The following is a 144,179-nucleotide window of genomic DNA, read 5'->3' as shown; positions in this document are numbered from 1 at the left end:
CGACCAAAAAAACGTAATTCTGGCGTTTCGAATTTTTTTCCCGCTACGCTGTTTAGCGATCAGGTTAATACTTTTTTTTAATTGATAGATCGGGCGATTCTGAGCGCGGCGATACCAAATATGCGTAGATTTGATATTTTTTTTATTGATTTATTTTGATTGGGGCGAAAGGGGGGTGATTTAAACTTTTATGTTTTTTTTATTTTTTTCACATTTTTTTAAACTTTTTTTTTTACTTTTGCCATGCTTCAATAGCCTCCATGAGAGGCTAGAAGCAGGCATAGCACGATCGGCTCTGCTACATAGCAGCGATCTGCTGATCGCTGCTATGTAGCAGAATTGCACGTGTGCTGTGAGCGCCGACCACAGGGTGGCGCTCACAGCGACGGGCAATCAGTAACCATAGAGGTCTCAAGGACCTCTATGGTTACCATTCACAAGCATCGCCGACCCCCGATCATGTGACGGGGGTCGGCGATGACGTCATTTCCGGCCGCCCGGCCGGAAGCGGTAGTTAAATGCCGCTGTCTGTGTTTGACAGCGGCATTTAACTAGTTAATAGGTGCGGGCAGATCGCGATTCTGCCCGCGCCTATTACGGGCACATGTCAGCTGTTCAAAACAGCTGACATGTCCCGGCTTTGGTGCGGGCTCACCGCGGAGCCCTGCATCAAAGCAGGGGAGCCGGCATTGGACGATATAGTACGTCCAATGCCGGTAAGGGGTTAAAGGGGCCGAATAATATTGCACGCCCCACTTTTCAGTTTTTGATTTTCCACAAAAATTTAAAATAACCAATAAATCTTGTTCAACTTCCCAATTGTGTTCCACTTGTTGTTGATTCTTCACCAAAAATTTACATTTGGTATCTTTATGTTTGAAGCATGATAAGTGGGAAAAGGTTGAAAAGTTCCAGGGGGGCCGAATACTTTTGCAAGGCACTGAATGTACGACATTCCAAAATGTTCACAGATGTCATTAATTATCCAAACGTTTTCAAACAATAAGTAGGAGACTGGTAAAAATTGCAGGAGGGGAGAGGAGGGGGATGCAGCTGCAGCTTCTCTCTGTGTGTCTGTGAGGCTGCATGCTGCGATAGGGGAGGAGGAGCTGCAAAGCAACCAACGCCATTCTGACTCCAGAGATTGTATATTTACTGAAGATAACAAAAAAAAATGAGATTGTATCTGCAGCGCCCTTAAGGTACCGTCACACATAACGATTTCGTTAACGATATAGTTGCTTTTTGTGACGTAGCAACGATATCGTTAACGAAATCGTTATGCGTGACAGCGACCAACGATCAGGCCCCTGCTGGGAGATCGTTGGTCGCTGCGAATGATCAGGACCTTTTTTTGGTCGCTGATCACCCGCTGTCATCGCTGAATCGGTGTGTGTGACGCCGATCCAGTGATGTGTTCACTGGTAACCAGGGTAAATATCGGGTTACTAAGCGCAGGGCCGCGCTTTGTAACCCGATGTTTACCCTGGTTACCATTGTAAATGTAAAAAAAAAAAACACATACTCATATTCCTATGTCTGTCACGTCCCCCAGCGTCAGCTTGCCGCACTGACTTTGTCAGCGCCGGCCGGCCGTAAAGCAGAGCACAGCGGTGACGTCACCTGATGCAGCCTCTGACGTAGGTTTCTCCTTATTTCATGGCACATTCCAGGCGCTCATACGACACCTGTCTTATCCATTGGTGTAAAAGGGGATTTCAAGATCTCTAAGCCTCATCTAAAAACCTATTGTTGAGCGGAAATCCAATATTACCGTCCTCTGTTGTAGGAGCCGCCTCTGTCATCACAGCTGGACCAGATGCTGTGCCGAGGAATCACTTAATAAAATGGTTCCCTTAGGAGGCGTAATGGCGCGGCCAGAATCTAGATGTGCCTGAGGCTGTCTGTCGGAATTAGCTTTAGCCTTGGTTGGTCCTGGAATTCCATATTTTGCTGTCGTTGCGTCCTGGCCTAAAGCTGCCTCCGAGTACAGATCAGGGAATAACGTCTACTTAACGCTGGAGAAGAAGCAGAATGTTATTAATGTGAATTACACATCACAGTCATAGGAGATCTTTTCATATCTCGGGCTCCCATTTTCTGTATGCATTGCAGAGGCATTATGATAAGAAAGCATGACATTTTCAACCAGCTGGGAGATGTCATTGTAACTGAGCGTAGTAACCAGCAATGACCACTAGAGGGCAATAATAACACCAGCTCTATTCCTCAGTACATAAGACTGGTGAACCTGCACTTCTGCATGAGGGGGGCACAAGTATCATGCACTGAGCAGTCCTGTGCACAGGGATTTAGCTATAAGGGGTGCAGAAATAGCAGTTGCATCTGAACATTGTGCAAAATTTGCATTTGGATCCAGGTGCCTCAGCTTAAATCTTTTGTTTTTGAAACCAAAAAAGGGTAGACACTATGGAGGCATAATTGAATCACAGGCTAGCAAGCAGCAATCCTGACCATTGCATCACCTATGGTTAACGAGACGTCTCCTAATAAGATCCCCACCGCACGAGGAGGTCCCTCCCAATATTCCATTTATTTGGCCTTGTGTTCTCGTCTAGAAAAAAAAGCCCCCATAATACCCCCACATAGAATGATTACCCCAAAGTACAGTTAGGGCCAGAAATATTTGGACAGTGACACAAGTTTTGTTATTTTAGCTGTTTACAAAAACATGTTCAGAAATACAATTATATATATAATATGTGCTGAAAGTGCACACTCCCAGCTGCAATATGATAGTTTCCACATCCAAATCGGAGAAAGGGTTTAGGAATCATAGCTCTGTAATGCATAGCGTCCTCTTTTTCAAGGGACCAAAAGTAATTGGACAATGGACTCTAAGGGCTGCAATTAACTCTGAAGGCGTCTCCCTCGTTAACCTGTAATCAATGAAGTAGTTAAAAGGTCAGGGGTGGATTCCAGGTGTGTGGTTTTGCATTTGGAAGCTGTTGCTGTGAGCAGACAACATGCGGTCAAAGGAACTCTCAATTGAGGTGAAGCAGAACATCCTGAGGCTGAAAAAAAAAGAAAAAATCCATCAGAGAGATAGCAGACATGCTTGGAGTAGCAAAATCAACAGTTGGGTACATTCTGAGAAAAAAGGAATTGACTGGTGAGCTTGGGAACTCAAAAAGGCCTGGGCGTCCACGGATGACAACAGTGGTGGATGATCGCCGCATACTTAATTTGGTGAAGAAGAACCCGTTCACAACATCAACTGAAGTCCAGAACACTCTCAGTGAAGTAGGTGTATCTGTCTCTAAGTCAACAGTAAAGAGAAGACTCCATGACAGTAAATACAAAGGGTTCACATCTAGATGCAAACCATTCATCAATACCAAAAATAGACAGGCCAGAGTTAAATCTGCAGAAAAACACCTCAAGAAGCCAGCTCAGTTCTGGAAAAGTATTCTATGGACAGATGAGACAAAGATCAACCTGTATCAGAATGATGGGAAGAAAAAAGTTTGGAGAAGAAAGGGAACGGCACATGATCCAAGGCACACCACATCCTCTGTAAAACATGGTGGAGGCAACGTGATGGCATGGGCATGCATGGCTTTCAATGGCACTGGGTCACTTGTGTTTATTGATGACATAAGAGCAGACAAGAGTAGCCGGATGAATTCTGAAGTGTACCGGGATATACTTTCAGCCCAGATTCAGCCAAATGCTGCAAAGTTGATTGGACGGCGCTTCATAGTACAGATGGACAATGACCCCAAGCATACAGCCAAAGCTACCCAGGAGTTCATGAGTGCCAAAAAGTGGAACATTCTGCAATGGCCAAGTCAATCTCCAGATCTAAACCCAATTGAGCATGCATTTCACTTGCTCAAATCCAGACTTAAGACGGAAAGACCCACAAACAAGCAAGACCTGAAGGCTGCGGCTGTAAAGGCCTGGCAAAGCATTAAGAAGGAGGAAACCCAGCGTTTGGTGATGTCCATGGGTTCCAGACTTAAGGCAGTGATTGCCTCCAAAGGATTTGCAACAAAATATTGAAAATAAAAATATTTTGTTTGGGTTATGTTTATTTGTCCAATTACTTTTGACCTCCTAAAATGTGGAGTGTTTGTAAAGAAATGTGTACAATTCCTACATTTTCTATCAGATATTTTTGTTCAACCCTTCAAATTAAACGTTACAATCTGCACTTGAATTCTGTTGTAGAGGTTTAATTTCAAATCCAATGTGGTGGCATGCAGAGCCCAACTCGCGAAAATTGTGTCACTGTCCAAATATTTCTGGCCCTAACTGTACATTCCCCTATACGGAGTATGATGCCCTCACAGTCTGTATCATGGTGTGCAGAATTATTATGCCATTTTTTTGACACAGCCCATCTAACAAAGTCTATTTAAAGACGTTGACCTTCCTATGTATCAACCGGCCCTACCCCCACCCCACCTGCTGTCCTAACCCTGGCTGACCCCTGTACCGTACGTTATTGCTGAAATTAATGGCCTAGCTCATTCATGTCCTCCTTCGGTAACCGCAGGCATCCTCCTCCTTTAAGATCTTTGGTGCTTGACCAACGGCGGGTGCCTACTAGGCCTGAGGAAGAGAGGCCTGGGTCCTGGCTTTCGATGGGCAACATCTGGGTTCTGGATCTTGACCAGTGTAGGGTGAATGTTCTGATCTTGACCTATGCAGTGGCGCAGGTCGGTTCTTTGGGCCTTCACCGGCGTAGTCATGTCTTTCGATTTCAATGGGCAGCCTCCGGACCCGGTGTGACGGCAGCCTGCACCCTGCCGGCACACACTCTCAGCTGAGGCCTGTCGCACTGCTTTCAGCGTCGTCTCTGGCCCACGTCAATATCGCTCCTCTTCTTGGCACCAAATCCTCTGGAAATTTAGCGTACAGGACCTTTATGGATCGGCCCCAGACACAGGGCCACGTGTTTCGGTACCGGGCCTCTCTGATTCGGTTCTGAGGCTGTCACGGTGGCTAGACCCGGTCCGCGACCCTGCTAAGAGGCATCCAATAAAGATGGTGCAGTCTGTCAGGGGTTCGTGACGCCACCTGTGTTGTTCGGTCATGGTGACCGACGCTGCTGTGGGGTCCGCTGGGGTGATGGAATGGCAGCTTTATGGTATACCTTCCCACAGGTGAAGTATGTCCCCAGGGCTTCCCAAATAGGGGGATGGTGATGGTGTGAGGTGCGGGCAATAATGAGGACACAAGGTTGCAGTCTCTTTACCTCTTTACTGAAGACTTCAGGATCCTCAATCCAGAGCACGTTTAACAGGGCTGTCAGAGACCGGCCGGTCCGATGGGCACTTCCAGAGTTTCCCTCGCAGATGGAAATCGTTGCCCACCACTAGCGCCTGTGTGTTGCAGTTCTACCCTGCTGAGCATTCGGAATAGTCCTCACAACTGCTGTTCTCGTTTCGTTCGTTCTTTACAGCTCTCTCTCTCTCTCTCTTTAGTTCCAGATGTTGCTAGTTTCTCATCCCCCAGTATGTTTTGGCTAGGACGCACCCATATGACGGGAAGGCTTGGAGGTCTTCCGGGACCCTAGAGACGCCCCTCTCCCAATGTTGCCCCCTATGTCTTCTTAGGAAATTTAAGGTAGACAGCCAACCTATAATTAACTGTCCTGCGGAGTTTGAAGTAAGGCCTAGAGTCAGTTACTCCCGCGGTGTTCCGGCCAGCGGCTACGCGCCTCAGTAGGATGTTGCCTCGGTCTCACGGCACGACTCCTACTGGTACTCCTTTTTGCTAGATCTCGTTTACACTGTTCCACAATATCCTTCCTTTCTTGTCTCTTTCTTAGGATACCGCCGCAGGAGGTGCAGGCGCGGTTCCGTTACGCTCTGTTCTGTTCGCTAGGCACCTGCCAGGTTCCCACGCCTGACAGGGACCCCCCTGTGTCTTCTCCCTGCAACACCCCCTGCCACGGGATGTTGCCTGAATCCAACCCAGTCAGCTTCTGACTAACTTCCTATCCAACCCCTAGTTTTACCAGTGTGAGGAGGGGCCCAATAAATAAAGCCTTTTGCTCCCCCTAGTGGCCGGAGTGTGAAGTGTAATGTGTGCTGGTGATACCTGGTCAGGAGAATTCCTTCAGTGCCATCAGACGTACCATCACTCCCCTTGGTGGCAGAGTGTCATACTGCAACGACCAGATCTCTGGGGCGCTGCACTTCCCCCCGGTTAAATCCAGTACTCCTGGACTGGGAAGAAGAACAATACATAGCAGCAAAAGACATACAAAATTTTTGAAATGCTAAAACAAGTAAATAGAACAATGCTTCCCTTTATGGGAGGTGAGGACACTTGAACGTTACAAAGAAAATTAAATATTTTTAAATAACATGTTGACTATAAATAACTCTCAGTACCCAGCCGGGTATTCTACCAAGTGCAAACTTTGAACAATAAGTTAACTTTTCCTTTAAGGGCGAATAAGCCGAACCCACTAAAGGCCTACTATAAAATACTATATAAATAACTCAACTTTTCTTTCCGTTCTAACTTTCCCAATGCAGGACCGCCTAGCTCCTTGGCTGGGCCTACTGTCATTGTGCCGACCATCTTTCTACAGTTCTCAGGAGGACTCTCTCTCTAACCCCTACGGGTTCACTTTCAAGCTTTCCTGTCCTCAATCTCTATCAACATTACTAAACTTTTCTAAATTTTAACATTATTAACGTTTCAACTTTTATTAAGGCAATCATGTAAACATTCCCTTTAAGAGGGACCCAAGTCTCTAGAAGTAGTGCAGACTCTCTCTGTCTGCAAGTCCACTGAAAGCAAGACCTTCTGTGTCATGTCCAGAAGCATTATCTTCACAAAGTCTTCTTTCACTTGTAAAACCAGTAGGGAGCACCTTTAAGAAGGTGCGAACTATATACAAAGCAGTGGATTCATTCACTGTTCATGATCTGGCAGTCTTTAGAAACAATGATGAACTTTGTGCAAAAGTAGAAAAAGAAATATAAACAATAGGGATCCCGGGTAAACAAAGGGACCCCTTTAAGAAATAACCCTGGATGGGTTTAAAGTAGCAACAACAGCAGGAAACAGTTAACTATTTACAGTTGTCGGGGTTTCGAGGTTTGTTACTGTAACTCCGGTATCAATGTCACTAATCGGTTTCTCCGGTATAGTCAAGTCGTTAGGGATCGGTGTTCGAATGTCAGTTTTGGTAGTAGGTGCAGTAGTAGAAATGATGCACACAGTGGTAGTAGTGCTGGGACTCGTCAGTTCAGAGGTAGTCTTAAGTCAGGGCAGCAGGTGGCGCCACAACGGGGCCCACCAGTAGATATTCTGTCACTGGGGCAGGATCGTTCTTCATACCTGATTCAGATGCGGTCCCTCCGGTGCCGGCCTGCTCCGTCTCCGCTAGAATCTGGAACGCTGACTGCGGGGCCTTGCGCTGTGGCGTAGTCATCTCCGTTTGCAGTATCTCGCTTTCCGGCAGGGCCTTGCTTTCTGGCTTCGGAGCGCTGGAACTTCTTTCTTGCTCCGGACCAGACGAGGCTGCCGACAGACTTCTGGTGAGACCCCTGATGATGGTCTCCTTGCACCCGGCCTCAGTGCTCAGCTGCGTCCGCCGGAGTTGATCGCTGAGCTCGTCCACTCTGGCCTGCAGGAAGTCGGGGCCAACAGGTGACGCCTGGCCGCAGTATCTCTCTGGGTAGCTGGCGGAGTCCTCGGCTCCGACCCCACGCTCCGGTCCCGGGCGGCTGGCCATGTCGTCTCCCACGTGGCTCACTTCCTGGTCTCTTTCCCGCTCTCTCCTTCGTGGGCGGTTTCGTTTCTTGTTTCTCCGCCCTCCATTGAGGATCAGGAGGCGGATCTCAGCTGCTGACGGACACGTCCTCAAGGTACAGAAATATTTAGACTGGGCAGCCATTATCTTTCGCGCTCTTCAATTCTTTCACGCCCACTTCCACGCCCTTCTTCTTCTCCTGCGCTCCTCGTGGCACAGCAATGGCGGCAGTTTTGGCGGGAATCATGCGACAGATAGCAATACACAGTCTTTGCAATAACCACAGTCCAAACACGTTTCAATCACAATTCCAAGGCACACATGACCTGCTTCTCAGGCTTAAGTATGATCATGTTCGTGACGCCAAGTTGGATCGCCCCCAGACACAGGGCCACGCGTTTTGGTACCGGGCCTCTCTGGTACCATACGTTATTGCTGAAATTAACGGCCTAGCTCATTCATGTCCTCCTTCGGTAACCGCAGGCATCCTCCTCCTTTAAGATCTTTGGTGCTTGACCAACGGCGGGTGCCTACTAGGCCTGAGGAAGAGAGGCCTGGGTCCTGGCTTTCGATGGGCAACATCTGGGTTCTGGATCTTGACCAGTGTAGGGTGAATGTTCTGATCTTGACCGATGCAGTGGCGCAGGTCTGTTCTTAGGGCCTTCACCGGCGTAGTCATGTCTTTCGATTTCAATGGGCAGCGTCCGGACCCGGTGTGACGGCAGCCTGCACCCTGCCGGCACACACTCTCAGCTGAGGCCTGTCGCACTGCTTTCAGCGTCGTCTCTGGCCCACGTCAATATCGCTCCTCTTCTTGGCACCAAATCCTCTGGAAATTTAGCGTACAGGACCTTTATGGATCGCTCCCAGACACAGGGCCACACGTTTCGGTACCGGGCCTCTCTGGTTTGGTTCTGAGGCTGTCACGGTGGCTAGACCCGGTCCGCGACCCTGCTAAGGGGCGTCCAATAAAGATGGTGCAGTCTGTCAGGGGATCGTGACGCCACCTGTGGTGTTCGGTCAGGGTGACCGACGCTGCTGTGCGGTCCGCTGGGGTGATGGAATGGCAGCTGGATGGTATACCTTCCCACAGGTGAAGTATGTCCCCAGGGCTTCCCAGTTAGGTAGATGGTGATGGTGTGAGGTGCAGGCAATAACGAGGACACAAGGTTGCAGTCTCTTTACCTCTTTACTGAAGATTTCAGGATCCTCAATCCAGAGCACGTTTAACAGGGCTATCAGAGACTGGCCGGTCTGATGGGCACTTCCAGAGTTTCCCTCGCAGATGGAAATCATTGCCCACCACTAGCGCCTGTGTGTTGCAGTTCTACCCTGCTGAGCATTCGGAATAGTCCTCACAACTGCTGTTCTCGTTTCGTTCGTTCTTTACAGCTCTCTCTCTTTAGTTCCAGATGTTGCTAGTTTCTCGTCCCCTAGTATGTTTTGGCTAGGACGCACCCGTATGACGGGAAGGCTTGGAGGTCTTCCGGGACCCTAGAGATGCCCCTCTCCCAATGTTGCCCCCTATGTCTTCTTAGGAAATTTAAGGTAGACGGCCAACCTATAATTAACCGTCCTGCGGAGTTTGAAGTAAGGCCTAGAGTCAGTTACTCCCGCGGTGTTCTGGCCACCGGCTACGCGCCTCAGTAGGATGTTGCCTCGGTCTCACAGCACGACTCCTACTGGTACTCCTTTTTGCTAGATCTCGTTTACACTGTTCCACAATTTCCTTCCTTTCTTGTCTCTTTCTTAGGATACCGCCGCAGCTGGTGCAGGCTCGGCTCCGTTACATTCTTCTCTGTTCGCTAGGCACCTGCCAGGTTCCCACGCCTGACAGGGACCCCCCTGTATCTTCTCCCTGCAACACCCCCTGCCACGGGATGTTGCCTGAATCCAACCCAGTCAGCTTCTGACTAACTTCCTATCCAACCCCTAGTTTTACCAGTGTGAGGAGGGGCCCAATAAACAAAGCCTTTTGCTCCCCCTAGTGGCCGGAGTGTGAAGTGTAATGTGTGCTGGTGATACCTGGTCAGGAGAATTCCTTCAGTGCCATCAGATGTACCATCACTCCCCTTAGTGGCAGAGTGTCATACTGCAATGACCAGATCTCTGGGGCGCTGCATTTACATCTGGGAAATCCATCATACAAAGCACCTGATCGGGTCCCGCATATGAACTTGCTCCCCCTGCAACTCTTCTGGTGCTAGTTGCTTCCGCATGGTTTAATCCAGCCAGCAGTTGGCAGTCTTTCCTCAATCATTCCACATTACGCAGGGGCTCTTCAGGGGTACCATCACTTCCTCTTACACTTGAAGGGGAATATTATACTATATGGGGTCAGCAGATTGTTTTATTGTATAGGATGCACAGAAGGGGAGGTTATACTGTACAGCAGCTACAACGGGGACCATTATATTATATGAAGGCAAGAGAGGGGGACATTATACTGTATGGAGGTCAATCTCTGTCCATCTCCTCTCCTTTCTGTCCTCAAACCATCTGTTCAGCGATCTTTTGCTCTAGCCATCTCCTGAGCATTCCTCTTTGTTTCTAGTCCAAATCTTCAGTGTTCGTCTTGGCACACATGCCATCTGCTCAGCATTTTTTTCTGCCCTCAGACTGTATCCTCACTGTACCTCTCGGCTCTGGGGATGCCTCCTCGGTGTTCCACTCTGTCCTCAAACTGTTCCTTCAGCTTATCTCTCTGTTCCTCAGTGTTCATCTCTGCTATCAGGTCATATCCTCAGCATTACTCTCTGAAATCAGGCTGTCTTCTCAGGATTCCTTTCTACCCTCAGGCCATCTCCTCAGCGTTCTGCTTGGTACTCAGGCCATCTCCTGAGCATTCCTTTCTGCCCACAGGTCATTTTTGCAGCATTCTTTTCTGCCCTCAGGCCACATCCTCAGTGTTTCTCTTTGCTCTTAGGCGGTCTCCTCAGCGTTCCACTCTGTGCTCAAACCTTCTCCTCAGCATCCCCCTCCATGCTCAGGTAATCTCCTCAGCATTCCTCTCCGAGCTCAGGCCATCTCCTCAGCTTCCCTCTCCAAGCTCAGGCCATCTACTCAGCGTTCCTCTCCGAGCTCAGGCCATCTCCTCAGCCTCCCTCTCCGAGCTCAGGCCATCTCCTCAGCTTCCCTCTCCAAGCTCAGGCCATCTCCTCAGCTTCCCTCTCCGAGCTCAGGCCATCTCCTCAGCCTCCCTCTCCGAGCTCAGGCCATCTCCTCAGCATCCCTCTCCACGCTGAGGCCTTCTCCTCAGCGTTCCTCTCTGCCCTCAGGCCATCTCGTCAGAGTTTCTTTCTGTCTACTCAGCGTGAAAGGTACAAACAAAATCACATAATATATTCACATAAAAAAATATGTAGCAAATAGAACAATAAGGCCACGTAACCAAGAATTGTATAAGGGGTCTAGAAGGGAGGATTAAATATGGGGCTAAACCCAAAATAAATGGAAGAGCAAGCAAGGAAAAAATGGCCCTAAGCCCAAAGGTGTAGAGCAGGGGTGTCAAACTGCATTCCTCAAGGGCTGCAAACAGGTCATGTTTTCAGGATTTCCTTGTACTGCACAGGTGATAATTTAATCACCAACTCATTATTTGTGTAGGTGATTAAATTATCACCTGTGCAGTACAAGGAAATCCTGAAAACATGACCTGTTTGCAGCCCCTGAGGAATGCAGTTTGACACCCCTGGTGTAGAGTATGTATCAAAAATTTTATTGAAGGAAACAATAAAAAACAGGGAAATGGACACAGCAGTTGAGAAGGGCGACACACATTGTATGAGAAGACATCACATATTTTCATACAATATTTTAGAAATAGCATGATAGCAGTGCAGTGGGATTACAATGTATAAATATAAATAAATAGTAATTATGTAAAGCACAAACCCATCAGAGATCCTCTACTTCTGGAATGGCATCAACTTTCGACAATCGTTTTGGCGATAAGCCTTCGTTGTGGGTGGCATCATCCACTCTTGGCATTCAGGCTATCTCCTCAGTGTTCATCTTGGCACTCAGGCCATCTCCTCAGCATTCTTTTCTGCTCTGAGGCCGTCTACTTAGCATTTCTCTTGGCACTCAGGTTGTCTCCTCAGCGTTCCTCTTGGCACCCAGGCCATCTCCTCAGTGTTCCTCTTGGCACCCAGGCCATCTCCTCTGTGTTCTTTTCTGCTCTTAAAAGGGCCGCATTTAGAGTTTCTGCTGCCCTAGGCACTTTTAGTGCTGCCTCCCCCTTTTGGTGAGTATGACAATATCGGCAGTGACTTTGGCAAGAATCGCTGATGTGAAAGTCGCCTTTTGCAGCAGATCCGGCAGTTTTTCTGCATCTGCCATGTAACGGATCACTTATGGCAACACTGCGTTCGGCCTCATTCATCCCCTATGGGATTTGCGGAACTTGCCGTGATCTGGCAAATGCGGTACCATACCTCCCAACTTTTGAAGAAGGGAAATAGGTATAAAGTTTGCGGCGTGCGTAGCGGCAAATTTTAGGCCACACCTCTGACCACACCCATTTCATAACTAGTCACACCCATATCCACGTCCCAACCACAACCATTTAGCACTGCTGATCACACTGTTTTATATACAATAATTATAAACAAAAAAATATGTCCACACAGTGCTCCATACTGTATAAAGGCCACACATGATGCTCAATACTGTATAATGGCCCCACATGATGCTCCATACTGTATAATGGCCACACATGATGCTTCATACTGTATAATGGCCACACATGATGCTTCATACTGTATGTCCACAGCCAGCAGGGCGCGGGAGCGCCGCTCACATGCGACAACCAGACACAACAGACCCATCCAGGACGTGACAGTCTCCCACTGGGAATCCACCTGTCCCCGCTTCAATCCTTGCAAAAGTGACAATTCATACGCCAAGTGATCTTTGCTCCTGCTCTACGTCTGCCACTGTTATATGTGTCGAATCGTTAAACAAGCAACCCCATGAATAAGACCCGGGAGGATCGAAACGTTGGGTTTCTATCAACACGTTTTCTTTGTGGCAACATTGACTGTGAACACAATAAACTTGTGTAATATTTTGCATCATACCGGTTCTGAGTGTGCGGTGATTTCCATTACATGAAATCAATACTGTATAATGGCCACACATGATGCTCCATACTGTATAATGGCCACACATGATGCTCCATACTGTATAATGGCCACACATGATGCTCCATACTGTATAATGGCCACACATGATGCTCAATACTGTATAATGGCCACACATGATGCTCCATACTGTAAAATCGCCACACATGATGCTCCATACTGTAAAATCGCCACACATGATGCTCCATACTGTATAATGGCCACACACAGTTCTCCATACTGTATAATGATCCCACATGATGATCAATACTGTATAATGGCCACACATGATGCTCCATAGTGTATAATTGCTACACATGATGCTCAATACTGTATAATGGCCACACATGATGCTCAATACTGTATAATGGCCACAAGTGATGCTCAATACTGTATAATGGCCACACATGATGTTCAATACTGTATAATGGCCACACATGATGCTCCATACTGTATAATGGCCACACATGATGCTCAATACTGTATAATGGCCACACATGATGCTCCATACTGTAAAATGGCCACACATGATGCTACATACTGTATAATGGCCACACACAGTTCTCCATACTGTATAATGATCCCACATGATGCTCAATACTGTATAATGGCCACACATGATGCTCCATAGTGTATCATGGCCACACATGATGCTCAATACTGTATAATGGCCACACATGATGCACAATACTGTATAATGGCCACACATGATGCTCAATACTGTATAATGGCCGCACATGATGCTCCACACTGTAAAATGGCCACACATGATGCTCCATACTGTATAATGGCCACACACAGTTCTCCATACCGTATAATGATCCCACATGATGCTCAATACTGTATAATAGCCACACATGATGCTCAATACTGCATAATGGCCACACATGATGCTCCATACTGTATAATGGCCACACATGATGCTCCATACTGTATAATGGCCACACATGATGCTCCATACTGTAAAATGGCCACACATGATGCTACATACTGTATAATGGCCACACACAGTTCTCCATACTGTATAATGATCCCACATGATGCTCAATACTGTATAATGGCCACACATGATGCTCCATAGTGTATCATGGCCACACATGATGCTCAATACTGTATAATGGCCACACATGATGCTCCATACTGTATACTGGCCACACATGATGCTCAATACTGTATAATGGCCACACATGATGCTCAATACTGTATAATGGCCACACATGATGCTCCATACTGTATAATGGCTACACATGATGCTCCATACTGTATAATGACCCCACATGATGTTCAATACTGTATAATGGCCCCACATGATGCTCAATACTGTATAATGGCCACACATGATGCTCCATACTGTATAATGGCCACACATGATGCTCAATACTGTATAATTTCCATTGGCCACACATGATGCTCCTTACTGTATAATGGCTACACATGATGCTCCATACTGTATAATGACCCCACATGATGTTCAATACTGTATAATGGCCCCACATGATGCTCAATACTGTATAATGGCCACACATGATGCTCCATACTGTATAATGGCCATACATGATGCTCCATACTGTATAATGACTCCACATGATGCTCAATACTGTATAATGGCCACACATGATGCTCCATACTGTATAATGGCCACACATGATGCTCCATAGTCAGGTGTTATGATCCGGTGACCTTGGAGCTGCATGAGAACTTTCACTGGAGAAAGTGGCCACTATACTGACCGGAAACCTGAACTTAACACCGCCACTATAAGTAGCCGTGGAGTGTACCTAACACACCTAGACACCTCGTCACAGCCGGAGGACTAAATACCCCTAAAGATGGAAATCGGAATACTATCTTGCCTCAGAGAAAATCCCCAAAGGATAGACAGCCCCCCACAAATATTGGCGGTGAGTCGGAGAGGAAAAAACATGCACAGGCAGAAAAAACAGGATTTAGCACAGGAGGCCACTCTAGCTAGATAGGACAGGATAGGACAGAGTTCTGTGCGGTCAGTATTAAAACCCTTCAAAAAATCCACAGCAGAATATACAAAAAACTTCCTACATCTAACTAAAGATGTAGGAGCGTATATCTGCAACTCCAGTGAATCCTACAAACAGAGCAGGAATAAACTGAAACAAGCACACAGCAGTGTGCCACAGATACAAAAACAAAACACTTATCTTTGCTGAATTTGGCAGCAAGCAGGAGAAGCCAGAAAGAGATCCAACAATTCACAAGGAACATTGACAACTGGCAAGGGCTAAAGGATCCTGCACACCTAAATATCCCAGTCAGAATTGTAATTATCCGATACACCTGGCCAGGACTGCGAGTCAGAGACAACTGCATTCCCACCAACAACCACTGGAGGGAACCCAAGAGCAGAATTCACAACCGTACCCCCCCTTGAGGAGGGGTCACCGAACCCTCACCAGGGCCCCCAGGACGATCAGGACGAGCCAGATGAAAGGCACGGACCAAATCAGCAGCATGGACATCAGAGGCAAAAACCCAAGAATTATCCTCCTGGCCATAACCCTTCCATTTGACCAGGTACTGAAGCTTCCGCCTCAAAAAACGGGAATTCAAAATCTTCTCAACAACATATTCCAACTCCCCATCAACCAACACAGGGGCCGGAGGATCAGCAGAGGGAACAACGGGCTCCACATATTTCCGCAACAAAGATCTATGGAAGACATTATGGAAAGCAAAAGAGGCCGGAAGCGCCAGTCGAAAAGATACCGGATTAATAATCTCAGAAATCCTATAAGGACCAATAAACCAAGGTTTAAACTTAGGAGAAGAAACCTTCATAGGAACATGACGGGAAGACAACCAGACCAGATCCCCAACCCAAAGCCGGGGAACCAACACACCGACGACGATTAGCAAAACGTTGAGCCTCCTCTTGAGACAACACCAACTTGTCCACCACATGAGCCCAAATCTGCTGCAACCTGTCGACCACAGAATCCACACCAGGACAGTCAGAAGGCTCAACCTGCCCAGAAGAAAAACGAGGATGAAAACCAAAATTACAAAAGAAAGCCGAAACCAAGGTAGCAGAACTAGCCCGATTATTAAGGGCAAACTCGGCCAATGGCAAGAAGGCCACCCAATCATCCTGATCAGCAGACACAAAGCATCTCAAATAAGTCTCCAAAGTCTGATTAGTACGCTCGGTCTGGCCATTTGTCTGAGGATGAAATGCAGAAGAAAAAGACAAATCAATGCCCAGCCTAGCACAAAAGGCCCGCCAAAACCTAGAAACAAACTGGGAACCTCTGTCGGAAACAATATTCTCCGGAATACCATGCAAACGAACCACATGCTGAAAGAACAACAGAACCAAATCAGAAGAGGAAGGCAATTTAGGTAAGGGCACCAAATGAACCATCTTAGAGAACCGGTCACAAACAACCCAGATAACAGACATCTTCTGGGAGATTGGAAGATCAGAAATAAAATCCATCGAAATATGCGTCCAGGGCCTCTCAGGGACTGGCAATGGCAAAAGCAACCCACTAGCACGGGAACAACAAGGCTTGGCCCGCGCACAAGTCCCACAGGACTGCACAAAAGAATGCACATCATGTGACAATGAAGGCCACCAAAAGGACCTACCAACCAAATCTCTGGTACCAAAAATGCCAGGATGACCGGCCAACACGGAACAGTGAACCTCAGAAATCACTCTACTAGTCCATCTGTCAGGAACAAACAATTTCCCCACAGGACAGCGGTCAGGTTTGCCAACCTGAAATTCCAGAAGAACCCGTCGTAAATCAGGGGAAATGGCAGAAAGGACCACCCCCTCTTTCAGAATACCGACCGGCTCTAAGACCTCAGGAGAATCAGGCAAAAAACTCCCAGAGAGGGCATCAGCCTTAATATTCTTAGAACCCGGAAGGTACGAGACCACGAAATCAAAACGGGAAAAAAACAAGGACCATCGAGCCTGTCTAGGATTCAGCCGTTTAGCAGACTCGAGGTAAATCAAATTCTTATGATCGGTCAAGACCACAATACGGTGCTTAGCTCCCTCAAGCCAATGTCGCCACTCCTCAAACGCCCACTTCATAGCCAACTCCCGATTGCCGACATCATAATTGCGTTCAGCAGGCGAAAACTTACGGGAAAAGAAGGCACACGGTTTCATTAAGGAACCAACAGGATCCCTCTGAGACAAAACGGCCCCTGCCCCAATCTCAGAAGTGTCAACCTCAACCTGAAACGGAAGAGAAACATCCGGTTGGCGCAACACTGGAGCAGAAGTAAATCGACGTTTAAGCTCCTGAAAGGCAGAGACAGCCGCAGAGGACCAATTCGCCACATCAGCGCCCTTCTTCGTCAAATTGGTCAAGGGTTTAACCACGCTGGAAAAATTAGCAATGAAACGGCGATAAAAATTTGCAAAACCCAAAAATTTCTGAAGGCTCTTCACAGATGTGGGCTGAATCCAATCATGAATGGCCTGAACCTTAATCGGATCCATCTCTATAGACGAAGGAGAAAAAATGAAGCCTAAAAAAGAGACTTTCTGCACCCCAAAGAGACACTTAGACCCTTTCACAAACAGGGCATTGTCACAAAGGATCTGAAATACCATCCTGACCTGTTGCACATGAGACTCCCAATCATCGAAAAAAATCAAAATATCGTCCAAATATACAATCAAGAATTTATCAAGATAAGTCCGGAAGATATCATGCATGAAGGACTGAAAAACAGATGGAGCATTAGAGAGTCCGAATGGCATCACAAGGTATTCAAAATGGCCTTCGGGCGTGTTAAACGCAGTTTTCCATTCATCACCCTGCTTAATACGAACAAGATTATATGCCCCTCGAAGGTCAATCTTGGTAAACCAACTAGCTCCCTTAATCCTAGCAAACAAATCGGAAAGCAAAGGTAAAGGGTATTGAAACTTGACCGTGATTTTATTCAAGAGGCGATAATCTATACAGGGTCTCAAGGAACCATCTTTTTTAGCAACAAAAAAGAACCCCGCTCCCAACAGTGAAGAAGATGGCCGAATATGCCCTTTCTCCAAAGACTCCTTAATATAGCTCCGCATGGTGGTATGTTCAGGCACAGATAGATTAAAAAGTCGACCCTTAGGAAACTTACAGCCTGGAATCAAGTCAATAGCACAATCACAGTCGCTGTGCGGTGGAAGAAAACTGGACTTGGGCTCATCGAATACATCCTGAAAATCAGACAAAAACTCTGGAATCTCAGAAGGTGAAGAAGAGGAGATTGACATCAAAGGAACATCATTATGAACCCCCTGACAACCCCAACTAGTCACTGACATGGACTTCCAGTCCAACACAGGATTATGTACCTGCAACCATGGAAAACCCCGCATGATAGAATCATGCAAGTTATGCAACACCAGAAATCGGCAATCTTCCTGATGGGCTGGCGCCATGCGCATGGTCACCTGTGTCCAAAACTGGGGCTTATTTTTAGCCAAGGGTGTAGCATCAATGCCCCTTAAAGGAATAGGGTTCTGCAAAGGCTGCAAGGGAAAACCACAACGCTTGGCAAACTCAAAATCCATTAAATTCAAGGCGGCGCCTGAATCCACAAACGCCATGACAGAAAATGATGACAATGAGCAGATCAAGGACACAGATAACAGAAATTTAAGTTGTACAGTACTGATGGTAATTGAACTGGCGATCCTCTTTGTTCGCTTAGGGCAGACAGAAATGACATGAGAAGCGTCGCCACAATAATAACACAACCTATTTTGACTTCTGAAACTTTGTCGTTCCGTTCTAGACAGAATTCTATCACATTACATAGGCTCAGAAATTTGCTCTGAGGATAACGCCACAGCGCGCACAGTTCTGCGCTCCCGCAGGCGTCGGTCAATCTGAATGGCCAGAGACATAGAATCACTCAGACCGGAAGGCGTGGGAAACCCCACCATAACATCTTTAACGGATTCCGAACGCCCCCGTCTGAAAATTGCCGCCAAAGCATCATTATTCCATTTAGTCAACACAGACCATTTTCTGAATTTCTGACAATACAATTCTGCCGCCTCTTGACCCTGAGACAGGGCCAACAAGGTCTTCTCAGCTTGATCCACAGAATTAGGTTCATCATATAATAGTCCTAAAGCCTGAAAAAAGGAGTCAAAATTAAGCAAAGCCGGATTCCCAGATTCCAGGGAAAACGCCCAATCCTGCGGGTCGCCACGCAGCAGGGAGATTACGATTTTTACCTGCTGAATGAAATCACCAGAGGATCGAGGTCTCAGGTCAAAAAAAAGTTTACAGTTGTTTTTAAAACTCAAAAATTTAGACCTGTCACCAGAAAACAAATCAGGAGTAGGAATCTTCGGTTCTAAAGCAGGAGTCTGAACAATATAATCAGAAATACCTTGCACCCTAGCAGCAAGCTGGTCTACACGAGAAGCTAATTCCTGAACATTCATGCTTGCACCAGGCTCCTCAGCCACCCAGATATTAAGAGGGAAGAGAACACAAAACAGACTGGAGAAAAAAAAAATGGCTCAAGAGCTTCCTTCCCTTCTTCTGGGATGCATTTAACTCATTGTGGGCCAGTTGTACTGTTATGATCTGGTGACCTTGGAGCTGCATGAGAACTTTCACTGGAGAAAGTGGCCACTATACTGACCGCAAACCTGAACTTAACACCGCAACTAGAAGTAGCCGTGGAGTGTACCTAACACACCTAGACACCTCGTCACAGCCGGAGGACTAAATACCCCTAAAGATGGAAATCGGAATACTATCTTGCCTCAGAGAAAATCCCCAAAGGATAGACAGCCCCCCACAAATATTGGCGGTGAGTCGGAGAGGAAAAAACATATACAGGCAGAAAAAAACAGGATTTAGCACAGGAGGCCACTCTAGCTAGATAGGACAGGATAGGACAGAGTTCTGTGCGGTCAGTATTAAAACCCTTAAAAAAAATCCAGCGTATATCTGCAACTCCAGTGAGTCCTACAAACAGAGCAGGAATAAACTGAAACAAGCACACAGCAGTGTGCCACAGATACAAAAACAAAACACTTATCTTTGCTGAATTTGGCAGCAAGCAGGAGAAGCCAGAAAGAGATCCAACACTTCACAAGGAACATTGACAACTGGCAAGGGCTAAAGGATCCTGCACACCTAAATATCCCAGTCAGAATTGTAATTATCCGATACACCTGGCCAGGACTGCGACTCAGAGACAACTGCATTCCCACCAACAACCACTGGAGGGAACCCAAGAGCAGAATTCACAACAGTCACGGCTGTTATGACCTGGTGGTTAGGAGCACCCGGAATAACCTGATAATTAAACCTCATACAGGACGAGCTTTGGGATGTGGGAGCTCTGCTGACCGCAAGCCCTAATCCTATCACACACACTAAAAATAGCCGTGGAGAGCTCCTGACCAGACCTAGGCGCCTCGTCACAGCCTAAGAACTATCTAGCCCTAGAGATAGAAAATAAAGCCTACCTTGCCTCAGAGAAATTCCCCAAAGGTAAATAAAGCCCCCCACACATATTGACTGTGAGTAAGATGAAAGTCACAAACGCAGAGATGAAACAGGTTTCAGCAAAGGGAGGCCAGACTTACTAAATAGACAGAGGATAGGAAAGGTAACTTTGCGATCAGCACAAAAACCTACAAAAGACCACACAGAGTGTGCAAAAAAGACCTCGGAAAACCGACTCACGGTGCGGAGGGGCCACTCTGTATCCCACAGCTTCCAGCTAGCAAGACAAAATCATGAAAACCAGCTGGACAAGAAAACAGAGAACAAAATAAGACTATAAGGAACTTAGCTTCTGCAGGAGAAGGCAGGTCACCAGAGAGATCCAGGGGCGAACTGAACGAATGCAAAAACATTGACAGCTGGCATGGAGTAACGATCTGAGAGGAGTTAAATAGAGCAGCCAACCAAAGGATAACCCACGTCACCTGTGTAAGGAACCTCAGAAGCAGCAGCTTCACTCAAAGCCACCAGAGGGAGCCCATAGACAGAACTCGCCGAAGTACCATTCACGACCACAGGAGGGAGTTCGACAACAGAATTCACAACAGTACCCCCCCCTTGAGGAAGGGTCACCGAACCCTCACCAGAGCCCCCAGGCCGATTAGGATGAGCCAAATGAAAGGCACAAACCAGATCGGCAGCATGAACATGAGGCAAAAACCCAGGAATTATCTTCCTGACCATAACCCTTCCACTTGACCAGGTACTGGAGTTTCCGTCTCGAAACACGAGAATCCAAAATCTTCTCCACCACATACTCCAACTCCCCCTCGACCAACACCGGGGCAGGAGGATCAACGGAGGGAACCATAGGCGCCACGTATCTCCGCAATAACGACCTATGGAACACATTATGGATGGCAAAAGAAGCTGGAAGGTCCAAACGAAATGACACAGGATTAAGAACTTCAGAAATCTTGTATGGCCCAATGAAACGAGGCTTAAACTTAGGAGAGGAAACCTTCATAGGAACGTGACGAGATGACAACCAAACCAAATCCCCAACACGAAGTCGGGGACCAACACAACGCCGGCGGTTAGCGAAACGTTGAGCCTTCTCCTGGGACAATGTCAAATTGTCCACCACATGAGTCCAAATCTGCTGCAACCTGTCCACCACCGCATCTACACCAGGACAGTCCGAAGGCTCAATCTGCCCTGAAGAGAAACGAGGATGGAAACCAGAATTACAGAAAAAAGGAGAAACTAAAGTAGCCGAGCTGGCCCGATTATTAAGGGCGAACTCAGCTAAAGGCAAGAAGGACACCCAATCATCCTGATCAGCAGAAACAAAGCATCTCAGATATGTCTCCAAAGTCTGATTAGTTCGTTCGGTTTGGCCATTAGTCTGAGGATGGAAAGCCGAAGAAAAAGACAAATCAATGCCCATCTTAGCGCAAAAGGACCGCCAAAACCTCGAAACAAACTGGGAACCTCTGTCCGAGACGATGTTCTCTGGAATGCCATGCAAACCAACCACATGCTGGAAAAACAATGGCACCAAATCAGAGGAGGAAGGCAATTTAGACAAGGGTACCAAATGGACCATCTTAGAGAAGCGATCACAAACCACCCAAATGACCGACATCTTTTGAGAAACAGGGAGATCAGAAATAAAATCCATGGAAATATGCATCCAGGGCCTCTTCGGGATCGGCAAGGGCAAAAGCAACCCACTGGCACGAGAACAGCAGGGTTTAGCCTGAGCACAAGTCCCACAGGACTGCACAAAAGAACGCACATCCCGTGACAAAGAAGGCCACCAAAAGGATCTAGCCACCAAATCTCTGGTACCAAAGATTCCAGGATGACCAGCCAACACTGAACAATGAATCTCAGCGATAACTCTACTAGTCCATCTATCAGGGACAAACAGTTTCTCCGTAGGACAACGGTCAGGTCTATCAGCCTGAAACTTTTGCAGCACACGCCGCAAATCAGGGGAAATGGCAGACAAAATTACCCCTTCTTTAAGAATACCCGCCGGCTCCGGAACACCCGGAGAGTCAGGCACAAAACTCCTTAACAGGGCGTCAGCCTTCACATTCTTAGATCCCGGAAGGTATGAAACAACAAAATCAAAACGGGAGAAAAAGAGCGAACATCGAGCCTGTCTAGGATTCAACCGTTTGGCAGACTCGAGATAAGTCAAATTCTTGTGATCCGTCAAGACCACCACACGATGTTTAGCTCCTTCAAGCCAATGTCGCCACTCCTCGAATGCCCACTTCATGGCCAACAACTCCCGATTGCCCACATCATAATTGCGCTCAACAGGCGAGAATTTTTTAGAAAAGAAGGCACAGGGTTTCATCACCGAGCCATCAGAACTTCTTTGCGACAAAACAGCCCCTGCTCCAATTTCAGAAGCATCAACCTCAACCTGAAAAGGGAGCGAAACATCTGGCTGGCACAACACAGGGGCAGAAGCAAAACGACGCTTCAACTCCTGAAAAGCCTCTACAGCCGCAGAGGACCAATTGACCACATCAGCACCTTTCTTGGTCAAATCAGTCAACGGTTTAGCAATACTGGAAAAATTAGCGATGAAGCGACGATAAAAATTAGCAAAGCCCTGGAACTTCTGTAAGCTCTTCACAGATGTCGGCTGAGTCCAATCGTAAATGGCCTGAACTTTAACAGGGTCCATCTCGATAGTAGAAGGGGAAAAAATGAAACCCAAAAATGAAACCTTCTGAACTCCAAAGAGACACTTTGACCCCTTCACAAACAAGGAATTCGCACGAAGGACCTGGAACACCATTCTGACCTGCTTCACATGAGACTCCCAATCATCCGAAAAGACCAAAATGTCATCCAAATATACAATCATGAATCTATCCAGGTACTCTCGGAAGATGTCATGCATAAAGGACTGAAACACAGAGGGAGCATTAGAAAGCCCGAATGGCATAACCAGGTACTCAAAATGGCCCTCGGGCGTATTAAATGCGTTTTCCATTCATTACCCTGTTTAATTCGCACAAGATTATACGCACCACAAAGATCTATCTTGGTGAACCAACTAGCCCCCTTAATCTGAGCAAATAAATCAGACAGCAGCGGCAAAGGATACTGAAATTTGACCGTGATCTTATAAAGAAGGCGGTAATCAATACAAGGTCTCAAAGAAACATCCTTCTTGGCCACAAAAAAGAACCCTGCTCCCAATGGTGACGACGACGGACGAATATGACCCTTCTCCAAGGATTCCTTTATATAACTCCGCATAGCGGCGTCCTCTGGCACAGATAAATTAAACAGACGGCCCTTAGGAAACTTACTACCAGGAGTCAAATTAATAGCACAGTCGCAATCCCTATGAGGAGGTAGGGCACCAGATTTGGGCTCTTCAAATACATCCCGGTAATCTGATAAAAACTCAGGGACTTCAGAAGGAGTGGATGGCGAAATTGACAGCAATGGAACATCACCATGTACCCCCTGACAACCCCAGCTGGACACAGACATAGATTTCCAATCCAACACTGGATTATGCACCTGTAGCCATGGCAACCCCAAAACGACCACATCATGCAGATTATGCAACACCAAAAAGCGAATATCCTCCTGATGTGCAGGAGCCATGCACATGGTCAATTGAGTCCAGTACTGAGGCTTATTCTTGGCCAAAGGTGTAGCATCAATTCCTCTCAATGGAATAGGATACTGCAAGGGCTCCAAGAAAAAACCACAGTGCCTGGCAAACTCCAAGTCCATCAAATTCAGGGCAGCGCCTGAATCCACAAATGCCATAACAGAATAGGACGACAGAGAGCAAATCAGAGTAACGGACAAAAGAAATTTAGACTGTACCGTACCAATGGTGGCAGACCTAGCAAACCGCTTAGTGCGCTTAGGACAATCGGAGATAGCATGAGTGGATTCACCACAGTAAAAACACAGCCCATTCTGACGTCTGCTTTCTTGCCGTTCAGCTCTGGTGAAAGTCCTATCACACTGCATAGGCTCAGGCCTATGCTCAGAGAATACCGCCATATGGTGCACAGCTTTGCGCTCACGCATGCGCCGATCGATCTGAATGGCCAAAGACATAGACTCATTCAGACCAGCAGGCGTGGGAAATCCCACCATGACATCCTTAAGGGCTTCAGAAAGACCCTTTCTGAAAATTGCCGCCAGGGCACATTCATTCCACTGAGTAAGCACAGACCACTTTCTAAACTTCTGACAGTACACCTCCGCTTCATCCTGTCCCTGACACAAAGCCAACAAGATTTTCTCTGCCTGATCCACTGAATTTGGTTCATCATAAAGCAATCCAAGCGCCAGAAAAAACGCATCAACATCACGCAATGCAGGATCTCCTGGCGCAAGGGAAAATGCACAGTCTTGAGGGTCACCACGTAACAAAGAAATAATGATTTTTACCTGTTGAACGGGGTCACCAGATGAGCGGGGTTTCAAAGCTAGAAACAGTTTACAATTATTTTTGAAATTCAAGAACCTAGATCTATCCCCAGAAAATAAGTCAGGAATAGGAATTCTAGGCTCTAACATAGGATTCTGAACCACAAAATCTTGAATGTTTTGTACCCTTGCAGTGAGATGATCCACACAAGAGGACAGACCTTGAATGTCCATATCTACACCTGGGTCCTGAACCACCCAAAGGTCTAGGGGAAAAGAAAGACAAAACACAGTGCAAAGAAAAAAAAATGGTCTCAGAAGTTCTCTTATCCCTCTATTGAGATGCATTAATATTTTTGGCCAGCTGTACTGTTATGACCTGGTGGTTAGGAGCACCCGGAATAACCTGATAATTAAACCTCATACAGGACGAGCTCTGGGCTGTGGGAGCTCTGCTGACCGCAAGCCCTAATCCTATCACACACACTAGAAATAGCAGTGGAGCGCTCCTGACCAAACCTAGGCGCCTCGTCACAGCCTAAGAACTATCTAGCCCTAGAGATAGAAAATAAAGCCTACCTTGCCTCAGAGAAATTCCCCAAAGGTAAATGAAACCCCCCACATATATTGACTGAGAGTAAGATGAAAGTCACAAACGCAGAGATGAAACAGGTTTCAGCAAAGGGAGGCCAGACTTACTAAATAGACAGAGGATAGGAAAGGTAACTTTGCGATCAGCACAAAAACCTACAAAAGACCACGCAGAGTGTGCAAAAAATACCTCCGCACCGACTCACGGTGCGGAGGGGCCACTCTGTATCCCACAGCTTCCAGCTAGCAAGACAAAATCATGAAAACCAGCTGGACAAGAAAACAGAGAACAAAATAAGACTATAAGGAACTTAGCTTCTGCAGGAGAATGCAGGTCACCAGAGAGATCCAGGAGCGAACTGAACGAATGCAAAAACATTGACAGCTGGTATGGAGTAATGATCTGAGAGGAGTTAAATAGAGCAGCCAACCAAAGGATAACCCACGTCACCTGTGTAAGGAACCTCAGAAGCAGCAGCTTCACTCAAAGCCACCAGAGGGAGCCCATAGACAGAACTCGCCGAAGTACCATTCACGACCACAGGAGGGAGTTCGACAACAGAATTCACAACACACGGCCGTATTTGCCACTAGGCACTTGAGGGCACGTGCCTAGGGCGGGACAATGCGGGGGGCGGCACCTGAGCAAGGTTTTTTTTTATTTATTTAAGTCCTGGGTTACCTCCCAACCAACCGCCCCCCAAGCCCCCCCCCCGACAGCCCGCCTGCTCCCCTGCCTGCCTCCCACCCTCCTTGAAGATGTCATACTCACCCTGCTCCAGCGATGCCTGGTCTCAGCGTCCGCAGCTCGTCCTGAGTGAGCGGTCACGTGGTACACATGATGCTCAATACTGTATAATGCCCCCCTTCCATCTTGTATGCATGGCTCATCTCCCCTACATCCTGTATGCATGGCTCAAATCCCCCCTCCTGCATGCATGGCTCATCTCCCTCCCATCCCATATGCATGGCTCATATCCCCCCCTCCTGTATGCATGGCTCATATTCCCCCCCCCATCCTGTATGCATGGCTCATCTACCTCCCATCCCATATGCATGGCTGATATCCCCCCTCCTGTATGCATGGCTCATATCCCCCCTCCTGTATGCATGGCTCATCTCCCTCCCATCCCATATGCATGGCTAATATTCCCCCCGTCCTGTGAGCATGGGTCATATTCCCCCCTCCTATATGCATGGTTCATATCCCCCCAGTATGCATGGCTCATATTCCCCCCCTCCTGTATGCATGGCTCATATCCCCCCTCCTCCTGTATGCATGGCTCATATTCCCCCCTATGCATGGCTCATCTCCCTCCCATCCCATATGCATGGCTCATATTCCCCCAACTCCTGTATGCATGGCTCATATCCCCCCTCCTGTATGCATGGCTCATATTCCCCCCTGTATGCATGGCTCATATCCCTCCCTCCTCCTGTATGCATGGCTCATATTTCCCCCCCCTCCTCCTGTATGCATGGCTCATATTCCCCCCCCCCTCCTCCTGTATGCAAGGCCCGCGGGGGGCGGGCGGTTTGGGAGGTGACCCAGGACTTAAATAAAGAAAAACAAAAACTTTGCTCAGGTGCCGCCCCCCGCATTGTCCCGCCCTAGGCACGTGCCCTCAAGTGCCTAGTGGCAAATACAGTGGTGATCTGTTGTGAATTCTGTTGTCGGGCTCCCTCCTGTGGTCATGAATGGTACTTCGGCTGGTTCTGTCCATGGACTTCCTCTGGTGGGTGTTTCTTAGTTTCCTTCCACAGGTGACGAGGTTAATTCGTTAGCTGGCTGCTCTATTTAACTCCACTTAGATCTTTGCTCCATGCCACCTGTCAATGTTCCAGTATTGGTCTTGTTCACTCCCGGATCGTTCTTGTGACCTGTCTTCCCAGCAGAAGCTAAGTTCCTGCTTGTATTTTCTTTGGTTTGCTATTTTTCTGTCCAGCTTGCTATTTTTATTGTTGTCTTGCTTGCTGGAAGCTCTGGGACGCAGAGGGAGCGCCTCCACACCGTGAGTCGGTGCGGAGGGTCTTTTTGTGCCCTCTGCGTGGTCTTTTTGTAGGTTTTTGTGCTGACCGCAAAGCTACCTTTCCTATCCTCAGTCTGTTCAGTAAGTCGGGCCTCACTTTGCTAAATCTATTTAATCTCTGTGTTTGTATTTTCATCTTTACTCACAGTCATTATATGTGGGGGGCTGCCTTTTCCTTTGGGGAATTTCTCTGAGGCAAGGTAGGCTTTATTTTTCTATCTTCAGGGCTAGCTAGTTCCTTAGGCTGTGCCAAGTTGCATAGGGAGCGTTAGGCGCAATCCACGGCTATTTCTAGTGTGTTTGATAGGATTAGGGATTGCGGTCAGCAGAGTTCCCACGTCCCAGAGCTCATCCTTAATTATCAGTAACTATCAGGTCATTCCGTGTGCTCTTAACCACCAGGTCCATTATTGTCCTGACCACCAGGTCATAACAGTACAGGTGGCCCAAAGTACTAATGCATCTCAATAGAGGGATAAGAGAAGTTCTGAGACCATTTTTTTTTCTTTGCAGTGTGTTTTGTCTCTCTTTTCCCCTTTACCTCTGGGTGGTTCAGGACACAGGTGTAAACATGGACATTCAAGGTCTGTCCTCTTGGATGGATAATCTCACTACAAGGGTGCAAAACATTAAAGATTTTGTGGTTTAGAATCCGATGTCAGAGCCTAGGATTCCAATTCCTGATTTGTTTTTTTGTGATAGATCTAAGTTCTTGAATTTCAAAAATAATTGTAAATTGTTTCTTTCCTTGAAACCTCGCTCCTCAGGTTGACCCTGTTCAACAAGTAAAGATCATTATTTCTTTGTTGCGTGGTGACCCTCAAGACTGGGCATTTTCCCTTGCGCAAGGAGATCCGGCATTGCGTGATGTTGATGCGTTTTTCGTGGCGCTTGGATTGCTTTATGACGAACCTAATTCAGTGGATCAGGCAGAGAAAATCTTGCTGGCTCTGTGTCAGGGTCAGGATGAAGCGGAGATATATTGTCAGAAGTTTAGAAAGTGGTCTGTGCTCACTCAGTGGAATGAATGTGCCCTGGCAGCAATCTTCAGAAAGGGTCTTTCTGAAGCCCTTAAGGATGTCATGGTGGGATTTCCCATGCCTGCTGGTCTGAATGAGTCTATGTCTTTGGCCATTCAGATCGATCGACGCTTGCGTGAGCGTAAAGCTGTGCACCATTTGGCGGTACTATCTGAGCATGGGCCTGAGCCTATGCAATGTGATAGGACTTTGACCAGAGCTGAACGGCAAGAACACAGACATCGGAATGGGCTATGTTTTTACTGTGGTGATTCCACTCATGTTATCTCCGATTGTCCTAAGCGCACTAAGCGGTTCGCTAGGTCTGCCACCATTGGTACGGTACAGTCTAAATTTCTATTGTCCGTTACTCTGATTTGCTCTTTGTCATCCTATTCTGTTATGGCATTTGTGGATTCAGGCGCTGCCCTGAATTTGATGGACTTGGAGTATGCTAGGCGCTGTGGTTTTTTCTTGGAGCCCTTGCAGTGTCCTATTCCATTGAGAGGAATTGATGCTACGCCTTTGGCCAAGAATAAGCCTCAGTACTGGACCCAATTGACCATGTGCATGGCTCCTGCACATCAGGAGGATATCCGCTTTCTGGTGTTGCATAATCTGCATGATTTGGTCGTTTTGGGGTTGCCATGGCTACAGGTTCATAATCCAGTATTGGACTGGAAATCTATGTCTGTGTCCAGCTGGGGTTGCCAGGGGGTACATGGTGATGTTCCATTTTTGTCTATTTCTTCTTCCACTCCTTCTGAAGTTCCAGAATTTTTGTCGGATTATCGGGATGTATTTGATGAGCCCAAAACCAGTGCCCTACCTCCTCATAGGGATTGCGATTGTGCAATTAATTTGATTCCTGGTAGTAAGTTTCCTAAGGGCCGATTGTTCATTTTATCTGTGCCAGAACACGCCGCTATGTGGAGTGTTGTGATTAGGCAATTCAGTACCACAGTGAACATAGAGGTCAGAGCACATACAGTGATCTGACAATAATCCAAAAACATAGAACGAGCTCTGAGACGTGGGAACTCTGTTGACCGCAATCCCTAATCCTATCCAACAACACTAGAGGCAGCCGTGGATTGCGCCTAACGCTACCTATGCAACTCGGCAAAGCCTGAGAAACTAGCTAGCCTGAAGATAGAAAATAAGCCTACCTTGCCTCAGAGAAATACCCCAAAGGAAAAGGCAGCCCCCCACATATAATGACTGTGAGTAAGATGAAAAGACAAACGTAGAGATGAAATAGATATAGCAAAGTGAGGCCCGACTTTCTGAACAGAGCGAGGATAGGAAAGGTAACTTTGCGGTCAACACAAAACCCTAAAAACCACGCAAAGGGGGCAAAAAGACCCTCCGTACTGAACTAACGGCACGGAGGTACACCCTCTGCGTCCCAGAGCTTCCAGCAAACAAATAGATAAGCTGGACAGAAGAAAAGCAAACAAAATAGCAAAGGAAAACTTAGCTATGCAGAGCAGCAGGCCACAGGAACGATCCAGGAGGAAAACAAGTCCAATACTGGAACATTGACAGGAAGCCAGGATCAAAGCACTAGGTGGAGTTAAGTAGAGCAGCACCTAACGACCTCACCACATCACCTGAGGGAGGAAACTCAGAAGCCGCAGTACCACTTCCCTCCACCAACGGAAGCTTACAGAGAGAATCAGCCGAAGTACCACTTGTGACCACAGGAGGGAGCTCTGCCACAGAATTCACAACAGCGGAGTTATATAAAGGAATCCTTGGAGAAAGGCCATATTCGCCCATCGTCATCACCGTTAGGAGCAGGGTTCTTTTTTGTGTCCAAGAAGGATGGTTCTTTGAGACCTTGTATTGATTACCGCCTTCTTAATAAAATTACAGTCAAATTTCAGTATCCTTTGCCGTTGCGGTCTGATTTGTTTGCTCGTATTAAGGGGGCTAGTTGGTTCACCAAGATAGATCTTCGAGGGGCGTATAATCTTGTGCGTATTAAACGGGGCGATGAATGGAAAACAGCATTTAATACGCCCGAGAGCCATTTTGAGTACCTGGTTATGCCATTCGGGCTTTCCAAGGCTCCATCAGTATTTCAGTCCTTTATGCATGACATCTTCCGAGAATACCTGGATAAATTCCTGATTGTGTATTTGGATGATATTTTGGTCTTTTCGGATGATTGGGTGTCCTTTTTGCCGTTGGCTGAGTTCGCCCTTAATAATCGGGCCAGCTCGGCTACTTTGGTTTCGCCGTTTTTCTGCAATTCTAGTTTCCATCCTCGTTTCTCTTCAGGGCAGGTTGAGTCTTCGGACTGTCCTGGTGTAGATACTGTGGTGGATATGTTGCAGCAGATTTGGACTCATGTGGTGGACAATTTGACATTGTCCCAGGAGAAGGCTCAACGTTTTGCTAACCGCCGGCGCTGTGTGGGTTCTCGACTTCGTGTTGGGGATTTGGTTTGGTTGTCGTCTCGTTATGTTCCTATGAAGGTTTCCTCTCCTAAGTTTAAGCCTCGTTTCATTGGTCCGTATAAGATTTCTGAGGTTATCAATCCTGTGTCATTTCGTTTGGCCCTTCCTGCTTCTTTTGCCATCCATAATGTGTTCCATAGGTCGTTATTGCGGAGATACGTGGCGCCTGTGGTTCCATCCGTTGATCCTCCTGCCCCGGTGTTGGTTGAGGGGGAGTTGGAGTATGTGGTGAAGATTTTGGATTTTCGTATTTCGAGACGGAAACTCCAGTATCTGGTCAAGTGGAAGGGTTATGGTCAGGAAGATAATTCCTGGGTTTTTGCCTCTGATGTTCATGCTGCCGATCTGGTTCGTGCCTTTCATTTGGCTCATCCTGGTCGGCCTGGGGGCTCTGGTGAGGGTTCGGTGACCCCTCCTCAAGGGGTGGGTACTGTTGTGAATTCTGTTGTCGGGCTCCCTCCTGTGGTCATGAATGGTACTTCGGCTGGTTCTGTCCATGGACTTCCTCTGGTGGGTGTTTCTGAGTTTCCTTCCACAGGTGATGAGGTTAATTCATTAGCTGGCTGCTCTATTTAACTCCACTTAGATCTTTGCTCCATGCCACCTGTCAATGTTCCAGTATTGGTCTTGTTCATTCCTGGATCGTTCTTGTGACCTGTCTTCCCAGCAGAAGCTAAGTTCCTGCTTGTATTTTCTTTGGTTTGCTATTTTTCTTCTGTCCAGCTTGCTATTTTTATTGTTGTCTTGCTTGCTGGAAGCTCTGGGACGCAGAGGGAGCGCCTCCGCACCGTGAGTCGGTGCGGAGGGTCTTTTTGCGCCCTCTGCGTGGTCTTTTTGTAGGTTTTTGTGCTGACCGCAAAGCTACCTTTCCTATCCTCAGTCTGTTCAGTAAGTCGGGCCTCACTTTGCTAAATCTATTTAATCTCTGTGTTTGTATTTTCATCTTTACTCACAGTCATTATATGTGGGGGGCTGCCTTTTCCTTTGGGGAATTTCTCTGAGGCAAGGTAGGCTTTATTTTTCTATCTTCAGGGCTAGCTAGTTCCTTAGGCTGTGCCGAGTTGCATAGGGAGCGTTAGGCGCAATCCACGGCTATTTCTAGTGTGTTTGATAGGATTAGGGATTGCGGTCAGCAGAGTTCCCACGTCCCAGAGCTCGTCCTTAATTATCAGTAACTATCAGGTCATTCCGTGTGCTCTTAACCACCAGGTCCATTATTGTCCTGACCACCAGGTCATAACAGTGATCACTGTATTACCTGTACACTGACACTATATACAGACCTCCTGTGTATAATGTCACTGGTGATCACTGTATTACCTGTACACTGACACTATATACAGAGCTCCTGTTTATAATGTCACCCGTGATCACTGTATTACCTGTACATTGACACTATATACAGACCTCCTGTGTATAATGTCACTGGTGATCATTGTATTACCTGTACACTGACACTATATACAGAGCTCCTGTGTATAATATAACTGGTGATCCTTGTATTACGTGTACACTATATACAAAGTTCCTGTGTATAGTGTCACTAGTGATCACTGTATTACCTGTACACTGACACTATATACAGAGCTCTTGTGCCTAATGTCACTGGTGGTAATAACAGTGTTGTTAGTATTGTGGTTTGTATTCATGATCAGTATTGTAGTATTTAGTCACTATGTGATGGTAATATGTGGTCTGGTCACGGTGTGGTGGTATTATTTGGTCACTATGTGGTAGAATATGTAGTCTAGTTGTGGTGGCATTTCTTATTGTATGTGGTATTATTTGGTCCCTATATCCTGGTAATATGTGGTGTTATTGAATCACTATGTGATCTGGTCATGTTGTGGTGGTATTTGTTTCCTGTATGGGGTAGTATTGGTCTTGGTATAGTGGATTGTGTTGTTTATGGTGGTCATCTGTTCTCTCTGATATTTATTTAGGAGAAGATTCTTTATTTCCTTTAGAGATTAGATATTTGGATAACAGCATCAGAGATGCACTTACAGGGGTTCTCCTGTGAAAAAAGTAATCACCTCTCCATAGGATTAGTGATAACGTATTGATTGGTGAGGGTCTGATTGCTGGGACCCAGTCGCTAGAAAGTGGAACGTTTATCCCCATAAGACTGGAGCGGTATGTCTGACTTGACCATTGATCCATTCATTCCCTCAGTGGCTGCTCTTGTTTTTTTCTGCAAGCCCCGAAAGAGAACGAATAGAGCCGCGGTCAGACATCTGAACAGCAGCTGCATTCTTCCGATCGGTGCAGTTTCTAATGGTCGTACCTAAGTGATCACCTATCCTGTGGAGCCCATGGATCGGTGATAATAACTTGTTTTAACCATAGATAGAACCTTTAATGTAAACTACCATAATTGTACATCCCAGTTATGGGGGAACACCGTAGGCGTGCAAGAGCCGCCTGTGTTTTACAGTCAATGCTCCACTATAAAGGGGATGACGACTGACAGATATCGGCATATAGCTGTAGGGTGGGACCCTAGAGTCCATTCCCCTGGTGGGCCCCAGACACCCCAGTCCGACCCTGTATATATACCCCGCTACGGTTGCTACCAACTCCTCAATAACAAAAGGAACTACTAGCTGCCACCACCAATCATTTACACAGGTCAACTGGACACCTGTTGCAGGTACCGTATGGCTTCAGGGGTGCTTACAGAGCAAGAAAAAAAAGAGCTATTAAATTTTATATATTTAATCCGGAAAGTTAAACAGTGTTTATAAAAATATACAAAGATGTTACAAAATGGGAACAAAACAATACAGTATATACAATTTCATTAAATTTAAAAGAATAAGGAAAGAGAAGTACTGAATCTGATGTTGCAGGAATGGCTCTTACCTTTATGGAGGGAAGTGCTTTGATCAGGAAAATGCAACACTCCCACAGCTGTGTCTTCCAGAAAATGAAGAATGTCAAGGCACCCAAACTTTGATTTTTTTTTTTAAATCTCCCCTTGGTAAGCTCATATGGGGGCTGGTCATGGGATGTGCTGCGTCTTTTAGGATTTTTTGAGATTCACAACTTTCAGGATATCTTTTCCCCAAGAGGTACCTGTTGGGAGATATCGTGGTCATGTTTCTCATCACAATTTTACCTTTCTATAGAGATGAAACATGGAACGTATAGCATCATCCATCTGAGCAATGTTAAGACGGATGTGTTCTGCTGGCCTTACGGTGATGTGAGTGTATGCGTTATGTTCGTCCATTCGCTATGATGCCGGAAATATATCTCCCATAAAAATGGAATTGATGCAAACCCCAATATTCATCACTGACCAGTGTCTCCAGGAATTCTGAGATGGGTGTTTTGAACAGAGGAAGCTCTTGCCGCTGAAGTGTATTTTTGTGCCTCTGAATATACAAATCCTATTGTTCTATGTTGTGATTACCTGGTCACTGCATGAGGTCCTACTTCATTGGAGGTTGAAATGTCACATCCCCAATTATAATTAATCCCATATGTTCAATGTGAAGGTGATATGTCCCCACTCTGGAGCTGCCATTATGGTTTTTAATTTTTTCTCTACGACAATTTTCTTCAGTTGCCCACAACCAGTGCGACAGCTGTCAGCTGAACATTTGTTTGGAAGTCAGCTACTGAATCATCGCCTGAGTCCCCCATACATATAAACGATTTGCTCATCTTTTAACTTTTCTTCATACAACTCCTTAGATATTCTTCCTTTCTTGCTATGAGTTCCATTGCACCTTGGGTCCTTGCTGATCGTGTTCTTTAACTCCTTTGTAGCCCCAGTAAGTATTTCCCACTTGTTGACTTTTGTACATATTCTTATAAATAACAATTCCATATCCGAGGATAGTCACTGATGACAGTAAACCATTTTGAACTGACTTCACAGATTTTACTGACGAAACTATAAAATATGGTGTCTAAAAGGACCTTGGTATGAAAAATTACCTTCTAAAAAAGTGATAATCCCCCCGCCAATGCATAACTTTACACTAGGAACCTAGACAGAGCTCATTCTACTGACCAGCAAGTGCTGATCAATGGCTTATGATGTTTTTAGAGTCATTCTCAAACAATCTGGTCTTCAATGACTCTGACGCTATCCTTAGGCCAAGTTTACTCTGAACAGTCAAGACTGCAAATGGCAGATGTAATTGGGTCATTTTGCAGATCTGTGAGCTCGTCCTCTGCTTTGTAATGGGAGAAATCCACCGTGAACATCAGCAGCATTATCTCATTTGAAATCCGCATCGCCTGCCAGTTTGGGCTGCAGAGTTCATGAAATCTCGTCCATAAGTAGCTGATTTTACATCCGACATATCCGATAGTGTATACAAATCTCGACATTCAAAGGCCCATCCTTATAAAGATGAGTCTTGCAGATGAAGATTTTCCAGAATAGTCCTAAAAATTATCTTCTAACATGGGGCGATTATAGTGTAAAAGATCATACTATCGTATAAAAGTTCCTAATTACTGTCCAGTTAAAATAGCACAGTAACTGCACGATTATCCACAATTTTCTCTGTCTTCGTTAACCAAATCTGTAATATTGGTCTAAAATGATCATTTTTCATCGTCACATCGTGAAGGTTTCTGATAGTCATTAACAGAAGGGACAGGAAGAAAGGTACCGTAATTAACCAGAGCCAGCATGGGTTTGTAGCAAACAAGCCATGCCAGACTAAGGCTGGTTTCACATTTGCGTTTAAATCCGCAGCGTTTAAAACGCATCTGCAGGTGGTGAAAAAAACGCATGTAAACGCGTACAAATGCTGCGTTTTTTAGACGCATGCGTTGTCGCATGTGGTTAAAAAAATGCTGCGTTTACATGCGTTTCTTCCTGCGTTTGCGCTTTTGGTACGCATGATGAGAAATTTCACAAGCTGGTTTTTGTTCATTCTGCTTCACAAAAATCGGAATAAAGAGCAATCAAAAATGTCACGTGCCCGAATATGTTACCAATAAAAATGTCAACTCGTCCCGCAAAAAACAAGACCTCACATGACTCTGTGGACCAAAATATGGAAAAATTGTAGCTCTCAAAATGTGGTAACGCAAAAAATATTTTTTGGAATAAAAAGCGTCTTTCAGTGTGTGACAGCTGCCAATCATAAAAATCCACTAGAAAACCCCTTATAAATAGAAATCAAACCCCCTTCATCAACTCCTTAGTTAGGGAAAAATTAAAAAATTAAAAAAATGTATTTATTTCCATTTTCCCATTAGGGTTAGGGCTAGGGTAAGGGCTAGAGCTGGGGTAAGAGCTAGGGTTAGGGTTAGGTTTAGAGTTAAGGTACCTTCACACTGAGCAACTTTTGAACGATAACGACAGAGATCCGTGACGTTGCAGCGTCCTGGATAGCGATCTCGTTGTGTTTGACACGCAGTAGCGACAGGATCCTGCTGTGACATCGCTGGTCGGAGCTAGAAGGCCAGAACTTTATTTCGTCACTGGATCACCCACTGTCATCGCTGGATCGGCGTGTGTGACGCCGATCCAGCGATGTGTTCACTTGTAACCAGGGTAAACATCAGGTTACTAAGCGCCGGCCGGCCGTAAACCAGAGCACAGCGGTGACGTCATGACGTCACCGCTGTGCTCTGCTTTACGGCCGGCCGGCGCTGACACAGTCAGTGCGGGAAGCTGACGGCGGGGGAAGTGACAGACACCGGAATGTGAGTATGTAGTGTTTTTTTTTTTACATTTACAATGGTAACCAGGGTAAACATCGGGTTACTAAGCGCAGCCCTGCGATTAGTAACCCGATGTTTACCCTGGTTACCCGGGGACTTCGGCATCGTTGGTCGGTGGAGAGCTGTCTGTGTGACAGCTCTCCAGCGACCACACAACGACTTACCAACGATCACGGCCAGGTCTTATCGCTGGTCGTGATCGTTGGTAAATCGTTTAGTGTAACGGTACCTTTAGGGTTTGGATCCCTTTATCAGCTTGATGGTGGCTTAGGGTTTGGATCTCTTTATCACCTTGATGGTGGGGGTGGCTTATCAGTGTCTAGACTTGCTTTTCTCTATTGAAACGCATGCGTTCAAAAACACAACCAAACGCATGTGCTTAAAAACGCATGCGTTTACATAGACAGCAATGCTTTTTTTTTACGCAAACCGTGCGCAATCGAACGCGTTTCCTGGCGGCAAATAGACGCCTCTAAAATTACTACATGTTGCATTTCCGCGCCCGCCAAGCCGCAAGCCACAAAAAGACGCATGCGTCGTCAAACGCAAAAAAAAAAAAGCATGCGTTTTTAATGTTAAATATAGAAAAACATGATGCATGCGTTTATATGCGGTACAAACGCTGCGGCAAAAAACGCAAATGTGAAACCAGCCTAATCTAATTTTTTTCTGAGATGGAATCACTGACTGGGTGGATCAGGGAAATGCAGTATAGTATATCTCGACTTCAGCAAAGCAATTGATAAAGTATCTAATGATATCCTTATTGAAAAAAATGACCAAGTATGAGATTTACAAGGCTATGGTTAGGTGAATTCATAACTGGCTCAGTGATCGTACTCAAAAAGTGGTAATAAATGGTTTCACATCCAATAGGAAGAGTGTTTCCAGTGGGATACCACAAGGCTCTGTACTGGTGTTGTTCAACATTTCTATAAATGATCTAAATAAGGGAACTGAAGGTAAAATAATCATACTTGCAGACGTTGCAAAGCTAGGAGGGATAACAAACACTAGAGAAGACAGAGAAAGGATCTAGATAAGGTTGAACAATGGGAAGCGACTAATAGAACGGTATTTAACAGGGAGAAATGCAAGAGTCTACATCTGGGCAAGAAAACCGAAAATTACATCTACAGAATAGGAGGAATAGAACTAAGCAACAGCAGGTGTGGAAAAGATTTGGTTAATACTAATAGATCACAGACTGCACATGAGTCAACAGTGTGATTAGAAGCATAGAGTCTAGATCACGTGAAGTAATTCTCCCCCTCTACTCCTCCTTGCTCAGGCCTCACCTGGAATACTGTGTCCAGTTCTGCCCACCACATTTTAAAAAAGACATTGAAAAACTGGAGCAAGTTCAGAGAAGAGCGACCAGAATGGTGAGCAGACTGCAAAGTATGTCCTACGAGGAACGGTTAAAGAATCTGGGAATGTTTAGCTTGCAAAAAAGAAGGCTAAGAGGAGACTTAATAGCTGTCTACAAATATCTCAAGGGCCGTCACAGCGTAGAGGGATCATCCTTATTCTCATTTGCACATGGAAACATGAAAACCAATGGAATGAAACTGAAAGGGAGAAGATACAGATTAGATATTAGAAAAAACTTTTTGACAGTGAGGGTGATCAATGAGTGGAACAGGCGGCCACAAGAGGTGGTGAGTTCTCCTTCAATGGAAGTTTTCAGAGGCTGGACAGACATCTGTCTGAGATGGTTTAGTGAATGCTGCACTGAGCACAGGATTGAACACGATGACCCTGAAGGTTCTTTCCAACTCTAATATTCTATGAGAGACGAGAATCCCGAAAAGCCTGAAATTAAAGCACAGGCTTTTGATTCAGGTACATGTATGTCTGTCGTAACAAGCTGCTATTTCATTGATCAGCACCCATTTTCATATTTAGCTTCACCCGGATCATTAATACCTTGCTCAGGTGGCAGGAGGCCTCCAGGGTATTCAGGTAGTTGATGTTCCTGCAGCTACACTGAATTACCACTGCCAATAGAACTCTGCTATTCAGGTCTTTGTGGTTCCAGTACAGCTACATCAGCCACCGCTGCTACAACTCTGCTATTACTGTCATCATTGCTCCACTACTGTTACATCAGTCATCGCTGTTCCAGCTCTGCTTTATCAGTCATATTAGTGTCTCCCCCTCAGGTGATCTGTATATTGGGGTCTCCCCCTCAGGTGATCTGTATATTGGGGTCTCCACCTCAGGAGTCCTGTATATCGGGGTCTCCCCCTCTGGTGATCTGTATATTGGGCTCTCACCCTCAGGTGTCCTGTATATTGGGGTCTCCCCCTCTGGTGATCTGTATATTGGGCTCTCACCCTCAGGTGTCCTGTATGTTGGGGTCTCAGCCTCAGGTGATCTGCATATTGGGGTCTCAGCCTCATGTGTTCTGTATATCGGGGTCTCAGCCTCAGGTAATCTGTATATCGGGGTCTCAGCCTCATGTGTTCTGTATATCGGGGTCTCCTCAGGTGTTCTGTATATCGGGGTCTCCTCCTCTGGTGATCTGTATATTGGGTCTCCCCCTCAGGTGACTGTATATTGGGATATTCCCCTCAGGTGATCTGTATATTGGGGTCTCCCCCTCAGGTGACTGTATATTGGGCTCTCCCCCTCAGGTGTCCTGTATATTGGGGTCTCCCCCTCAGGTGATCTGTATATTGGGGTCTCCCCCTCAGGAGTCCTGTATATTGGGGTCTCCCCCTCAGGTGATCTGTATATTGGGGTCTCCCCCTCAGGTGATCTGTATATTGGGCTCTCCCCCTCAGGTGTCCTGTATATTGGGGTCTCCCCCTCAGGTGTCCTGTATATTGGGGTCTCCCCCTCAGGTGATCTGTATATCAGGGTTTCCCCTCAGGTGTCCTCTATATTGGGGTCTCCCCCTCAGGTGTCCTGTATATTGGGGTCTCCCCCTCAGGTGATCTGTATATTGGGGTCTCCCCCTCAGGTGATCTGTATATTGGGCTCTCCCCCTCAGGTGATCTGTATATTGGGCTCTCCCCCTCAGGTGTCCTGTATATTGGGGTCTCCCCCTCAGGTGATCTGTATATTGGGGTCTCCCCCTCAGGTGATCTGTATATTGGGCTCTCCCCCTCAGGTGTCCTGTATATTGGGGTCTCCCCCTCAGGTGTCCTGTATATTGGGGTCTCCCCCTCAGGTGATCTGTATATCAGGGTTTCCCCTCAGGTGTCCTGTATATTGGGGTCTCCCCCTCTGGTGATCTGTATATTGGGCTCTCACCCTCAGGTGTCCTGTATGTTGGGGTCTCAGCCTCAGGTGATCTGCATATTGGGGTCTCAGCCTCATGTGTTCTGTATATCGGGGTCTCAGCCTCAGGTAATCTGTATATCGGGGTCTCAGCCTCATGTGTTCTGTATATCGGGGTCTCCTCAGGTGTTCTGTATATCGGGGTCTCCTCCTCTGGTGATCTGTATATTGGGTCTCCCCCTCAGGTGACTGTATATTGGGATATTCCCCTCAGGTGATCTGTATATTGGGGTCTCCCCCTCAGGTGACTGTATATTGGGCTCTCCCCCTCAGGTGTCCTGTATATTGGGGTCTCCCCCTCAGGTGATCTGTATATTGGGGTCTCCCCCTCAGGTGTCCTGTATATTGGGGTCTCCCCCTCAGGTGATCTGTATATTGGGGTCTCCCCCTCAGGTGATCTGTATATTGGGCTCTCCCCCTCAGGTGTCCTGTATATTGGGGTCTCCCCCTCAGGTGTCCTGTATATTGGGGTCTCCCCCTCAGGTGATCTGTATATCAGGGTTTCCCCTCAGGTGTCCTCTATATTGGGGTCTCCCCCTCAGGTGTCCTGTATATTGGGGTCTCCCCCTCAGGTGATCTGTATATTGGGGTCTCCCCCTCAGGTGATCTGTATATTGGGCTCTCCCCCTCAGGTGTCCTGTATATTGGGGTCTCCCCCTCAGGTGTCCTGTATATTGGGGTCTCCCCCTCAGGTGATATGTATATCAGGGTTTCCCCTCAGGTGTCCTCTATATTGGGCTCTCCCCCTCAGGTGTCCTGTATATTGGGGTCTCCCCCTCAGGTGATCTGTATATTGGGCTCTCCCCCTCAGGTGTCCTGTATATTGGGGTCTCCCCCTCAGGTGATCTGTATATTGGGGTCTCCCCCTCAGGTGATCTGTATATTGGGCTCTCCCCCTCAGGTGTCCTGTATATTGGGGTCTCCCCCTCAGGTGTCCTGTATATTGGGGTCTCCCCCTCAGGTGATCTGTATATCAGGGTTTCCCCTCAGGTGTCCTCTATATTGGGGTCTCCCCCTCAGGTGATCTGTATATCGGGGTCTCCCCCTCAGATGATTTGTATATCAGGGTCTCCCCCTCTGGTGATCTGTATATTGGGTCTCCCCTCAGGTGATCTGTATATCGGGGTCTTCCCCTCAGGTGATTTGTATATCAGGGTCTCCCCCTCTGGTGATCTGTATATCGGGGTCTCCCCCTCAGGTGTCCTGTATATCAGGGTCTCCCCCTCCGGTGTCCTCTATATCGGGGATGGCCCCTCAGGTGATTTGTATATTGGGTCTCCCCCTCAGGTGACCTCTATACTGGGGTCTCCCCTTCAGGTGATCTGTATATTGGGCTCTCACCCTCAGGTGTCCTGTATATTGGGTCTCCCCCTCAGGTGACCTCTATATTGGGGTCTCCCCCTCAGGTGATCTGTATATTGGGGCCTCCCCCTCAGGTGACCTCTGTATTGGGGCCTCCCCCTCAGGTGACCTTTGTATTGGGGTCTCCCCCTCAGGTGATCTCTATATTGGGGTCTCCCCCTCAGGTGACCTCTGTATTGGGGTCTCCCCCTCAGGTGACCTCTGTATTGGGGTCTCCACCTCAGGTGTCCTGTATATTGGGTCTCCCCCTCAGGTGACCTCTGTATTGGGGTCTCCCCCTCAGGTGTCCTGTATATTGGGGTCTCCCCCTCAGGTGATCTGTATATCAGGGTTTCCCCTCAGGTGTCCTCTATATTGGGGTCTCCCCCTCAGGTGATCTGTATATCGGGGTCTCCCCTCAGGTGATCTGTATATTGGGCTCTCACCCTCAGGTGTCCTGTATATTGGGTCTCCCCTCAGGTGACCTCTATATTGGGGTCTCCCCCTCAGGTGATCTGTATATTGGGTCTCCCCCTCAGGTGACCTCTATATTGGGGTCTCCCCCTCAGGCGATCTGTATATTGGGCTCTCACCCTCAGGTGTCCTGTATATTGGGTCTCCCCCTCAGGTGACCTCTGTATTGGGGTCTCCCCCTCAGGTGTCCTGTATATCGGGGTCTCCCCCTCAGGTGATCTGTATGTCGGGGTCTCCCCCTCATGTGATCTGTATATCAGGGTTTCCCCTCAGGTGTCCTCTATATTGGGGCCTCCCCCTCAGGTGATCTGTATATCGGGGTCTCCCCCTCAGGTGATCTGTATATTGGGGTCTCACCCTCAGGTGTCCTGTATATTGGGTCTCCCCTCAGGTAATCTGTATATCGGGGTCTCCCCCTCAGGTGATCTGTATTGGGGTCTCCCCCTCAGGTGACCTCTGTATTGGGGTCTCCCCCTCAGGTGATCTGTATATTGTGTCTCCCCCTCAGGTGACCTCTGTATTGGGGTCTCCCCCTCAGGTGATCTGTATATTGTGTCTCCCCCTCAGGTGACCTCTGTATTGGGGTCTCCCCCTCAGGTGACCTCTGTATTGGGGTCTCCCCCTCAGGTGACCTCTATATTGGGGTCTCCCACTCAGGTGATCTGTATATTGTGTCTCCCCCTCAGGTGACCTCTGTATTGGGGTCTCCCCCTCAGGTGACCTCTGTATATTGTGTCTCCCCCTCAGGTGACCTCTGTATTGGGGTCTCCCCCTCAGGTGATTTGTGTATTGGGGTTCTCCCCTTCAGATGTCCTGTATATCGGGGTCTGCCCCTCAGCTGACCTCTGTATTGGGGTCTCGTTATAGGGGGTCACCCCGGTATCTGGGGGTCTCCATGGCTCCGGGGTCTCCTCCCCCACCCGGAGGTGATGTCACGGTGACAGGCCGCAGCTTCCCGCCTCTCTATCGTCTCCTCCTCCTTCATCCCTCACACATAGAAAGGACGGAGCCGACACCAGAGTGACCGGGACACGGAGGGCAGAACCGCGACACGGAGGGAAAAATAGGGACACGGAGGACGAAACCGGGACACGGAGGACGAGGACCGCGCACCGGTCAGTGTCTGTGGGGCCGGGGGCCTAATGAGACGAGTATGGGGGAGGGGCGCCGGAGTCACGGGGGGCTGTGTGCCGTGTGACTGTTCGGGGATGTCGGCGGCTGTGGAGGTAGAATGTGTGTGGGGGTCGTACAGGGGCATTCTGCAAGATGTGGGGGATGTATGGGGAGGGGGACATGGCAAGGCGCAGGGTGATGTATGAGAGGACACATTGAGGCACCGGGGATATATGGAGGAGACATGGTAAGAATTGGGGTATATATGAGGTGGGGGGACACGTCAAGGAACTGGACTGTATACGAGGGGGCACGGGGCGAGGTACGGTGCAGCGTACGAGGGGGCACGCGTCGAGGTACGGTGCAGCGTACGAGGGGGCACGCGTCGAGGTACGGTGCAGCGTACGAGGGGGCACGCGTCGAGGTACGGTGCAGCGTACGAGGGGGCACGCGTCGAGGTACGGTGCAGCGTACGAGGGGGCACGCGTCGAGGTACGGTGCAGCGTACGAGGGGGCACGCGTCGAGGTACGGTGCAGTGTACGAGGGGGCACGCGTCGAGGTACGGTGCAGCGTACGAGGGGGCACGCGTCGAGGTACGGTGCAGCGTACGAGGGGGCACGCGTCGAGGTACGGTGCAGCGTACGAGGGGGCACGCGTCGAGGTACGGTGCAGCGTACGAGGGGGCACGCGTCGAGGTACGGTGCAGCGTACGAGGGGGCACGCGTCGAGGTACGGTGCAGCGTACGAGGGGGCACGTGGCGAGGCACGGTGCTGCGTACGAGGGGGCACGCGGCGAGGCACGGTGCTGCGTACGAGGGGGCACGCGGCGAGGCACGGTGCTGCGTACGAGGGGGCACGCGGCGAGGCACGGTGCTGCGTACGAGGGGGCACGCGGCGAGGCACGGTGCTGCGTACGAGGGGGCACGCGGCGAGGCACGGTGCTGCGTACGAGGGGGCACGCGGCGAGGCACGGTGCTGCGTACGAGGGGGCACGCGGCGAGGCACGGTGCTGCGTACGAGGGGGCACGCGGCGAGGCACGGTGCTGCGTACGAGGGGGCACGCGGCGAGGCACGGTGCTGCGTACGAGGGGGCACGCGGCGAGGCACGGTGCTGCGTACGAGGGGGCACGCGGCGAGGCACGGTGCTGCGTACGAGGGGGCACGCGGCGAGGCACGGTGCTGCGTACGAGGGGGCACGCGGCGAGGCACGGTGCTGCGTACGAGGGGGCACGCGGCGAGGCACGGTGCTGCGTACGAGGGGGCACGCGGCGAGGCACGGTGCTGCGTACGAGGGGGCACGCGGCGAGGCACGGTGCTGCGTACGAGGGGGCACGCGGCGAGGCACGGTGCTGCGTACGAGGGGGCACGCGGCGAGGCACGGTGCTGCGTACGAGGGGGCACGCGGCGAGGCACGGTGCTGCGTACGAGGGGGCACGCGGCGAGGCACGGTGCTGCGTACGAGGGGGCACGCGGCGAGGCACGGTGCTGCGTACGAGGGGGCACGCGGCGAGGCACGGTGCTGCGTACGAGGGGGCACGCGGCGAGGCACGGTGCTGCGTACGAGGGGGCACGCGGCGAGGCACGGTGCTGCGTACGAGGGGGCACGCGGCGAGGCACGGTACGGTGCTGCGTACGAGGGGGCACGCGGCGAGGTCACTGATGGGCGCTGGCGTGGGGTCGGATTATCGCACCCCGTGTAAGATCTCTGATTGGCCGTGGCGTGGGGTCAGATTATCGCACTCCGTTTAAGATCTCTGATTGGCTCTGGAGAGGGGTCGGATTATCGCACCCCGTGTAAGATCTGTGATTGGTCCTGGCCTGGGGTCGGATTATCGCACCCCGTGTAAGATCTGATTGGCTCTGGAGTGGGGTCGGATTATCGCACCCCGTGTAAGATCTCTGATTTGGCTCTGGAGAGGGGTCGGATTATCGCACCCCGTGTAAGATCTCTGATTGGCCCTGGCCTGGGGTCGGATTATCGCACCCCGTGTAAGATCTGTGATTGGCCCTGGCCTGGGTCGGATTATCGCACCCCGTGTAAGATCTGTGATTGGCTGTGGAGTGGGGTCGGATTATCGCACCCCGTGTAAGATCTCTGATTGGCCGTGGCGTAGGGTCGGATTATCGCACCCCGTGTAAGATCTCTGATTGGCCGTGGAGTGGGGTCGGATTATCGCACCCCGTGTTAGATCTCTGATTGGCCGTGGAGTGGGGTCGGATTATCGCACCCCGTGTAAGATCTGTGATTGGCCCTGGCGTGGGGTCGGATTATCGCACCCCGTGTAAGATCTCTGATTAACCCTGGCGTGGGGTCGGATTATCGCACCCCGTGTAAGATCTGTGATTGGCCCTGGCGTGGGGTCGGATTATCGCACCCCGTGTAAGATCTCTGATTAACCCTGGCGTGGGGTCGGATTATCGCACCCCGTGTAAGATCTGTGATTGGCCCTGGCGTAGGGTTGGATTATCGCACCCCGTGTAAGATCTCTGATTGGCCGTGGAGTGGGGTCGGATTATCGCACCCCGTGTTAGATCTCTGATTGGCCGTGGCGTGGGGTTGGATTATCGCACCCCGTGTAAGATCTCTGATTGGCCGTGGCGTGGGGTTGGATTATCGCACCCCGTGTAAGATCTCTGATTGGCCGTGGAGTGGGGTCGGATTATCGCACCCCGTGTAAGATCTGTGATTGGCCCTGGCGTGGGGTCGGATTATCGCACCCCGTGTAAGATCTCTGATTAACCCTGGCGTGGGGTCGGATTATCGCACCCCGTGTTAGATCTCTGATCGGCCTTGGCGTGGGGTTGGATTATCGCACCCCGTGTAAGATCTCTGATTGGCCGTGGAGTGGGGTCGGATTATCGCACCCCGTGTAAGATCTCTGATTAACCCTGGCGTGGGGTCGGATTATCGCACCCCGTGTAAGATCTGTTTGATCAGATGTTCTTGCCCTTTTCTGGATGGACATAAAGGAACTGACAGACACAATTCCACCTACTTGGATCCTTGTTTCTCCTGGTGGCATCGGTTCTGCAGACCTCCTCTTTTTATTGCATAGACATGTGTTTTTTTTTTTTTGTTTTTTTTTTACCCATATCTGTAGCCTTTGGAAGATGTGACCAGAGACCTAATACTCAGCTGGTGATATGTGGTATTACATGGCGGCCTATGTTTCTGATCAGCAGCTCCACTTTCTGCTTGTCCTGGACTCAAGTTGCCCCTGTTGGTACGTCATCAGAACTATGTGGAGGGGGCTGGCTCATAGCTCGCCCCCCGTACTGTTTGTATTGATGAATGGATAGAAGATGGGGGGCTGGCTTAGCTGATGCGTAGAAAACCCCTTTAACTCTAGTTTATCCTGTAAGCAGCTTTTGCACATGTGCAAATGCATAATAAACCCTTTAGCTATTATGCCCCTGATGGCATAGAGATCTCCTAAATGTTTCCCTTATTTAGATTTTTTTTTTTTTTTTTTGCGCAGCTTCTTATTCCATTCAGTCTTTTGTGTGGGAGGGAACTGACAGCCCCTGTGGGTCCTCGGTTGGCGCATTTTCCCCATCCGGAACCAGGTCATGGTGCAAATCCTGACGTGTGAAATGCTATGAATGATATAAGGAGTCGGCGGCTTTTATCTCGATCCCTGTTGCCAATCCCAGCACTGCAGCTGGCTTCGCTTTGGCTGATAACAGGGAACAATAGATGGCATTGAGAAGTGGGCAGACTGCAGGTGTAGTGCCCCTTTTTTAAGGCTTCGTTTTCCTTCATTAGGCACACGAAAGAAATGCTTATGCTTGCGAATCTTCGGGCTCTAGATGACTCTGGAGAAAGGAAGCGTTTGACTTCCGAGTGTAGGGTATCGGTGTTAAGCGCTTGCATTATTAATAAGGAATGTGCAGCGTTTGGGATGGACCTGGAGCAGCTTCAGAGGCAGAAGGAGCGATCCTGAGGCTGCATGGTGCATGCTGTGGGGACGTAGCGTGCCCGGCCGTCTATCAGCAGGCTGCTGGCACCACTTTGTGTTGCAGAGGCTGACAATTACTGCTGCCCGTCCCTTTTGTTCTGCTGTGTCTGCACCTCTCGCCATTGTGGGCTTTATCCTTTTCCTCCCTCCAAAGACTGCATTCTTCTTATCCTTTTTTTTTTTTTCTCTATTCCTAATGTGCTTTCAATAAACTACATTGCATTTGTCAGGTTCTTTGTGCTCTGAAGGACACTTGCAAATCTGCAGCCCTTCAAAGGAACGTCTGGTGCAATTGTGCTGCCCTCCCGGGAGAGGCTGAGTGTAATGTAATGCAGCTCCCGGATACCTGTAGTGTAGCGGATAATTAACCATCATGCTCTGTGCGCGGATAAACACAGAATCACATTTGGTATGCCGCATCTGCGGCTGATGAGACTGACAGGCGGTGCGTCTGCTCGCAGGATCCTTGCACGTGTCCGCAATGATTTAGCATTGTTTGAGCCCACTGTGTGTTTTTTTTTTTTTTTTCTCTCCTTTTTAAGCTGAACGTACAGAACGTACCCGGGATGAAGAGAAAACGCCGCCGCAGCACACTGCACATGGTGAGAACCCCGCCATGATGTACTCGCAGGCTGTAGAGGTGCAACTCGCTTACAAGCCGGCGCCATCTGTTCTTCTCTGCATCATTTTACCCCCTAAGGGCGGCAGACGTGAACATAAACCTGTGATTGCCAGCTGAGGCGGAAACTATTTTGGGCAGAGCGACTTCCACATTGTCATAATGCTGCAGAAGGAGTCGAGCAGGAGATGCCGCGTCTGACTTCCCCCATTTCACCTGCTGCAGCCTCACGTGACGTCTCGTGTAGCGGCTGGAATATTGCTTTATTTCAAATTTTAATTTTTTTCCCCAAACTGCGTGCAGGTAAAACCCACCTAAATTCAGAAACAAAAATCCTGGTAAAGATGTCCAATATTCAAAGCTGCACAATGAGCAATATGGCCAGAATATTTTCTTTGGTGCCTTTTTTCTTTTTTTCGCTGGGTACCAATTAAAACTAAATTTAACATGAATGGCATCCTCACTGGAATCAACAGCAATTAGGGTGGGTGTCCACTAAAATATATACGGTACATTTGTCTGAAAAAGTGTTTGCACCCTCCTGACTTCCTATTCTTTTGCATGTTTGTCACACTTAAGTGTTTCCGATCACCAAACAAATGTAAATATTAGACAAAGATAACACAAGTAATCACTAGGGATGAGCGAATAGCTTTGGACAACTCCGAATAGCTATAGCGCTTACCGAATAGCTGCATCAGAAACCTGGATACCCGGAGCGCTCCTGATAATCAGCTGTTCGGTGCCTCAGCTGCATGCGTCACGGCTGTGCGACAGTCACAATGGCGGCCGTTTCTGTGCTGCATCCGCATGTGTCACGGCTGTGCGACAGTCACAATGGCGGCCGTTTCTGTGCTGCATCCGCATGTGTCATGGCTGTGCGACAGTCACAATGGCGGCCGTTTCTGTGCTGCATCCGCATGTGTCATGGCTGAGCGACAGTCACAATGGCGGCCGTTTCTGTGCCGCAGCTGCATGTGTCATGGCTGAGCGACAGTCACAATGGCGGCCGTTTCTGTGCTGCATCCGCATGTGTCACGGCTGTGCGACAGTCACAATGGCGGCCGTTTCTGTGCTGCATCCGCATGTGTCATGGCTGAGCGACAGTCACAATGGCGGCCGTTTCTGTGCTGCATCCGCATGTGTCACAGCTGTGGGACAATCACAACACATGCATGGAGAGCCCAACAGACTCCATGCGTGTGTCACGATTGTCACACAGCCGTGACACATGCAGCTGCAGCACAGAAAAGGCCGCCGTTGTGACTGTCGTACAGTCCGTGACACATGCAGCTGCAGCACAGAAAAGGCCGCCGTTGTGACTGTCGTACAGTCCGTGACACATGCAGCTGCAGCACAGAAAAGGCCGCCGTTGTGACTGTCGCACAGCCGTGACACATGCAGCTGCAGCACAGAAAAGGCCGCCGTTGTGACTGTCGCACAGCCGTGACACATGCAGCTGCAGCACAGAAAAGGCCGCCGTTGTGACTGTCGCACAGCCGTGACACATGCAGCTGCAGCACAGAAAAGGCCGCCGTTGTGACTGTCGCACAGCCGTGACACATGCAGCTGCAGCACAGAAAAGGCCGCCGTTGTGACTGTCGCACAGCCGTGACACATGCAGCTGCGGCACCGAATAGCTGATTATCAAGAGCGCTCCTGGTATCAGAGTTCCCACATAGGAAAAAGTATATGCACAAATGGGATCACCACAACAATAGTAAAGTACAAAAAAATGCCAATTTTTATTGAGCACATCACACAAAAACATTAAAAACAATTAAAAACCCACACAACATGGGTAGAGGTAGTGGGTCCACTTCAATACATGGTCAATTCTACAGAGAACTGCATAGTCAATTATCACAGAGTATACGTTGACATAATCAAAATACAATAGCCAAGTATTTTGCGGTATATGCATGCTGTCATGTCCAAAAAAATACCATTCCCCATAGGTATAATAGAAAACACAATTATAGATATCTATCCAAAAGGCAGCATATAAAGCTGGAAGGGATAACCAGGCTGTGTATTTGACAACCTAGGTACAGCAGATGGCAGAAAATCAACAGGGTTTCCACCCTAGACGCTATATCCTTACCTTGCCTGACAAAAAGGTTGAGGCTATTATGCCTACCATGCCAGTATCTGAGGGGTTACCTTTTTGTCAGGCTAGGTAAGGATATAGCGTCTAGGGTGGAAACCCTGTTGACCATCTGCTGTACTTAGGTTATCAAATACACAGCCTGGTTATCCCTTCCAACTTTATATGCTGCCTTTTGGATAGATATCTATAATTGTTTTCTATTATATCTATGGGGAATGGTATTATACTTGGCTATTGTATTTTGATTATGTCAACGTATACTCTGTGATGATTGACTGTGCAGTTCTCTGTGGTATTGACCATATATTGAAGTGGACCCACTACCTCTACCCATGTTGTGTGGGTTTTTAATTGTTTTTAATGTTTTTGTGTGATGTGCTCAATAAAAATTGGCATTTTTTTGTACTTTACTATTGTTGTGGTGATCCCATTTGTGCATATAGTTTTTTTTCTATGTGGTTATACTCGTATGTGATATGCACTAGGTGATCCCCTTATGTATTATAAGTGGATGGTGCCCGCTCGAAACTGTGTTGGTATCAGAGTTCCCGATGCAGCTATCGGTAGAGCGCTATAGCTATTCAGGTAAGGAGCTATCCAAAGCTATTTACTCATCCGTAGAAATCACAAAATGCAATTTATAAATTAATAATATATTAATAATCTAAAAAGAAATCCAAACCTACAGGGTCCTGTGTGAAAGTGATTGTCCCCTAAACCTAATAACTGGTTGGGCCGCCATTAGCAGCAACAACTGCAATCAAGCGTTTGCGATAACTGGCAGTGAGTCCTTTACAACACTCTGGAGGAATTTTGGCTACTCATCTTTGCAGAACTGCTGTAATTCAGCCACATTGGAGGGTTTCAGAGCGTGAACAGCCTTTTTAAGGTCATGCCAAAGCATCTCAATCAGATTAAGATTAGGACTTTGACTAGGCCACTCCAAAGTCTTAATTTTGTTTTTCTTAAGCCATTCAGAGGTGGACTTGCTGGTGTGTTTTGAATAATTTTCCTGGTGCTAAAACCAATTGCGCTTCATCTTGAGGTCACAAATGGAGATGAGGGAATAGTTCAGTTCGGCTCGCAATTTTTTTAAATCGTTGAATATAGCCAAACATACACGGTACAAAAGCTGGTGTTTCCCACACTGTGTAACAGTGTGGGAAACACCGGCGTTGCAGTGCTGATCGGCAGTAATATCAATGGCCTCTTACCAACCTGAGAATACCAGCCCCCAGCTGGCTGCTTAAGGCTAAGTTCACACTGCATTAGCAGCAGCCCGTTCAGCACATACGCTAACGGGCTGCTGTGACGCAAGTTCCGGCGTTTGCATCGCGCTAGCGCAGATAGAGCCAGCGTCTCCGGGTCCGTCACTCAATGATGGCACATCCCTAGCGCTTGCCCATTATGGGCGTGCGCTAGCGATGCGTCCAACATTGCAGTCAATGGCAGCCGTAACGGCCTACGTTACACCGCGTTTATGCTGCGGTGTAACGTAGTCCGTCTAACGGACACCATTGACGCAGTGTGAACCTGGCCATAACAAGGCTGAAATAATCTAAGAAATATCTACCAATCCCAAAAGTTTATTGCAGCAAGGTAGAAATGGTGCTAAATTGGACTACAATTTTAACTACCGTATATACTCGAGTATAAGCCGACCCGAGTATAAGCCGACCCCCTAATTTTGCAACAAAAAACTGGGAAAACTTATTGACTCGAGTATAAGCCTAGGGTGGAAATGCAGCATTTACCGGTGAATTTCAAAAATAAAAATAGATCATTATTTCCCCATAGCTGTGCCATACAGTGCTCTGCACCGTTCATATTTCCCCATAGCTGTGCCATATACGGTGCTCTGCACCGTTCATTGTGCCCCATAGATGTGCCATATACGGTGCCCTGCACCGTTCACTGTGCCCCATAGATGTGCCATATACGGTGCCCTGCACCGTTCACTGTGCCCCATAGATGTGCCATATACGGTGCTCTGCACCGTTCACTGTGCCCCATAGATGTGCCATATACGGTGCTCTGCACCGTTCACTGTGCCCCATAGCTGTGCCATATACGGTGCTCTGCACCGTTCATTGTGCCCCATAGATGTGCCATATACAGTGCTCTGCACCGTTCACTGTGCCCCATAGATGTGCCATATACGGTGCCCTGCACCGTTCACTGTGCCCCATAGATGTGCCATATACGGTGCTCTGCACCGTTCACTGTGCCCCATAGATGTGCCATATACGGTGCTCTGCACCGTTCACTGTGCCCCATAGATGTGCCATATACGGTGCTCTGCACCGTTCACTGTGCCCCATAGATGTGCCATATACGGTGCTCTGCACCGTTCACTGTGCCCCATAGATGTGCCATATACGGTGCCCTGCACCGTTCACTGTGCCCCATAGATGTGCCATATACGGTGCCCTGCACCGTTCACTGTGCCCCATAGATGTGCTCCATATACGGTGCTCTGCACCGTTCACTGTGCCCCATAGATGTGCCATATACGGTGCCCTGCACCGTTCACTGTGCCCCATAGATGTGCTCCATATACGGTGCTCTGCACCGTTCACTGTGCCCCATAGATGTGCTCCATATACGGTGCTCTGCACCGTTCACTGTGCCCCATAGATGTGCCATATACGGTGCTCTGCACCGTTCACTGTGCCCCATAGCTGTGCCATATACGGTGCTCTGCACCGTTCACTGTGCCCCATAGATGTGCCATATACGGTGCCCTGCACCGTTCACTGTGCCCCATAGATGCTCCACATAAATCTCTGCCGCTGCTGCTGCAATAAAAAAAAAAAAACACATACTCACCTCCCTTGATTGCAGCTCCCGGCGTCTCGTTCCGGCGCCTCCATCTTCCCGGCGTCTCTGCTCTGACTGATCAGGCAGAGGGCGCCGCGCACACTATATGCGTCATCGCGCCCTCTGCCTGCACAGTCAGAGCGCAGACGCCGGGAAGATGGAGGCGCCGGCCGGGAAGATGGAGCGACGCTCGGCGGCTGGAACGCGGACAGGTGAATATGCTATACTTACCTAGTCCTGGCGATCCTCGCGCTGTCCCTCTGCCTGGTCTTCGGTGCCGCAGCTTCTTTCTCTATCAGCGGTCACCGGCACCGCTGATTAGAGGAATGAATAGGCGGCTCCGCCCCTATGGGAGGTGGAGCCGCGTATTCATTTCTCTAATGAGCGGTCCCACGTGACCGCTGAAGAGGGGAAGAAGCTGCAGCACAGAAGACCGTGGGACGGCAGGGACAGCGCGAGGATCGCTGGGACTAGGTAAGTATGCCTCAGCGCCCTCACCCGCCGACCCTGCCACCCACCTTGACTCGAGTATAAGCCGAGAGGGGCACTTTCAGCCCAAAATTTTGGGCTGAAAATCTCGGCTTATACTCGAGTATATACGGTATTATTAATTAAAACCAAATTTTGACAAAGACCACAAACCAGACACTATACTACAAACAACAATATACACCCAATATTGAACACACAACTTCTATGGGTATATCAAAATTCAAATATTTACTCAGAGGAGTTCCTAAATCTTAGTCTCTCAGCCAATAGACTCATACAACTTGAGCAATAGCATAGCAGTGACTTTTGGCACTATGCAGCCGCTTTCTATATTATAAGCGAATAAAGAACGTAGCTGTACTATATAAATGCCACACATTGCATAGTAGCCATAATTATCAACCAAAAAAACAAAACAAAAAACAGCTGCTTAAGATAATGGAACAGTCTCACCCAGATTCATATACATCGATTCTTCCTGGTCTCTAGGACGGCTCCAAAAGATGCTTTTGTTGATCCGAAGGTGGGAGACGGGTGTACATCAGTCCCCGTGAAATTCACAACCCACCATTAGGATTCTCAAACATCATATATTATCAACGTGGCCTCCCAACGCGTTTCATTTCTCAAATCAGGGAAGGAAAAGAAATAAATAAATTGCCAGGTTGGGGAGAGAAGGTGTTTTCCGCTCAAGGAATAAACAACCTTCTTATTCAAGATCATCTTGCGGTCTCCCCAACCTGGCAATTTATTTATTTATTTCTTTTCCTCCCCTGATGATTTGAGAAATGAAACGCGTTGGGAGGCCATGGGGATAATATTTGATGTTTGAAAATCCTAATGGTGGGTTTTGAATTTCACGGGGACTGATGTACACCCGTCTCCCACCTTCGGATCAACAAAAGCATCTTTTGGAGCCGTCCTAGAGACCAGGAAGAATCGATGTATATGAATCTGGGTGAGACTGTTCCATTATCTTAAGCAGCTGTTTTTTGTTTTGTTTTTTTGGTTGATAATTATGGCTACTATGCAATGTGTGGCAATTATATAGTACAGCTACGTTCTTTATTCGCTTATAATATAGAAAGCGGCTGCATAGTGCCAAAAGTCACTGCTATGCTTTTGCTCAAGTTGTAGGAGTCTATTGGCTGAGAGACTAAGATTTAGGAACTCCTCTGAGTAAATATTTGAATTTTGATATACCCATAGAAGTTGTGTGTTCAATATTAAGTGTATATTGTTTGTAGTATAGTGTCTGGTTTGTTCTTGTCAACATTTGGTTTTAATTATTAATATTAAAGGTTAAATTTTAGTCCAATTTAGCACCATTTCTACCTCTAGCAAGGCTGGTTGTCAAAAAATGGGGAGGACCCCCAAGCCGTGTTTTTTTTTTTTTTTTTTTTTTTTTTTAAATAAATAATTTGTATAATTAAGAATATGGTGTGGGGACCCCTCTATTGTTAACTAGCGCTGCTGACAGCTGAGGGTTGCATCCCCAGCTGTGAGTTTTGCCTGGCTGGTTCTCAAGTACAGGGGAACCAATGCGTTTTTTAAAATTTATTTATAGTGCAGGCGACAGATGAATACTCCTATCAGCTGCTTCTGCTGTCACTTGTTATTAGTGGCAGCAGGCATCGGCTGATGGGAGCTGTAGTCCCAAAAGCCGCCACCTGCTGTCATTGTTCTCACTTGAATAAAACTTTCATCATTCTCCCCTGCTCGTGCTGATTGCTGGCAGAGTAGGAGAGAATGATGAGTCGTCTTCAGCACTAGGTGCTGGGGAACAGCGCTTACTGTAGCGCTTCTTCCCTGGCACCCACCGTGTGTTACTGATGCGGCACACGGTTGCCACACGTATTACACAAGCGGACACAAACATCTTCGGTACCGTTTTGACATTAGTGCGAATGCCGTAGAATTTCCCACAGTGCTCGCACTAATGTCAGGAACGTGAACTGAGTTCATTGGCTGTGAACTCCCAGGACCTGTCTGAAGGAACTTTCTCATTCTCGCGGTGACGTCAGACAGGTCCTATGAGTTTACCGCGAGATTCTGGGCAGCGGTAGCAGACGTCTGCGTCCCTGCTGGATGACAGGCCGTATGGTCGCATCATGCTACCATGCAGCCTGCCATGTAGATGTAGCAGAGCTAGACCCGTCCTGGGAGAAATGGATTAGTAGCATCTTTGTGGAAAGATGAGGAATATTGTTTTTTTTATTTTAAACTCTTCTGCAGAGGTGGAATGGGCGAGGACTTAATTAAACCATACGCACGATTTATTAAAGGAGTCTGTCATTCTTTCAATTAAAGGACTTTTTCTTGGTGTCTGTTTTCTTACAATGTGGCTATGGGGATAGTAATCTTAGTAACATACATAGTAACATAGTTAGTAAGGCCGAAAAAAGACATTTGTTCAGCCTATATTCCATCATAATAAATCCCCAGATTTACGTCCTTCTACAGAACATAATAATTGTATGATACAATATTGTTCTGCTCCAGGAAGACATCCAGGCCTCTCTTGAACCCCTCGACTGAGTTCGCCATCGCCACCTCCTCGTCTTATTGACGCCTCTCCAATACTAACCTTGGAGCTTAAAGGCAATCTGTCACCCCATTTTAGGCCTATAAGCTAAGGCCACTGCCATCAGTGGCTTATCTACAGCATTCTATAATGCTGTAGATATGCCCCCCCCCCCCCCTTCCCCCGATATAACCTGAAAGATAAGAAAAACAAGTTAGATTATACTCACCCAGGGGAGGTCCGATGGGCGTCACGGTCCGGGTCCTGCGCCTCCCATCTTCATACGATGACGTCCTTGTTTGCTTCCTGACGCGGCTCCTGTTGAGGGCAGAGCAAAGTACTGCAGTGCGCAGGCGTCGGGAAAGGTCAGAGAGGCCCTGCGCACTGCAGTGCTTTGCTCTGCCCTCAACAGGGTCAACAGAATTTCTGCAGTACTCAAGGTTCCTAAGAGCACAGTGGCCTCCATAATCCTTAAATGGAAGAAGTTTGGGACCAGCAGAAGTCTTCCTAGACCTGGCCGTCCTGCCAAACTGAGCAATCGTGGGAGAAGAGCCTTGGTGAGAGAGGTAAAGAAGAACCCCAAGATCACTGCGGCTGAGCTCCAGAGATGCAGTAGGGAGATGGGAGAAAGTTCCACAAAGTCACCTATCACTGCAGCCTCCACCAGTCAGGCCTTCATGGCAGAGTGGCCGACGGAAGCCTCTCCTCAGTGCAAGACACATGAAAGCCCGCATAGTTTCCTAAAAACGCACGAAGGACTCCCAAACTATGAGAAATAAGATTCTTTGGTCTGATGAGATGAAGATAGAATTATCAACAAAAAGGTCTAAGCGGTATGTGTGGAGAAAACCAGGCACTGCTCATAATTTGCCCAATACAATCCAAACAGTGAAACATGGTGGTGGCAGCATCATACTATGGGGGTGTTTTTCAGCTGCAGGGACAGGACGACTGGTTGTCATTGACGGAAACATGAATGCGGTGAAGTGCTCAGATATCCTGGATGAAAACCTCTTCCAGAGTGCTCTGGACCTCAGACTTGGCCGAAGGTTCACCTTCCAACAAGACAATGACCCTAAGCACACAGCTAAAATAACAAAGGAGCGGCTTCAGAACCACTCTGTGATTATTCTTGACTGGCCCAGCCAGAGCCCGGACCTAAACCCAATGGAGCATCTGTGAAGAGACCTGAAAATGGCGTCCACCAACGTTCACCATCCAACCTGACGGAACTGGAGAGGATCTGCAAGGAGGAATGGCCGAGGATCCCCAAATCCAGGGGTGAAAAACATGTTACATCATTCCAAAGAAGATTCATGGCTGCACTATGGTTATTCTACTCAATACTGAGCAAAGTGTCTGGATGCTTAAGACTATGTGAAATTTCATTTTTATTTATTTTTTTATTTTTATTTTTTATAAATTTGCAGAAAATTCTTAATTTCTGTATTTATTTTTTTTCCAGTTGATGGGGTGCAGAGTGTACATTAATGAGAAAAAAAAATGAACTTTTTAGAATTTACCAAATGGCTGCAATGAAGCAAAGAGTGAAAAACTTTAAAGGGGTCTGAATACTTTCCGTACCCACTGTAGATGTGCCTGTCCTGGGTCGGCTGAGAGCTGATGTTTTTAGCCTGGTGGGGGGGGGGGGAGGCAGTATCCATAGCATAGGAAGGGGCCATCAATATCAGCCCGCAGCTGTCTACACAGTCTTTGCTGGTTAATTATAGGGGGGACCCTATGCCATTTTTTGGGGGGTTCCCCCATTTTAATAGCCAGTAAGTGCTAAGTATACAGCTGTGTGCTGATGTTTATAGCCTGGGAAGGGGATAATACCCCTGGAGCGTCCCAGGCTATTATCGGCCCTCAGCCGTCTGCTTTCCCTCTGCTGGTTACGAAAATTGCCGGCTTTTCTTCGATCTATCTACGTATGTAATATTATGCATACATACATACATACATACATACATACATACATACATACATACATACATACATACATACATACATACACTCACTCTCCTAACCTGTCACGCTATGATTTTATTGAACGCAGCACATGAGTTGCCGGCTTTTATTCTATCTTTTACCGAATGTTACCGACCTTTTCCGAGTATAAGAAGAATGCTCGTGTTACAGATCACGAATCCGAAAGTACCATATTCGTGCCAAATTTGTTTGCTGATCATTTTCTGAACATATTAGCTTATTTCAAGTCAACAAACAGATGGCCGGACATTCTCCTTCAGGATTTTTTGGTAGCCAGCAGAACTCATGGTTCCATTTACCACAGCAAGTCTTCCAGGTCCTGAAGACGCAAAACAGCCCCAGACCATCACACTACCACCACCACCATATTTTACTGTTGGTATCATGGCTGTATAGTTGGTAAGCAAACCAAGACAGGTGTGGCTTTGGTTTGACTAATTCTCGACAACTCCTTTTAAGATTCACGTAAGGTAATTGGGTCAGATCACTAAATACGACATTTTGCTCAGTACTTGTCACGTATCCTGTTTGATTACTGTGGGCTGCAGTGCCGCTGATTAATCAAACTCTAAATGTGCTCTTTCTGCAGCACATTAATGTGATTTATCAGCTGTTGTCAGTTCATGTTTTTCTGTTTTCACCCAGGAAATTTCACCGAAGACGATGGGTCGTTACTGTTGGAGCTCTTGATTCCAACGGTAAGGTTATGCGCGCACACGTTAAGGAATTTTCACGGTTTTTTTTTTTTTCGATATAAAACCGCAAAACAAACCCAACATACACTAAGCATCCTATTTTTTTTAATTTTTTTTTAGAATGCAATCCGCATTTTTTTTTTTTTTTTTTTTTTTTACGCATGCTGCGTTTTTTTCCACGGCGCAATTGCTTTCTGGAAAAAAAAACTGCATATTCATTCTTTGCGGAATCGCAGGGATTCTGCACACACCGGAATGCATTGATCCGCTTACTTTCCGCATGTGGCTATGTCCACCATGCGGGAAGTAAGCAGATCATGTGCGGCTGGTACCCAGGGTGGAGGAGAGGACTCTCCCCAGGCCCTGGGAACCGTATTAATATATATATAAAAAAAAAATAAATTGTGATATTCTCCTCTTCCGGTGTCCCCGGCAGCCTTCCCGCTCCTCACGATGCTCATGTTCCCAATAATGCATTGCGAGAATGACCTGTGATGACGTGCGGTCTTGCGAGACTGCTACGTCATCTCGGGTCATTGCCGCAAAGCATTACTGGTACCGGAGCATCGTGAGGCGCGGGAAAGGCTGCCGGGGACACCGGAAGGTGAGAATATCATGATTTTTTTTTTTTTTTTTAATAATTTTTAACATTAGATCTTGTACTATTGATGCTGCATAAGCAGCATCAATAGTAAAAAGTTGGTCACACTTATCAAACACTGTTTGACAAGTGACCAACCTGTCAATCATTTTTCCAAGCGATGCTACAGATCGCTTGCAAAACACTAGTGTTTAGCAGGGTAAAGCATGCGTTTTTTCCCGCGGCAGGGAGTTCCAGAACTGCCGTGGAAATTTCCGCAGCAATTCCGGACATGTTCACATAGCCTAGGGGTATGTTTCCACGTTCAGGAAACGCTGCGTGTTTGACGCTGCATAGAGACGCAGCGTCCAGATGTTACAGCCTAGTGGAGGGGATTTCATGAAATCCCGTCTCCACTATGCGTGGTAACACATCCGGCGGCCCTGCGATTCCGGACATGCGGCGCGTCTTTTTAGATCGAAGCATGTCCGTTTACCTTGCGGCGATGCTGCGCCACCGCAAGGTATAACACAGGGCCCTATTTGTGGGGTGCAATGGACACATCCGGCATCATCGTGTCTCCAGAAGGGGGCGGAGCGAGTTCGCCGCTCCGTCAAAACCGCCGGCCATCCTGAATGTGGACACGTACCCTAAATGTTGAAAAGAGGAGAGGAACCGGGGCTCCGCTGAGCCCTCCCTTCACTCGCCGTGGTTCTACTGTGCCCTCCATTTTCCTGAAAAATAAAAAGGATTGGCCATTGTAATTCAACATGCTCAATCCTTCTCTCCTCTATTTAATGTTGAAAGGCCCCCGTATACATTACATGGTTACCCAGGCCTAGTGTCAGGTACATTATAGCATTATGGGACTTATGTTATGTACCCCATCTCTAGTAACGCGTTGGACCTTCAGAAACACTACAATCCATCAAGGAGTAAATTCCAATCGGGATATTGACTGTCGGACAAGATAATTGGATGGATAAATGCTTGGTTTAGTTGGACACCACTGTTAGTTTTCTTGACCGTGCATCTCCTGTTCTTCGATTCTTCACTTCCTCCTCTGATCCTTTTGGTAACATCCACAGTATCCTTTCGCTGGATGTTTTTCCTAGATTACACCATTCTCTATACTCTACTCACTTTTTTTTTTTTGAAGGCCTCGCCTCGGCCATTCTGCCACCAAGCGTTGTCCGAAGTCACTTGGATCACCAGATTCTCTCATTCAACTTCTGAAACTCATCACTTCATTTTAGGCTGCGTTTTGTGATCTTGTGTCTATTATTTCCATACAGCGAAGCTCCAGTGTTGTCTCTAATAAAGTGGCAAGAGTGTAAATCCAGCAGCACAACCCTTCGAGATATAAATCCGGGTTCTTGCGATCGTCTTACCCTGGGCCTCTCGTCCTCTAGTGCTAGTTGGGCTCCTATCTGTTGATTGAAAGGTTCTCTGACCTTCATGATACAGTTTAGTGTTTCGCCTTTTGCTACAGAAAACAATCGCGTAGTTATTCTCGCGTCTGTGACCTGGAAATTTTTTGCTTAATGCGAAACAGTTTAGTGTGAAAATGTCGTCTACGCTTCCCCCACCTGCTACAATAGTATTTGGCAAACCGCGTGGAATCCGGTTACTGTTTTACTACCTTGCTGTAGCCATACTGTCATTATCCACCCTCGCGGCATAGAAATTGAGAATTTCCTCTTTACAGCTTTCCACTGTTAAGCAAGGTCGTGTCTTGCTGGGTCATATAAGGAGTCCACGGCAGAGAATACGTCACGCACTGACTTCTTCCATCACTTTTTATCTGCACAGATGTGTGATTCCTGGACCAGCCGTAGATCTCATCTGAGGGGGTCTGTGAATCGCTAATGTGTGCATGTAGCATTACTCCTTAGGCTTCTTTCACACTAGCGTCGGAATCTCCTCGTCGCAATGCGTCGGGGAGAGATTCCGACGCTAGCGTTTGCTGCATTGCACAATGGGTGCAGCGGATGCATTTTTCCGGCGCATCCGCTGCCCCATTGTAAGGTGCGGGGAGGTGGTGGCGGAGTTCCGACCGCGCATAAAAGCGGTCCGTCAGGAGAAAAAACTGTTACATGTAGCATTTTTTTTTCTCCCGACGGTCCGCCAAAGCACGACGCATCCGTCGCAAGACGGATGCGAAGTGTGGCAATCCGTCGCAAATGCGTCGTCAATAGAAGTCTATGGGGAAAAAACGCATCCTGCAAGCACTTTTGCAGGATGCGTTTTTTCTGCAAAACGACGCATTGTGACGGATTTAAAAAAACGCTAGTGTGAAAGTAGCCTTAGACCCGTGGATCCTCAGGGTATGTTCACACTTCGGTTTTCCTCTTTTGCAGTCTTCGCCAGCTTCTGCTATAAATTCCAGAGTAATTGCACATTCTCATCCGTGTGATCTTCATCTACTGATTGTACCCAGAAGTTGACTGTTTACAGGAAACATTTACCCTTCTCACTGCTCAGCTCTGATATTTTCAGCTGCCAGTTGGTTTTTCTAGCTTACCCTTGTAGATGAGCCGCCTTCTGCTGCTGCATTTAACAATCTAGTCACTCGCCCTTTGAACACGCTGCCGGTCTCTTAGGCTACGTTCACATTAGCGTTGCGCGCCGCTGCGTCGGCGACGCAACGCACGACGCACAAAAAACGCGCAAACGCACGCAAAAACGCTGCGTTTTGCGACGCGTGGGTCGTTTTTTGACGAAAATCGGACGCACGAAAAATGCAACTTGTTGCATTTTCTTGCGTCCGACGCTAGCGTCGGAAACGACGCACGTGTCGGAAAACGCAACAAAAAAACGCACGTGTCCCCCATGTTAAACATAGGGGCGCGTCGCCGCTGCGTCGCCGACGCAACAGCGACGCACATTAGCGGAACGCTAATGTGAACGTAGCCTTATATACTTTTCGTACAATATGAAGCACAAAGCCTGATCCCATATTCAACATTTGGTCTGCAAAACACTTATAAGCTTTTTAATAGACAATTTTTATCCTCACCCTATAATGTTAGCTTTACAGCACCTGCCTGACATTGAGATTTTCAGCCCAGATCACATTCCCTTCAATGTAGCTGATCTGCAGTACCCAAAAAACACTGTTTGGTGCTATACTGTTCACCCTTTTTACCTGTTGGTTGGTGTTGAATCCCCACAATCTGATATTGATCACCTAGTATCGCAAGCTATTTTTCTAGTAGAAGACCCTTGACCGGTAGCCCCTCGATGGTCGTCCTTGTTTCATCGGCAATCTGCTGAAATCAATGAGTTTGACGTCCTCATTTTGATGGTGAGGCACAGTTGGTCGTATGGACTTGGATAGGCCTCCATACAATATAGGAGGTAACAGACCCCCTTTAATATACTCTACCACCCATATAACTGCGTATCCTCCCCCTTTCTTGGCATTGGCTTCCATTTTATTTTATTTTTTTATCCATCATTGTACTGGGTCCTGTTTACGAGATGTGCCGGCTGGCGGTGCAGGTGATGAGGGCGCAGTCTCCACTGCTGGCGTCGGGAGGAATGCTCCTGGCCGGGAGGATTGGGATGCTGCAGGACTCCACCAGACCCTCCTTTGTCTCCTTGTGCCTCACAGCTGCCGTTTGACCTCCTGCCAGTCTTCTGAGATCTGATTGTCCATTCATTGTCATGTTTGCGGGGCCTCGCCGCTTCTCTCCTTCCGCAATCAGCACTTCCCAGCTTCTCTTGTCTGAACATTTCAGTAATTGCAGTTATTTCGTATTGCTGTGTTTTCCCCCTCACTCAGATTAATCACTAGATGGAAAAGAATCGCTCGAAGCTCAGGCATGTGCTGACATTGAGCACTCGTGTAGACCATTGGCAATTGTGACAACAGACCTCATTGCTTCACTATAAACCAGTGACTATGTACACAGTGACTGCACCAGCAGAATAGTGAGTGTAGCTCTGGGGTATAATACAGGATGTAACTCAGGATCAGTAATGTAATGTATGTACACAGTGACTGCACCAGCAGAATAGTGAGTGTAGCTCTGGGGTATAATACAGGAAGTAACTCAGGATCAGTAATGTATGTACACAGTGACTGCACCAGCAGAATAGTGAGTGCAGCTCTGGGGTATAATACAGGATGTAACTCAGGATCAGTAATGTATGTACACAGTGACTGCACCAGCAGAATAGTGAGTGCAGCTCTGGGGTATAATACAGGATGTAACTCAGGATCAGTAATGTAATATATGTACACAGTGACTGCACCAGCAGAATAGTGAGTGCAGCTCTGGGGTATAATACAGGAAGTAACTCAGGATCAGTAATGTAATGTATGTACACAGTGACTGCACCAGCAGAATAGTGAGTGCAGCTCTGGAGTATAATACAGGAGGTAACTCAGGATCAGTAATGTATATACACAGTGACTGCACCAGCAGAATAGTGAGTGCAGCTCTGGAGTATAATACAGGATGTAACTCAGGATCAGTAATGTATGTACACAGTGCCTGCACCAGCAGAATAGTGAGTGCAGCTCTGGGGTATAATACAGGATGTAACTCAGGATCAGTAATGTAATGTATGTACACAGTGACTGCACCAGCAGAATAGTGAGTGCAGCTCTGGGGTATAATACAGGATGTAACTCAGGATCAGTAATGTATGTACACAGTGACTGCACCAGCAGAATAGTGAGTGCAGCTCTGGAGTATAATACAGGATGTAACTCAGGATCAGTAATGTAATGTATGTACACAGTGACTGCACCAGCAGAATAGTGAGTGCAGCTCTGGAGTATAATACAGGATGTAACTCAGGATCAGTAATGTAATGTATGTACACAGTGACTGCACCAGCAGAATAGTGAGTACAGCTCTGGGGTATAATACAGGAGGTAACTCAGGATCAGTAATGTAATATCTGTACACAGTGACTGCACCAGCAGAATAGTGAGTGCAGCTCTGGAGTATAATACAGGATGTAACTCAGGATCAGTAATGTAATTATGTACACAGTGACTGCACCAGCAGAATAGTGAGTGCAGCTCTGGAGTATAATACAGGATGTAACTCAGGATCAGTAATGTAATATATGTACACAGTGACTGCACCAGCAGAATAGTGAGTGCAGCTCTGGGGTATAATACAGGAAGTAACTCAGGATCAGTAATGTAATGTATGTACACAGTGACTGCACCAGCAGAATAGTGAGTGCAGCTCTGGAGTATAATACAGGATGTAACTCAGGATCAGTAATGTAATGTATGTACACAGTGACTGCACCAGCAGAATAGTGAGTGCAGCTCTGGAGTATAATACAGGAGGTAACTCAGGATCAGTAATGTAATGTATGTACACAGTGACTGCACCAGCAGAATAGTGAGTGCAGCTCTGGAGTATAATACAGGATGTAACTCAGGATCAGTAATGTAATGTATGTACACAGTGACTGCACCAGCAGAATAGCGAGTGCAGCTCTGGAGTATAATACAGGAGGTAACTCAGGATCAGTAATGTAATGTATGTACACAGTGACTGCACCAGCAGAATAGTGAGTGCAGCTCTGGAGTATTATACAGGATGTAACTCAGGATCAGTAATGTAATGTATGTACACAGTGACTGCACCAGCAGAATAGTGAGTGCAGCTCTGGGGTATAATACAGGATGTAACTCAGGATCAGTAATGTATGTACACAGTGACTGCACCAGCAGAATAGTGAGTGCAGCTCTGGGGTATAATACAGCATGTAACTTAAGTTCAACCTTAACATATTGATCTAGAAGAGTGCAAAATCACCATGTTGTTCTTTTAGAGACATTTTAAATGGTTTAATGCAAATTGTATTAGGAGACAATGAATTTCAGACCTCGTTAGTGATCCGGTCAGTGGTCAGGGTATCGCTGAGCTTGAGGTGCTGGTCGCTGCCATGTTTACTGGGCTGGTGATAGTTCTCTCTTCTGGAGGATGATGATGATCCTCCCATGGTAAGGGACCAGAAGGACTTAGACACTAAGGTAAAAATCAGCTTTCTTTCGTTTTGTTAGAATAATAGGTCATGTAGATTTCTGTATATTGTGCCTTGAGGTTTTATTCTTGAGACCACCCAGTTGGATCTCTTACATTTTGGCTTTGTGTGTGCACAAATCGGAGACTAATCCCATCTCCCAGAAGGTACGCGAGTGCCAGGATGGGCTGTGTGGTTGGCAGACATGGACCTACTCACAGCATTTACTGAGGCTTCTTCTGAGCTTTCAGCATTTTTTTTTTTTTAATTTATTTATTTTTATTTTTTTCTGTTGCATCCAGACATGCTGGTCTTTGTAGCTCCTGGCTGTTCTCGTGGACCTGCATTGGGCGGCGCTGATCGTACAGTGCTCTACTGATGGATGTATACATAATGAGCGGAGCCGATCTCCAGCCTTCCCTCTGTTTCTTAGATTTGCTTGTGTCATCAGGGAAATGTTTGCAGGTTCTACGCCAGCACAATAGATGCCGCCGTGACTTTGCTTCATGTGAAGGGCAGATACCTCCTTTTTTTTTTTTTTTTTTTTTTTTTTTTTTTCCATGGGTCTTCGAGAGGAAAAGGTTTATTTTACTATATCAATAATGGTTATGAAATATTAACCTCCTTTCCTTTTTTCCAACGTCCCCACCTCACCACCGCCAGATGGACACTGTAGTAGTAAAAAAAAAAATTTAAAGTTTTCATTTTGACTGTCCATAAATCTCCCTTGTCGGTTTGTACCCTACATACTAGATTTACAGACCTTCTTCTTCTTCTTTTTTTTTTTTTTTTTTTTAAAGATTGTCTTGTTAGTTGCAATGAATATTATTTGGTATAAATGTCGCTGTTCTCCTGAATCCGGCATTTTCTTTTTTTTTTTCTTCTGTCCATGCGCCTCTTTGTTCCTGAGATATGGCCTCTTCCTCCTAGTCGTGGTTTTTATTAATAATAATAATATTATTATTATTATTATTATTATTATTATTATTATTATATATTTTTATTTTTTTTATTTTTTTTGCTAAGTGGGTGTGGACCGTGAGTTTTTGGGTACCTTGCCCCCTTTTGGTGTTAAAAAAAAAAAAAAAAAAAAAAAATGCTGTATTTATATACAGGTAAAAAGGGGGGCATATCTCAGGAACAGAGAGGCGCAGGAACTAAAGTAAAACTATGCCGGATTCAGGAGCATGGCGGCATTTACACCAGATAAGAGAATGATCGGTTTATGGCAAGTGACCGGTCCTCTTTAGGGGCCTGGTCCAGACTGATGAAAGTATAATCCCCGGTTTGTATAGCATTGATTAGGTCAGGATTTACATCTGAAAGACGAGATGCAACAAGGGTTTACTGGTTGTTGTTTGCACTTGTTTGTCGTTTTTACACTCCAGTCACATAAAAAGCTGCATTTAAAAATCTTCTAACTGAAGGATATTTTTTCACATTCTTCCCTTTTTTCCGCATGTAGCTATTTGGGTCTATACAGGAATTCAGTGGGGGTTTATTGCATTCTGCTCCGGAGGATTCTTTTTAACTCTGCTTTTTTTTTTCTTTGCTGAAATGTTGATTTTTGATCATGCTGCTCGGGTATTTAAATGTCAGGAAATCATTCAGAAGAAAATGTAAAGGTCATACACTTGGTATTAAGTCGTATTACAGAGCAGAAAGTCCTCCAGAAAGCGAATATTCCCTGGCGTCTGAGTAATGGACCTCTCCAGCCGGTAATGACTGAACTGCCGGCTGCTAGTCCGATGGGGGTCCTGGACAGAGACCTACATTTGGGGTCTACCATTGCCTTCCATAAACCGCCAAACCCATCGGGGTGTTTGGAAGAGGAACGTGCGGGATTGACAGCGGCTTACTCCCCAAGAAAAACTTCACTTTAGGTTGAAGGCTTATGGATTGAAGGCTATCGCTGATGGATGCTTCATGCTTGTATTTTGGCCTGTGAAATCTGGGGGGTCCCAAATGTGCACATGATCAGTAGGGGGTCCCATGGCTGGTTCTTGAGGACCACCACAGGAGAGTTCAAGAAGCGCTGCTGTATCACAAGGGGCTGCCTTACAGTGTGTGTTGGATATGGATCTTGTAAGGTCAATGTCAGGAGGCTGTTCTAAAGGGCAGCTGTAGAACGGGATGCTCTTGCTCTCTGTTCCTGTCTGCGGTGCCAGGCCTTGTACCCTGCAGTTTTTATTTTCCGACATTGTTTATCACCACGTTTCTTAGAGACATGCAGGTGCTTCTCACAAAATTAGAATATCGTCAAGAAGTTAATTTATTTACCGGAAGTTCTTCATTGGCTGTAAGCCATAATCATCAACATTAACCCCTTCCCGACCCATGACGCCACGTAGGCGTCATGAAAGTCTGTGCCAATCCGACCCATGACGCCTATGCGGCGTCATGGAAAGATCGCGTCCCTGCAGGCCGGGTGAAAGGGTTAACTCCCATTTCACCCGATCTGCAGGGACAGGGGGAGTGGTAGTTTAGCCCAGGGGGGGTGGCTTCACCCCCTCGTGGCTACGATCGCTCTGATTGGCAGTTTCACTTTCAACAGCCAATCAGAGCGATTTGTAATATTTCACCTATTATAACGGGTGAAATATTACAATCCAGCCATGGCCGATGCTGCAATATCATCGGCCATGGCTGGAAATACTAATGTGCCCTCACCCCACCCCACCGATCGCCCCCGCAGCCCCCCGATCTGGCCGGTACACTGCTCCGGCTCCTCTCCGTCCAGTGCTCCGCTCCCCCCCCCCCCCCGTGCTCTTGTCCGCTCCCCCCGTGCTCCAATCACCCCCCCGTGCTCCAATCACCCCCCCGTGCTCCAATCACCCCCCCGTGCTCCAATCACCCCCCCTGCACTCCGATCCACACCCCCCGGTGCTCCGTTCCAGCCCCCCCGTGCTCCGTTCCACCCCTCCCGCGCTCCGATCCCCCCCCGTGCTCCGATCCCCCCCCCCCGTGCTCCGATCCCCCCCCTTGTCCCCCCCCCACCCCATCATACTTACCGATCCAGCCGGGGTCCCGTCCATCTTCTCCCTGGGCGCCGCCATCTTCCAAAATGGCGGGCGCATGTGCAGTGCGCCCGCCGAATCTGCCGGCCGGCAGATTCGTTCCAAAGTGCATTTTGATCACTGAGAGAGATTATATCTCAGTGATCAAAATAAAAAAAATAATAAATGACCCCCCCCCCTTTGTCACCCCCATAGGTAGGGACAATAAAAAAATAAAGAAATTTTTTTTTTTTTCCACTAATGTTAGGTTAGGGTTAGGGTTAGGGGTAGGGTTAGGGCTAGGGGTAGGGTTAGGGCTAGGGTTAGGGTTTCGGTATGTGCACACATATTCTGGTCCTCTGCGGATTTTTCCGCTGCGGATTTGATAAATCCGCAGTGCTAAACCGCTGCGGATTTATGGCGGATTTACCGCGTTTTTTTCTGCGCATTTCACTGCGGTTTTACAACTGCGATTTTCTATTGGAGCAGTTGTAAAACCGCTGCGGAATCCGCACAAAAGAAGTGACATGCTGCGGAATGTAAACCGCTGCGTTTCCGTGCAGTTTTTCCGCAGCATGTGTACAGCGATTTTTGTTTCCCGTAGGTTTACATTGAACTGTACACTCATGGGAAACTGCTGCGGATCCGCAGCGTTTTCCGCAGCGTGTGCACATACCTTTAGAATTAGGCTATGTGCACACGGTGCGGATTTGGCTGCGGATTCGCAGCAGTGTTCCATCAGGTTTACAGTACCATGTAAACATATGAAAAACCAAATCCGCTGTGCCCATGGTGCGGAAAATACCGCGCGGAAACGCTGCGTTGTATTTTCCGCAGCATGTCAATTCTTTGTGCGGATTCCGCAGCGTTTTACACCTGTTCCTCAATAGGAATCCGCAGGTGAAATCCGCACAAAAAACACTGGAAATCCGCGGAAAATCCGCAGGTAAAACGCAGTGCCTTTTACCCGCGGATTTTTCAAAAATGGTGCGGAAATATCTCACACGAATCCGCAACGTTGGCAGATAGCCTTAGGGTTAGGGTTGGAATTAGGGTTGTGGTTATGGTTAGGGGTGTGTTGCGGTTAGGGTTGTGTTTAGGGTTATGGCTACAGTTGGGATTAGGGTTAGGGGTGTGGGGGGGTTAGTGTTGGAGGTAGAATTAAGGGGTTACCACTGTTTAGGCACATCAGGGGTCTCCAAACGCAACATGGCGCCACCATTGATTCCAGCCAATCTCGTATTCAAAAAGTCAAATGGTGCTCCCTCACTTCTGAGCCCCGACGTGTGCCCAAACAGTGGTTTACCCCCACATATGGAGTACCAGCATACTCAGGACAAACTGCGCAACAATTACTGGGGTCCAATTTCTCCTGTTACCCTTGTGAATCTTAAAAAATGCTTGCTAAAACATAATTTTTGAGGAAAGAAAAATGATTTTTTATTTTCACGGCTCTGCGTTGTAAACGTCTGTGAAGCACTTGGGGGTTCAAAGTGCTCACCACATATCTAGATAAGTTCCTTGGGGGGTCTAGTTTCCAAAATGGGGTCACTTGTGGGGGTTTCTACTGTTTAGGCACACCAGGGGCTCTGCAAACGCAACGTGACACCCGTAGACCATTCCATCAAAGTCTGCATTTCAAAACGTCACTACTTCACTTCCGAGCCTCGGCATGTGCCCAAACAGTGGTTTACCCCCACATATGGGGTATCAGCGTACTCAGGAGAAACTGGACAACAACTTTTGGGGTCCAATTTCTTCTGTAACCCTTGGGAAAATAAAAAATTCTGGGCTAAATAATTATTTTTGAGGAAAGAAAACGTATTTAATATTTTCACGGCTCTGCATTATAAACTTCTATGAAGCACTTGGGGGTTCAAAGTGCTCACCACACATCTAGATAAGTTCCTTTGGGGGTCTAGTTTCCAAAATGGGGTCACTTGTGGGGGGTTTCTACTGTTAAGCCACATCAGGGGCTCTGCAAACGCAACGTGACGCCCGCAGAGCATTCCATCAAAGTCTGCATTTCAAAACGTCACTACTTCACTTCCGAGCCCCGGCATGTGCCCAAACAGTGATTTACCCCCACATATGGGGTATCAGCGTACTCGGGAGAAACTGGACAACAACTTTTGGGGTCAAATTTCTCCTGTTACCCTTGGGAAAATAAAAAATTGCAGGCTAAAAGATCATTTTTGAGAAAATAATTTTTTTTTTTTTTATTTTCATGGCTCTGCGTTATAAACTTCTGTGAAGCACTTGGGGGTTCAAAGTCCTCACCACACATCTAGATTAGTTCCTTTGGGGGTCTAGTTTCCAAAATGGTGTCATTTCTGGGGGATCTCCAATGTTTAGGCACACAGGGGCTCTCCAAACGCGACATGGTGTCCGCTAACATTGGAAATAATTTTTCATTCAAAAAGTCAAATGGCGCTCCTTCCCTTCCGAGCCTTACCATGTGCCCAAACAGTGGTTTACCCCCACATGTGAGGTATTGGTGTACTCAGGAGAAATTGCCCAACACATTTTAGGATCCATTTTATCCTGTTGCCCATGTGAAAATGAAAAAATTGAGGCTAAAAGAATTTTTTTGTGAAAAAAAAAAGTACTTTTTCATTTTTATGGATCAATTTGTGAAGCACCTGGGGGTTCAAAGTGCTCACTATGCATCTAGATAAGTTCCTTGGGATGTCTAGTTTCCAAAATGGGGTCACTTGTGGGGGAGCTCCAATTTTTAGGCACACGGGGGCTTTCCAAACGTGACATGGTGTCCGCTAAAGAGTGGAGCCAATTTTTGATTCAAAAAGTCAAATGGCGCTCCTTCCCTTCCAAGCCCTGCCGTGCGCCCAAACAGTGGTTTACCCCCACATATGAGGTATCAGCGTACTCAGGACAAATTGGACAACAACTTTCGTGGTTCAGTTTCTCCTTTTACCATTGGGAAAATAAAAAAATTGTTGCTAAAAGAAAATTTTTGTGACTAAAAAGTTAAATGTTCATTTTTTCCTTCCATGTTGCTTCTGCTGCTGTGAAGCACCTGAAGGGTTAATAAACTTCTTGAATGTGGTTTTGAGTACCTTGAGGGGTGCAGTTTTTAGAATGGTGTCACTTTTGGGTATTTTCAGCCATATAGACCCCTCAAACTGACTTCAAATGTGAGGTGGTCCCTAAAAAAAATGGTTTTGTAAATTTCGTTGTAAAAATGACAAATCGCTGGTCAAATTTTAACCCTTATAACTTCCTAACAAAAAAAAATTTTGTTTCCAAAATTGTGCTGATGTAAAGTAAACATGTGGGAAATGTTATTTATTAGCTATTTTGTGTCACATATCTCTCTGGTTTAACAGAATAAAAATTCAAAATGTGAAAATTGCAACATTTTCAAAATTTTCGCCAAATTTCCGTTTTTATCACAAATAAACGCAGAATTTATTGACCTAAATTTACCACTAACATGAAGCCCAATATGTCACGAAAAAACAATCTCAGAACCGCTAGGATCCGTTGAAGCGTTCCTGAGTTATTACCTCATAAAGGGACACTGGTCAAAATTGCAAAAAACGGCAAGGTCTTTAAGGTCAAAATAGGCTGGGTCTTGAAGGGGTTAACAGAAATAAACACGTGATGTAGATCACTGTGTGTAATGACTCTAATATGAGTTTCACTTTTTGTATTGAAGAACTGAACTTTTTGATAGTCTAATTTTGCGACGAATACTTGTATTTGGAATTTTTCTCCTTTTTCTTTTTTTTTTTTTTCTTTCATCATAGTGGACACCTTCTTATGAAGTTGATTTTTGCGGTCTCTGCTCGAGTGTGTTGTTTGGGAGAGATACAGGTATTTGTTGGGGGCAAAGCTGACCGTCCGGTGTGCAGTGCATTAAAGAATAGGCTAAATATATAGATCAGTTCTGAAAACCCATTCTAGTGGCAGCAATCCGAGGCCTGATGTTCTCCTGTCTGGCTAAATGCCGTGTGTCCTCCTCGCTCTCATGTGCTTGGACCGGAGTAGAACTTTTTTTTTTTTTTCCTCTTCTGAATAAATGATTGATCGGAATTTTGTTAGTGTAATCTGTAGATGGGATCTGATCTATGGGGAGACCACACACCAGATCCTAACTTGGGACAATTGCCGTGAAGGACCCATGAATTAAATGGGATATGCTGGGTCTCTCCTGTCCTGTGCTGGGTCTCTCCTGTCCTGTGCCGGGACTTTCTTTTCACCTGCTGGATTGTTGGTGAGAGCTTGGGTCACTTGTGGAAATCGCAGGATTTCAATGGGTTATCATGGCGGTTTGTTGGCTGGGCTGAAGGCCCTCATGGCCGCCATGTTGGCCTTTCTATCGGAACGTCTCTTAATCTCTTTTGTTGCGTTATGTATCATACGTGATCAAGTCCCGAAGGAGACTAAAAAAGTGGGGGGAAAAAATTAAAACGAGAAAATTGTAAATAGACTTATTTATATTTTTTTTCCTCAGTTAACATGTTTGGTATGGCCACATACGTAAAAGTCCCATCTATCAAAATCTACATTTATTTACATCGTCACCAGCGGTCTTCATTTATTTTTACAAAGTGATTAATGCCTCACACACAAGATTCCATCTGCTGATGAGTGATTGCCGCGATTGCCAACATTGCCCAGTTTTTTGGGACTGTGTTGGGTTTGTTTGTGTTTTTTTTTTTTTTTGTTTTTTTGTTTTTTATAAAGAAATGCTTGTGATGCCCTTTATCATCCAGTTTCCCCGGGTTCCTTATAATATGAACTTGTCAGCAAGAAGTCAAGCAAAGCCGTCAGTAAATCTCCACCAGCAGAATGGAAGGCCTCTGCTGAGAACGATGAGGGCACAGATGTGTGTCTGTCTATACGATAGGGCCAGTATTGGCTTCTTGGATATTTGTCACCCTGTCTTACCTCATACTCCTCTGTACGTAGCAATAATGTGTTTCTAGTTATCCACGCAGCACATTGTAATCTGCTCTGTATAATGTCAGACGGTCAGTGTGCAGAAGCCTGAGCGTCACTATGCCAAGAACGTCTGTCACGCCTGTATCCGATCTTACCTCACCGTGCTTTACTGACGAAATAATAAACTGCTGTTTTATCTACATATTCAATTCTATGATTTCACTGCAGTATTACAGTAGTTACATTCTTGTACATAGGGGCAGTATTATAGTAGTTATATTCTTGTACATAGGGGCAGTATTATAGTAGCTATATTCTTGTACATAGGAGCAGTATTATAGTAGTTATATTCTTGTACATAGGAGCAGTATTATAGTAGTTATATTCTTGTACATAGGGGCAGTATTATAGTAGTTATATTCTTGTACATAGGGGCAGTATTATAGTAGTTATATTCTTGTACATAGGGGCAGTATTATAGTAGTTATATTCTTGTACATAGGAGCAGTATTATAGTAGTTATATTCTTGTACATAGGGGGCAGTATTATATACAAGAATATAACTACTATAGGAGCAGTATTATAGTAGTTACATTCTTGTACATAGGGGCAGTATTATAGTAGTTATATTCTTGTACATAGGGGCAGTATTATAGTAGTTATATTCTTGTACATAGGGGCAGTATTATAGTAGTTATATTCTTGTACATAGGGGCAGTATTATAGTAGTTATATTCTTGTACATAGGGGCAGTATTATAGTAGCTATATTCTTGTACATAGGAGCAGTATTATAGTAGTTATATTCTTGTACATAGGAGCAGTATTATAGTAGTTATATTCTTGTACATAGGGGCAGTATTATAGTAGTTATATTCTTGTACATAGGGAGCAGTATTATAGTAGTTATATTCTTGTACATAGGGGCAGTGTTATAGTAGTTATATTCTTGTACATAGTGTTACATATTTTGTTATACACTGTATACTTCTTGTTGTACTTATTAGAGCTGTTTTTTTTCTTTTCCAGGATCGCAGTATTGTATCACTTCTAGCTGAACTACCTGAAATGACAACAATCTGATTTTTATTTTTTTAATCAACCCCTTATTTCGGTTGTCTCTGAATCTGCTGCTTTGACGTCTGACCAGGATTATTAACCTTTGCTGAAGAGGTAAGTTGTGATTTATACTCTTCCTATATTACTCCATTGGGTACATTGTTTTGTGTGGTGAATGAGAATACGTTCAGTAGGGCTGTGTAGCCATAGTAGCAGACTGGGTTTCATCCCGGTGTGGCATACACGTATGATGCCTCCCGCGTGTCGTACACGTATGATGCCTCCCGCGTGTCGTACACGTATGATGCCTCCCGCGTGGCGTACACGTATAATGCCTCCCGCGTGGCGTACACGTATAATGCCTCCCGCGTGGCATGTCTGGTGTGGACCTCCTACAGTAGGAAATCCTCTGTGAGATCCACTGCAGAATGTTGTGAAAATGTTGCTAAGATCAGTTGATCTTCTGCTGCATTTGCATCGCCGGTCCTTTTACCCTTGTGATTTATTTTTCAACGCAGGCGTAATGGAAAGGCTGACTGCTGGTGATTAGAAGTGGTGAAGTATTTAGGGAAGAATAAAACACAATGATGATGTAAAGCAGGGCCTCAATTATTCATATAATCATGAAAAAATAGACCCCTAAAATGTACCTTTTTAATAATTATTTAAAAGACTGACAAAACTCTAAAAATAAAAAATTATAGAGGTGTGATGATCAATAATAGATTATACGGGGTCCATGTAAAGTTTTGGCATTATACAGGGTGGGACTAACAAATCCCTAATATTCCATAAAGAGCTTACCCTTCCTTGGCTTGGAGGCTGGCAGCCTCATAATTGTGATATGGTGCCTCCGCTCAACGTCTGTATCCATAAAGACCCTGGTTCTCACCTAAACTAGAACGAAAGTGCAGCACAGGTAACATAGTAACATAGTTAGTAAGGCCGAAAAAAGACATTTGTCCATCCAGTTCAGCCTATATTCCATCATAATAAATACCCAGATCTACGTCCTTCTACAGAACCTAATAATTGTATGATACAATATTGTTCTGCTCCAGGAAGACATCCAGGCCTCTCTTGAACCCCTCGACTGAGTTCGCCATCACCACCTCCTCAGGCAAGCAATTCCAGATTCTCACTGCCCTAACAGTAAAGAATCCTCTTCTATGTTGGTGGAAAAACCTTCTCTCCTCCAGACGCAAAGAATGCCCCCTTGTGCCCGTCACCTTCCTTGGTATAAACAGATCCTCAGCGAGATATTTGTATTGTCCCCTTATATACTTATACATGGTTATTAGATCGCCCCTCAGTCGTCTTTTTTCTAGACTAAATAATCCTAATTTCGCTAATCTATCTGGGTATTGTAGTTCTCCCATCCCCTTTATTAATTTTGTTGCCCTCCTTTGTACTCTCTCTAGTTCCATTATATCCTTCCTGAGCACCGGTGCCCAAAACTGGACACAGTACTCCATGTGCGGTCTAACTAGGGATTTGTACAGAGGCAGTATAATGCTCTCATCATGTGTATCCAGACCTCTTTTAATGCACCCCATGATCCTGTTTGCCTTGGCAGCTGCTGCCTGGCACTGGCTGCTCCAGGTAAGTTTATCATTAACTAGGATCCCCAAGTCCTTCTCCCTGTCAGATTTACCCAGTGGTTTCCCGTTCAGTGTGTAATGGTGATATTGATTCCTTCTTCCCATGTGTATAACCTTACATTTATCATTGTTAAACCTCATCTGCCACCTTTCAGCCCAAGTTTCCAACTTATCCAGATCCATCTGTAGCAGAATACTATCTTCTCTTGTATTAACTGCTTTACATAGTTTTGTATCATCTGCAAATATCGATATTTTACTGTGTAAACCTTCTACCAGATCATTAATGAATATGTTGAAGAGAACAGGTCCCAATACTGACCCCTGCGGTACCCCACTGGTCACAGCGACCCAGTTAGAGACTATACCATTTATAACCACCCTCTGCTTTCTATCACTAAGCCAGTTACTAACCCATTTACACACAATTTTCCCCCAGACCAAGCATTCTCATTTTGTGTACCAACCTCTTGTGCGGCACGGTATCAAACGCTTTGGAAAAATCGAGATATACCACGTCCAATGACTCACCGTGGTCCAGCCTATAGCTTACCTCTTCATAAAAACTGATTAGATTGGTTTGACAGGAGCGATTTCTCATAAACCCATGCTGATATGGAGTTAAACAGTTATTCTCATTGAGATAATCCAGAATAACATCCCTCAGAAACCCTTCAAATATTTTACCAACAATAGAGGTTAGACTTACTGGCCTATAATTTCCAGGTTCACTTTTAGAGCCCTTTTTGAATATTGGCACCACATTTGTTATGCGCCAGTCCTGCGGAACAGACCCTGTCGCTATAGAGTCACTAAAAATAAGAAATAATGGTTTATCTATTACATTACTTAGTTCCCTTAGTACTCGTGGGTGTATGCCATCCGGACCCGGAGATTTATCTATTTTAATCTTATTTAGCCGGTTTCGCACCTCTTCTTGGGTTAGATTGGTGACCCTTAATATAGGGTTTTCATTGTTTCTTGGGATTTCACCTAGCATTTCATTTTCCACCGTGAATACCGTGGAGAAGAAGGTGTTTAATATGTTAGCTTTTTCCTCGTCATCTACAACCATTCTTTCCTCACTATTTTTTAAGGGGCCTACATTTTCAGTTTTTATTCTTTTACTATTGATATAGTTGAAGAACAGTTTGGGATTAGTTTTACTCTCCTTAGCAATGTGCTTCTCTGTTTCCTTTTTGGCAGCTTTAATTAGTTTTTTAGATAAAGTATTTTTCTCCCTATAGTTTTTTAGAGCTTCAATGGTGCCATCCTGCTTTAGTAGTGCAAATGCTTTCTTTTTACTGTTAATTGCCTGTCTTACTTCTTTGTTTAGCCACATTGGGTTTTTCCTATTTCTAGTCCTTTTATTCCCACAAGGTATAAACCGCTTACACTGCCTATTTAGGATGTTCTTAAACATTTCCCATTTATTATCTGTATTCTCATTTCTGAGGATATTGTCCCAGTCTACCAGATTAAGGGCATCTCTAAGCTGGTCAAACTTTGCCTTCCTAAAGTTCAATGTTTTTGTGACTCCCTGACAAGTCCCCCTAGTGAAAGACAGGTGAAACTGCACAATATTGTGGTCGCTATTTCCTAAATGCCCGACCACCTGCAGATTTGTTATTCTGTCAGGTCTATTAGATAGTATTAGGTCTAAAAGTGCTGCTCCTCTGGTTGGATTCTGCACCAATTGTGAAAGATAATTTTTCTTGGTTATTAGCAGAAACCTGTTGCCTTTATGGGTTTCACAGGTTTCTGTTTCCCAGTTAATATCCGGGTAGTTAAAGTCCCCCATAACCAGGACCTCATTATGGGTTGCAGATTCATCTATCTGCTTTAGAAGTAGACTTTCCATGGTTTCTGTTATATTTGGGGGTTTGTAACAGACCCCAATGAGAATTTTGTTACCATTTTTCCCTCCATGAATTTCAACCCATATGGACTCGACATCCTCATTCCCTTCGCTAATATCCTCCCTTAAAGTGGACTTTAGACAAGACTTTACATTTAGTGAAAACCAATATACGGTAAGTATATCACATGTAGACGTGTGTCTGGATAGTACCCAATTTGGGGAGAAATGGTCAGATAGCACCGTACCACATGTCCAATACATATATTAAATTCCCCAAATCTTCAGGAGTAAGCACGAGGCACATTCTCCGTTCCTATGTGCTACACCTAGGCTTTTGGTATACAGTAGATAAGTATTGATCTGAAATTGCTTGTTCCTTATAGATCCATGTGCCGACGCGTTTCGTCCCGGTATTAGCAGGGTTCATCAGGGGACCAGGTGAAGACTGTCGATGCATGGCCACCGAGATGCTGTGCGTGGTGTTTGGCATTGGGCACCACCATCTTGAGGTCACTTTGGAGAACATCATGTGCTCCACGATTAACTCGCATCGGAAGTAACGTTCTCGGTGCGTATGGAGCGTGAATGCGTTCCTCATGGGGAAACAATGTCCTTCCGCACTGACTGCATTCATCCTCTCTGTATACACTATGGTCCAAGTCACACCCATAATAAGTCCCACACCACAATCTGATGTAAAGGGGGGTATGTGTCCAAAGCTGGAGAAAAAGAGGACACTATATTACTCTTGGCAGAAAGAAACTCCAAAAAAAACCATAGTAGCATCCATAGACCAAAAGGTAAGGAACAGTAAACAATTGTATACAAAAGCCTTGTCACAATATCTTATATGTTCTAACTAGATAAGGAAATCTGTTCGTCCTTTTTAGGGCTCAGTGATTTAACCCAATATATCAATCTCAGTTATCGCTGTATTTTTTTTCTTTTTTTTTCTTGTCACAATCTCCATTCCTGACGGATGGTTGGACAGCCTCAATGAGGCCGAAGGAAATGGAGCCACAAACCTCCCCATGTTTAATATTTACATGCCGTGCCAAGGTGGTGTCTGTTGTGCCAACCATTGGCACGACATGTAAATACTAAACCTGGGAGAGGCCTCTGTGATCCTGTCCCGTTGTAGGTCAAGGAAGGACGACCTTCTGTTTGTTGTCCTGCGGGACTCCTGCAAACCGAAGTACCGGTATGTCTAATTCTCATTTAATTTTGACTTGGACCATAGTGTATACAGACAGGTGTCACCGACTTGGTGTGAATGCAGTCAGAGCAGAGGAACATGGTTTCCCTATGTGAAAAGCATTTTTGCTCCATACGCACTGTGAGTATGTCACTTCCGGTGCGCGTGTTAGTCGTGGAGGGCGTGATATTCTCCACGCCTCAGGCACTTCCTTAACATGGCGGCGCCGGACGCCACACACAGCATGTTGGAGGCCATGCATCGACAGTCTTCACCTGGTCCCCTGATGAACCCTGCTAATATCATGGGGGGAAAAGCATCAGGACATGGATCTATAGGGATCAGGGCTTTGAAGCAATTTGAGATAAACCTAGTACTTATCTAATGTAAACCAAAATCCTAGGCGTGTTCCATGGGAACAGATATTGTGCCTAAAGTTTATTCCTGAACACTTGATGAATTTAGTATAGGTATTGGACATATGGTAGGGTGTTATTTGACTACTGACCATTTCTTAAAAATCCATCACTCGACCAGAACTGCGCTGCTAACTATAGACCGGTCTTTAATCCTTCACCCCCCCCCTTTATCTCCAAATTTCTGGAACGTTTTGTCCACTGTCTTACACGCTATCTCTCAGATAACTCTTCCAGACCCTCTACAATCTGGTTTCTGCCCTTTACACTCCACTGAAACTGCCCTCACTAAAGTCTCTAATGAGATACCAACAGCTAAATCTAATGGTCTCTGCTGATCTCCTGGATCTCTGCAGCATTCGACACTGGATCATCAGCTCCTCCTCACTATGCTCCGCTCCATCGGCCTCAAGGACACCGTTCCCTCCTGGTTCTCCTCCTATCTCTCTGACCGCTCCTCCCAGTGTATCTTTTGCTGTCTCCTTTTCCCCTTACTGTCAGCGTTCCTCACGGTTCGGTCCTGGGACCCCCCTTTTCACCTTTTATATACTGCCCCATTTGAGAAACCATCAGTAGATCTGGTTTCCAGTATCATCCATATGCGAATAACACCCAACTATACATAGTAACATGGTAACATAGTTAAGTCCATCTAGTTCACCCCATAGCCTAACCTAACATGCCCTAACATGTTGATCCAGTGGAAGGCAAAAAAACCCATGTGGCAAAGAGTAAGCTCCACACTGGGGAAAAAAATTCCTTCCCGACTCCACATACGGCAATCAGACTAGTTCCCTGGATCAACGCCCTATCAAGGAATCTAGTGTATATACCCTGTAACATTATACTTTTCCAGAAAGGCATCCAGTCCCCTCTTAAATTTAAGTAATGAATCACTCATTACAGCATCATACGGCAGAGAGTTCCATAGTCTCACTGCTCTTACAGTAAAGAATCCGCGTCTGTTATTATGCTTAAACCTTCTTTCCACCAAACGTAGAGGATGCCCCCTTGTCCCTGTCATAGGTCTATGATTAGAAAGATCATCAGAAAGGTCTTTGTACTGTCCCCTCATTTATACATTAACATAAGATCACCCCTTAGCCTTCATTTTTCCAAACTAAATAGCCCCCAGTGTAATAACCTATCTTGGTATTGCAGACCCCCAGTCCTCTAATAACCTTGGTCGCTCTTCTCTGCACCCGCTCCAGTTCAGCTATGTCTTTCTTATACACCGGAGACCAGAACTGTGCACAGTATTCTAAGTGTGGTCGAACTAGTGACTTGTATAGAGGTAAAATTATGTTCTCCTCATGAGCATCTATGCCTCTTAATGCAAACCATTACTTTATTTGCCTTTGTAGCAGCTGCCTGACACTGGCCACTGAATATGAGTTGGCCACTGAATATGAGTTTGTCATCCACCCATACTCCCAGGTCTTTTTCATTGACTGTTTTTCCCAGAGTTTTAGAATTAAGCACATAATTATACATCTTATTACTTCTACCCAAGTGCATGACCTTACATTTATCCCCATTAAAGCTCATTTGCCATGTATCAGCCCAAGCTTCTAGTTTACATAAATCATCCTGTAATATAAAATTGTCCTCCTCTGTATTGATTACCCTGCAGAGTTTAGTGCCATCTGCAAATATTGAAATTCTGCTCTGAATGCCCCCTACAAGGTCATTAATAAATATGTTAAAAAGAAGAGGGCCCAATACTGACCCCTGTGGTACTCCACTGCTATCCGCTACCCAGTCCGAGTGTGCTCCATTAATAACCACCCCTTGTTTCCTATCCCTGAGCCAGCTCTCAACCCACTTACACATATTTTCCCCTATCCCCATTATTCTCATTTTATGTATCAACCTTTTGTGTGGCACCGTATCAAAAGCTTTGGATAAGTCCATATTCCCTACGTCCACTGGGTTTCCTTGGTCCAATCCGGAACTTACCTCTTCATAGAAACTGATCAGATTAGTCTGACATGAACGGTCCCTAGTAAACTCGTGCTGATACTGGGTCATGAGGTTATTCCTCTTCAGATACTCCAGTATAGCATCCCTTAGAATGCCCTCCAGGATTTTACCCACAGTAGAGGTTAAGCTTACTGGCCTATAATTTCCGAGTTCAGTTTTTGTTCCCTTTTTGAATATTGGCACCACATTTGCTATACGCCAGTCCTGTGGTACAGACCCTGTTATTATGGAGTCTTTAAAGATTAAAAATAATGGTCTATCAATGACTGTACTTAATTCCTGCAGTACTCGAGGGTGTATCCCATCCGGGCCCGGAGATTTGTCAATTTTAGTGATTTTTAGACGCCGCCGCACTTCCTGCTGGGTTAAGCAGGTGACATTTAATTGGGAATTTTTATCACTAGTCATTTTGTCTGCCATGGGATTTTCTTGTGTAAATACTAATGGGGAAAAAAAGTCATTTAACATATTGGCTTTTTCCTCATCCACCATTTCACCCAGACTATTTTTAAGGGGCCAACACTATCATTTTTTAGTTTCTTACTATTTACGTAGTTAAAGAATATTTTGGGATTATTTTTACTCTCTCTGGCAATGAGTCTCTGTCTCAATCTTTGCTGCCTTGATTTTGCTTTTTACAGAATTTTGTATAAATCACTTTTATTGGTCATTGCAATAAAGAGTAAAGGTAAACAATACAAACTAGTAAATCAGTGCAATGATAAACAATGGTTACAAGTAAGTCAAGTAAGGCATTGTGACAACGTTTAGGTCTTGTAATTCAACTTTCTGGTAAATAATGTTGTTGGTTATCCCAAAATTATGAGGAGTTAATAATAAAAAACAGCTGGGATAGTAGATAGCCATTATTACATTTCTTTGTAATCATTTGACAGTATAATATATGTTCAAACTGGGTAAGAGGAAGACACACAAAGTAAGATAAGGGAAAGAAAGAGGGGTAGAAAGAAGGAGAGGAGTGGATGGGGGAGCAGGGAATGTGGGAAAAAAGTGTGGCTGCCAACCCGCTCCAGCGGCCAGAGCGCAGGTCGAGAAACGGCTCGAGAGTGCACGCAAATGTGTTGCATAATGCGTCAAGTTCTGGAAATCCAGCGATCTAATTCAGAGGTTTCCCTAAAAGCAATCCAGGGAGCCCATGTGTTGTAGGTTTTTTCCGCATTACCTGTAGACTGATTTATCAGCTGCTCCATTCTATAAATGTCATTAAGTTCTGCCACAAATTCCGCACGGGAAGGGAATTTTTCTTGTTTCCAAAAACGTGGGATTAGATTCCTGACTGCAGTAAGAAGGTGTCTGAGGATGCCCCTCTTGAACCTAGATATCGACAGGTTACACAAAGACAACAATGCTAGACTTGCTGAGGGTTGGATCTGTGTGATAGAGATCCTATTATGAAGTTCAAAGACGGCCAACCACAAATCCTTTATGGGAGGGCAGTCCCACCAGATATGCATGTAAGAGCCTATCTCCTTTAGACATCTCCAGCAGGTGTCAGGAGTCGTGGGGAACACCGCATGCACCATGGAGGGGCATCTATACCATCTTGCTAGAATCTTATAGCTCCTCTCCTGTGATACCGCGCATAATGACGATCTGAACGAGAAGAGAAGAATTTTCTCCCTATCTTCAGATGACAAGGGTCTTCCCAGATCACCCTCCCATTTCGAGAAAAACATTGGCCAACCCTGCAGCGGAGCCCTCCCCTCTTGGAAGATTTTATATAGCAGCGAGACAGTATGGTCCGGGGGGCTTGCTGATATGCAAAGCATCTCAAAGGGAGTTAGCGGCCTGCTGATATTGGTTTGTTTAGAGATTGAGTGGATATAACTTTTTAGTTGTTCATAGAAGAACCAATCAACAGAGTGTGATTCCTCCTCTGGGAATAATTCCCGAAGGGTCTTCATCCCAGTTTCTTTTAAGTAGTCGTGGATGATGGGTTTGGAATCTTTTCTCTTATTTAGATATGTCTCTCTATTCAGTCCCGCCGGAAAAGCAGAATTGTCATAAATTGGGATTAAGGGGCCCGGGAGAGTTGTGATCTGAAGGTCTTTGTTTCGGTTTTTAATAAGAAGCAATATGTTTCGCGTGAGGAAAGGTATGTAGGTGCCCGATCCTAGCCCCCTGCCTCCTGTCCAAAGAACAACTTGGGAGTCGCATCCGTTAAGATCGTTTTCTAGGTTTACCCACTTTTTGTTGTTTTTGCTGTGATAAAGATCTAGGATACAAGTTCCCAATGATGCATAACTATAAATCGCGAGATCCGGGAGACCCAATCCACCTGTCAGTTTAGATCTACTTAATGTTGTATATGAAATACGTGCCCGATTATGAGACCAAATAAAACGAGTAATTATTTGTTTGAGGCGGGAAAAGAAGGAAGCTGGTAGGTATAGGGGAATTGTTTGAAAAAAATATAAGAGACGAGGTAGGAGGTCCATCTTAACTGCGTTGATCCTACCCAGCCAGGACAATTGGAGCCTGTGCCACCTCTCCAAGTCCGAGTTTGTTTTCTGTAGAATTGGCGCAAAGTTGGTTTCAAACAGTTTAGACGTTTTGCTTGTAATTTTGATACCTAAATATGTAAGGGAATCAAAGCGCCATTTAAATGGGAAAGTCTTCCTCAATTGATCCGCCAAGGGGAGTTGGAGTGAAATGTTTAGGATTTCGGATTTATGGGAATTCATTTTGAAGTTACTTAGGAGGCCAAATTTATGTAGTTCCGAAATAATGTTTGGTAGGCTCGTAGAGGGGGACGTAATATATAGGAGAATGTCATCTGCAAAAAGTGCTAGCTTATGTTCTTCAGAACGTAATTTTATACCATTAATTGATGAGTTGTTTTTCAAGGCCACAGCTAAATGCTCCATTGTTAGGATATATAAGAGGGGAGAGAGTGGGCACCCCTGCCTTGTACCATTTCTGACCGGGAACATATCTGATAGTGTGCCGTTTACCTTGACCTGAGCACTAGGAGAAGAATACAGGGCGGAGATCCTACGCAGCATATTTTCTTTTAGGTCAATTTCCTCTAGGGTCTGAGAAATAAATTCCCAATGGACCCGGTCAAAGGCCTTTTCAGCATCAATTGACATGATACACAGGGGGTCCCCCTCTCTGCCCGCTCTGTCAATTAGAGAGATAGTTCGGATTGTGTTGTCTCTCGCCTCTCGCCCTGGAACGAAGCCCACCTGGTCCTGGTTTATTAGTTTTGGTAAAAGGGGGCATAATCTATTGGCTAACATTTTTGCATATATTTTAATATCCAAGTTTATTAAAGAGATCGGGCGGTAATTATCGCACGTAGAAGGGTCCTTGCCAGGCTTAGGGAGAACTGTTATGTGAGCGATGAGTGCCTGTGTAGGGAAAGAGCCCCCAACAGAGACAAAATTACAAGCCTTCAGAAATATTGGACTGAGCAGAGTGTTGAACGACTTGTAGAAGCCTGCCGAGAACCCATCAGGGCCCGGGCTCTTGCCTTGTTTCAAGGCGCTAATGGTTTCCGATACCTCCTCCACTGAATTCCTTTTCAAGATCAAGTAGATCACCTTCAGGCAGAGTGGGTAGTTTATGTTCCTGTAAATATGATTTGATTTTATTATGGAGAGAATGTAGTGGAGCCTCTTTATAGTGTCCCGCTATGTTATATAGAGATTTGTAGTATTCGCTGAAGTTGGAAAGAATATCTCTGGTATTAAACACTTTCTTCCCCTCTTTGTTTTTAATAAAAGGAATGTAGGTATTGGGATTACGTTGATTAAGGGCTCTGGCCAAGAGTCTACCACTTTTATTGCCGAGCTGATAGAAGCGGCTCTTGAGTCTTTCTCTGAGGCATTTGGATTTTTGGTCTATTATAGATAACAATTTTTGTCTGGCCGAGGAGAGCCTAGCAAATGTGCTGGCTTCAAGGTCTCGTTTATGTTTGTTTTCTAATTGGTGGATTTGTTCTGTTAAGCTAAGTATTTCCGCCGCTCTTTCTTTTTTCAACCTAGCGCCATGAGAGATGAGGACGCCTCTTATTACACTTTTCAAAAATTCCCATTTTACAGTGGGGGACGTGGTGTCTTCCTCGTGGTCAGTCAGGAAATCTGTGATTGTTTGATCAATCTTGGATTTGCATATGGGATCTTGTAGCAACAGGTCGCCGCATCGCTACTGCGTCGTCGGGGAGATCGCACTGTTTGACATCTCACCAGCGATCACAAAGCGACGCAGCAGCGATCCCTGACAGGTCGTATCGTTGTCGGGATCGCTGCTGCGTCGCTAAGTGTGACGGGGCCTTTACCCTTAAGCTTCATCTATTTGCTTTACGAGGATATTCTCCATTGCTTCCATTATTTTTGGATATTTATAACAAACCCCTATCAGTAATTTTTTTTTTTTTTTTTCCCTCCCCTTATCTCCACCCACAGGGATTCTACATTTTCATTAGATTCACCTATACAGGTCCTTCTCAAAAAAATTAGCATATAGTGTTAAATTTCATTATTTACCATAATGTAATGATTACAATTAAACTTTCATATATTATAGATTCATTATCCACCAACTGAAATTTGTCAGGTCTTTTATTGTTTTAATACTGATGATTTTGGCATACAACTCCTGATAACCCAAAAAACCTGTCTCAATAAATTAGCATATCAAGAAAAGGTTCTCTAAAAGACCTATTACCCTAATCTTCTGAATCAACTAATTAACTCTAAACACATGCAAAAGATACCTGAGGCTTTTATAAACTCCCTGCCTGGTTCATTACTCAAAACCCCCATCATGGGTAAGACTAGCGACCTGACAGATGTCAAGAAGGCCATCATTGACACCCTCAAGCAAGAGGGTAAGACCCAGAAAGAAATTTCTCAACAAATAGGCTGTTCCCAGAGTGCTGTATCAAGGCACCTCAATGGTAAGTCTGTTGGAAGGAAACAATGTGGCAGAAAACGCTGTACAACGAGAAGAGGAGACCGGACCCTGAGGAAGATTGTGGAGAAGGACCGATTCCAGACCTTGGGGAACCTGAGGAAGCAGTGGACTGAGTCTGGTGTGGAAACATCCAGAGCCACCGTGCACAGGCGTGTGCAGGAAATGGGCTACAGGTGCCGCATTCACCAGGTAAAGCCACTTTTGAACCATAAACAGCGGCAGAGGCGCCTGACCTGGGCTACAGAGAAGCAGCACTGGACTGTTGCTAAGTGGTCCCAAGTACTTTTTTCTGATGAAAGCAAATTTTGCATGTCATTCGGAAATCAAGGTGCCAGAGTCTGGAGGAAGACTGGGGAGAAGGAAATGCCAAAATGCCTGAAGTCCAGTGTCAAGTACCCACAGTCAGTGATGGTGTGGGGTGCCATGTCAGCTGCTGGTGTTGGTCCACTGTGTTTCATCAAGGGCAGGGTCAATGCAGCTAGCTCTCAGGAGATTTTGGAGCACTTCATGCTTCCATCGGCTGAAATGCTTTATGGAGATGAAGATTTCATTTTTCAGCACGACCTGGCACCTGCTCACAGTGCCAAAACCACTGGTAAATGGTTTACTGAGCATGGTATTACTGTGCTCAATTGGCCTGCCAACTCTCCTGACCTGAACCCCATAGAGAATCTGTGGGATATTGTGAAGAGAAAGTTGAGAGACGCAAGACCCAACACTCTGGATGAGCTTAAGGCCGCTATTGAAGCATCCTGGGCCTCCATAACATCTCAGCAGTGTCACAGGCTGATTGCCTCCATGCCACGCCGCATTGAAGCAGTCATTTCTGCCAAAGGATTCCCGACCAAGTATTGAGTGCATAACTGAACATTATTATTTGATGGTTTTTTTGTTTGTTATTAAAAAACACTTTTATTTGATTGGATGGGTGAAATATGCTAATTTATTGAGACAGGTTTTTTGGGTTATCAGGAGTTGTATGCCAAAATCATCAGTATTAAAACAATAAAAGACCTGACAAATTTCAGTTGGTGGATAATGAATCTATAATATATGAAAGTTTAATTGTAATCATTACATTATGGTAAATAATGAAATTTAACACTATATGCTAATTTTTTGAGAAGGACCTGTATTATCACGCAGGATGGGTTTTAAGGATGATTTTACATATAGACACACCCCTCCCCTTTCCATTCGGACGTACACATAGTCTCCTGGCATCACCCCTGCATTACTACAAATACTAGTGATTGTCATAATACTGTTTCTATCATGACCTCCCTCTATCTAAAACTGAATCTTTTAAAGACTGAACTTGCGTTTTCCCCTTCTCTTAGCCTTCCCAACCCCAATATTTCCATTTGTGTGTGGTTCTACCATCACTCCCCAGCAACACCCTCTCAGGGTCATATTTGACTCCCTTTTAATTCATCCTCTACATCTAATCACCTGATTATGTCACCTGCACTTATAAAACCTCTCTAGAATTCATCCTTTTCTTACCTTTTGACTCTACAAAAACTGACACTCTTCTTCATTCTCCTCTGGACTATTGCAACTCTCTACTGATCTGTCTCCCTCTTAGTAAACTCTCCCCTCTCCATTCCATCCTGAATGTAGCAGCCAGGATCATATTACTGTCCAGCAGGTACACCGATGCCTCCATCCTGTGCCAGTCATTACACTGGTTGCTCATCCGCTACAGAGTCCAATATAAACTTCTTTTGTCCACAAAGCTCTCCACAGTTCAGCACCAGCCAACATCCTCGCTCTCCTCTATCACCTAACCCGTGCCATTTGTTCCACTAATGACCGAAGACTAACGACCTTAATTATCCGAACCTCCCATCTCCAAGACTTCTCTTGGGCTGCGCTACTTCTCTGTAAGACAATATAAAATTGTATTATTAATGAGAACACACGCACGCTGAGCTGAGGCCAGATATCATGTGGATGGCGGAGTCCAGTACTGTAAAGATTAGACATCAAGTTGAGGTGGTTCGTCTTTTCATAAAGCGCATTTTCTTATGTCATGAACTACAACTGTATTTTTAGAAAAGGTATCGCGCTCCTTTTAGGTCTTGAGCATCGGGGGCCTTTTTGTCCATTTTCTTCTCACTGAGAATTTTGGTTGTTCTATAACTCTTGTATTCTCGGGTCAGCAGAGTTTAGGGTGACCCGTGCTTTCATATCCGACCTCAAAGTGCCTGTTTCCTCGTATCGCCCATCATTTCTACTCGCTGTGAGCTTTTCTCTCCTCACAATGTCTTCTACTTCCCGTAACTCGCAGCTCGGTAATCTTGTGCCGGGGACATGATTTAGGTGCAGTAATGGCAGTAAACCACCCACTTACATTATAGCGGTCAGCTTGTGCTCATTATGGTGCGGGAACATTCTGCCACAAGGACAATAAGATAATTCTCCAGCGCTTTCTTAGCTCGTTCTCAGAAGGGCCCCGTAGGACACAAGATCTCTATGTGGAGAGCAAAAAAAAGGAAAACTAGCTCTCATCCATTAGAAAGAAAATTGACCTCTTATTGCCTCCTTGTAAGTTTGTGTCTTGATTTCTGTCTGAATTGGGCAATTCTCAGTGTTTTTTTTTTTGTTTGTTTTTTTTTACCATCCCAAGCGGAGCCTGCTCCTGGAGACTTAGTTTTGGGACTGCAATCTATGAACCCAAAACCAAAAAGGAAAACGCTACCATGTAAATGTGTATGTCTTCAGAAAAAAAAACCTTTTCATATGAGCAGCAAAGTGGTTTTCCCAGAAAAATAGAGGTTTTCTAAGCCTTTTTGTTTTCGGGAAGAAATTGAGATGATCGACTTCAAAGCTGCCTAAATAGCAAAAACCAGCGTCCAAGATTTTTGCCCCAATAAGCACTGATCGAAAATGAATATATACCGTGTGTGTATATTTATTATTATTATTATTATTATTTATTTATTTTTTATTTTTTTTGTCTTTAGTAGCAGCACAGTGATTGACAGTATAAGTCGTTATGTTATTGGCCTTCTTTTGTTACGTAGAGCTGAGATCACACATCTATCTCCCTCTTCGTCCACGCAATGCCAACATAACGTATAATTCTCGTTAGGAAGGCGTAATGCCATTATTTAATCACGACTGTCTGGGAGCTTCCCTTAGTCTTCACCCCGGTATGATTTTCACCGTCTGGTTTATGTTGCGTTGCTTAGTTACCGAGATATCTCTTGGAATTTTGGAGCCTTCTGCATCCTGCTTTATAGGAAAATGCACCTCGATGTAAAGAGCGTTTCATTGTCCCACTAAAGGGTCCATGTGGAACAGGAACATTTAACTTCTAAATTTTCTATAAGATCATACACTGCTCAAAAAAATAAAGGGAACACTTAAACAGAATATAACTCCAAGTAAATCGAACTTCTGTGAAATCAAACTGTCCACTTAAAAAGCAACACTGATTGACAATCAATTTCACATGCTGATGGGCAAATGGAATAGACAACAGATGGAAATTATTGGAATTTATCAAGACCCCCTCAATAAAGGAGTGGTTCTGCAGGTGGAGACCACAGACCCCCATCTCTGTACCAATGCTTTCTGGCTGATGTTTTTGTCACTTCTGAATGTTGGTTGTGCTTTCACACTTGTGGTAGCATGAGACGGACTCTACAACCCACACAAGTGGCTCAGGTAGTGCAGCTCATCCAGGATGGCACATCAATGCGAGCTGTGGCAAGAAGGTTTGCTGTGTCTGTCAGCGTAATGGCTAGAGGCGCTACCAGGAGACAGGCCAGTACACCAGGAGAATGTGGAGGGGGCTGTAGGAGGGCAACAACCCAGCAGCGGGACCGCTACCTCAGCCTTTGTGCAAGGAGGAACAGGAGGAGCACTGCCAGAGCCCGGCAAAATGACCTCCAGCAGGCCACAAATGTGCATGTCTGCACAAACGGTTAGAGACCAACTCCATGAGGATGGTCTGAGTGCCCGACGTCCACAGATGAGGGTTGTGCTCACATCCCAACACCATGCAGGACGCTTGGCATTTCCACAGAACACCAGGATTGGCAAATTCGCCACTGGCGCCCTGTGCTCTTCACAGATGAAAGCAGGTTCACACTGAGCACATGTGACAGACGTGACAGAGTCTGGAGACACCGTGAAGAGCGATCTGCTGCCTGCAACATCCTTCAGCATGACCGGTTTGGCAGTGGGTCAGTAATGGTGTGGGGTGGCATTTCTTTGGAGGGCCGCACAGCCCTCCATGTGCTCGCCAGAGGTAGCCTAACTGCCATTAGGTACCAAGATGAGATCCTCAGACCCCTTGAGACCATATACTGGTGCGGTTGGCCCTGGGTTCCTCCTAATGCAGGACAATGCCAGATCTCATGTGGCTGGAGTGTGTCAGCAGTTCCTGCAAGATGAAGGCATTGAAGCTATGGACTGGCCCGCCCGTTCACCAGACCTGAATCCGATTGAACACATCATGTCTCGCTCCATCCACCGTCGTCACGTTGCACCACAGACTGTCCAGGAGTTGGTGGATGCTTTAGTCCAGATCTGGGAGGAGATCCCTCAGGAGACCATCCACCGCCTCATCCGGAGCATGCCCAGACATTGTAGGGAGGTCATACAGGCACGTAGAGGCCACACACACTACTGAGCATCATTTCCTTGTCTTTAGGCATTTCCACTGAAGTTGGATCAGCCTGTAACTTCATTTTCCACTTTGATTTTGAGCATCATTCCAACTCCAGACCTCCGTGGGATATTAGTTGTGATTTACATTGATCATTTTTAGGTTTTATTGTTCTCAACACATTCCACTATGTAATGAATAAAGATTTACACCTGGAATATTTCATTCAGTGATATCTAGGATGTGGGATTTTACTGTTCCCTTTATTTTTTTGAGCAGTGCATTTGGCTTCATGAATACAGTTTTTGAGTGGTTGTCCATTTGGTTACAATTAGTCTCTGGAAATCCCTTCTAAAATGAAGGTAAACTTGTCATCAAGTGCTTTTTTTTTTTTTTTTTTTTTTTTCTGCAGTGCACCAACAGAAAAAAATGATGCATTACATAATTCATATTAAAGTATAACTACTATAATACTGCCCCTATGTACAAGAATATAACTACTATAATACTGCCCCCTATGTACAAGAATATAACTACTATAATATTGCCCCTATGTACAAGAATGTAACTATTAGAATACTGCCCCTATGTACAAGAATATAACTACTATAATACTGCTCCTATGTACAAGAATATAACTACTATAATACTGCTCCTATGTACAAGAATATAACTACTATAATACTGCCCTTTTGTACAAGAATATAACTACTATAATACTGCTCCTATGTACAAGAATATTACTACTATAATACTGCCCTTTTGTACAAGAATATAACTACTATAATACTGCTCCTATGTACAAGAATATTACTACTATAATACTGCTCCTATGTACAAGAATATAACTACTATAATACTGCTCCTATGTACAAGAATATAACTACTATAATACTGCTCCTATGTACAAGAATATAACTACTGTAATACTGCCCCTATGTACAAGAATATAACTACTATAATACTGCTCCTATGTACAAGAATATAACTACTGTAATACTGCCCCTATGTACAAGAATATAACTACTATAATACTGCCCCCTATGTACAAGAATATAACTACTATAATACTGCCCCTATGTACAAGAATATAACTACTATAATACTGCCCCTATGTACAAGAATATAACTACTATAATACTGCCCCTATGTACAAGAATATAACTACTATAATACTGCCCCCTATGTACAAGAATATGCTAGTTTTAATATTGTACATAGGGGACAGTATGAGCCTCGTAGCAAAGCTTTTGTTACACCGCTATAACAGGTTATTGCTTAGAAATCTACTTGGATCTTTTTGTCCTAGTTATGGACCCCTTAGTTTTTTCCAGTGACGTTATTCAGAGCCCCCCTCAGTTTGTCCATTGTCAGCAGACAGAAGCTGCTTTCTGCAGTAATATTATCTCCATCTCAATGCCTCTGCAGATAGGGCTTCTTCAGACTGAATGTTGCCTACAGCAAGAATCGTTTGTTCATCATTTATCTTTTTTTGTCTTCGACCACAAGGATTTTTTTCTTTTTCAGAATAACAAGTCTGATTAATGTTTTATCCTTAAAGACTCTAATCCGCTCCTGGCATCTCCAGATCTTCACCTACTGCTAAACTAGGGCACTTTTGTTAGAGTTCAAAACAAAGTAAGTGTCTGAAGTCACATTATATAGTGTCTGATGCAGCGGCGTAACTACAGTTATGGGCCCCGGTGCGAACTTTGAAATTCATTTCGCACACTATAACTTTATTGCAATGTTGTATAGTCTGACCTCGGTGGCGAAACTATCCGGTGCCCCATCCTGGTATATACTTGTCCCCTGTACTGTAACATTGTTCTGTAATGTATAAAAGAAAATAAACCATTATACTCATCAGGGACTTGCGTAGAAGTCAAGGGGATCCATATAAGTATAATGCACCCCCATAGTCCTCCTTATAATATACTGCACAGTTCATAGTGATCCATGTAGTATAATCGAATGCACCTCCATAGTCCTCCTATAAAGTATAATGCACAGCCCATAGTCCTCCTATAAAGTATAATGCACAGCCCATAGTCATCCATAAAGCATAATGCACAGCCCATAGTCCTCCATAAAGCATAATGCACAGCCCATAGTCATCCATAAAGCATAATGCACAGCCCATAGTCATCCATAAAGCATAATGCACAGCCCATAGTCATCCATAAAGCATAATGCACAGCCCATAGTCATCCATAAAGCATAATGCACAGCCCATAGTCATCCATAAAGCATAATGCACAGCCCATAGTCATCCATAAAGCATAATGCACAGCCCATAGTCATCCATAAAGCATAATGCACAGCCCATAGTCATCCATAAAGCATAATGCACAGCCCATAGTCATCCATAAAGCATAATGCACAGCCCATAGTCATCCATAAAGCATAATGCACAGCCCATAGTCATCCATAAAGCATAATGCACAGCCCATAGTCATCCATAAAGCATAATGCACAGCCCATAGTCATCCATAAAGCATAATGCACAGCCCATAGTCATCCATAAAGCATAATGCACAGCCCATAGTCATCCATAAAGCATAATGCACAGCCCATAGTCATCCATAAAGCATAATGCACAGCCCATAGTCATCCATAAAGCATAATGCACAGCCCATAGTCATCCATAAAGCATAATGCACAGCCCATAGTCATCCATAAAGCATAATGCACAGCCCATAGTCATCCATAAAGCATAATGCACAGCCCATAGTCATCCATAAAGCATAATGCACAGCCCATAGTCATCCATAAAGCATAATGCACAGCCCATAGTCATCCATAAAGCATAATGCACAGCCCATAGTCATCCATAAAGCATAATGCACAGCCCATAGTCATCCATAAAGCATAATGCACAGCCCATAGTCATCCATAAAGCATAATGCACAGCCCATAGTCATCCATAAAGCATAATGCACAGCCCATAGTCATCCATAAAGCATAATGCACAGCCCATAGTCATCCATAAAGCATAATGCACAGCCCATAGTCATCCATAAAGCATAATGCACAGCCCATAGTCATCCATAAAGCATAATGCACAGCCCATAGTCATCCATAAAGCATAATGCACAGCCCATAGTCATCCATAAAGCATAATGCACAGCCCATAGTCATATCTACTATATAATTGTCTAAGGGTCACTTCCGTCCGTCTGTCTGTCATGGATATTCATTGATCGAGGCCTCTGTATGTCATGGAAATCCAAGTCGCTGATTGGTCGTGGCAAAACGCCCACGACCAATCAGCGATGGCCATAGTCTAACAGCAAAATGGCCGCTGCTTTACTGCCCTGCAGTCAGCGCTGAGCGCTCACAGAGTTAATGCCAGTGTTAACGGACCGCGTCAAATCATAACCGTTACAAAATCTCACCCAGCCATACCCAGCCAAATCTCACCCAGCTATACTAAATACCCCATCACAGTAAATCTCCTTCTGCAGTTACAGTAAATGCCCCATGCCACGCGCAGTAAATGCCCCATGCCACGCGCAGTAAATGCCCCATGCCACGCGCAGTAAATGCCCCATGCCACGCGCAGTAAATGCCCCATGCCACGCGCAGTAAATGCCCCATGCCACGCGCAGTAAATGCCCCATGCCACGCGCAGTAAATGCCCCATGCCACGCGCAGTAAATGCATTGTGGAACAGAGGAGCCGGGTTTGTCAGGAGGCTCAGTAATGTGCGCACCATCTACCTCTGTACTCAGGGTTGTTTTGCGCCTGAGCCTGGCTATATGGCCCGGGAAAATTACATCACAGAGGTTTATCGGATTGTACGGCCATCCGGTGTGCAGAGGAACAGAGGGACCCTGTGGCAGAAGGAGGGCGCAGCACCAGCTTGCAGCTTTTTAGGCTTAAAAACGTCAAGTACTCGAGCAGCGGGAGCTGCCTTCGGCCCATACTTTCCTATGGTGCCGCTGAAGGACCTGCAGACACCTCTCTCCTGGTCACAAGGTTAGATCACGTGACCGCATTCAATCCATCTTCCCCCTAATGTAACTGGAGGACCTGCTGTGAAGCCTCCCTCCGGGTCACATGATTGGAACCTTAACAATTGCGCTACCTGTTTCTCTTTTTTCTGCATCTTTGTTGGACGGGCAGACGGACGGACAGATGGGCGGGCGGGCCCCTAAGTACTCCAGGCCCCGTCGCAGCTGCGACCGCTGTTGTTACGCCTCTGGTCTGATGTTACCTGGTCTATGCTGAAATTCTCATTCTGCACTGTAACGATGCTCCAATTCACACGGATGTACTACAGTTACATGACTTCTGTCCTGAGATGCATACAGATGGTAGCAGAAGTCTTGTATATCGGAACAGCATAATATTCCTGTACATAGGAGCAGTATTATAGTAGTTATATTCCTGTACATAGGGGCAGTATTATAGTAGTTATATTCTTGTACATAGGAGCAGTATTATAGTAGTTATATTCTTGTACATAGGGGCAGTATTATAGTAGTTATATTCTTGTACATAGGAGCAGTATTATAGTAGTTATATTCCTGTACATAGGGGCAGTATTATAGTAGTTATATTCTTGTACATAGGTGCAGTATTATAGTAGTTATATTCTTGTACATAGGGGCACTATTATAGTAGTTATATTCTTGTACATAAGAGCAGTATTATAGTAGTTATATTCTTGTACATAGGAGCAGTATTATAGTAGTTATATTCTTGTAGATAGGGGCAGTATTATAGTAGTTATATTCTTGTACATAGGGGCAGTATTATAGTAGTTATATTCTTGTACATAGGGGCAGTATTATAGTAGTTATATTCTTGTACATAGGGGCAGTATTATAGTAGTTATATTCTTGTACATAGGGGCAGTATTATAGTAGTTATATTCTTGTACATAGGAGCTGTATTATAGTAGTTATATTCTTGTACATAGGAGCAGTATTATAGTAGTTATATTCTTGTACATAGGAGCAGTATTATAGTAGTTATATTCTTGTACATAGGAGCTGTATTATAGTAGTTATATTCTTGTACATAGGAGCAGTATTATAGTAGTTATATTCTTGTACATAGGAGCTGTATTATAGTAGTTATATTCTTGTACATAGGGGCAGTATTATAGTAGTTATATTCTTGTACATAGGGGCAGTATTATAGTAGTTATATTCTTGTACATAGGAGCAGTATTATAGTAGTTATATTCTTGTACATAGGAGCAGTATTATAGTAGTTATATTCTTGTACATAGGGGCAGTATTATAGTAGTTATATCCTTGTACATAGGGGCAGTATTATAGTACTTATAATACTGCTCTTATGTACAGGAATATATCAGTAATTATTACTTTTTCTTATGATCTGTGCATCTTTTGTTAATTGTAAATGATGATTTATAGTCTCAATATGTTGATGACATTCTGTAACTTTGAAAGCAAGTAGAGATGTACAAAATGGAAAAGAATTGAATGTGAGAATATAGAAATTGGTGAAGCCTAAATGATCATTTATCAGCTCAGCTCGTGTCTTGACATCGGTTTGTTCTTTATAGTGCGGTAAGTACATGTCTCATCCATATATTATTTTTTTATTTTTTTTTTTAAATTTACTGGTTTGAGGTTTATACCTTCTCCTGTACGCTCAGTCTTTATGTGCTAACATACTAATTGCGAGAGGATGCCCATCATCCACATGTGCCCGATGTATCTGATTTCCCTCCACCTCTTTATTGAAGTTAAATTAACGCCATTTCCCGAGAAGCGTTGTGGCCCGGAGCAGACGCCAGTTGCAGCCGTGTGCTGGTCTCCTGCGCTGGTCTCCTGCGCTGGTCTCCTGCGCTGGTTTCCTGCGCTGGTCTCCTGCGCTGGTCTCCTGCGCTGGTCTCCTGCGCTGGTCTCCTGCGCTGGTCTCCTGCGCTGGTCTCCTGCGCTGGTCTCCTGCGCTGGTCTCCTGCGCTGGTCTCCTGCGCTGGTCTCCTGCGCTGGTCTCCTGCGCTGGTCTCCTGCGCTGGTCTCCTGCGCTGGTCTCCTGCGCTGGTCTCCTGCGCTGGTCTCCTGCGCTGGTCTCCTGCGCTGGTCTCCTGCGCTGGTCTCCTGCGCTGGTCTCCTGCGCTGGTCTCCTGCGCTGGTCTCCTGCGCTGGTCTCCTGCGCTGGTCTCCTGCGCTGGTCTCCTGCGCTGGTCTCCTGCGCTGGTCTCCTGCGCTGGTCTCCTGCGCTGGTCTCCTGCGCTGGTCTCCTGCGCTGGTCTCCTGCGCTGGTCTCCTGCGCTGGTCTCCTGCGCTGGTCTCCTGCAGGTTCCTCCTTCTCGTTCTGTGATCCTCTCCCTGGGGCGATGCAGCAGATGTCCTGTGATGCCGCTCTGCTCCCCAGCTGTGCTGCCACCATCTCCGGCAATGTTCTCAGGATGTTCTGTATTACGTCCGCACCATCCATCTCGTGTGTCAGGGGGGTTCATGTGCTGCCAGGTGTCGGCATCTCTGCGCCAGTGATTACCATCCCCTCCTTATCAGTATGCAAGTCATGTACATAATGGGGCACATGTAGACCCCCTCGTGCATTCCTGTTCAGAGGTTTTTTGTTTTTTTGTTTTTTTTCTTCATTTTTTGCATGCTCATAATGGAAGCCAAACTGTGTCCAACTGGATGAGGCCATTTGTCTCGCGTTATTTCTCCACTTCAGATTGCTTTCCTGCTGTTGTTGTCTTGTGGTATGAGGCATTGGTGGCGGTATGAGGCAGCTCTGCTGAGGCGTGTGGCGGTATGAGGCAGCTCTGCTGAGGAGTGTGGTGGTATGAGGCAGCTCTGCTGAGGAGTGTGGTGGTATGAGGCAGCTCTGCTGAGGAGTGTGGCGGTATGAGGCAGCTCTGCTGAGGAGTGTGGCGGTATGAGGCAGCTCTGCTGAGGAGTGTGGCGGTATGAGGCAGCTCTGCTGAGGAGTGTGGCGGTATGAGGCAGCTCTGCTGAGGAGTGTGGCGGTATGAGGCAGCTCTGCTGAGGAGTGTGGCGGTATGAGGCAGCTCTGCTGAGGAGTGTGGCGGTATGAGGCAGCTCTGCTGAGGCGTGTGGCGGTATGAGGCAGCTCTGCTGAGGCGTGTGGCGGTATGAGGCAGCTCTGCTGAGGCGTGTGGCGGTATGAGGCAGCTCTGCTGAGGCGTGTGGCGGTATGAGGCAGCTCTGCTGAGGCATTGGTGGTGGTATGAGGCAGCTCTGCTGAGGCATTGGTGGTGGTATGAGGCAGCTCTGCTGAGGCATTGGTGGTGGTATGAGGCAGCTCTGCTGAGGCATTGGTGGTGGTATGAGGTAGCTCTGCTGAGGCGTGTGGCGGTATGAGGCAGCTCTGCTGCATCTGACTTATATTATGCTGTGGACGGTTGAATGTAACTATTGGGAAAATTTTAATGAAGAATATTTACCAAATGTTGCATGTTGATCTGGACAGATGTAAAAAAAAAGAAAGTCCATTGCAGAGATGATGATGATGAGAATTATAGCGCCATTTATTCCATGGCGCCTTACATGTGAAATATTTAGCTTTTAATAACTCATTAATGTAAAATGGTTTGTTTGCACAGTCTAAGTGGGTGTAATCAGCAATTGTTCACCGCATTGCTGAATCATAGCCCCCATTATTGCATCGAGCCCTACTCCTCTCCTGGCCACTTCCCCCATTCTCTGTACCTGCGGTCCCTGTTCTCTCCTGCACTGGTGCCTGTCCTCCGCTGGAGAGTTACGCTGCCCTCTGCTGGTAGCTACTTGTATAATTTATACTGTCTCATTCTTGTATCGTGGCTCTGATTCTCCAGGACATTTGTGATACTTAGGATTTATGAAAAGCGAGATGGATTCCCTGTGATATTTTAATTTTTGGCCTGCTCCACACAATCTTCGTCTCTGCCCCCCTCCCTTCTACCCCCTCTCCTGTGCCCATCTTTGGGGGTCTCCTCTTGTGCCCCCTCTCCTTTGTCAGTTTTTGGGAGGCCACCTCTTTGATTTATTTTTTTTCCACCCCCTCCATCTCTTTACTCCTTTTTAAAGATGTAGCCCCCTCCCTTCGACCCCTCTATTCTGTATGCCTTTGGGGTGTCTTCTCTTTCACGCCTTTACTCTGTCCATCTTTTGGTTGTCCCCTCTCTTTGTCCCTTCTACTCTGTTTTGTCTTTCGGGGGGAAGGGGGGGGGGCCTCTATGATTTTCTCCGTCCCCCTCCTCTTAACTCCTTTTGCAAATAGGTGGTCCATTATTGGGAAAACACTTGTCTTTGTGAACTTTGGTCATAAATCGCCTTGAGAGAAGTTGGACTCTGGCGTCATACGGAGCTCGCTGATGGCGTCACTAAGTTACTCATTCTGCAGTTTGCTATGTATTGTGATACATAGAGGCTGTAGAAGGTGAACGATCCACAATTCTTATTGAAACCCTATTACAAAATTGCTTTTTACACAATACTTGTAACAAAATGTCCTCAGAGGTGTCTTGTCTTCTGTGTAGAGGACAGATCATGTAGGGTCCAGAATCCTGAGGAAAGTTCCCACTTCTTCTGCCACTAATAATCTCCATCTGTGCATGAGAACCAGATTAAACCGTGGTTTCTAGCCACTTCTCACTGGTAACTCCCGGACCGCAGGCTCGGGATCCTGGTGTCCTGGGGTCCCCTCACAGCGGAGGATGGGCGCTATCTGGGGAGATTAAAGCCCAGCTGTATGACAGGTACTGTAAGGCTATATTCACACTTTGCGGATTTTGCTGCGGATCCGCAGCTGATTTGACCGCTGCGGATCTGCAGCAGTTTCCCATGAGTTTACAGTACAATGTAAACCTATGGGAAACCTAAAACGCTGTGCACATGCTGCGGAAAAAAACGCGCGGAAACGCAGTGGATTACATTCCGCAGCATGTCGCTTCTTTTCTGCGGATTTTCACCTGCTCCAATAGGAAACTGCAGATGAAAATCCGCAGAAGAAACCGCAGTAAAAACCGAGATAAATCCGCAGTAAAAACCGCGACGGGTTTTCTCTGCGGATTTTGGAATTCTGCTGCGGAAAAATCCACAGTGGAATCCGCAAAGTGTGAACATAGCCTAATGCTCCGGCCACATACTGCTCACAGTATGAAGATGTTCCCTTATCTACAGACAGCAAAGCTGGGGAAATGTTTGTGGATCAGCGGTGGCCCTTCAGGATTACCTGCAAATTGTGGAGAGGAAGCGCCTCCAGAACCGGCTCCAGGATTGTTTCTGACACTGACTGGACGGCCGTATCTGTCACCTTTTTGAGTTTAATGAAGAAAGTTGTAAACTGCTACCAAAGAGCTAAAGGAACCTGACGGGAGTGGTGGAAGAGATTGGCCAGTCTCCTGGCCCCCAGTGGGGGGAGATATATATATATATATATATCTATCTCAATCATCTCTCAAAAGTTTGAGTTTGGACACACCTTCTCATTTAAAGATTTTTCTGTATTTTCATGACTATGATAATTGTACATTCACACTGAAGGCATCAAAACTATGAATTATCACATGTGGAATTATATACTTCACAAAAAAGTGTGAAACAACTGAAATTACGTCTTTAATTCTAGGTTCTTGTGACTACTTCTTGACGCTCATCAAGAGAATGCCAAGAGTGTGCAAAGCAGTCATCAAAGCAAAAGGTGGCTACTTTGAAGAACCTAGAATATAAGACATAATTCTGTTGTTTCACACTTTTTTGTTAAGTATATAATTCCACATGTGTTAATTCATAGTTTTGATGCCTTCAATATGAATGTACATGAAAAATCTTTAAATGAGAAGGTGTGTCCAAACTCAAACTTTTGAGAGATGATTGATAGAGATTATATATATGTGAATGTACATGAAAATACAGAAAAATCTTTAAGTGAGAAGGTGTGTCCAAACTTTTGGTCTGTACTGTATATCTGGATCAGTTGACTCCAGGGTATGGGGTGTTTTGGGGGAAGGTTGTTGGATTGAGCTACACGCCTTGTACCAGTCTTCTCAGATGTCTGTCATCTATGGTTCTGACTTATGTGGATATAGCGGATGAGGTTCTAATCGTTTTTATTTTATTGCATTTCTTGCAGAGATTCCAGTCTTCCACCATGAATCCGGTTTACAGCCCTGTCCAGCCAGGGGCTCCCTATGGAAATCAAAAAAACATGACCTACACAGGTATGACGGCAAAAGTCATTGATCAGACTCCTGTATTGTCATGGCGTTGTGTGAATGAACCTCCTATTCAATTCCTGTGATGGAGGTTGGGTTGCAGGAACGTCCTCTGAGCCGGAGGTACAGGTGTATTCCTTTTTGGCCGCTGCATCCGCTACACCACTTTCCTTGAGTAGCTTAATGTGCGCCATTTACTGTACATAGCCACTTATTCTGTGACGTGTTGAAATCCACATTGAGACACACTTAACAGTTACCATGTATGGCCATTAAGACATGTATCCCGCATTTTTTTTTTTACCAATTTTTCCATCTACAGGCTCTGAGTTTAAGTTCTCTAAGCTAGCGGGAGGAGACTGGCTGCCATGTTTCTTATACACCGCACACGGGCATTAGGGATTTCTGCTCTCCTGTCTCTATGTAGCACATTGCTAGGAACCGCAGCAGCACTGAGTAGTGTAGCTGCGAATCCAGCACTGGCGTGATGTGAAACTCTAGTAAGCAGGAGTCCTGAACAGTAGCTGTGAATCCAGCACAGAAGTAATAAGGGATGAGGGGGGACAACTTGATGGTAAACGGCAGCATGGAGGACATTACAGAGCAGTAATGATCAGTGTATCTATGAATCCGGTACTATGGTGAAATAAAAAATTGTTAGATGCAGCAGTATGAAGGTCATAATACAACATTAGTGTAGCTGTGAATCCAGCTCTAGGATGAGATTAGAAAGCTTTCTAGGAAGCAGAAAGTGCCTACTGTGCTCCTCACGTGCTGTCCTATTATTTTTGTGTGTGTTCAGGAGTAGTAGTGTCTCATAAGTTGAGAAAGAAGCAGATATCCCAAATAAGATATATTGAGTTTATAATTTTCGCTTGCACTTTTGATTTTATGCAAAGTTTGTTAATACCACAGCAACCATTTAACTCTTGGCGCTGGAAACAAAAAATACAATAGTTTCACAGCAGCAGAAAGCCACAGATTAGACTGATGACTTGGGGACAATAAAACTGCATAGGTGGTGTTGCTGTGACCTCCACTGATACATTGCAACAAGACCCTCAGCTGTATGAGGACTCACACATACCGATTTCCTGCCAGGACCTCGTTCTTGATCTGTACCAGGGCCATCGCTTACACATACCATTGCTTATAATACCCATGTGGCGAGGCGGCCAGTAGAGCCCCTCAGGAATCCAGGCTCGGGTGCGTCTACCTGTGCGCCCCATGGTCCCACATAGATGCAATGGCTGACCGCCAGGATCGTAGCCAACTCTGATCCCGGCAATTTACTCCTTTACATGCTGCTGTTAATGGTGACTGCTGCATCTTGAGTAGTTTTATTAAGAATGGAGCTGTAAATTATTTTTTTAATCTATAGTGATACAATAAAACCTCTTGCATGGCAAAATAGTGGATACTTATAAAAGGTTGAGCGGACGAGCGTGTCCTGCTATGGTTCTATGTGTTACTGCCGGGCTCGGGGCATGCAGAGAACGCAGTGTTCTTGTGTGAGGTCGGCCGCACAATGTGCTGATCTCACTAAATGCCAGACAGCGTGTACCGGAGCGCGGGCACCGGACCTCGAGGTCTCCGATAACACTGGCCTTCCTACAGGATGAATACTAATGTCTAGTATGGGTGAATGTGGGGTGTTCCTGACGTACAGCGGGCCTTGCATCGGAACGAAGAAAGCTGCCCAGTGTAATCAATCTATTGCATGTGCTGGAAATCAAGCCTGATTAGTCCGCCGCCCACTGGCGCTCTCCTGAGGTGGCCGTCTCTGCGGCCCATCAATGCTCTCGTGGGGTGGCCGTCTCTGCGGCCCATCAGTGCTCTCGTGGGGTGGCTGTCTCTGCGGCCCATCAATGCTCTCGTGGGGTGGCTGTCTCTGCGGCCCATCAATGCTCTCGTGGGGTGGCTGTCTCTGCGGCCCATCAGTGCTCTCGTGGGGTGGCCGTCTCTGCGGCCCATCGGTGCTCTCATGGGGTGGCCGTCTCTGCGGCCCATCGGTGCTCTCGTGGGGTGGCCGTCTCTGCGGCCCATCGGTGCTCTCGTGGGGTGGCCGTCTCTGCGGCCCATCGGTGCTCTCGTGGGGTGGCCGTCTCTGTGGCCCATCGGTGCTCTCGTGGGGTGGCCGTCTCTGCGGCCCATCGGTGCTCTCGTGGGGTGGCCGTCTCTGCGGCCCATCGGTGCTCTCGTGGGGTGGCCGTCTCTGCGGCCCATCGGTGCTCTCGTGGGGTGGCCGTCTCTGTGGCCCATCGGTGCTCTCGTGGGGTGGCCGTCTCTGTGGCCCATCGGTGCTCTCGTGGGGTGGCCGTCTCTGTGGCCCATCAGTGCTCTCGTGGGGTGGCCGTCTCTGCGGCCCATCGGTGCTCTCGTGGGGTGGCCGTCTCTGCGGCCCATCGGTGCTCTCGTGGGGTGGCCGTCTCTGTGGCCCATCGGTGCTCTCGTGGGGTGGCCGTCTCTGCGGCCCATCAGTGCTCACGTGGGGTGGCCGGCAATGGCTGTCCTTGTGGCCCACCACCTTTCTCCTGGTGCCCGGTGTATTATAACATTACAATGTTTCATTGGTGATTATATATTTATAGATCTTCATTGCCAGGATTCTCTAATTTAACCCATCACTGTCATTTCGGACAACATTGTGCCATAGATGCTTCACTGGTGTCAGATTGTGACTTCTTTTTCGGGGTTTCCCTACAACGGCCCTCGTGAATTCCTCCTCCCGCTCCATCGCCGCAGCTTCTAATATTAGTCCGTGCCAGTATCGCTGGCGGGGATGGATACAGGCGCTGACGTCACCGTGGAGTTAGCGTGGGGTTACACCGCCCGGAGGGGAACCGTGACACACAGGAAATGTGATACTCTTCATTCTGTTGTCATGGAAACAGTTTCCAGATCATCTCCATATCATAGTTATGTAACACATGGGTGACTCCGTCCATGGGGCGACGATCCCTCCACTAACTGGTCTAATAACTTACTGCAATTGGGAGCCGTGAAATTCATTATCTGGGTCCCTTACCTTGAAAAATAAGCAATGTCCATGTACGCTGAACGCTTTCCTCCTCTTCAGTAAGCCAGAAGTACATATTTGGAGTTATGAATATATTTGTGAAAGGTCAGACTTCGAAGGATTGTAAAAATGAAGATCCAGCGAGTATTGTAAAAGGCAAATCCATAACATCTGCCCCAGCGATCAGATCCATAGATTATGCAGATCTCTGCATTTTATGCTGCTCAATTAGCTGCTTTTTTTTTTTTTTAGTTTTCTTCTTTCTTTTACAAATTTCTGCTGGTTCAAGTCTGACCCCATGTAGATGTTCTCAGAGGTGGAGTCTGGCCCGGAGCACCTACAGTCTCATAATATACCTCTGTATAGGCTCCGTGTGTATTTTTGCACCATCTTTCACTTTTTTTTTGTTCTTTTTGTGTTTGTTTTTTTGCCTCTGTCATCACTTTCCTTTTACATTTAGGCTTTTTATCCTTCTATATTTATTAGGATTTTGTATTGAGATATATATACAGTTGGGCAAAAAAGTATTTAGTCAGTCAGCAATAGTGCAAGTTCCACCACTTAAAGATGAGAGGCGTCTGTAATTTACATCATAGGTAGACCTCAACTATGGGAGACAAACTGAGAAAAAAAAATCCAGAAAATCACATTGTCTGTTTTTTTAACATTTTATTTGCATATTATGGTAGAAAATAAGTATTTGGTCAGAAACAAACAATCAAGATTTCTGGCTCTCACAGACCTGTAACTTCTTCTTTAAGAGTCTCCTCTTTCCTCCACTCATTACCTGTAGTAATGGCACCTGTTTAAACTTGTTATCAGTATAAAAAGACACCTGTGCACACCCTCAAACAGTCTGACTCCAAACTCCACTATGGTGAAGACCAAAGAGCTGTCAAAGGACACCAGAAACAAAATTGTAGCCCTGCACCAGGCTGGGAAGACTGAATCTGCAATAGCCAACCAGCTTGGAGTGAAGAAATCAACAGTGGGAGCAATAATTAGAAAATGGAAGACATACAAGACCACTGATAATCTCCCTCGATCTGGGGCTCCACGCAAAATCCCACCCCGTGGGTCAGAATGATCACAAGAACGGTGAGCAAAAATCCCAGAACCACGCGGGGGGACCTAGTGAATGAACTGCAGAGAGCTGGGACCAATGTAACAAGGCCTACCATAAGTAACACACTACGCCACCATGGACTCAGATCCTGCAGTGCCAGACGTGTCCCACTGCTTAAGCCAGTACATGTCCGGGCCCGTCTGAAGTTTGCTAGAGAGCCTTTGGATGATCCAGAGGAGTTTTGGGAGAATGTCCTATGGTCTGATGAAACCAAACTGGAACTGTTTGGTAGAAACACAACTTGTCGTGTTTGGAGGAAAAAGAATACTGAGTTGCATCCATCAAACACCATACCTACTGTAAAGCATGGTGGTGGAAACATCATGCTTTGGGGCTGTTTCTCTGCAAAGGGGCCAGGACGACTGATCCGGGTACATGAAAGAGTGAATGGGGCCATGTATCGTGAGATTTTGAGTGCAAACCTCCTTCCATCAGCAAGGGCATTGAAGATGAAACGTGGCTGGGTCTTTCAACATGACAATGATCCAAAGCACACCGCCAGGGCAACGAAGGAGTGGCTTCGTAAGAAGCATTTCAAGGTCCTGGAGTGGCCTAGCCAGTCTCCAGATCTCAACCCTATAGAAAACCTTTGGAGGGAGTTGAAAGTCCGTGTTGCCAAGCGAAAAGCCAAAAACATCACTGCTCTAGAGGAGATCTGCATGGAGGAATGGGCCAACATACCAACAACAGTGTGTGGCAACCTTGTGAAGACTTACAGAAAACGTTTGACCTCTGTCATTGCCAACAAAGGATATATTACAAAGTATTGAGATGAAATTTTGTTTCTGACCAAATACTTATTTTCCACCATAATATGCAAATAAAATGTTAAAAAAACAGACAATGTGATTTTCTGGATTTTTTTTCTCAGTTTGTCTCCCATAGTTGAGGTCTACCTATGATGTAAATTACAGACGCCTCTCATCTTTTTAAGTGGTGGAACTTGCACTATTGCTGACTGACTAAATACTTTTTTGCCCCACTGTATGTATGTGTATATATGTGTGTATGTGTATACATACATACATACATACATACATACATACATACATACATACATACATACATACATACATTAAATTTTCTCTCCCTCTGTGATTGCACAACATATTCCAGTCGCTTTGTAGGGATGTTGTGTTTGGTGTCAGCCCCCGGGGGAGTGCTCTGTATGAGATGCCTGCTGGTGTTCGGAGAATGCCGCCATGGCACAGCCAGCGCCCAGACAGAGGGAGAGTCTGTACATAATGCTACTCCTCCGTATAGTGATAAACAATGCTATACCTCCATACGGTGAAGGGCTGCCTACATTTCTGATGCATGTGCTGTGCTGGATTTCAGGAGCTGTGTGTGAATGGACCCCTATATGAAATCCTGTCTTAACCTTACAGTTGTATGCAGTCAAGACCAGGGGTGGGCCATCCACTTTCTCGAGGGGCCGTAAGAGGCCATGCCTGTTGTGGAAAGTCAAACGAATAGGCTGAAATTAATTCTGCTCAATATTAATATAAAATATATTAATAGAAATTGCATCAGTTAATGTTGAGTACAATTAAATATGCCAACAGCCCCTATATACAGTATGAACCCTACATACAGTAGGAGTGCCCATACAGCCCCTATGTACAGTATGAGCCCATGTATACAATAGGTGTGCCCTCGCGGCCCCCTGTGTGCAGTGTGAGCCCTCGCGGTCCCCTGTGTGCAGTGTGAGCCCTCGCGGCCCCCTGTGTGCAGTGTGAGCCCTCGCGGCCCCCTGTGTGCAGTGTGAGCCCTCGCGGCCCCCTGTGTGCAGTGTGAGCCCTCGCGGCCCCCTGTGTGCAGTGTGAGCCCTCGCGGCCCCCTGTGTGCAGTGTGAGCCCTCGCGGCCCCCTGTGTGCAGTGTGAGCCCTCGCGGCCCCCCTCTGCGCAGTGTGAGCCCGCACATAGCTATATACAGGCACACATCCTATACACCTAAGGGGGGGGGGGGGATCCCTCTCCTTGCTCCTGTGTCCCGGCGCTGCTCTCCGGTGCTCCGACTCTCCGCACAGCAGACATCCTGCACCGATGTATTCACCGTGGTCTGCTTCCTGAGGATGCAGATAGGTGGATGGACTGCGCATGGTGCGGCCCATGGGCCACTGTTTTTTAACCCTTTGTCAGGTCTGTTCTAGACCATTCTGAGCTGAACCCACAAGCGGCAGACTCCTCCCTCTTGTCTTGATTACATTATATCTGCACAGGTATAATGTATAACATGACTTCCAGCCTCGCTGAGCATAAGGCTATGTGCACACGTTTGGTTTTCGGTGCCATAAAACCTGTGCACAATGTGTGCTTTTTATGCATTTTCACATGTTTGGGTGAAAAATGCTGAAAGAATTTGCTCTGCAGATTTGGGGGGAGGAAAAAAAAAACTGATTCAAATCTGCAAAGAAGCAGCAGCAATTTCAGAAATCTCACCCACGTTGGTGCACAAAAGCAGCCCGTGTACAAGGCCTTGGCGTTATTGTTTTTCCATTGTGCTTCTTCGGTTTGTTAAACACACGGTGGAAAAAGCGCTTTACGATATTTTTATTTTTTTATTTTTTTTCAAAAGCTGTCTCCTCCCCCCCAGCATGCCTTTGTCCTATGGGTGCCCCCAGTCCTTACTACTCTGCCCTCCTGATACAGTGCAAGAGGAAATGGAACAGGCAGGGATTCTGTTACCATGGAGACACACTGATACATTGAGTGGTTACTGTCATGTCCCTGCTCAGTTTACAGATCTCCCAATCATTCCCACAGAGGGACCTGTGACTCCACACTGATAGGGGGCGCTACTCCTGGATCCCCTTATCTAACTTTACAGCACAGTTAATTGTCAGTTGCAGAAATATCCGCCATGTTTTTCTCTTCTCTCCTCGTTTTCTTTCCGTTGATTTGCACATCACATTGCCATGAAATCATTGGCTGTAAGGCACATACATGAAGCTCTGGCCTGTGGGCCCGATCTGGCCCACAGGGTGAGTATATTTGGCTTGTGGTCCACCGCACAGCATTGCATTTTCACCCATAATATGCATCCCAGATGCTTATAAAGTTGATGGCAATAATGGAGGCAGCATCAATTGACTCTCCTCTCATCATCCTCCTCCTGCATCTGACATCTCAGCGGGCACGATGACGTCATTACAACCGGTGTTATATGCCATAGTAGGCTATAGGGTAAGACAGTCTCTTAAAAGAGACGTTCACTATATAATATCTGCATTATGAAATCTGTGGTGCACCCAACATAGTGGCTCTGATTTATGGAGGCTAAGGCCAATAGGAAAGCGGAAAGACTCAAACGGTCAGCGGCCATACAAGTTGTCTCCCATACGGAGGGAAATTAAAGACACAGAGGAACAGTGTCTCCAGCACAGAGTATTTCAGAAGATTAGTGCACGGATATTGACAATGGAAGGAGGGTCCCCAGCAGCACAAAGTGTGTCGGGAAAGAAGTCTGACCAGTATTTCAGATGGGGAGTGTGCTCTTCTGTCAAAGGTCAATAATTGTGTAATGGAAAAGTGGTCCTACAGAATGTGTCAGTAGATTAGTGGACTGATATTATGAGGTGTCACAGTAAGGAAGAAGGGTGGTTTACAGCAGCACAAAGTGTTTCAGGAGCTTGTTGCTCATGTAGAGAGCAGTGACCTGTGAGGACAAGATACATTTTTGCGAGAATCATCAGGCAGATAGCTGCAGCACAGAGTATTTCAGGAACATGGTGAATAATCCCTGTAAGCTGAGACGTCTCTGCCGGGTCGCACACTGAGCTCCACATTACGTGGATTCCCTCTGGACACTCTTTATCTTTATTGATTTCACCCGCTGCTTCCTCAGAAATGCCGCAAGTATGGGATGAAAATGGTATGGTGGGCTCCAGGCGGCCATTATTGCAGCAGAGTAACATTGGTCTCCGAGGACGTAAGGAGAGTGAGAGGTTCAGGAACCGGACACTGGCGGGCGAGACCGTCTGTGTGAATAATGTCCTGGAACTGGGGACTCACGAAAAGCCTTAAGGGATTTATCTAATTTCTGACAGTGACACCCCTCCATACTCCAAGCCCAAACAAGTTCCTCTGCAGAACTGCGGCCTGTGAATAAAATCAGGAAAGTTTCTGTTCACTGCCTGCAAAATGTGTGCAAATGTTCAGAGATTGGGGTCCATTGTACTAGTAATAGGGGCACAATAGATGAAAGGGAGTTTGTCAGCACAATGTCACACTAAGCACATCGTCTTGTGGGGGGCTCGGTCCTGATTAATAATGTGCTCACCCCTCCTACCTTACTCTAGTTGGCAAAAAAATAAATCCCCTTTTTTAAGAGTTCCACTGGTCATGGGGCGGACCCCTCCACCACTGTGAATACTGGGGGTCTCCGCTGCTCTGTATTCTCTGCACCTTTTCATAGGGATCAATGATTGCAGTGACTGAAGCCGGACATTGTTCTCACCGGGCGACTTCTGCGTGTTCTTATTCTCCATGGCTGTCGGGTTCTGTCTTATTCTGTGAATTGATTTAACCCTTTGAGGAATCTTCTCTCATTATCACACTACTCACGAAGTGTCTTTTTTACCTCTAGGTTACCCCGCTGGATACCCCACAACTGCTCCTGCCTATAATCCCAACATGTACGCCGCCAGCAGCCCCGGCTATGCCCCAGGTAAGAGCGTCCTCCGGCAGCGAGCCGTGGCACGCTGGGCTGCTCCATGTATATTTAATGCTTCCCGTCTGTTAGATCTACGCCATACAAAGAGGGAGGGGGGGGATGGAGCTGCAGATGGGGAATAGAGATGCAAGCAGAAATAAATAAGAGCCTCTGTTTTCTGCACCTTCCGCATGATAGAAGACGGGAATCTGTGCAGAAATTATCAGAGAGAAGATGGCTCTGGTGTCTCTGGATAGATTACATGTCCGCTAATGGAAACCCGTGCCTTTTTTTTTTTTAATTTTATTTTTTTTTTTAAATATATTCTACGGAAACCGTGTGAGTCACCTTTAAAAATATATTGTTGCCTTCTATCCCCACAACAAGGTAAAACTGCTTTTGGTTGAAATGTCCCAGAAAGGTACAAATTCTCTTGCTCTGTAACCTGCCAGTCGCTCTTTTTTTTTTTTCTTGAGTAGATGGTTCCTCTTCATTAGGATTCTGACAGCACTATAGGTGCAGGAACTTTCCCCCTGACATTGCCCAATGGTTTGCTATCTCTCATGTCAAAGACCTGGATCCCCCATTCCCTGCCATGACACTGGCTGTACCGATCACTTGCTAGACACTTGTGAGATAACTTAGATGCCCACCGGAACTTTACCATGTGATCGGTGGAGAAAAGAAGCCGTGTAGTGTTGTTACTGTTTTTTTTTTTTTTTTTTTTTTCAATTTCTATAATTTTCTGCAGCTGGTAATTTTTTAATTTTTTTTTTAACCCCTTCATGACCTTGGGATTTTTCATTTTTCCGTGTTCGTTTTTCACTCCCCTCCTTCCCAGAGCCATAACTTTTTTATTTTTCCATCAATATGGCCATGTGAGGGCTTGTTTTTTGCGGGACGAGTTGTACTTTTGAACGACATCATTGGTTTTAGCATGTCGTGTACTAGAAAACGGGAAAAAAAATTCCAAGTGCGGTGAAATTGCAAAAAAAGTGCAATCCCACACTTGTTTTTTGTTTGGCTTTTTTGCTAGGTTCACTAAATGCTAAAACTGACCTGCCATTATGATTCTCCAGGTCAGTACGAGTTCATAGACACCAAACATGACTAGGTTATTTTTTATCTAAGTGGTGAAAAAAAATTCCAAACTTCGCTTAAAAAAAAAAAAATAAAAATTGCGCCATTTTCCGATACCCATAGCGTCTCCATTTTTCGTGATCTGGGGTCGGTTGAGGGCTTATTTTTTGCATGCCGAGATGACGTTTTTAATGATGGCATTTCGATGCAGATACGTTCTTTTGATCGCCCGTTATTGCATTTTAATGCAGTGTCGCGGCAACCAAAAAAACGTAATTCTGGCATTTTGAATTTTTTTCCCGCTACGCTGTTTAGCGATCAGGTTAATGCTTTTTTTTAGTTGATAGATCGGGCGATTCTGAACGCGGCGATACCAAATGTGTAGATTTTTTTTTTTTTTTATTGATTTATTTTGATTGGGGCGAAAGGGGGGTGATTTAAACTTTTTATATTTTTTTCAACTTTTTTTCAACTTTTTTTTTTTTTTACTTTTGCCATGCTTCAATAGCCTCCATGGGAGGCTAGAAGCAGGCACAGCACGATCGCCTCTGCTACATAGCAGCGATCTGCTGATCACTGCTACTGTATGTAGCAGAAATGGAGGTGTGCTGTGAGTGCCGACCACAGGGTGGCGCTCACAGCCACCGGTCATCAGTAACCATAGAGGTCTCAAGGACCTCTATGGTTACAATGGAGACGCATCGCCGACCCCCGATCATGTGACGGGGGTCGGCGATGACGTCATTTCCGGCCGCCCGGCCGGATGCGGTAGTTAAATGCCGCTGTCTGCGTTTGACAGCGGCATTTAACTAGTTAATAGGTGCGGGCAGATCGCGATTCTGCCCGCGCCTATTACGGGCACATGTCAGCTGTTCAAAACAGCTGACATGTGCCGGCTTTGGTGCGGGCTCACCGCGGAGCCCTGCATCAAAGCAGGGGATCTGACCTCGGACATACTATCCCGTCCGAGGTCAGAAAGGGGTTAAATGAATGGTAATATGTTTCCCCCATCTTTCCCAGGAGCAGATCTATCTATAACCTTGGTGTCTGTGGATGTCAGGTGGGATTTGCCCTTTACATCTTGTTTGAGGCGCAGTCTGATGTTCTCTACGAGGCTAAAATTAGAAATTGCCTGCTTCGCTGCAGATAAGCCGGTGCCAGAACTTTACATTATAACATTAAATATTTCATGATGGCTGTTTCCACATGAAGAAACAGTACAGAAATCCGAGGCTGCCGTTACCCGGAGTCTATACCGAGGCGCAGGCAGCTCCCCTCCCCCTCACAGGTACAGAAGAATCCTACATCTAGGCATAGTGAGCTAATCTGCAATGCGTGTGCCGCCCCTCACACCGCGGCCGCCCCTCACACCGCGGCCGCCCCTCACACCGCGGCCGCCCCTCACACCGCGGCCGCCCCTCACACCGCGGCCGCCCCTCACACCGCGGCCGCCCCTCACACCGCGGCCGCCCCTCACACCGCGGCCGCCCCTCACACCGCGGCCGCCCCTCACACCGCGGCCGCCCCTCACACCGCGGCCGCCCCTCACACCGCGGCACCCCCCACACCGCAGCCGCCCCTCACATCGTGGCACCCCCCACACCGCGGCCGCCCCCCCACATCGTGGCACCCCCCCACACCGCGGCCGCCCCCCACACCGCGGCCGCCCCTCACACCGCGGCCGCCCCTCACATCGTGGCACCCCCCCACACCGCGGCCGCCCCTCACACCGCGGCCGCCCCTCACACCGCGGCCGCCCCCCACACCGCAGCCGCCCCTCACATCGCAGGCACCCCCCACACCGCGGCCGCCCCTCACACCGCGGCCGCCCCTCACACCGCGGCCGCCCCCCACACCGCAGCCGCCCCTCACATCGTGGCACCCCCCACACCGCGGCCACCCCCCACACCGCGGCCGCCCCTCACACCGCTGCCTCCCCTCACACCGCTGCCGCCCCCCACACCGCTGCCGCCCCTCACACCGCGGCCGCCCCCCACACCGCGGCCGCCCCTCACATCGTGGCACCCCCCACACCGCAGCCGCCCCTCACACCGCTGCCGCCCCTCACACCGCGGCCGCCCCCCACACCGCGGCCGCCCCTCACATCGTGGCACCCCCCACACCGCGGCCACCCCCCACACCGCAGCCGCCCCTCACACCGCTGCCGCCCCTCCCATCGTGGCACCCCCCACACCCTGGCGCCCCACATCTCCGCATTTTAGGCTCACTGTCTGCTGAATGGTGTAATTCCTCACGTCTGTCACTGTTCTCCCATCTAGAAACTTACAGAAAACTATAAATAGCTAGAATCTTGGTTATCCGGTCTTGGTATTTTTATCCTGTGATGCTGCACATCTTCTGATAGAAAACTGAAAAGTGCTCACTATTCTTCTCAGTCACTGTGTAAAGACATTACATTACTGATCCTGAGTTTCATCCTGTATTATACTCCAGAGCTGCACTCACTATTCTGCTGGTGCACTCACTGTGTACATACATTACATTACTGATCCTGAGTTACATCCTGTATTATACTCCAGAGCTGCACTCACTATTCTGCTGGTGGTTGTTACTAGGGTTGAGCGAATATCTTCGGATAGCTCCTTATCTGAGTAGCTGCCTCTGTAACCTGTGTACCCGGAGCGCTCCCGATAATCAGCTGTTCGGCTCCGCAGCTGCTTGTGTCGTGGCTGTTTCACTGTCACACAGGCATGACTCGTACAGCTGATTATCAGGAGCGCTCCGGGTACCCAGGTTACAGCGGCAGCTATTCATATACAGAGTTATCTGAAGATATTCGCTCATCCCTAGTTGTTACATTCTGGCTTTGGCTACACTGGGGTCCATGTATGGAAGGGTTTAAGGAGTTTGTTGTGCTTCATGTGCAGTAGATGCTGGCTTTTCTCTAAGCTGAGCTTCTATTTCTGCTATTAACCATTTAGTTGCCGCTTTCAGTTTAACAGCAGAATATAAATGAAGCTGTCACGATTCACACCGTGACAGTCACCCCTACGTCACGGATCGGGGTGACTTTAGGCCAACAGACGGCTATCACATGTGCAGGGGGGCTTATCTTAGTTATCCCTCCACTCCACAATGTGATGAAAAAAAACACACACAAGGCTATTGACCTCTTAGTTTACAGCAGGGGCTTATTTTAGGTATCCCACTGCTCTTCAATATACCACGAACTGCAGGGATTTATGTATATCCCGCTTACAGTTCCACTTGAAACTTGCAGCTCTCTGGCGCCCCTTACACTCAGGTCAGATTAGGTACTGCACCTAGGGTAATTAGTCGCCAGAAAGGCTGCCTGCTATGTACTGGCTATTGGGCACGCTGCAGCGAGGCGATAAACTACTCCCGCTCAGGCAGGAACAATAATTATCAACGCCGCACATGGTATGCTGCCACCAGCTTCGATTAAACGGGTCCGAAGCTAACCCAAAACAGTAGCGTAATTCCCTCCAGAAGACTTAGTTCGTTCTTCCTGTTCTAAAACGTACCCTAGTAATTTATATATTTTACTCCGAAAGTTTAAGGCAGTGTTTATAAAAAGTTATATAAAGATGTTACAATGAGACAATTGAAAATATGTACAAGGTAATTATAAAAATAACAGGGGTTAAATGAGAAATAACACTTACATGTGTTCAGATCATTTAAGGCAACCAGGCTAGTGGAGTTCCCATATGTCCCAATGCATCAGGACTCTGGTTAGGAACAGGTCTTCAAGTCAGACTCACATAGGCTCCAGCAGACAGACAGCCGCAGGCTGGGGTGCCTGGCAGACTTATAGCTCAGCCTGATGACATCACAAAAAGGGCTGGTTTTCCCAGACCTTCCTATTTCTTCAGTTTAAAGGGAACCCGTCGCCCCGAAAATCGCGGGTGAGGTAAGCCCACCGGCATCAGGGGCTTATCTACAGCATTCTGTAATGCTGTAGATAAGCCCCCGATGTTACCTGAAAGAGGAGAAAAAGACGTTAGATTATACTCACCCAGGGGCGGTCCCGCTGCTGGTCCGGTCAGATGGGTGTCTCTGGTCCGCTGCGGCGCCTCCCATCTTCATTCCAAGACATCCTCTTCTGATCTTCAGCCACGGCTCCGGCGCAGGCGTACTTTGTCTGCCCTTTTGAGGGCAGAACAAAGTACTGCAGTGCGCTGGGCCTCTCTCAACAGGGCAGACAAAGTACGCCTGCGCCGGAGCCGTGGCTGAAGATCAGAAGAGGACGTCATGGAATGAAGATGGGAGGCGCCGCAGCGGACCAGAGACACCCATCCGACCGGACCAGCAGCGGGACCGCCCCTGGGTGAGTATAATCTAACTTCTTTTTCTCCTCTTTCAGGTAACATCGGGGGCTTATCTACAGCATTACAGAATGCTGTAGATAAGCCCCTGTTGCCGGTGGGCTTACCTCACCCGCGATTTTCGGGGTGACAGGTTCCCTTTAACTAAATTTAATTTAACCCAAATTTGTCTAATGCCTGTAACTCCGCTACAGAACATGTCATAGTCGTAACAAACCCAGCATTCATCTCGTATTAACATTGGCATTCTAATGAGATCAAATATGTCCTATTTGTGATGCATAATTACAGAGAAATCCCTACTTTTTTACCTGATGGAGTTAGAAGCTTATGTTTACAGCGGCTGACAGATCCACCGATGGACGTTAACAATATGTATTCAATATTCTCCTAGCCCAAGTCGTTGGCCCAATATCTTATCATATTAGAACAAAGACCCTCAGGTTTTCAAAGGGGGATTCCGACCAGTTTCAGCTGGTACAACTTTCCACTTCAGCTATGCCAGTCGTAAATGCCTTTCTTCAATAAAACTCCCCCACATACATTGACAAGGCAAGCTCTTGCCTGAGTGAAAGGGAAGGGGGGTTTTAGCCCACAGCCTGGGCTAACAAGAGAAACTAAACTTATATGATATTTCATACACTATCGTGACAGAAGCTGATGCCGGATCCTGCGTACACGGACTCTCATAGATTTCACCGATGCAGCAGCGGGTACCAACGGGTAATCGTGGCAGCTGGTCCTGATGAAGCCCTCAGTTCTGCCCTCTGTAGGCAATAAAGTGAAAAATTAATGTTCTAATTATTTGTTTTGATACCACACATTCTTAAAGAAATACAGTAAAGCGATTAGAAACAATGTAGGCAGCCCAGATATCCTCAAATTGACAACTCGTTACTAGCTGTAGGAAGATGAAACAAAGCAAAACACTTTACTGACTCTTCCAGACAGTCCATGCTAGTTTTGTATCGTCGTCATCGTGCACTGCCCTTGAATCTGGTTTCCAGGTCTTATTTACCGCACAGCGGATGCCGTGAAAACTAAACCTATATTGTCAGAACTGCATCAAAACTACAGCTTGCCCCACAACATGTACGGTGAGCCCTCATACGGGGATGTGACGTAAAAATATAAACATTTTGCCTCTTGGAAGGGAGGGGAAAAGGAGCCGGCAAAATAGTGAAAAATCTGCCGTTCCGTTAAAGGGTTAAGATATATTTTTAATTCTGTGCTGCGTTAATAAGAGCCGTCAACATTTTTGTCAGTGTCCCTTTAAGACTCCAATATTTACTGCATTCGCAACAGTACAGATATCTGCTCTTGAGAAAGCTGGATGACGGCTGCCATTTCAATTCATGTGACCGAAGCTTTCCTGCATCAGAATGGAGCGTGGGTGGAGCTGGAAGGTGGCACATGGCTCCTACCATACAATATATAGAGAAAAGTGTACCCACCCAGCTGCCGGTTGAGCTGTGACTTGTTGTTCCTTTGTGTCTTGATTCTCATCCATTCTGCCCTCGTACGTTCCTCCTCTGTTGTCTTAGTTGCAACGAGTTATTGACATTGCGAATATTTCAGCTGCTTGGTTTTTTTTTGTTGTTTTTTTTTTTGCATTTGACTTATCACATCAAAGGTCCTTCAGCTAGTCAGGATGTGCAGCGTTAATGATGTGCAGGTCATTTCAGCTTTCTCTCTTGCCCTGCACCAATCAGACAGGTGAGTGGTGCAGCGGAATGAACAAGTGCTGTGCTGTTTCTGCTGCTTCTTTAATAGAAGACGTACACACTTTTTAGCAAGGTTTTTTTTTTCCTTGCTTGAAAGTGCGTCAGTTAAAAAAAAAAAAAAAAAAGTGATGCAGCAGAATTTTTGCAGATCAAATATTGGAAAGGATCTATTAAAAAGTCAAGTTTACTTCTCATCTGATCACATTATCTCCCTCTATCTCTGCGCTATAGTGGATGGTAGCCGGGAAGCTCTAGATGTGCATGCGTAGATCTATACTGACTCTAGCCGTTTCGTTGGAAGGCATATTGTACATTACCTGCTAGTAGAATGAGCAGTGGTGCCATCAATGGCTGTGTTGCCAAAAGCACTTAGTATTGGATGAAAATGGGACCTAAAGTGATGCCTTTAAGAAGAGCAGTAGGACCATGGATGGGACTGGCCACTTATATTCTGGCCCCGTGCCAGCTGACAGCGTCCGATCAGACAGCGTACCATTAGAATAGCAGCAGACACTGTGCGTGGGCTTTCGCCGGACACAGTGACCGTACTGCAGGACCAGGCATGGTGCTCATATTGTAGAACGAAGAGGCTGGCCGTGGGGCAAGTGCAGGCATTTGTCTTTTGCCCGGACTTCTCCTGATCCTGTGGCCATAAGATAAGTAGATTTGATGTCAGGAGACAGCAGGGGATTGACATCTGTGCCCGGTGCGGTGTAATGAGCGGGGTCGCGTTGATTTGGCTTTTTTTAGAATCTGGCTGTCAGTCAGGAATGACAGGCTTCTGTGTAACTGACAGCAGCATCAATGTGAGGCTCCACCAAGCTGTCGCCGCCTGTGTGATGCCAGTCCTGGCTCACGGCGAGCTCCCTGGCACCGGCGGGTTGTTTGTGTGAGCGCCCAGTTTACTGCCCTTCACCCTGTGCCCGGCTTGTAGCGCAGCAGCATGGGCACCGGCAGTCGTCCATTATTCCTCTGCCCACCTGGTATTGAAATACCTTCTGTATTTTGCTTTTCAGCGACCCTCCTGATGAAGCAAGCGTGGCCACAAACTCCGTCTTCATCCTGCACCACCGAGGGCACGTTCCACCTTCCTGTCGATTCTGGGACGGAGAACAGGACTTACCAAGCTTCCTCTGCCGCTTTCAGTAAGTGCACGCGGTTTTCTCTCCGCATTTTTCACTTCATTGCAGAATGAACGGCTGAGGCCTCGATGTTCTGTTATCATCCAGCGGCTTTAGCTATATGCACTACTTTTCAGGGCTTTTTTTTTTTTTTTTTTTTTTAAGTTCTACTGATTCTCGTTTATATCAAACCCCTTAGATGCAGAGGTCGCTATTGACTGCAGCATGTAAGGGGTTAAGCAATCAAAAACCAACTTTTCTGGTCTCTGATTGGTGAATGATGGGGAAGCTTGTGGTTGGATGGCATATAGAGGGAATATCGGGGAATTCTCTGTTCAGGGCACCATGCCGTACCCTTCCCCTAGAGGGTGCTCATAACATATACCTTTTATACAGCTGTTTATTAATTTGTCATCTGTTTTCTCCTCTTCCTCCCCCATCTTTATAGGGTACACCGCTGGCACCCCATACAAAGTCCCACCGGCTCAGAGTAACAGCGCCCCACCGCCATACTCTGCTTCACCAAACCCCTACCAGACCGCGATGTACCCCATCAGAAGTGCCTACCCACAGCAGAACCTATATGCCCAGGTAAGAGCTCCGACTTTGTGTATAGATCAGATGATTGCCGCCTGCAGGAAATTAACTTTATTCCTCCCGTCGGCGTTCAGTCACAGCTCTGTGTTTAGAGAGGGGCAGCTGTAATCGCAACCACTGGCACTGACTTATAGCCGATGGTACTGACTGACAGCTCGCTCAGCAAGATCAAGGACGCGGTTACAGTGGCCGCAGTCAGAACTAAGGACGCGGTTACAGTGGCCGCAGTCAGTACCGGGGGTGCGGTTACAGTGACCATAGTCAGTACCGGGGGTGCGGTTACAGTGGCCGCAGTCAGTACCGGGGGTTCGGTTACAGTGGCCGCAGTCAGTACCGGGGGTGCGGTTACAGTGGCCGCAGTCAGTACCGGGGGTGCGGTTACAGTGGCCGCAGTCAGTACTAAGGACGCGGTTACAGTGGCCGCAGTCAGAACTAAGGACGCGGATACAGTGGCGGCAGTCAGTACCGGGGGTGCGGTTACAGTGGCCGCAGTCAGTACCGGGGGTGCGGTTACAGTGACCATAGTCAGTACTGGGGGGCGCGGTTAGTGGCCGCAGTCAGTACCGGGGGGCGCGGTTACAGTGGCTGCAGTCAGTACTAAGGACGCGGTTACAGTGGCCGCAGTCAGTACTAAGGACGCGGTTACAGTGGCCGCAGTCAGTACTAAGGACGCGGTTACAGTGGCCGCAGTCAGAACTAAGGACGCGGTTACAGTGGCCGCAGTCAGTACCGGGGGTGCGGTTACAGTGACCATAGTCAGTACTGGGGGGCGCGGTTAGTGGCCGCAGTCAGTACCGGGGGGCGCGGTTACAGTGGCTGCAGTCAGTACTAAGGACGCGGTTACAGTGGCCGCAGTCAGTACGGGGGGGGGCGGGGTTACAGTGGCAGCAGTCAGTACCGAGGGGCGCGGTTGTAGCGGGGCGGGGTTACAGTGGGCGCAGTCAGTATCGGGGGGTGTGGTGTTACAGTGGGCGCAGTCAGTACTGGGGTACGGGGTTACAGTGGGCGCAGTCAGTACTGGGGTGCGGGGTTACAGTGGGCGCAGTCAGTACTGGGGTGCGGGGTTACAGTGGGCGCAGTCAGTACTGGGGTGCGGGGTTACAGTGGGCGCAGTCAGTACTGGGGTGCGGGGTTACAGTGGGCGCAGTCAGTACTGGGGTGCGGGGTTACAGTGGGCGCAGTCAGTACTGGGGTGCGGGGTTACAGTGGGCGCAGTTAGTACCAGGGGGCGTGGTGTTACAGTGGGCGCAGTCAGTCTGGGGGGCGGGGTTACAGTGGGCGCAGTCAGTACCGGGGGGCGTGGTGTTACAGTGGGCGCAGTCAGTACTGGGGGGCGGGGTTACAGTGGGCGCAGTCAGTACCGGGGGGCGTGGTGTTAGTGGCCGCGGTCAGTACTGGGGTGCGGGGTTACAGTGGGCGCAGTCAGTACTGGGGTGCGGGGTTACATTGGGCGCAGTCAGTACTGGGGTGCGGGGTTACAGTGGGCACAGTCAGTACCAGGGGGCGTGGTGTTACAGTGGGCGCAGTCAGTACCAGGGGGCGTGGTGTTACAGTGGGCGCAGTCAGTACTGGGGGTGCGGGGTTACAGTGGGCGCAGTCAGTACCAGGGGGCGTGGTGTTACAGTGGCTGCTCTCTATGCACTGAGCGATTACTTACTCAACCCGCATCGGCCACCCCCTGTGACTGAACGCCGAATAATTCTGGGAGTAATAAAGCTCACTTCCTCCTGGCAGCGGGGCTCTCTGTGCTGACGCCGGGCAGGTTCACAACACTATTAACCTGCAGATTAACCCCATATCTGCAGCTGATGGTGTTTTTATTTTTCCACGTGACCAGTTCCCTTTAAACCTCGCTCTACTGAAAAGTATTCAACGCCACCTACAGGCTGTCAGAAGAACCACCAATGGTTATATATATATATAGATAGATAGATAGATAGATAGATAGATAGATAGATAGATAGAGATATATATATATAGATATAGATATATATATATATATATATACATATATATACATATATATACATACATATATATACATATATATGCATACATGCATATATATATATATATATATATATATATATATATATATATATATATATATATATATATATATATATATATATATAGATAGTTGTTTTTTTTTTTTTTTAAGTTTTGCCTATTAATTTATAGCAAGAAAGTCTGGTCTACAGACTATAAAAAAAAAAAAAAAAATTATTTTTATTGACGGCGGGACAAAAAATGTGATTTGGACTAGCGGCTCTTTTTATGTTTTTGTTTCATCCCTTGTGTAGTTCTGTAATTTAGTTAATTACGACAGCGTTTGCTTTCCTTCCGCACGGCCCTGCATACGGGGCACTGTTCTTTTGTGTTGACCCATCTTTTCCATTTTCCTAGGGTGCATACTACACTCAGCCTGTGTATGCAGCACAGCCTCACGTCATCCACCACACCACCGTGGTCCAACCAAACAGCATTCCTTCTGCAATCTACCCGGCCCCCGTAACCGCACCTCGAAGCAATGGAGTCACAATGGGAATGGTGGCTGGGACTACCATGGCCATGTCTGCAGGTAAGACGTCTAGTCCCCAAACGGCTGTTTAGGAACTACAACTCCCATCAGGATTCATTTAATTATATGGACTCCTAATACTTTATATTATATAAATAACGAGTGTTACTTTCTCCCGTCAGGTACTTTGTTGACCACACCTCAACACACTGCCATAGGAGCACACCCCGTCTCTGTGCCAACATACAGAGCCCAAGGGACCCCAGCGTACAGCTATGTACCCCCTCACTGGTAAACTCGCTGGCCTGTCCATGTAAGTACTGCAGCCGCTGCGCTGATCATAAATGGTTAATAAATAAAGCTCTTCATCACTTTGCTGCTGTAGAGTCTGTGCATCTCCTGTGCATAGCCGGCTGTGCTGCTGTTTTGGACTTTAAACCTGAAACCATTTTTCTTTACACCGGTCTGTAGATGTTGGAGCAGTGGAGGAACATTGTCCTGCTGGACTTTTGCTGCTTTGTGTTGAATATTTTTTTTTTTTTGTTTTATAAATGCTCCAATTGGTTTCTATTGGTGCAAGGTCCCCGGACTGCAGGCGGCCGTTATTCCCCGGACCCCTCTTCCGCAGATTATGTCTTACGTTGTGTCTTGTCTTATTGCAGGTCTGGAGTAAAACGTTGTATGCAAACTGCTCAAGTCTTACATCGGTGCTGGAACGACCGGCCAACGGCACCAAGTTTGTCTACAAGAACAAAACAACGAAACACGAAAGTGCAACGGTCACTTTAAATATTCTTTTTATTGTTTTGTTTTGTTTTTTTTATTTTGTAAAAAGCTGCTTTTTTATTTTTTTTTTTATTATTTTTATTTTTCCTTCCCCTGTAACCTCTTCTGTTTCCCTTACGTCACCACCGAGCTTGGAGCCCGCGCCTCCTCCACAGCCACCATATATCTGACGCTCACAGATTCCTCCGCTTTCACTATTTCGGTACCATCATTATTTTAACAAGTTGCAACACTAGATGTTTTGTGGTTGTTGTTTTTTTTTTTTTGTTTTGTTTTGGGTTTTTTTGCCCCTTAATCCTCTTCATAAAGTAAAGTTTTGTTTTTTAAAAAAAAAACTGTCTTCCAATAGTTAAAATTATGTCTCAAAAAACAGCATTTAGAGCAATTTTCACTTTTTTTTTAATTTTATTTTTCTTGTGTGGTTGTTATAGGAAAACTGCAATTTATTTTTAATTTTGTTGTGTGGTTTTTAACTTTCAAGGCTGCTATACTAGTTTTTCATGTGGGGAAAACTATATCGGTATTATAATAAGTTGTATAATAGCCGCCGGTTTCTGTAAAAGCACAAAACACCTTCGTGTTGGTTATTTCATCGTCTTGTTTTTTTTGTTTTGTTTTTTTTAAAAAGGCGTAAAATATACATGTATATATTTTATATGTATATTATCTCTGTAGAGAGACCTCTACACTACCACAAATGAGCTGGGCAACCAGACAATCACAAATACACCACCACTACTATATAGCCACCAGCTGGCGGTTTGCAGTCGGTGCCAGGGGCCGCTCGCGGTCACGGTTTTACTCTAGTTATGACATGTTGTATTTGTGAGACAGTGTTACAGTAGAAAGCCTGAGTGTTCTGTAGATAGAACAATACCAAGTTTGCATGTGTGTTTAGGCATCGAAGATTTAGTCATCGACAGTTGGCGCTCCCGGGAAGACGCTTTTTCCGATGACGACCCTTCTCACGTGGTTGAGCTCGACGTATCCATTTAGGACCTGGTCGTTCCGTCACGTATTTTGATATTTGCCTCCGCAGCAGATATACAAAATACACAGAGCCTTAGTATTTGCGGCATCTTTTAGACCAATAACCCCATATAATGATTTATCCGTGTGCCTCTTGCTCCCTGCGCACAGTCACAGCGTTGCCTCACCTTTGCACTGGATTTTAAAGAAAAGTATATGGACATCGAAATGGCAGAACATCAGTCACATCCAAATGTTTGACATTTTTCATTAAAAAAAGAAAAAATGTTTGAATTTAATTTTTTTTTTTTATTAGAGGGGAAAATATTGGTCAATTAAGTAAAATCATGATGGTTAAATCCTGTTAAGATAATTTATACCTATTCTGTATAATGATTTTAAAAGGGAGGTATCGCTTGTAATTCGAGACCCCTCGTCTCCTGTCTACGCTATACTTAAGACTTTTTTTTTTTTGGCATGACCTTTTCTGTTTGCAAAATTATGCAATATTGCAAAAATGAAATAAGCAACAAAAGTGATAAATGTATGAAAGCCGGGACCCCCCACTGATCACTGGTGGAAAGGGTCCCAAATTCTTATGAGAAGCGATAATGAGCGTGTGCGACCATGGCTATAGGAATGATGGTCGCACATGCTCGCTACCACAAGACCTTTTATCAGGTGGTCGGAGAAGAAATCTTTGTCTCTTCAGTATTGAGAACTCATTGACATCTTAGGACCCCGAAGCTGATAAGTTCCCTTAGTTCTGGCCCGGCCATAAATGCGCATGTTGTGGGGTCACGATGAAGGGTAACTGTTGCTTTAATTGTAAGAGACGGGGGAGGGGCTGGCGGAATGTGGGAGGAGTTTGGAATGGTTATGGGAATTGGCGCGGAACGGACGGAATAGCAATAACTTCTTGCAACTGTAAAGGTACTTTGTACGGACGCACAAACTTTTGCTAAAGGTACACGACTTTATAAAACTCAATGCAATATCTTATGTGGACGTGAAAAAAATGATTTTTAATTTTTTTTTTACATTTTTTTTTTTTCCCCTTAAATTGGTTCTAAATTAGTGGAAATCTTATAATTTACCAAAAAAATATGAATATATAAGACCCCTTTCTTGGAGCTCAATCTTTACATAGCCACAAGGTATACAGAGTTACGACTTCCCATCATCTTGTGTCAGTATTCACTGTAATTCTGGCATTCTATTCATGGCTCAGAAATAAAAAAAAAAAAAAAAATGTTTTAAAAAAAAAAAAATATATATATATATATATATATATATATATATATATATATATATATATATATATATATATATATATATATAATGGAGTTTTGAGAAGAAAAATAATGGTAGAAATTGTTAAATTATGGGACAAATGGGGATAAACCATGCATGTCAAATCGGGGATAGTGGAGGTGTTTGGCAATGGGTAACAAAAAGGTAAAATTGATGTAGACTCTGAGAATTTAAAGGGGCCCCACATAAAAAAAAGACCATTGACAGATTAAAGACATTTTTTCCAATGGTGAAGGGCTCCTTAAGAACTAGAATAGATGGGATCTTGTGAGTGAAATGTTGGTTTCTGAAAGTTGTAACACGGACAGAATGGTGTTTTTTTTTTTTTTCTTTTTTTTCCCCCCCCACTCATTAGATGTGACCTAAATCCGGTTACAAATCTCAATCATCCTGCCCCTCACAAAAGTCTCAAGTTAGCCCCGCCCCTCGGACTACTTAGGTCTGAGACGCCTGAGTCATGTGACTCCCTCTAGCTCTGCTGATTGGCTGAGATGGCTCACAAAGGGGAGGGGTGTCTGAGACAAGCCATCATCCCATGCTCTCTTATTGTCGTCAGTAATTGATTAAAAAAAAATCCCCCCCTATAATCATGTGACCCTGATGAACGTATTATACTGTACAGTAGCTGTTATGTCATTGAAAAGTGTTCTAGGATGTCAGTATGTTAGGGCAGCGATCACAGCGCAGGGTGTTTTTACTACACAAGTCAACGTGGTCAAGAAATTTCTCAATATCGGTAATGACCCATACATTGATTTACATAAAATCCAGCAGTAATCTGTAAGGAGCAAGAAAACTGTTAGGTCCCTTGTGTTATCACCAAATATATTCACTAGTCTAAACCTTTAAAATGCTAATTTCTACCTACACATCGTACAGGCACACCTCAATGTTCACATCCATCTTTTAGAAACCTATTGGGGGGGGGGGGGAGGGCAGTTACTTTTTTTTTTTCTTGCACGGAATTTCTAATAAATCCAATCTACCTGTAGTCACCACTAGAGGGCGCTCACTGCAGACAGATCTTGGATGTGGAAATCCATACTCCGTGAGCTCCCTCTAGTGGTGACTGTAGGGAAGGGCAGTGCAGAAGTCAAATGATTTGACATTTTTCTTTTACTCGTGAATTTTGTGCAAATCTGTTACCACTGCTAACAGTAGAGCAGACCCACCCTTATGGGACCTAAGGGGCCAATAACCTATCCTCGTTCACAGGAGCATCTGTTGCCTTTCTCCGTGTTGGCAGACTTTTTTCATTTATTGGTGGTTGTTTTGGACCAGTTTTCGTCCTTTTATTGAAGTCGAGAAAAAACAAAAAAAACAAACTTGGATCTCTGTGTGTATACCACAGTAATTGCAGGGGAAAATGTTTTTTATTTTTTAAACTGTTGCGAAATTTCAATTTATTATTTGGCCTTGATGCCACAGAAATTTTAATTTTTGCAAGAAGTGGGAGACTGCCCCCCCCTCCCCCCCACCACCACCAAAAAAAAAAAAAAAAGGAACTTTTTTAATTTGCCCCAGTAAATTGTCAAATATGCATAGGGTTCAATCTGATCCTGTGTAATCATTTTTCAATATGAAGAATTTATTTTTTTATTTTTTTTTCATTTTGTAGAGGTAAATGATGAAGGCAAGGACGGATTCTTTCCATTAACATTGAACACATCACCTCTAATATGAAGGGGATTACAAAAGTAGTTTTATATCTGTGCAGTGCGACTTATATCCCATAACTGTGCCGGCCCTTATCTATATATAATAACAATATAAAATATATCTTTTGCTTTAAACATGCTGTAATAGCAGGACTTGACCGAAATGCGCATATTCATGGTTTTCTTGGTCCCGAATGTCAGCGTCTCGGAGAACACACGAGCACGTCATCGGCTTGTATGATTATTTTTCTCTTGTATTTTAATGAGCAGTTAGTAATTTTTTTTATTTTTTTTTTACATTTTTTTTTTTTCCTGTTTTAAGTAATTTATGACACTTTCATTTTTTACCAATAAGTGTTATGTAAGTTTTTGTTTTGAACAGTTGATGTTTTATTATACTTATCTATAGGAATTTTGTGGTTACAGATCATTTCAGAACGCAAGACTGGGGGGCTTTTTTTTTTTTTATTCCGGGCAGGAGCAAATAAATATTTTGTTTTTATAGAACTCCTTCCTATTGAAGTCCCTTTAGGGATTATTCTTCAACAAATTGCACCCCAGACATCTGCCAGTTCTCCCAAGTGAAGGGTTCAGGTTAAAAACAAAACAAAACATGGCTGCTGTTTTTTGTTTTGTTTTTTTTTTTCAAAAAACGCCACGTTTTTATTTATTTTTTATGTTGTGTTCTGTATTAAAACTCCACTGCATTCACTTCAAAGAGCTGCGTGACGGTACCAAATACAACTATAGATAGATGTGGCACTTTTTTTGTTTTTTGTTTTTGTTGTTTCTTTGTTTTTTGTTTTTTTTGTTTTGTTTTGTTTTTTGATGTTTTTTTTTGTTTTGTTTTTTTTTTGTTTGTCTTTAGTTGTTGCAGTTTTTTTTTTTTTTTGTTTTTCTTTTTTTTTTAGATGAGCAGCCATGTTTTCCCAAACCTGAACAAAAAAAAATTAAAATTTTTTAGTTCACATATTAGAAATGGCCATGATTAGAAAAACAAGGCAGAAATCGTGGAGAAACGGCGCCCACCTATCTATGGATTGCGTCCGGTTTCGTCGCTCGGCTCCACTGACAAAACTGCGTCGCCGCATAAAAGTCTTTGTTTTTTTTACTCCGGAGTCAGGCCGTTAATATTGCGTTTTTGTTACAAAAATTTACATTGCTGTTTTTTTTTTTTAATTTCTTTTGCGGATTTATTGGGTGGGACGAAATAAAAGAAGCAAAAAAAAAAACCAAGTTTTAGGACAGTCCGCTCTCTGCGAGGAATTTTTACGAAAGCCCATCAGATCTTGTTTGTGAATGAGGTGTAAATCTGTTTTGTTTTTTTAATTTTAAGGATCATTTCTAGATCTCCCTGAAACATTTAAGCCAAGAGTTTGTAACTGTATGATATTTACTGTAAGATGTAGAACATTCAATAACTATTAAAATGTTTCCATAAAAATCAAATCTGGATTATTTATGTTCAACGTGTGTGTGTGTGTGTGTGTGTGTGTGTGTGTGGTCCATACGGGGTCCGATTGTAAGGAGGGCTTCCACCAAACGTAGACCTGATGCACGCAGCTCCCGTCCCGACCTGTGGTCTCCTTACCAGGATTAGCGGCCTTGTATGTGCCCATGAGGCAGGCTTTCGGGCAGGGCATCGCAGCCTGATCAGACCGTAAAACGACTGTCTGTGATGTCACACACGTGATCAGACCCCGCCCACATTTACTGCAGTCGTAAGGCGATCTAGCACTACACAAGATTTTCAGCAGCTGCTCCATCTGGAAGTGGAAAATATAATTTTTTTTTTTAATTACCATTAAAACAGTGTTAATTTTTTTTTAACAGTACTTTTTTTTTTTTTTTTAACCTTTCCTCCCCCCCCTTTTGCTGACTCGGTGAGCAGATGTGCCAGGATTCCTGGGATTTATTAGCATTGGTACTACCGTGGCGGTGATGTGCGGGAACGTCACTCGCTCTTTGTAGTGCACCTGCTAATAAATCTTAGTACACAGAGTACTGTGCCTGGGATGATCGGGGAGGGAGGAGGCAGCAGTTCTGGGAACAGATTTGCTGCGCACTGAATTATTGCCCACACTCCTGGGCGCTACAAGAGGAGACTGAGCATCTGCTGAGTTCTGTCCTCCGATAGTTTATAGCCAGCAAGAGATGAACTGTCAGCTAAACAGAAGAAGCACCTGCATTGTTTGGCTGTAGATGCTGCTTATTCCGATCTCTGGCTGCATTGCCGTCTAGCCCCAACCCGATAGAAGATGCAGTGGTTGTTGTAATCACTGGTACAGGTAGGAATGCAAACACCCCCAAAATATGAGTGGTTATCAAGGATAACAGCCTGGGGGGGTCATGCAGATCCCACCAATGTCATCAGTTTATCAGGGGACACAACCCTGCTGTCCCCAATCGTTAGGACAATTGCACAATTGACTGACGAGAGACAGACGAGGCCATGCCTGCTTCCACTACTAGGCCAATTATTGAAATTGTTGAAACTCGCAGTGAACGCGTATGGTATATACACCTATGATTCCAACGCACGGTATACACATATATGTGCCTATATGAAATCTGTTACAGGTAGCGTATGGCTTCAGGGGTGCGGTTTACAGAGCAAGAGGAACAGAGCTATTGCATTTTATACATTTAATCCAGAAAAGTAGGCAGTGGTTATAAAAGAAGAAATATATATATATCACATACACACCACACTATGTATACGATTACATAAAATTAAAAGGGGAAAATTACTAAATCTGATGTCACGGAAATGGCTCAGAGCTTAGCAGAGGGTAATATACCTTTCCAGGACTGACAAATACTAAAACTCAATTTCTGTTTTTTTTTATTACGGTAGATCAAGGTTACACCCACATACCTCCCGTTGGTAAGGTCATATGGGGGATGTACTGGGTCTATGAGATCCCCCAACTTTATGGATATCTTATCCCCCTGTAGGTCCCAGGCTGGAGATATTGTCGTCATCGTCTTTTTTTTCTTGTTGCGATTTTACCTGTCTGTAGAGATGAAACATGGCATGGATAGCATCATCCATTTAAATGAGTGGCGATGCGTGGCACTCCTTGTAGTTGGTGCTCAGGTAGGATTCCACTCCAGAATAATGGTATAATGAACCCGGCACTCAGATGTTCGATGCAAATAGAAAATGAATTTATTTAAATATCATAAAATGCACCGCATCATTCAGACATTTTGGTCATGCAATAGACCTTCATCAGACACTGTAGCATATAGACAAAATAATATTTCATTATAAACATGAAATACAAAAAAACTCAATGTGGAGGCATGGGAAAAAATTACACAAACTATCATGTGTTAAATTATTCATAGAGAAAATAAAGTCAGTAAGAGTCTGCAGATTACAAAAAGGGAAAATACTTCATAGAAAAAGGGGAAAGGGTTTTATCAAGAACTGGAACAATGGAGGAACGTGCCTATTACAGTCTTACCCACTTTTTTACGGAACCCTGATTATGCGCCGCACCATATGTGGGGGCAGGTACGTCAATTTGTTCTATGTCTTATGCCGCTCTGTTCCCAGGATGATGTGCGCCTCCTATTATCCCCATCTCTCAAACCACCACAGGCAGAGGCTATTTGACCCCTTTTGTGTTTGCTGTCCTGATTAGGATGAGATGACATCCTCCTGTCTGCTGTCGTGGTGGGTTATTCCGAATTACTGGTAAGTAATCCTATTTTTAGATCAGTTTGTTCAGACTCATGACGGTATATCAGAAGAAAAAATATGGCACTCACCCCTAGAAATGCTGTGATGAAGTCCTTTATTTGCTACAAACAGCAATCAGGTACACATGGAGAGGCGGCAGGACGTGAACAGGAGAGGGTGCGGGGAACCGGTAAGGACTACGGCCGTTTCGCGCAAAGCGCTTCAACGGGTCCGAATTACTGGTAAGTAATCCTATTTTTAGATCAGTTTGTTCAGACTCATGCCCCTCCACACCCAGGATGATGTGTGCCTCCTATTACCCATCACTGAGAGAATGATCTACCTTCAGAGAGACCTGAAGCCCAATAAGCACGTTCCTCCATTGTTCTAGCTCTTGATTATAAAACACTTTCCTCTTTTTCTATGATACAAAGTATATTCACTTTGGGTATTCTGCTGACTCTTATTTAATTTTTTTCCCTCTGAATAATTTGACACTTATGATTATATTTTGTGTAATTTTGTCCCATTCATCCACACTTCGAGTTTTTTTAATTTCATGTTTATAAAATAAATTTTGTTTTGTTTATATACCACAGTGTCTGATGAAGGTCTATTGTACAACCAAAATGTCAGTGATGCGGTGGATGATACTTAAATAATTTCATCCTCTATTGGCATTGAACATTTCAGTGCCGTGTTCTTCATAGCACCATCCATCGGACCGATATGAATTTGGAGGGGTTAGAATTGTCTTGCAGTGATGTGACCTTCATTACGACTCCAAAATATTTCTCCCATATGTATTGGATTGATATTCATCACTGGTCTAAGGAAAATCCTTTGAACAGAGGAAGCCCCTGTACTTCTCTGCCTCTGAATAAACGAATCCCATTCTGGGTAACTAATTCCCAGAGCAGGCCTTTACTGTAATTACCTGGTCACTGCAGGATGTCTCTACTTCAATGGAGGTTGAAGTGTCGGCTCTCTCGCACATCCCCAGTTATGATTAGTATCTCTCTTCCCCGACAATAAGGAATCTTACATTATCACTGTGAGGGTGATATGTCCCCTCTCTGGAGATGTCTTAGATTTACATTTTTCTCTGACAGTGGTGATAATGTACTGAATGATGTACAGTCATGGCTAAAAGTGTTGGCACTCTTGAAGTTGTTCCAGAAAATGTGCTTCTCCCAGAAAATTATTACAATTAAACATACGTATTTCCTTTGTGTGTATTGGAACAACACAACAAAAACGGGGGCAAAAAAGGCAATTTGTTAGTAATGAGCGAGCATGCTCGGTACTTGATCGCTTTATCCCTGGTGCTTGTGCACATCCTCGAGTCCCCATCCCGCATGTTTTGCGGCTGTTTATAGCCACTAAATATGCGGCGATTGGCTATGACATTACATTGATTAGCAGGCAATGGACTACTGACATTACTGCGATTGCCGGCCACATCATGTCATCTGGTCTATATAAGACCCGGTGATGCGATACTCGCCACATTGTACCCCAGAAACAGTAGTGATAGTTACTGCAGATTGGAAAGTTGGCATTACAGGCCCAGTCATGGCTTAAATTTCATTATAGGCCTTGCTGAAGAAACCTACAACTAACATTACTTCTCAGGGCTCCATCTATTGTATTCAATGCCGCTATTAGCTGTACTGTTTAGTGCAGGGATAGCTACTAGAGAAGGGCTAGTAGTAGCAGCATTACATGCCTTGCTGCAGAAAACAACAAAAACAAAACATCTGGGTGACATCTATTCAATTAACCCCTTAGTGACAGAGCCAATTTGGTACTTAATGACCGAGCCAATTTTTGCAATTCTGACCACTGTCACTTTATGAGGTTATAACTCTGGAACGCTTCAACGGATCCCGCTGATTCTGAGATTGTTTTTTCGTGACATATTGTATTTCATGTTAGTGGTAACATTTCTTCGATATTACTTGCGATTATTTATGAAAAAAACGGAAATATGGCGAAAATTTTTAAAATTTTGCAATTTTCAAACTTTGTATTTTTATGCCCTTAAATCAGAGAGATATGTCACGAAAAATAGTTAATAAATAACATTTCCCACATGTCTACTTTACATCAGCACAATTTTGGAAACAAAATTTTTTTTTGTTAGGGAGTTATAAGGGTTAAAAGTTGACCAGCAATTTCTCATTTTTACAACACCATTTTTTTTTAGGGACCACATCACATTTGAAGTCATTTTGAGGGGTCTATATGATAGAAAATAATGAAGTGTGACACCATTCTAAAAACTACACCCCTCAAGGTTCTCAAAACCACATTCAAGAAGTTTATTAACCCTTTACGTGCTTCACAGGAACTGAAACAATGTGGAAGGAAAAAATGAACATTTAACTTTTTTTTGCAAACATCTTAATTCAGAACCATTTTTTTTATTTTCACAAGTGTAAAAACAGAAATGTAACCATAAATTTTGTTATGCAATTTCTCCTGAATACTCCAATACCCCATATGTGGGGGTAAACCACTGTTAGGGCGCACCGCAGAACTTAGAAGTGAAGGAGCGCCGTTTTACTTTTTCAATGTTGAATTGGCTGGAATTGAGATTGGATGCCATGTCGCGTTTGGAGAGCCCCTGATGTGCCTAAACAGTGGAAACCCCCCACAAGTGACACCATTTTGGAAACTAGACCCCTTAAGGAACTTATCTAGATGTGTGGTGAGCACTTTGAACCCCCAAGTGCTTCACAGAAGTTTATAACGTAGAGCCGTGAAAATAAAAAAAATCGCTTTTGTTTACACAAAAATGATCTTTTTGCCCACAAATTCTTATTTTCACAAGGGTAACAGGAGAAATTAGACCACAAAAGTTGTTGTGCGATTTCTCCTGAATACGTCGATACCCCATATGTGAGGGTAAACCACTGTTTGGGCGCACCGCAGAGCTTGGAAGTGAAGGAGCGCCGTTTTACTTTTTCAATGTAGAATTGGCTGGAATTGAGATTGGACGCCATGTCGCGTTTGGAGAGCCCCTGATGTGCCTAAACAGTGGAAACCCCCCACAAGTGACACCATTTTGGAAACTAGACCCCTTAAGGAACTTATCTAGATGTGTGGCGAGCACTTTGAACCCCCATGTGCTTCACAGAAGTTTATAACGTAGAGCCGTGAAAAAAAAAAATCGCATTTTTTCTACAAAAATTATCTTTTTGCCCACAAATTTTTATTTTCACAAGGGTAACAGGAGAAATTAGACCACAAAAGTTGTTGTGCAATTTCTCCTGAGTACGCTGATACCCAATATGTGGGGGTAAACCACTGTTGGGGCGCACCGCAGAGCTTGGAAGAGGAGTGCCGTTTTACTTTTTCAATGTAGAATTGGCTGGAATTGAGATCGGACGCCATGTCGCGTTTGGAGAGCCCCTGATGTGCCTAAACAGTAGAAATCCCCCACAAGTGACCCCATTTTGGAAACTAGACCCCCCATGGAACTTATCTAGATGTGTGGTGAGAACCTTGAATGCCCAAGTGCTTCACAGAAGTTTATAATGCAGAGCCATGAAAATAAAAAATATTTTTTTTTTCCACAAAAAAGACATTGTAGCCCCCAAGTTTTTATTTTTACAAGGGTAACAAGAGAAATTGGACCCCAAAAGTTGTTGTCCAATTTGTCTTGAGTATGCTGGTACCCCATATGTGGGGGTAAACCACTGTTTGGGCGCACGGCAGAGCTCGGAAGGAAGGAGCGCCGTTTTGGAATGCAGACTTTGATAGAATGGTCTGCGGGTATTATGTTGCATTTGCAGAGCCCCTGATGTACCTAACCAGTAGAAACCCTCCACAAGTGACCCCATTTTGGAAACTAGACCCCCAAGGAACTTATCTAGATGTGTGGTGAGAACTTTGAATGCCCAAGTGCTTCACAGAAGTTTAGAATGCAGAGTCGTGAAAATAAAAAATATTTTTTTTTTCACAAAAAAGATTTTGTAGCCCCCAAGTTTTTATTTTCACAAGGGTAACAAGAGAAATTGGACCCCAGAAGTTGTTGTCCAATTTATCCCGAGTACGCTGATGCCCCATATGTGGGGGTAACCCACTGTTTGGGCGCACGGCAGAGCTCAGAAGGGAGGGAGCACCATTTGACTTTTTGAGCGCAAAATTGGCTGTCGTGTTTGGAGACCCCCTGATGTACCTAAACAGTGGAAACCCCCCAATTCTAGCTCCAACCCCTAACCCTAATCCCAACCTGATCCATAATCCTAATCACTAACCCTAACCATAATCACAACCCTTACCCCAAAACAACCCTAATGTCAACCCTAACCATAACCCTAATCAAAACCCTAAATCCAACACACCCCTAATCCTAATCTCAACCCTAACCTCAAACCTAACCCTAATCCCAATACACCCCTAATCACAACCCTAACCTTAACCCTAATCCCAAACCTAACCCTAATCCCAAGCGTAACCCTAATGCCAACCCTAACCCTAATACCAACCCTAACCCTAATACCAACCCTAATCCAAACCCTAAACCTAATCCCAGCTCTAACCCTAACTTTAGCCCCAACCCTAGCCCTAACTTTAGCCCCAACCCTAACCCTAGCCCTAAGGCTACTTTCACACTTGCGTTGTTTGGCATTCCGTCGCAATCCGTCGTTTTGGACAAGAAACGGATCCTGCAAATGTGCCCGCAAGATGCGTTTTTTGCCCATAGTATTGCCGACGGATCGTGACGGATGGCCACACGTCGCGTCCGTCGTGCACTGGATCAGTTGTGTTTTGGCGGAGCGTCGGCACAAAAAAACGTTCAATGAAACGTTTTTTTGTACGTCGCATCCGCCATTTCTGACCGCGCATGCGTGGCTGTAACTCCGCCCCCTCCTCCCCAGGACATAGATTGGGCAGCGGATGCGTTGAAAAACTACAGCTGCTGCCCACGTTGTGCACAATTTTCACAATGTGCGTCGGTATGTCGGGCCGACGCATTGCGACGGCCCCGTACCGACGTAAGTGTGAAAGAAGCCTAACCCTAAATTTAGCCCCAACCCTAACCCTAAATTTAGCCCCAACCCTAACCCTAAATTTAGCCCCAACCCTAGCCCTAACCCTAGCCCTACCCCTAACCTAACCCTACCCCTAACCTAACCCTACCCCCTAACCCTAACCCTAACCCTAACCTAACCCTACCCCTAACCTAACCCTAGCCGTAACCCTAACCCTAACCTAACCCTACCCCTAACCTAACCCTAGCCGTAACCCTAACCCTAACCCTACCCCTAACCTAACCCTACCCCTACCCTACCCCTAACCCTACCCGTAACCCTACCCCTAACCCTAACCTAACCCTACCCCTAACCTAACCCTAGCCGTAACCCTAACCCTAACCCTACCCCTAACCTAACCCTACCCCTACCCTACCCCTACCCCTAACCCTACCCGTAACCCTACCCCTAACCCTAACCCTAATTTTAGCCCTAACCGCTGTTCTCCTGCCGGCCGGCAGATGGAGACAGATGGCGGGCGCACTGGGCATGCGTCCGCCATGTTCTTCTGCCGGCGGCCAGGAGGAGCAGCAAGAGGATCCAGGGACCTAGGTGAGTATGCTAGGGTCCCCGAATCCCCCTATTTCTCTGTCCTCTGATGTGCGATCACATCAGAGGACAGAGAATTACACTTTACTTTTTTTTTTTTTTTTGCGGTCGCCGGTAAACAGTTAATTACCGGCGATCGCAAAACAGGGGTCGCTAAAACCGACCCCCGATCATGCTCTTTGGGGTCTCGGCTACCCCAGGCAGCCGAGACCCCAAACATTCTCCCGGTGCCGGCCGGCGGGCGCACTGCGCATGCGCCCGCCATTTTGAAGATGGCGGCGCCCACCGGGAGACACGAGGAGCATCGGGGGAGCTAGGTGAGTATTGGGGGGCCACCCGGGACCCCTTTTCTCTGTCCTCCGATGTGCGATCACATCGGAGGACAGAGAAATTAAAAAGAGATCGCTTTTTTTTTTTTTTTTTTTTTGCGATCGCCGGTAAACGGTTAATTACCGGCGATCGCAAATGCGGGGAGGGTTAAAAACCCCCCGAATCATGTTCTCTGGGGTCTCTGCTACCCTCGGCAGCCGAGACCCCGGAGAAAATCGGCCTGTGGGGGGCGCTATGCACTTTTTCCACAGCGCCGTTAATTAACGGCGCTGTGGTTTAAGTACCCTTAGCGGCCGCCGTTAAAAGGCGTATCGGCGGTCGCTAAGGGGTTAAATACCTTTGTTATACAGTCATGGCCAAAAGTATTGACACACCTGCAATTCTGTCAGATAATACTCAGTTTCTTCCTGAAAATGATTGCAAACACAAATTATTTGGTATTATCTTCATTTAATTTGTCTTAAATGAAAAAACACAAAAGAGAATGAAACAAAAAGCAAAACATTGATCATTTCACACAAAACTCCAAAAATGGGCCAGACAAAAGTATTGGCACCCTCAGCCTAATACTTGGTTGCACAACCTTTGGCCAAAATAACTGCGACCAACCGCTTCCGGTAACCATCAATGAGTTTCTTACAATGCTCTGCTGGAATTTTAGACCATTCCTCTTTGGCAAACTGCTCCAGGTCCCTGATATTTGAAGGGTGCCTTCTCCAAACTGCCATTTTTAGATCTCTCCACAGGTGTTCTATGGGATTCAGGTCTGGACTCATTGCTGGCCACCTTAGAAGTCTCCAGTGCTTTCTCTCAAACCATTTTCTTTTTTTTTTTTAAATTCGTTTATTTATTAAACATAGAATAAAATTACAGTATACATATTTGTCCTTGTCGTTAATCTGCGTGGTCACATTACAGGGATTGGAAGGACAGAACATACATATGTCAATCATTTCACATATAGAAAACGTATGTACTAAATTATGGAACAGTCAGAACATAGGGTTCTTGAACTACAAGCAAACTAAACCTCCAAAACTACTAAGCCGCCACTTAACCAAAGTTGAATACTTTATTTATTTTGTTCCTTTCCCATTGCGCAATATTTGCAGATCAAAGGACCAGGTAAACCACATTTCTCCCAATTAGGTCACAGAGTGAGATGAGAGGCGTTCCATCTCTCCCAAATTTTGCTGAACTTATACGGGCAGCCCCTATTTTGATAAAGAGTGCGCTCATAGGGGACGACTGCATTCACCAGTTCAATCCAGGACCTAATGGAGGGGGGTGAATTCCCCATCCACCGCATAGCTAGCAACTTCCTTGCCAAGAAAAGTGTTTCTCGTAGAAAAATCCCCGTATAGTGGTCCCAGGCCTCCTCGTCCCACACTCCAAACAGGCAAATTAAGGGTTCAAGAGGAATCGGAATTGACAGTATTGAAGCTAATAATGACGTCACCTCCTTCCAGTAGTGAGAGATTATGGGGCACTGCCATATCATGTGTACAAAATTAGCGTCAGGTGAGTGGCAACGCAAACATTCCGACGTCGAGTATCGACCCATCCGACAAAGTCTCAGCGGAGTCAAATATGACTGGTGGATTATATATAATTGGGTCATCTTATTATTGGCTGATGGGGAGACTCTGAGGGGTGATTCCAAAATATCCTCCCATTCCTCATTCTGCATATCAGGAAAAAGCCCCTCCCATTTGCCTCTCACCGAATCCACAACAGAGTTCGTTCCCGCTTATAGCAGATATGTGTATAGGGACGAGATAAGACCCTGAGGTCCCTGGGACTTAAGAATACCTATCAGAGGTAAAGATGAGATGTTACGGTTCATCCCCTCATTCCTGACAAATGACTGAACGGCAGATCTGAGTTGCAGGTATCGAAAAAATTGAGATCTTGGAAGGTCATATTTATCTTGTAGTTGTTCGAAGGACATAAAAACCCCCTGATCATATAAATCTCCCATCAAAAGAACCCCGTAGGAAACCCAAAATTTTGTAGATGGGTGATTCACTAACATCGGGAAATAACTGTTATCCCACAGAGGCATCTCGGCCACAATGTCCCCAAATCCAGTAACTTTCTTAATTTTCCTCCAAGTGGACCGCGCCAATCGAATCATGGGCAGCAAACCAGGAGCACTTATTTTCCCCGATTCCAAAAGACCCAGCGGACACTTAGCACCAACAGAACTAACTAATTGATTTTCAGAATTAGGGAGATAGTTATGAGGCATCCATTTACATAATGCTTTAGCCTGTCCCGCCAAATAATATAAAAAAAAATCCGGCAGTGCCGCTCCACCCTCCTGTTTAGGTCTTTGCAGAGTAGTTAGTTTGAGCTTGGGTCTGCCCTTCCCCCACACGAATGAAGTAACGTGAGAATTTAAACTGGTAAAGAAGAATTTTGGTACAGTTACTGCACTATGTTGAAGGCAATAGTTGAATTTAGGGAGCAAAATCATTTTTATGAGATTAATGCGGCCTGCTACGGACAATGGAAGCTTACTCCAAGATGCAAATTTCAATTTAGTATATTCCAACAGGGGGAGAACATTGAGCTGTAGGTCCAACCCACTGTATTGGGACATGTAGATACCCAGGTATTTAAATTTAGACACTATGGGCAGTAAAGAAAGAGTACCAAGACCGGGTGCTGGGTGTTGAGATAGAGGTAATAGGGCAGATTTATCCCAATTAATATATAGGCCTGAGAACCCACTAAATTTATCTATGGTAGCAATTATTTTTGGCAACGTTTCTTCTGCCCTATCCATAAATATTATCATATCATCAGCATACAAACCAATGATGTCAGTGCGGTCCGCTATCTTAATACCATCAATACCAGGGGTTGAGCGCAAGCGCACAGCTAATGCCTCTATTGCTAGAGCAAATAGGGCCGGAGAAAGGGGGCACCCTTGACGGGTTCCCCTATATAGTGAAAAAGGCTCAGACATAGAGCCGTTAACAACTATACGGGCCTTGGGTTTCAGATATAACACACCAACCCATTTCAAAAATTTCTCCCCAAAGCCATATTTCTGCAGACAAGCGGACAAAAAGGGCCATTCAAGTGAGTCGAACGCCTTGGCTGCGTCCAGTGATGCCAATGCCCAGGCATTGTCTGGTAACAAAGAACTGTACTGAATCACCGACTGGACCCGTCTAATATTTATAGAGGTGTTCTTACCGGGCATAAAGCCAGTTTGATCTGGATGTATAATATCCAGTATAATGGAGTTCAACCTGGTAGCCAGTATCTTGGCTAGGATCTTATAATCCACATTTACCAAGGATATAGGACGATAGGATCCGCATTCCAAAGGATCTTTCCCCTCCTTCTTAAGTACAATAATATGTGCCTCATAAAAAGTATCTGGTAGACTCCCTCCCTTCCATATCTCCTTAAATACTTTCAATAGAAGCGGAGCCAGTATCCCACGGTATTTCCTATACAGCTCTACAGGGAAGCCATCTGGCCCAGGGGCCTTTCCAGAGGCCATATCTGTTATAGCTTGCTCCACTTCCTCCAGGGTAAATTCAGCGTCCATAAAGGTCTGCTGGGCGGAACTCAGCACAGGGAGTGTTATATCGGACAAATATCCCAGACAATCGGAAACATCAAAACCGCTCTTAGATTCATTGAAGTATTCCCTCAGTAGTGGAATTCAATGAGCCGTCTGGTGAGCGAATTTGTAATATCATGTTAGATGTATTATGTTGACGCACCAAGTAGGCCAGAAATTTCCCCGCCTGATTCCCCATTTCAAAGTACGATTGTCGCGTAAAAAACAACTTACGCTTAGACTTGGTGTCTATGTGTTGGGTGTATAGTCTTTGCAGAGTCAACCACTCAACCCTATTATCATTAGTCTGGTCAGCTGTATATGTTGCCTCAGCATCTCTCAAACGTTGCTCAATCTCATCGTCCTCCCTCGATGTTATCCTTTTAATATATGAGATTGTAGAAGACAGACAACCCCTCAGATATGCCTTAAGTGTATCCCAAAATAAGTTAATATTCTGAAGTTCTGAGTGGGACTGAATGAAGTTTAGCTGGTCAACTGTCCTATCGTCCGAATCTATTAGTTTAAGCCAAAAGGGATTCAATTTCCATACTCTACCATTATTTAACGTCCCAAACACAAGTTTAAGAATAATCGGACTATGATCCGAGGTCCCTCTATTACCGTGTTCCACGCTATCCACCCACCGCACCAGGTCGCCGGATCCGAAGATATAATGTATGCGAGAGAGGGAATTTCTAGTGGATGAGTGGCAGGTATATCCCCTCTCCCCGGGGTGATGCATCCTCCATAGATCTATCCAGCCGCTACCTTCCATGAACAGTGTTAACTGAGTCGGGGTCGAGGAAGGAGAAGAAGACAAAGGTTCCCCAGGTGACCCATCTCCCAGTCGCATTCTATCTAAATTACTGTCCATAACTAAGTTGAAGTCCCCCATACAAACAACATGTGCGTCCGGGTAGCTTAAAGGGAACCTGTCACCTGAATTTGGCTGGACTGGTTTTGGGTCATATGGGCGGAGTTTTCGGGTGTTTGATTCACCCTTTCCTTACCCGCTGGCTGCATGTTGGCTGCAATATTGGATTGAAGTTCATTTTCTGTCCTCCATAGTACACGCCTGCACAAGGCAAGATTGCTTTGCACAGGCGTGTACTATGGAGGACAGAGAATGAACTTCAATCCAATATTGCAGCCAGCATGCAGCCAGCGGGTAAGGAAAGGGTGAATCAAACACCCGAAAACTCCGCCCATATGACCCAAAACCAGTCCCGCCAAATTCAGGTGACAGAGTCCCTTTAATGCAAAGCTCATTGCCATCTTAAGTACTGAAGTATTAGCCGGGGGGGGTTATATATGCATAGTATGACGTATTCGTGGGAATTAATTAATGCATGGACAAAAATAAAACGTCCCTCTAAATCTCGCCGAGTCGTCTGGGCCTCCCATTGGACATCTTTGTGTACTAATAGTGATACCCCTCTCGAGTAGCTAGTGTGAAACGCGTGAGCATACCACTGTACCCATGGTTTCTGTACACCTCTGGCTGTATCTCTAGTTAGATGTGTCTCTACCAGGGCCACAATATGAGGATGATACCGTCTAATTTGAGAGAACACCTTGATTTTCTTCCGGGGTGATTTAATACCCCGAATGTTCCATGTCATACATATCAACTCAGACCTCATATCTAGCCATTAAAAAGCATGGTATGCATTGATGGTGAGAAAAGTCCGCTAATTACGCATGGGAAGTCATAATGGCTTTGGAGGCGGCTCTTACCCAAATACCTACTAAAACTAATTAAATCTAACAGAAAAGAAAAACAACAACTTAACAAAAACTGAACAGTGGAGGAGTAAGATCCTGTACTCCTACAGTCAAATATAAAAGAGAATACCCTCACTGCAAAACTAGTGCATAAACTCAAACCCAACATAACTTGAATAATAGAGGAGCATGCCTCCATACTCCCACAGTCAAGTAGAAACGGGGATACCCTCACTGAATTCAGTGTCCGGTATTATTGACTTCTTTCGCACCCATGTAAAGAGCTCTATTTATATTGCCATTTGATAAAGAACCCAAATTAGGGTTTTTTTTGGGCATTGGACCCTCCGTGAGACCGCAACCATTCGGCCGCCTCTGCTGGGTCTGTAAAAAACAAAGAGGATCCATCATGGACAATGCGGAGCCGGGCTGGATAGAGCATGGAATAAATTATATTCTTGTCTCGAAGTAGCTTCTTGACTTCCATAAATCGTGCCCGCTGTTTCTGGAGCTCCATGGAGAAATTCGGAAAAATCGATATGATGGCATTGTTGAATTTAATGGGGCCCTTCTGCCTCGCCAAGCGAAGAATAGCATCTCTATCTCTGCAATTAAGGAGGCGTGCCAGAAATGGTCGAGGCGGAGTTCCAGGGGGCAAAGGTCTCGTTGGGACCCTATGGGCTCTTTCCACTGAGAATGTTGAGGAAAATCCATCTCCCAGGGTGGTCTTAAGCCAGTCTTCCAGGAACTGCTCAGGCTGCTGACCCTCCGACCGCTCCGGGAGACCAATAATTCGAATATTATTTCGACGCAGTCTGTTTTCCAAATCATCCGCTTTTTGTTTCCAGGCGTTTACGGAGCCAGCAGCTTTTGTCAGTTTAGCTTCCATGGGAGTGATAGTATCTTCTATATGCGACACTCTGGTTTCAACCTCCGAAATACGCCCTCTCATAGCTTGCATGTCATGTCGCAAACGACCCACCTCAGTATGCACATCCTCTATTTTTTCCGTAAGAGATGATCTAGTGAGGGAGATAGCCTGCATTAACTGCTCGGATGCTTGTTTAAGAGTCAGCTCATCTTGTTCTCCCTCCTCATTACTATCAGAAGGACGGCCTTTACGCTGGGCAGGTGCAGGATTATTTCTGAGAGTGCGCACATTGTCCGAGGAATCGTCTCTGGCGAATTTCCTCAATTTATCAGCAGCCCCTGCTCCCTTAGAGTGCTGCATGGTGGGCAGGCAGAGGAACTCTACAAAGTAATCCTGATTATAATTGCAGATAAACCAGGCTCTAACTTCAGGTCCTGTATAATATTGGACTGTACGCCAAAGGGGATCACGAGACTGGCCGATAGTGATAATGAGGATCACAGGGTGGTTGTTTAGACGTTTACTCAGGCCCTATATATCTGAACGGGCTCTCAGTCCGCACACAGGGAGGTCAGCAGGAAGGGGGTTAATTCCCAGTGTTATGGTGCTGCTAAACGAAGCGGCTGTATGACAAGGGGGGCGCAGGGCCCAATATTTCAGGGCACACACCGCACCACCCCTCCAGATCCTTATTTGCTCGTTCTCCTTCCAAGCAGCACCGCAGGTATATGAAGCACCGCTCCCTTTGCTGTTAGGGAGCGTGCTGTGTTAATGGCTGCCGCTCCCCGTGGGCACCGCTGTCCCCCTCAGGCCTCCCAGCCTCCGTGCACAAGCACAACTCACCGCTGCGATCCCGTCACCGTCCACTCTGATGAGAAGAGAGCCCGGCTATAGCAGGAGACGGCGCCACGTCCTGTGTCCTGGAGCACGCGCACCGAAGATGGCCGCCACTGCACGTGGATCCTCCCGGCCTCTCCGTCCCCGCAGCTCCCGCCGCCTCAAATCACCACGGCAGCTGGCCGGAGGGCCCGCAATGTTCCTCTGAGTGTGGGGTTCCAGCCCCCGTCGGTTCCACTTGCGGGGGTGAGGTATATGCAGCAGGATTTTTTCCAGGATCTATGGAGCTCTTACTCAGTGCGTCCTTCTTCTTCGGCTACATAGTCACGCCCCCCTCAAACCATTTTCTAGTGCTTTTTGAAGTGTGTTTTGGGTCATTGTCCTGCTGGAAGACCCATGACCTCTGATGGAGACCCAGCTTTCTCACACTGGATCCTACATTATGTTGCAAAATTTGTTGGTAGTCTTCAGACTTCATAAGGCCATGCACACAGTCAAGCAGTCCGGTGCCAGAGGCAGCAAAGCAACCCCAAAACATCAGGGAACCTCCGCCATGTTTGACTGTAGGGACTGTGTTCTTTTCTTTGAATGCCAGAGAATATTCTTCCTAAATGTTTTAGGCTTTTTCAGGTAAGTCTTGGCAAACTCCAGCCTGGCTTTTTTATGTCTCGGGGTAAGAAGTGGGGTCTTCCTGGGTCTCCTACCATACAGTCCCTTTTCATTCAGACGCCGACGGATAGTACGGGATGACACTGTTGTACCCTCGGACCGCAGGGCTGCTTGAACTTGTTTGGATGTTAGTCGAGGTTCTTTATCCAACATCCGCACAATCTTGCGTTGAAATCTCTTGTCAATTTTTCTTTTCCGTCCACGTCTAGGGAGGTTAACCACAGTGCCATGGGCTTTACACTTCTTGATGACACTGCGCACGGTAGACACATGAACATTCAGGTCTTTGGAGATGGACTTGTAGCCTTGAGATTGCTCATGCTTCCTCACAATTTGGTTTCTCAAGTCCTCAGCCAGTTCTTTGGTCTTCTTTCTTTTCTCCATGCTCAATGTGGTTCACACAAGGACACAGGACAGAGGTTGAGTCAACTTTAATCCATGTCAACTGGCTGCAAGTGTGATTTAGTTATTGCCAACACCTGTTAGGTGCCACAGGTAAGTTACAGGTGCTGTTAATTACACAAATTCGAGAAGCATCACGTGATTTTTCAAACAGTGCCAATACTTTTGTCCACTCCCTTTTTTATGTTTGGTGTGGAATTATATCCAATTTGGCTTTAGGACAATTCTTTTTGGGGTTTTTCATTTAAGACAAATTAAATGAAGATAATAATACCAAATAATTTGTGGTTGCAATCATTTTCAGGAAGAAAATGAGTATTATCTGACAGAATTGCAGGGGTGTCAATACTTTTGGCCATGACCGTATGTATTTAGTGTAGGGATAGTTGTGCATTACAGGCCTATAGGCAGGGTTTATAGCCTTACAGTCCTCCTTTAGGTGTACTGCTGCTGCAACGTACAAACAAGTTCTTTCAGGGCTACGTCTATTATTTTCCCTATCGACACTGCTGTTACCTGCATTCATTGTAGGGATGGCTGCTGCAGGAGGGACAGTTTTGAATTAGAAGCATATAGGCAGGTTTATTGCCTTACAATCCTTCAATTTCAGAGGTCCCCAACCTTTCTGACCGTGAGAGCTGTTGTGAATTCTGTGGCAGAGCTCCCTCCTGTGGTCACAAGTGGTACTTCGGCTGGTTCTCTCTGTGAGCTTCCGTTGGTGGAGGAAAGTGGTACTGCGGCTTCTGAGTTTCCTTCCTCAGGTGATGTGGTGAAGTCGTTAGGTGCTGCTCTATTTAACTCCACCTAGTGCTTTGATCCTGGCCTCCAGTCAATGTTCTAGTATTGGACCTGTTTCCTCCTGGATCGTTCCTGTGACCTGCTGCTCTGCATAGCTAAGTTCCTCTTTGCTATTTGTTTGCTGTTTTTTTCTGTCCAGCTTGTCAATTTGTTTTTTTACTGCTTGCTGGAAGCTCTGGGACGCAGAGGGTGTACCTCCGTGCCGTTAGCTCGGTACGGAGGGTCTTTTTGCCCCCTTTGCGTGGTTTTTGTAGGGTTTTGTGTTGACCGCAAAGTTACCTTTCCTATCCTCGCTCTGTTCAGAAAGTTGGGCCTCACTTTGCTAAATCTATTTCATCTCTACGTTTGTCTTTTCATCTTAACTCACAGTCATTATATGTGGGGGCTGCCTTTTCCTTTGGGGTATTTCTCTGAGGCAAGGTAGGCTTATTTTCTATCTTCAGGTTAGCTAGTTTCTCAGGCCGTGCCGAGTTGCATAGGGAGCGTTAGGCGCAA

General features: G+C 45.9%; 1 protein-coding gene across 1 annotated transcript; it reads left to right on the top strand.

Moving 5' to 3' along the window:
- Positions 1–42,652: 42,652 nt before the first annotated feature.
- Positions 42,653–123,266, top strand: FAM168A (family with sequence similarity 168 member A). Its single transcript, XM_069759429.1, has 9 exons — positions 42,653–42,784; positions 73,505–73,648; positions 100,224–100,311; positions 109,039–109,119; positions 117,235–117,363; positions 117,788–117,930; positions 120,343–120,517; positions 120,640–120,770; positions 121,120–123,266. Exons 3-8 carry the CDS (start codon positions 100,242–100,244, stop codon positions 120,750–120,752), a joined length of 711 nt encoding a protein of 236 aa, XP_069615530.1. The 5' UTR covers positions 42,653–42,784; positions 73,505–73,648; positions 100,224–100,241; the 3' UTR covers positions 120,753–120,770; positions 121,120–123,266.
- Positions 123,267–144,179: the final 20,913 nt, after the last annotated feature.

The sequence above is a fragment of the Ranitomeya imitator genome, chromosome 3 (genome assembly GCF_032444005.1).
Source record: "Ranitomeya imitator isolate aRanImi1 chromosome 3, aRanImi1.pri, whole genome shotgun sequence".
NCBI lineage: Eukaryota > Metazoa > Chordata > Amphibia > Anura > Dendrobatidae > Ranitomeya > Ranitomeya imitator.
The sequence above is the reverse complement of the archived record's forward strand: the minus strand, read 5'-3'. Positions and strand labels throughout refer to the sequence as shown.

Bases quoted from the DNA above. Each gene is read 5' to 3' on its own strand.
- FAM168A (XM_069759429.1), top strand. From the start codon at position 100,242: ATGAATCCGGTTTACAGCCCTGTCCAGCCAGGGGCTCCCTATGGAAAT. The intron at 100,312-109,038 runs GTATGACGGCAA...TTTTACCTCTAG, and splicing joins AAAAAACATGACCTACACAG to GTTACCCCGCTGGATACCCC. The intron at 120,518-120,639 runs GTAAGACGTCTA...TTCTCCCGTCAG, and splicing joins TACCATGGCCATGTCTGCAG to GTACTTTGTTGACCACACCT.